At 39.0% G+C, this 144,179-nt stretch overlaps 3 protein-coding genes across 4 annotated transcripts in view; all 3 read left to right on the forward strand.

The window, feature by feature from the left end:
• The first annotated feature begins 4,161 nt into the window (after positions 1–4,161).
• ehf (ets homologous factor) lies at positions 4,162–15,602 on the forward strand. The gene is made up of 8 exons (XM_063001635.1): positions 4,162–4,261; positions 6,125–6,382; positions 8,434–8,493; positions 8,962–9,018; positions 9,115–9,183; positions 11,351–11,395; positions 14,417–14,612; positions 15,503–15,602. Exons 1-8 carry the CDS (start codon positions 4,162–4,164, stop codon positions 15,600–15,602), a joined length of 885 nt encoding a protein of 294 aa, XP_062857705.1.
• A 23,448-nt stretch (positions 15,603–39,050) lies between these two features.
• pdhx (pyruvate dehydrogenase complex component X) lies at positions 39,051–103,861 on the forward strand. Of its 2 annotated transcripts, none has more exons than XM_063001646.1 (11): positions 39,051–39,171; positions 50,944–51,027; positions 55,148–55,248; positions 66,088–66,284; positions 67,609–67,707; positions 82,730–82,916; positions 88,249–88,396; positions 89,707–89,765; positions 92,827–92,985; positions 99,946–100,010; positions 102,552–103,861. In XM_063001646.1, exons 2-11 carry the CDS (start codon positions 50,967–50,969, stop codon positions 102,799–102,801), a joined length of 1,326 nt encoding a protein of 441 aa, XP_062857716.1. In that variant the 5' UTR covers positions 39,051–39,171; positions 50,944–50,966; the 3' UTR covers positions 102,802–103,861. The 2 variants fall into 2 exon arrangements, with proteins under 2 accessions (XP_062857716.1, XP_062857726.1); XM_063001656.1 differs by lacking the exon at positions 39,051–39,171 and adding an exon at positions 44,591–44,629.
• A 24,119-nt stretch (positions 103,862–127,980) lies between these two features.
• Positions 127,981–144,179, forward strand: part of cd44b (CD44 molecule (Indian blood group) b) — a 27,519-nt gene continuing 11,320 nt past the window's right edge. The window contains exons 1-2 of the mRNA XM_063001674.1: positions 127,981–128,221; positions 141,881–142,049. Coding sequence (XP_062857744.1) covers positions 128,155–128,221; positions 141,881–142,049 — 236 coding nt within the window. The 5' untranslated portion in view covers positions 127,981–128,154. The remainder of the gene's footprint in view (positions 128,222–141,880; positions 142,050–144,179) is intronic.

The following is a 144,179-nucleotide window of genomic DNA, read 5'->3' on the forward strand; positions in this document are numbered from 1 at the left end:
GAGCAGACAAAACATGAAATATCTCAGGTTCATCCTGTCTGCAATCAAATAAAAGTCAAAGTACATGTAAGAAATTCTGTTTTTTATTATTTGCACTTTCCATTCTGTCCCAACTTTTTCTGATTTGGGGTTGCAGTAAGAGGAGTCCAATAGAGTCTCTTTTGATTGATAAGTTGGAGAAATTGTATCGACAAAGTGTACAGAGCATCAGATTGGCTTTAGTTATTGTATACCAGCTAAATTCACCTGTAGAGTAAGTCTTATAATCTTATAAAATAATCAATAACTGTATGTTCCAAATAGGTACATAATAAAGTGCTCCTCCATGAATATAATAGATAGACCTGACAAAATGGTAACTAAGTATTATTAAAATAGATAAAATTTTAAAACCATAAATTCTATTACACACCTAGAACCCTTTTTAATGTTATAATGGGATTGCTCTTCTTATTAATCCAAAACTATTCACATTTAGAGTCTTTGTTCATTGTCTGACTGGCACAGGTGTCACATTGCATGATATATGATTACAGATAAGATTGCAAGATTACTATGCCATACCAAAAGAAAAAAAAAGAGAGGGAGCAAAAAGAGACTACAGCGACAGGTGTATTTCTCTTCCCCCTAATATGCAAATTCTTACCTGTTAGAATAACCCAATCCTAGGAGCAGGAAGTAGACAGGTAAAAATTCTCATTGGTTACAAGCAATCACATTTTCTATTATAGTCCTGAGAGTGAAGTGATTGAAAACAGTGACAAGGACACCTTACCTGCCTTACCTGTGTACAGTGCAGTGGACATAATTCAACTCTCTGGTAAGCACACCTTTTACATTACTTACAGCACTCTTGTGTCTATTCTTCTGTAATGATGTATTTTACGTTGTTGTATTCTGTAATATTATTACTCTTTAGTATAGATGTTTCTATACTAGCATCCGATTTTACACACCCACTTCAGTTATGTTTTGGTTCCACAGCCTTTCAGTGAACACTGATCTATCTGTATAGTGCAATTACTTCATTCTCAAGAACTCACATACTCTTGAACTGAACATATTTGTACAGTTTATATTATTACTAGAACTCACTCAAGTTCTCGACTAAATCTTTGGCTTTGTTTGCGTACTGCTCTCATGAGGTATTCACATCAGTTACAATAGAAAAGACATATACAGCACATTATGACACTTTGAATTTGTAATTTGCAATCATTTCTACATCTAATGATTAAATGATTGAAACAAAATCTATTACCTACTGCCAGTGTTTGATAACAGTAAACTTGTCATACAAGCAGATGTTTTGAAACATGAGCTACATGACCCATGAAGACATTTGTTTCCTATCATATGACTGCTCATTATTAAGAGAGAAGAAAGTACATTACAAACTTATTTTTATTAGGATTTTAACGTCATGTTTTACACAGTTTGGCTTATTTAAGACAGGACAGGTAATTACTAGGTAATACTAGTTACACAAGATGCATCAGTTTAAGTTTAATATCAAACAGTCACAATTTGACAATTTAGTATCTTCCAATTCACCTGACTTGCAAAACATACACAGACACAGGGAGAACATGCAAACTCCACACAGAAAAGGCCTGGACTGCTCCACCTGGGAATCAAACCAGGACCTTTTTGCTGTAAGGCGACAGTGTTACCCACCGGGCCACCGGGCCACCGTGCCATCCTCAAACCCATTTTAGAAAAAGTGAAATGCACTAAAAGCAAGACTGTAATTTGTTAATCTGATTTGAACCTTAATTTAACTAACACAAGTAGAAGTTGATTATATTTTGTATATTTGAAGAAAATGTATATTTGATGCCTCTGGAACTAGAGAAAAATAAGAGTAAGAAATTTACAGAATATTTAAGCTACACCATATTGAAACATTCCACAATACGATAAAAGAATTGGTAACAGGTACGGTATCATAAGCATGTTTCTCCGAAAGTAACATTTGGTAAAAATGAAAAGAAAACCCTTTGTATGGCTTAGATTAAGATTTATTAGAGTTTAATTATGTCTTTATATATAATGATTTTATATCATTATTTATATATAGTTGAGACATTTTGTAAAATACACTAAAAACAAGAATCTGATCTTTTAATCTGATTTGAACCTTAATTTAACTGACACAAGTAGAAATTGATTATATTTTGTATACATGAACAAAATTGGAATTTAATGCCAGCAACACACAAGCTGGAACTGGGGAAAAATAATAGCAAGAAATGTACAGAATATTTAGGCTACACCATATTGAAACATTCCACAACAGGCCAATAAATTTGTAACAGGTAAGGTACCTTGATCATGGTTCTCCAAAAGGAACATTCGTTAAAAAATTGAAAGAAAACCCTTTGTATGACTTGGATTAAGATTTATTAGATTCTAATGATGTCTTTATACATGATGATTTTATATAATTATATTGTAATATATAATATATATATATATATATATATATATATATATATATATATATATATATATATATATATATATATATATATATATATATACGTTTATATATATATATACAGTATATACAGTATATAATTATATAATAATTTATTGTTTAGTTAAAATAATTTATCACTTTATCAAATGTCTCATATTATGCTATATTACAATACCTCTTTTATGTGACCATATTTTAATGTATAATTAATTGAAATTCAAGACATTAGCCACTCAGGTGGTGCAGCGGTACAACACGCTAGCACACCAGAGCTGGGATTTCAAATACATTGTATCGAATCTCGGCTCTGCCATCCAGCTGGACTGGGCGGCTGTATGAACAACGTTTGGCTGTTGTTCATACAGGGTTAGGGACCCGGATATGGACCTCATAACTGATGCAATTACAACCTCTGCTGGCTGATTGATGCCGTCTGCACAGAGTCGAGTGTGTTAATCAGGGTGTCACTCTCCGGGGCTGATCGCATATGAACTCAGCTGGTGCAGGTGAAAAAATGCAGTCGGCTACTGGTCACACTCTCCTCACGCAGTTCGCTCTCCTCAATCAGGGGCGGGGGTCAGCACCAGTAGAAAGGAAGCATAACGCAATTGGGTAAAAATTGGACGCGCTAAAAATAAATACATTTGAGACATTATTGATTTTAAATACGTACATGCCTGTTTGGGGATAAACTATTATAAATAAGCAATTAATAATTTTAAAAATACAAATCTGAACCAGCCTGTATTATAGTACATGCTATTAATGGCGGGTTTGAGGCATGGAGGCACAGCTGATTTATTTTGTTTATTCTTTGTTTTTGTTTTTGTTTTTTTGCATTTTCTTTTAATACTTTTCATACTATTATTTTGGCCACACCTTACTTTCTTTATTTTTCGTTTTGGTTATGGCTCTTTAGCCACTGTACTGTTTTAAACTGGTTAAGCATCATGTATATTGGGATCATATTTAGTTTTCCAGATGCAGGGTTCCTGCCCTGTTACAAATTCTAGTATTAAAACTGATCAAAGGACTTAAACAAGGACTGTAACCACATAGACCACAGGGACATTTAGTGCAGTACAGTGTCAAGATTAATGGCACTTATATTGAAGACACAGGGCACAAAGGGGAGATACACCTTGTACAGGGCACCTATCCATCATATGGCATCACACATTTACCCATTTTCCTACTCACAAAAATTGAGATAGTTATTTATGGCAGCCAGACATTTACTGTCTGATAGCTCATACATACAGAGCGAGAAGACTATGACTAAGCATTGATTGTACTGTCAACTGAAGCTGTAAAGAAAACAGATGAACCTTTATTTATGCAAAGCATACACCGTCATCCCTGTGCAAATGTGGTTTGGTGTGCGGTTGAGCAGGGTACAAAACACACCTACTCACCTTACTGTCCGCTTCTTAGACAGGATACAGATCCTCTTTATCTTTAAAACATCATGTCTGGGAGTGTTTTACCTTATCTAAGCTCAGTATTTGATCAGTGTAGTAAGCATCAAATTTCACTACACATACAGTATATGATTGCTTTTTTTTCTTGTTAAAGCCATTTCCTCTGTATTTCTGATGTATTTTCTGGTCTACGGTTGTTTGTAAAGCTTTGTAGCTGACGTACTGTGGTATTTCTATGCATGTTTGTAGTTCTGGACCATGGTCCTGCAGAGTGTCTGCAGCATGAGCATCCCTGCCAGCGTGAGTGCTGAGAGCCAGCTGCCGGCCTCCTGGAGCCCCAACTACAACTGCCCAGATGGTACTGTCTGTATTTCTTACATTCACCCCCACTAGTACTTATTTTTTAGACTTCTTGTACACTGTTAATACAAACAATACAGAATAAGACACATTTCAATAACCTGTGGATCATTTTTATTGCTAGAAGGTTAAGATATTAGTGTTCCTGTTCAAAGGCTTGTCAAACCAAGACATGCTTCCCAATATTCCAAAGAAAGAGGACTATAGGGGCAAAGTTAAATGCTTTAAGTTATGGCAATATATAATTTATGGCTATTATCCAGTCACCTATAATAGTCTGTATAATAGTCTGTTCTCAGGTTTTCTTTGTTCTGTACAGCAGATCCAGATGGCCTAGAGGAGCTGTGCACCAGAAAATGCATTAATTACTCATTTATAATTTTTAGCTTTAAATACCATATATTAGCTTTCACTAAGTTCTAACAATGGACATTATCAGGCATGTCTAGTGACTGGATCACATTTTTTTATATTATAAAATGTGCATGTTGTATGTCCAGGACACATTAGATGTTAACATCAATTATTTGCACAAGTCACTACTGTCTCTTGTAATGTACACAGACCAGTCATCACATTAAAACCAACAAATATTGTGTAAGTCCCTGCAAACCAAAATAGATAGATCAATTGGGCATGGACTTCACATGACCTCTGAGGGTGCCCTGTAGTATCTGCCACCAAAACTTTACAAGATCCTTTAAGTCTTTTAAATCCTAGATGTTGGGTCTCCATTGATTGGACTTGTTTGTCTGGCACATCACACAGATGATCAATCTAATTGAGATCTGTGGATTTAAAAGCCAAGCCAACACCTTGAACTCTTTGTCACATTCCTCAAACCATTCCTGAGCATTTTTTGCAGTGTGGCAGGGTGCATTATCAAATTGAAAGAGGCCACTGCTATTAAAAAATACCATTACCATAAAGGAGTGTATTTGGTCTGCATCAATTTGTAGGTAACTTGTACAAGCTAAAGTAACATCAACATGAAATCCAGTGACCACAGTGTCAGAACATTCCCTAAAGCACCCCACTGTCTCTGCTGCTTGCCTTCTTTCTAAAGTGCAACTATGTGTCATCTTCCCCCATGTAAGCAATGTACCTGGTCATCCACATGATGATTAAGAAAATGTGATTCATCAGAGCAGGCAACCTTGTTCCATTGCTCCATGGTCAAGTTCTGATGCTCACATGTCCAATATTGAAACATTACGGTGGATAGAGCTCTGAATGAACTACACATAGTCCCATACACAGCACACTGTAATGAACTGTGTGTTCTGACATAGCCAGGATTATTTTTCAATAATTTGTGCTACAGTAGCTCTTCTGTAGGATTGGACCTAAAGGTAAAGGCAGATGGGCTAGCCTTCACTTCCCACATCAATGAGCTTTAGGTGCTCATGACACTGGTGCCAGTTAACCAGCTGTGTCTTCAGAAAAACCAACAAGACCTGCAGTTTTACAGATGCTTTGACCCAGGTGTAAAGCCATCAAAATGTGGCCTTTGTTGCACAAAACTTTATGATTCCATCATTTATTTATTTGTTTATTTATTTATATATGTATTTATGTATTTGTTTCCAACACAATGACCTCGAAACTGACTGTTCACTTGCGGCATAATATACTCCTCGACATGTGCCACTGTACCAAGATATTTAATGTTTTTTACATTTTCTTTAATATAAATCCCCAACATTTACCACCATTTTTTTGTCATTTGGCATATTGTTTGAAAATGTCAACGCTTTGGGTATCTGTTAGACAAAAGATAATATTATGTGCAGCTGTCTTTGTCCCTCATTCTTAAAAATAACACAAAAGTAACATAATTCTGGTTTCCTCTGCTTTAAAGTGTCTGTGGGGACATCTGGCAACATGAGTCATCTGTGGTCACAAGATCTTCATCCACAGTTCTGGTCCAAATATCAGGTTTGGGAGTGGCTTCAGCAAACCTTGGATGTGCACCAGATTGACACCATGTCCATCCCCTTCAGTAACTTTGACCTAGATGGAAGGCAGCTCTGTAGCATGAGCTACCAGGACTTCACTCATTTGGCTGGATCAATCGGGCCTATCCTCTACAACAGCCTGTCTGATCTCAAGTGGGGTGGTAAGACTGGCTTATAATGAAACTTGCTCATGTGCTATTTGCTTTGGATACTTACTATCCAGTATGTTTTCAGGCTGTTTTATTTTTATTTGATGTTCCAGGCTTGCACTATTTACACTTAGTTCCTTAAAGATACATTTATGAGTTCAACTTATTTACATCTTTTGTGAAGAACTTGTTAGGCACAATGGAATTCATCAGCTGTGTTGTATATCAGCCATAACATTAAAACCACCTCCTTGCTTCTACACTCACTGTCCATTTTATCTGCTCCACTTACCATATAGAAGCACTTTGTAGTTTTACAATTACTGACTGTAGTCCATCTGTTGCTCTGCATACTTTTTTAGCCTGTTTTCACCCTGTTCTTCAATAGTCAGGACCCCCACAGGACCACTACAGAGCAGGTATTATTTAGGTGGTGGATCATTCTCAGCACTGCTGTGACACTGACATGGTGGTGGTGTGTTAGTGTGTGTTGTGCTGTTATGAGTGGATCAGACACAGCAGCGCTGCTGGAGTTTTTAAATACCTTGTCCACTCACTGTCCACTCTATTAGACACTCCTACCTAGTTGGTCCACCTAGTAGATGTAAAGTCAGAGACGATCGCTCATCTATTGCTGCTGTTTGAGTTGGTCATCTTCTAGATTTTCATCAGTGGCCACAGGATGTCAGTGTCACTGCAGTGCTGAGAATAAGCCACCACCCAAATAATACCTGCTCTGTGGTGGTCCTGGGAAAGTCCTGACCATTGAAGAACAGCGTGAAAGGGGGCTAACAAAGCTTGCAGAGAAACAGATAGACTACAGTAAGTAATTTGTAGAACTACAAAGTGCTTCTACATGATAAGTTGAGATGATAAAATGGACAGTAAGTGTAGAAACAAGGGGTGGTTTTAATGTTATGGCTGATCGGTGTAGGTATTCTTTGGTGACTGGATAGTAAATGAGAAAATTTCAGGACTGCTATTAAGAAGAAAAATTTTCTCTGTGTAAATGGAACAGCTTTCTCGTTTTCTGAATAACATCATATTTTATTTTTTTTTAACTTAAAGGTCCTTTTATATTGTGCCACTGTTTTAAACCCACTATAACAAAAGTCTAAGAGTGTACTACCTAACACGAGCTTACTCAGTGGTAATGGTACTAGATGTTAATTACATAAAGTGTCAGTGCACACAGGCTTTGGCCTCTGAGGTGTGTTTACACTGGTGAATTAATAGTTAATTCCCAGGTAAAACTGTATTTGTGAAAGGGTTTAATGAAAGAAAGTTAGCAGAGACGAATTTGCATTATGCAAATCAATTCATGATAAATTCATTATAAAAAGTCATTTTCATACCTGTGCATCAACAGGTATTTTAAATACACATGGCTACATTAGATACAAAGCATCCATTAAAATGTGCTGTCTTGAACGCTTTGTAAGGAGTAAATAAGTTGCCAGATAATTGTAATACCTTACAATTTTGGCCAAATACAATACAAGCCATTGAGTGTTAAGGTCCTTCTCAGGGGCCTGACAGTGGAAACTTGGCAGTGGTAGGGATTACTGAGCTAGAATCTTAACCACACAGCTATCCTTAGTCTTTTTAATGCCTTCATTAAGATGATTACAAATGTTTGTTTGCATGCTGTTAGCACTAATGTATTTTTATTAGTGGTCAGGATATGTATTGCAAATGCACAAGCAAAATGCTAATGCTTGCTTTAATTTAACTAACAAAACATGACTACTGAGAATTCCTAGAACCATTTAAGTGTAAAGCTTAAATACTCTCCCATCTTTGTAAAAGAAATATTTTTCACCATTTTTAGGTGAACTATAATCAGATCAGCAGTGTAAACTTTAGTGATCTATTATTGCACAATTACTTTGTTAAAGTGTGACAACAAGACAAACATGTTTTACTCGTTTCAGTAGCGGAAATGAAAAAAACCAAACCTTCTCATAATGAAAAAAGTTGTTGATTAACTTTCAAACTTTTTTTTCAAAAATTTTTGTAATAAGTGGTAATAAGCTTACATTTTCTGTTTTTCACCTAAACAGCCCAATATGGTTCCATGACAGATATGTTTACACCAGGGGATATTAAAACAGAATTAGATGGTAAGTAATGTTTAACAAGCAAGGTTTTCCTATTTATGATTATTTCAGGCTTATAATTTAATGACCTTGGTGGCTCAGTGGGTAGCACTGTCACATCACAGCAAGAAGGTCCTGGGTTCGATCCCCAGGCGGGGCAGTCTGGGTCCTTGCTGTGCGGAGTTTGCATGTTCTCCCCGTGTCTGCATGGGTTTCCTTCTGGAGCTCTGGTTTCCTTCCACAGTCCAAAAAATAAATAAATAACATGCAGTCAGGTTAATTGGAGACACAGAATTGCCCTATAAGTGAATGGGTGTGTGTATGTGTGTCTGCCTTGCGATGGACTGGCGCCCTGTCCAGGGTTTTGCTGTGTGCCTTGCGCCCATTTAAAAGCTGGGATAGGCTCCAGCACCCCCCCCAACTGGATGAGTGTTTAAGAAAATGAGTGAGTGAGTGAGTAAGTGAATTTAATGACCTTATATATGTTTTCAGATCTGCCATGTTCAGTCTTATCATTTAAAGAGGAACCTAGCTTCTATACTAATTCAGGTAAAGCAACATATTTCATGTAACATATTTTTATATAACATTAACTATCTGGAAGATAAACTTATCCTAATCAATTGTTCAATAATCTTCTAACAGAGAATTTCGGCATTAACAGTCCATTTCAGCCCTCTATTATGATGACCTCGCCAAATACTTGCAGTCCAGGTAAGAATTACATCTACTTTGTACAAATTTTGGAAATTTAAAAAAAAATGCAATACAAAATTGGTGAAATTTTCATTCTCTTGATCCACAGTTTAACTGACAAGAACAAAAAACTTTAAATGTTTTAACTGATCATTTACATTTTCAGTATTTAGCAGACGCCTTTATCCAAAGCAACTTACAGTACTGTGACAGTATACAGTCTGAGCAATTGAGGGTTAAGGGCCTTGCTCAAGGGCCCCACAGTAGCAACCTGGCAGTGGTGGGGCTTGAACCGGTGACCTTCTGCTTACTAGTCCAATAACTTAACCACTAGGCTACAACTGCCCTGATCAATTTTGTATTTGGTAAACATAAAACACACAAAATGTAAATTTTTAATTTTATGCCTTTAACAAAAAAAGTTGGAACAGGGGCACAATAGGATTAAAAAGTGTAGAATATTGAAGTTGCCTTGTTTTGAAACATTCCACAATAAGGAAGCGACTTATTAAGATTAGGTAAAAAATGAGGATCCACCAAAAAATTTGCAAGCAAAGATGGTCATGGCTCACCACTTTATGCTAAACTTTGTAAGAGAACTGTCAGTCTGTTCAAAATGAACATTTTGCGACCCTAATTGGATAAGCGGTTAAGAAAGTGAGTGAGTGAATTTATCTACTGTATCTACTGTACTCTACTTTGAGCCTTTAAATGGCATTGCATGAGAAACCATCATGCTACTGTGATAAATATTGAAAAATAGCCTTCGAAGCCCTTTGAGAAATAATATTAAGCCATACATCAATTCTATGAAGAAATATTGTCAAGTTCTCTAGGCCCAAGCTTATCACAGATGGACCAAAAGACAGTGGAGACTATATAATACTTCAGCTTCCCAACATTACAATTACTGTTGTTTGATTATTTTCTCTGTGATGCACATACACCCTTTGTCTATGAAGCCACACTATTTTATGCCCTACTGTAAGCAGTGTCTTGATGAAGTAACCATGGACTAATCAGGAAAATACATTGCCTTAATGGTAGCATATGTCTTTTTAAAATCATTAAATATGTGTAGATGCTGCATTCACACATAAGCATGCTATGCCATGGGCACTGTTGCACCTCCATACTATGACAGATGTTGGCTTTTACATATTTGCTGATAAAAGTCTGGACAGTTCTTTTTTCTTTGGCACTGAGGACTCAATGTTTATTTTCCCCTTAAACAAGCTGAAACATGGACTCATATGACCACAGCACACACTTTCAACGTCTTTTGGTCCGTTTAAGATGAGTTTGGGTAAAGAGAAATCAGTGTTTAAAATTCATTTATTTGTACTTTTTAGTTAAATAAAGGTTGTTTTTTATAAGTATCTTTAATAAAAGTATTAATAAGTATCTTTGAAAATGTATCATTCACTATTTTGGCTGTGTCCCAAACTACATACAACTGTATTAGATGGTTTGTCAAGTGTTAGTGTACCATCACTTGTGATGAAAGTACTTGACCAAGTGCAGTTCACAGTATATGATTTCAGATGAACCTCAGTCAGCAATTGGCATGCTAGCTATCTTATTTGTTCAGCAGTTGGTTTCACTATCAGAGATTAGATTTATATAATTGAATTCTTAGTGATTCATACAGTTAAATTAGCATAACAAACATCAATAAGGTTAGTGGCTAATTAAATGTCCATATACAAATAATTATTTATTTGTGTCTTGATCTACACCATTTAATTATTATTAACAAAGACATTAAACATTACCATCATTGTTACAACTTTCTGTAGGTACCAGTATCAAACATGTAACATGCCAGTTAGATAGCATGTCAGCTCACAGTTTCTAATCCTTATGCCAAGTGGGTCAAAAAAACCTTCAGAAATCACACAACAATGCCTACATTGAGTTGCCAACCTTAACTGGTTTAACAGTCACACAGTTTATTTATATAGTTTTGATAAGAGAGCTATGTAACAAGACAAACATGTTTAACCAGACTGAATGGCAAGGAAATCAACACCTCATAGATACATAAAAGATACAGTTTCTGGTAAACAGTTGATAATTGTAGTAAGACAAGAGGAAAACTGTAGTAAGAGATGAGTCATATTTGACTCACTAAGTGAGTCTGAGTATATTTAAGGCAAATTATTTTTTTCCTTCTTTTTTACAGACCCCAAAAAATCCCACAACCGCTCACACCAAGTGAAAAAACACAGTGAGTATTTATTCTTACATCCTTTACGCTTGCTTTGCTTTAACCATCTTTTCGAGTCTATCTAATTGCCCACAGTGTTGGACAATCATAATTTCATTACCAGCCCACCAGGTAAAAGACACCTGTAATTAATGTGCTCACCTAGCTCCTTGTTCTTTGTCCAAAAATATAATTAACTAGGCTAAAAAGGCACAATTTTATGCAAAAATGTGTGGAAGGCTTGTATAAAGATAATAAAGTACATGTATTTATTTTACCTTTATTTAACCAGGAGAGACATTAAGAAAAGGTCCTTGTTATCAGTGACAGTCTGGTGAGTGCCAAGAAGCACTAGTGGAAAGAATAGGGAGTGGTAAAACAAAGAAGAGCAGAGGAGTCCTTAAAAGCAGCAACTGAAATAAATGTATCTAGTTTTGAGTTCTTTGTAACAGAGTCCAGTCATTAGAAGCAGCTAATTGAAATGATGTCTGACTGAAGATTGTATTGGATTTAGAGACTTTTTCTTTGATATAGTTAGAGGACCTTGTATTTAACTTGGCCTTAGACAGCAACTGGTGTTGCCAGCTTATCACACTGAAAAAAAAACAAAAAAAAACTTGAAAGTGAACATGAACCAGTGAATATTACGACACATATGCGTGTCATTTAACCACAGAGTACAGAGAGAAATCATGTGTTTTATAGGAAGCATTGGTGGCAAATTGAATAAAGAGTATCAAACTTGTGAAGTATGGTTTTACAAGCACAGTACAGTATAGACATTTTAACAATCCTGAATTTAGCAGCAGGAGTAAATGAAGAACGATTCCTGTACTGAAAGTCGAGCTTTGTCTTAACCTTAGAACAGAGTTTGTAATATGTTTAGAAAATGACGATGCCCTGTCTAGCCATATTCCTAAGTATTTGTAAACTGTAACCTGCTCCAGGATGATACCATCCTTGGTGGTAATGTTAGGGGTGGAAAGAGGTAAAGCAAACTTTCGAACAAACCACATAAAAGCAACTTTACAGACTCCAGGACCAACAGACTGGAGCAGCAAGTCTAATAAAAATGGGGCTAATCCATCAGATCCAGCTGGCTTTTTGTTCTGAATCTGACCAAATCTATCTGCTGGGGACCCAGTTAGATGAACTTTATGCCAAGCAGTATTTATTTATTTATTTATTTATTTTTTTGCTGCAGTAATGTTGACAACTCATGAGAAAACCAAGGACCAATTTGATCTTCAATTCGTAGGGTCTTCAATGAGGCATGTTCGTCAACTTTACTAAAACTATCACTAAACAGTGTCCATGCATCCTGCACAGTAGGAATCAGGCTAACCCTATCCCAGTTAACCTCAGACAGATCAGTTAAAAAGGCATGGGCATTACAATAATTAAGAACTTTTTTGTGTATGATCTGGCCTGGCCTCTTAACAGAGTGACCTTTACAAATACAAGCAATAAAACAATTATTACTAAGGTCATTACCAATCACAGCAGATTGGTACAAATTTGTAGAAAACACATCAATAAGAGCAGCTTATTCAGGAGTAGTAGGGTCAAATCGTGTTGTATGAGTTATTATTTGACAGAGATTCAGGGTGTCAAATTGTTGCAACAGGTTATTGGGAGGTTTTAACATGTCAACAATTAAGGTTGCCTAATAAAACTGCCATAAAAGTACTTGCAGGAGCTAATGAAGGACAACAACATCCACTTACTGAAAATTTGATTTTAAGAACCAGTAATAAAAAAAAAAAATTGCCACTCATCCACTCCTAGACAACCTATCTTGACGAAACAATTTATTACCTAATAAGTTTAGGTCTGTATAAGAAACTGACTTAAGCGCCCAGGTGGAGCAGTGGGATATTCCGCTAGCACACCAGCCCCGAGATTCTGAACGCCTCGGTTCGAAACTCGGCATTGCCACCAGTCGGCTGGGCGCCATCTAGCGGGCATGATTGGCAGTGCCTGCAGCAGACACTTCTGCTAGGGGGCAATGACCGGACTATGTGGGTGGGTCTTCAAACGCTGTGTAAGGACCCTCATTAGATAGAGAGTCGCCTGTGCAGAGTGCATAGGTGGAAAAGGGTTCCGCTAAGGGCTGTGTGCGGGTTGGAGGAGGCATGAGCAGCAATATACCCACCTTGACCGCAATCGGGGATCCCCCAGTAGTGGATGACAAATTGACTACGCTAAATTGGGTGAAAATGGGAGAAAATAAAATAGAAAAAAAAGAAAGAAACTGACTTATGTAACCATGTTCCGCTAACAACTGAAACTGCAGGTTTTGAGCTTTAAACCCATACTCTAAGCTGCTCCATTTTGAGCAATAGACTTCATGAATTAACGTGAGAGATACAAATCTACGAAGATGTTTTGCAGCTGAGGGCCTGAACACTTTAGTTGATAAAAATGATAAAACACAATAGTAAAGTTAAATAAACGTTGTAAATAAAATATAATCAAGTATTAATCATAGAACACAACACACCTGCTAATTTTTTATGTGCAGTGATGTGGAAATGAAACAAAAAGGGCAGTGTAGTGCCGATGATTAATAATTAATGTCATTTTACATTTACAAAAAGCAGTCAGCTCACCTTTTGTTTTAAAGAGGGAAGTGGAAACCTGAGTGGACATGGGGAGAGCATGCCAAACTTTTCACAGAAACCATAGGCTAAGCATGAACCAAGGTCTCTAGGTTTCAATTTGCTGTGTGCCACCATGACATAAAGGTGAAAAAAATATCACCATGCTGAATCTAATCAAGTCTGCTTACTATAAAAGCTTGGTGATGTAGAAGCAGGAATTTGGAGCACCACTAGGAACATACATTTTAAAAAATGTAAAAAATTTTATGAATGTAACTATACTGTTTTTATTTGAAATACTTCAAAAAATCTTAAATTTTTTTAATATCTCAGTCACATGTGGAATGTTACTGATTTGTTGACCTTGTGATATGATTTTTTTTTTTTACATTATATTTTTTACAATATATTATTCTTTTTTTCTGTTTGGTGTGTTTAGACCCTCGTGGTACTCATCTGTGGGAGTTTATCCGAGATATTTTGCTGAACCCAGATAGAAACCCAGGCCTGATTAAATGGGAGAACAGATCTGAGGGTGTATTCCGTTTTCTTAAGTCTGAAGCCGTAGCACAACTGTGGGGCAAAAAGAAGAACAACAGCAGCATGACTTATGAGAAGCTCAGTCGAGCAATGAGGTAACTGATATTTTTATGCAACGATCAATCTGAAAAAGGGTTATCCCATGTTCACATCCACAAGTTCACAAACATAGTAACTAGAATGCATTCTGATGAAAATCTTTATTTGCTTTCATGCTTTTATTGTTAACATTAACAATTACATTTTAGTAATCATGATTTTATATATGTGGTTTTGATAAGCAGAATAAATTAGAAACAAAATCTACCTTGGCTAATTGTTAAAACCTTGGTAAATCAGATCAAATTTAAGCAGCACCTCCAGAATCCCCTAGTGTTTCCCCAATTTCACACTTTTTGCATGATCTCATGACTCATTTGTTTATCCATAATTAACATAGGTCCCATTTGCATTTTTCCAGGCATGTTACAAAAACTAAGCCTTTTAGATTTGGTCACCAGTTTCATCTCAAATATATAAGGGTTTTGCACAGAATGTGACTGAAGTGTACCTGACAATAAATAAAACAGAATGTAATCAGATTAAAAAAGAAGTTTACATCACTACTAATTTATTCTGCTAAATATTGAAATAATATAATGATCAGTTTGGATTGAACTCAAATGATTTACACATTAACCTATGTTCATTTTTTTTATTTTCGGCATTTAGCAGACGCTTTTGTCCAAAGCAACTTAGAGTACTGTGACAGTGTGTTATCTAAGCAATTGTGGGTTGAGGGCCTTGTTTAAGGGCCCAGCAGTGGCAACCTGAAAATAGTGGGGCTTGAACCAGTGACCTTTCGATTACTAGCCCTGTACCTTAACTGCTAGGCTTCAACTGCCCCTTTGTTACGGTCGCCTTGTTATCGTTGCCAATTATACCTGTAAGACAGAAGCATCATCCATCCAATCATTTTACCATAATTTCTGTTTGTTTGTTAAAGGTATTACTACAAACGGGAGATTTTAGAGCGAGTGGATGGAAGAAGGCTGGTTTACAAGTTTGGAAGAAATGCTCGTGGTTGGAAAGAAACTGAGAAGTGAAAAGAATGTGTTGCTTGTTTCATTTTCTATTTTTCTAATATCTAACTTTAAAGACTCTTATTTATAATATTGTGGCCATTACATTGTGATGTTTTACAACAAGTAAATAGTTTTGGGCTTTCCTAGTTTTTTTTTAATCATTATTATTATTGTTATTTAGTTTTTTTTATATTATTTTTATTTTATACCTGTATATCTGTGCCTTTGTTTCATTTATTAAAAATAACATGTATAATGCACTCATTGACCTTTTCTAGATTGTGCTCAACTTAATAAAGTCAGCAATTAATTTGACTATTAATAACACATTTTTATTTCCTTTTTTTCAAGATTACGAGATGAACATGCATGATATTTTGAATGAATAATGTGAGACATTTTATATGAATTGTCTAAAAATAAGTGTAATTAATGTAAAATAAAGTTAATGTGAATTATTACATTTACATGTGAACTCTCACTTTCTTAACCGCTTATCCAATTAAGGTCACGGGGGTGCTGGAGCCTCTCCCAGCTTTTCAATGGGTGCAAGGCACACAGTAACACCCTGGACGGGGCGCCAGTCCATCGCTGAGCACACACACATACACACACCCATAGGGCAATTCAGTGTTTTCAATTAACCTGACTCCCTGAGGAAACCCAAGCAGACACAGGGAGAACATGCAAACTCTGCACAGAAAGGACCCAGACCTCCCCGCCTGGAGATTGAACCCAGGACCTTCTTGCTGTGAGGTGACAGTGCTACCCACCGAGCCACCGTGCCACCCATGTGAACTCTATGTAAATAAAAATTTGTATTTAATGTGCTTTATTTTGTAAGGATACCATGTTTTGTATATTTATAAACTTTCAAAATTAGATATATTACTGTAACTGGTTGACAAACTCACCGGGCAGGTACATTTTACTGAAAGATCATGGGCACATTTAGAAGGCTGTTGAGTTGGACAAAGAGCACATAATAAATCATTCTAATTATTCTAACACCAGGGTGTATGAGAGTACTCCCACGCTGTTAGTGCCATGCAAACCTGAAACTCCAGTGTTCCACTTGAAAAAGGAAGAACTGCTATTACTAGCTTGCATGCTTTAAATGTTCTGGAATATTTTATTTCTGTTGCCCTTATTCTTAACCACATTTAATTCTGAATGACATGCTGTGATAATGCAGAGAAATGATTTTTATTAATGAGTGTGACACTTTAAGCATAAAAAATACAATTTAATCATGAATGACAAATAAAAGGAAAACTTTTAAACAAATTAAAATAATAAATTTGGGCGGCATGATGGCTCTGTGAGTAGTACTGTCGCCTCACAGCAAGAAGGTCCTGCGTTCGATCCCTAGGTGGGGTGGTTTAGGTCCTTTCTGTGTGAAGTTTGCATGTTCTCCTGTATCTGCATGGGTTTCCTCTGAGAGCTCCGGTTTCCTCTCACAGTCCAAAGACATGCAGGTGAGGAGAAATGGAGATACAAAATTGTCCATGACTGTGTTTGATATTAAACTTGTGAGCTGATGAATCTTGTGTAACCAGTAACTACCGTTTCTGTCATGAATGTAACCAAAATGTGTAAAACATGACATTAAAATCCTAACAAATAAAATATTGAATTTGAAACTGTTTTACAAATCACCGAGAATGTAAATCCAGGACTTCATCAGACTATTAGCAGAAAAAGTCAATAAACAATTGCATACAGAGAGGCATATTATATTAAAGCTGCAGCGCATGAACCCACCATTACAAAGATAGATTTCTCTTCCCACTCTCAATAATGGAACTTTAGTTATGCTAAGGTTGGCATTTTGCATGGTTAGCATAGGATGTTTTATGCTATCAATACAAAAAAAAATCTTACTGATCAATAAAAAAACACATATCTATGCTGATCACAGAGTTTACTTTTGGCAGTCCCTCATTCACAGGTGACAAAGGGGTCAATGAAAGATTTGATGTGTAATCATATGCTATGGCTTGAGAGCATGATATTGATCAGTAAGCAAATCTCTATCCAACTAAACAGCTATAGGTGACTTTGGAAAAATAAATACATCACAAAAGGAGAGAAGTGTAGAATAGTGTTTCATCCCTACAATACAATCCCCATATCACCACATGCACTGTGATTACTTTCATGACAGCCAGTGCTACATACAGGGATTGTTTTTATACACTTTGTCTATTATTATTGTCTATTATTGTCTATTATTTATAATTTATTTATCTATTATTTATTCTCATTCATTACCCATTTATGTCACCTTCATAACTCTGTAAATACATATTAGTCTATACACTGTACAATTATCATTATCTGTTTAATAGTCTGAATATTCTTATATGTCTCCTCTTTTCACGTATCTGGTCACTTCTGCACTTTAACTGTGTATTATATGTATATAATCTCTATCTTGCACTTCTGGTTAGATGCTACTGCATTTCGTTGGCTCTGTACTTGTTTACTCTGCACAATGACAATAAAGTTGAATCTAATCTAATCTAATCTAATAAATGCTTCTGATATTTATACAAAAAAAGTCATTTGTAAACCATGAATTGAAAACAGCACAAGATTTCAAGATTTTCAATCACAAGATATCTCTAGTTCATACTTAGTGTCATGATTCCAGCCTATATGTGCTGGAACATGAAACTCAGGTGCACCTGCCACGGCCACCTCTCCAGGAGCACATGTTAGAGGAAAGTTTGTTTTCAGTGGCTAGCCAACTCCCCCTCATGAGGATTGGTCCCCAGCTGATTTTGCCCAGCTGCACCTCATTTGAGATGATGAGCTTAAGGAGGCAGTATCAGCTCAGTCTTTGAAGACTATCTGGTTTGCCTTTTGCTTGTCAGGTTGTGCCTTGCTCATGGTTGTTGGTGACTGTTACCTCCTGTTTGGGGTGGCAAGGTGGCTAAGTGGGTAGCACTGTCGCCTCACAGCAAGAAGGTCCTGGGTTCAATCCCCAGGTGGGGTGGTCCGGGTCCTTTCTGTGTGGAGTTTGCATGTTCTCCCTGTGTCCATGTGGGTTTCCTCCGGGTGCTCTGGTTTCCTCCCACAGTCCAAAGACATGCAGGTGAGGTGAATTGGAGATACAAAATTGTCCGATATAACCTTGTGAATTGATGAACCTTGTGTAATGAGTAACTACTGTGTCTGTCATGAATGTAACCAAAGTGTGTAAACATGACGTTAAAATCCTAATAAACATACAAACATACCGTTCTAGTTCTTGTTTAGCTTAGGGTTTATGTTCATGTTTAGCATTAGCTTAGGGCTCAGGTTTAGCTTTGTTCATGTGTGTTTAGATTAGCTTTAGCTTTTACTTACTTACTATTTAGATTAGCATAGGTCATGTGTTAGTCTGTCTTGTCTTGTTCTATCCTGTCTTGTGTTTTATTACCATTAAACTTTGTAAAACATCTCTGTGTGTGTGCCCGGCCTCTCTTGTTCCACTTAGAAATGCATGCTTTTAAGCCTTAGCACAGAACGTCCCATCACTAGCCCTCGGTTCCCAAAAGATTACAGAACATTGTTAATATAGGTGACGTAACACAGTGACAAACATGCCCCTGTCCCAACTTTTTTTGGAGTGGGTTTCAGCCATTAAATTAGAATAAATATATGTATACAATAAATTAAGTTCATTTCATTCTTTTAATTCATTTTTTCACCACTGCTTTATCTTGGTCTTGGTCAGATTAGGTCTGGTTCCACTGGAATCACTGGGTGTAATACAGTAACACATCCCAAACAGGACCCCAATTTATTTCTGGGCCCCATTTGCCCAAGGTGAAAATTTGGTTTTTTAACTCCCAAATGTCTTTGATAAGCAAAGATTGTTTCATGTTGTAATGGGTGTGGTCAAAATAGCCTTGTCTATATAGAATAAAAAAGAGAGCAATCAAAGTCAATCAAATTATTTAGTCACAGAAAAGAACATTTTTAGAACATATCCATCACAAATGTATTTATAGAGATTTGACGTTTATTTTATGGAGGTCTTTGTCAGACCTGAACTTGTGGTAATATAATGAGATGACACCGGGAGAGATCTAACATTAGCAGTTAGGCAAATAACTAGGTGTGAGACAAGCTCCCTTTTGCACAGACACATCCACCTGATTTCCCTAACGTACCTAATGCAAAAGAGAGGCTGGATGTCTGATAATACTGTAAAGGTTAAGATCTGATGGGGTTATGCAGCCCTGTAGCTGAGATTTCTTAACATAACTCAGTGTCAGATAAAGCGCAGCCAGTGCAACCATATATCTGCTTGAAACACTACAATAGTAGACACGTGGTGTTTAGCATGTCCATGTTGCTAAACCAGTTTTAATTTATGTGGTCTAGCCCCCATTCTAAATAGAAACACAAAACTATTTTACATTACCAGCCAATCCTGTTGCATTCCAACACGGGTGGCTCATTCGAGCCAGGCATGTGCATTTCTGTGGTCTACCAGTTTGGCATACCCACCTCACTAAAGAATCTGATTAATTACTATTGTTGATTCTTAATTAAATATGTTTTTAAATATGTCTTTAAACTTTCAGTTATTTTTTCATCTGACATACAGTAGACCCTGGACTTACGAATTTAATTGGTTCTAAAGGGCTGTTCTTAAGTCAAAATATTCGTTAGTTAAACCTATTTTTCCCATAAGAAATAATGTAAATAGAATTAATCCGTGCCAGACCTCCAAAACCATCCCCTTACCTAACCTTTCTAATGTCTTAAAAGGTCTTTTTTGTTATAAATACAAGTATATTTTCCCTTAAATCTTAAATTATAGAATAGACATACCTGTAATAAACAATAATAAACAACAATACACAGTAGTACTGTATATAAAACAACACACATCACATTTCAGTACAGTACGTGTGCTGTACCATACATCATAATAAATTTCCTTCTTTTGTTATAAAATGTATCTACCAGAAACAACAACTCATATTTCTCTATTATTTCCTTCTTTATTTCAAAAGCGTTGTATTTTGTAGGTGTAATTGCACGAAAGAATAACTTCCTTCTTCTCTTTCACTAACTGTCCCCTCTGTCTGATACACAGTGACAGCTACTGGCAGGACTAATTATACAACAACAAATAGTAATAGATTCATTTTCTCAGCACTGCGCTCTCTCTGCACATTCTTTGGGGACATTTTAATATAGAATTTTACACAATATAAAGAAAACACCGGAAGAACACCATCCGCTGTCCGAATGTTCACTCACTGTATATACAGTGTATCACAAAAGTGAGTACACCCCTCACATTTCTGCAGATATTTAAGTATATCTTTTCATGGGACAACACTGACAAAATGACACTTTGACACAATGAAAAGTAGTCTGTGTGAAGCTTATATAACAGTGTAAATTTATTCTTCCCTCAAAATAACTCAATATACAGCCATTAATGTCTAAACCACCGGCAACAAAAGTGAGTACACCCCTAAGAGACTACACCCCTAAATGTCCAAATTGAGCACTGCTTGTCATTTTCCCTCCAAAATGTCATGTGATTTGTTAGTGTTACTAGGTCTCAGGTGTGCATAGGGAGCAGGTGTGTTCAATTTAGTAGTACAGCTCTCACACTCTCTCATACTGGTCACTGAAAGTTCCAACATGGCACCTCATGGCAAAGAACTCTCTGAGGATCTTAAAAGACGAATTGTTGCGCTACATGAAGATGGCCAAAGCTACAAGAAGATTGCCAACACCCTGAAACTGAGCTGCAGCACAGTGGCCAAGATCATCCAGCGTTTTAAAAGAGCAGGGTCCACTCAAAACAGACCTCGCGTTGGTCGTCCAAAGAAGCTGAGTGCACGTGCTTAGCGTCACATCCAACTGCTGTCTTTGAAAGATAGGCGCAGGAGTGCTGTCAGCATTGCTGCAGAGATTGAAAAGGTGTGGGGTCAGCCTGTCAGTGCTCAGACCATACGCCGCACACTACATCAAATTGGTCTGCATGGCTGTCACCCCAGAAGGAAGCCTCTTCTGAAGTCTCTACACAAGAAAGCCCACAAACAGTTTGCTGAAGACATGTCAACAAAGGACATGGATTACTGGAACCATGTCCTATGGTCTGATGAGACCAAGATTAATTTGTTTGGTTCAGATGGTCTCAAGCATGTGTGGCGGCAATCAGGTGAGGAGTACAAAGATAAGTGTGTCATGCCTACAGTCAAGCATGGTGGTGGGAATGCCATGGTCTGGGGCTGCATGAGTGCAGCAGGTGTTGGGGAGTTACATTTCATTGAGGGACACATGAACTCCAATATGTACTGTGAAATACCGAGCAGAACATGATCCCCTCCCTCCGGAAACTGGGTCGCAGGGCAGTGTTCCAGCATGATAATGACCCCAAACACACCTCTAAGACGACCACTGCTTTATTGAAGAGGCTGAGGGTAAAGGTGATGGACTGGCCAAGCATGTCTCCAGACCTAAACCCAATAGAACATCTTTGGGGCATCCTCAAGCGGAAGGTGGAGGAGCGCAAAGTCTCGAACATCCGCCAGCTCCGTGATGTCGTCATGGAGGAGTGGAAAAGCATTCCAGTGGCAACCTGTGAAGCTCTGGTAAACTCCATGCCCAGGAGAGTTAAGGCAGTTCTGGGAAATAATGGTGGCCACACAAAATATTGACACTTCAGGAACTTTCACTAAGGGGTGTACTCACTTTTGTTGCCGGTGGTTTAGACATTAATGGCTGTATATTGAGTTATTTTGAGGGAAGAATAAATTTACACTGTTATATAAGCTGCACACAGACTACTTTTCATTGTGTCAAAGTGTCATTTTGTCAGTGTTGTCCCATGAAAAGATATACTTAAATATCTGCAGAAATGTGAGGGGTGTACTCACTTTTGTGATACACTGTATATACAGTGTATCACAAAAGTGAGTACACCCCTCACATTTCTGCAAATATTTTATTATATCTTTACATGGGACAACACTATAGAACTAACACTTGGATATAACTTAGAGTAGTCAGTGTACAACTTGTATAGCAGTGTAGATTTACTGTCTTCTGAAAATAACTCAACACACAGCCATTAATGTCTAAATGGCTGGCAACATAAGTGAGTACACCCCACAGTGAACATGTCCAAATTGTGCCCAAAGTGTCAATATTTTGTGTGACCACCATTATTATCCAGCACTGCCTTAACCCTCCTGGGCATGGAATTCACCAGAGCTGCACAGGTTGCTACTGGAATCCTCTTCCACTCCTCCATGATGACATCACGGAGCTGGTGGATGTTAGACACCTTGAACTCCTCCACCTTCCACTTGAGGATGCGCCACAGGTGCTCAATTGGGTTTAGTCCATCACCTTTACATTCAGTTTCCTCAGCAAGGCAGTTGTCATCTTGGAGGTTGTGTTTGGGGTCGTTATCCTGTTGGAAAACTGCCATGAGGCCCAGTTTTGGAAGGGAGGGGATCATGCTCTGTTTCAGAATGTCACAGTACATGTTGGAATTCATGTTTCCCTCAATGAACCGCAGCTCCCCAGTGCCAGCAACACTCATGCAGCCCAAGACCATGATGCTACCACCACCATGCTTGACTGTAGGCAAGATACAGTTGTCTTGGTACTTCTCACCAGGGTGCCGCCACACATGCTGGACACCATCTGAGCCAAACAAGTTTATCGTGGTCTCGTCAGACCACAGGGCATTCCAGTAATCCATGTTCTTGGACTGCTTGTCTTCAGCAAACTGTTTGCGGGCTTTCTTGTGCGTCAGTTTCCTTCTGGGATGACGACCATGCAGACCGAGTTGATGCAGTGTGCGGCGTATGGTCTGAGCACTGACAGGCTGACCTCCCACGTCTTCAACCTCTGCAGCAATGCTGGCAGCACTCATGTGTCTATTTTTTAAAGCCAACCTCTGGATATGACGCCGAACACGTGGACTCAACTTCTTTGGTCGACCCTGGCGAAGCCTGTTCCGAGTGGAACCTGTCCTGGAAAACCGCTGTATGACCTTGGCCACCATGCTGTAGCTCAGTTTCAGGGTGTTGGCAATCTTCTTATAGCCCAGGCCATCTTTGTGGACAGCAACAATTCTATTTCTCACATCCTCAGAGAGTTCTTTGCCATGAGGTGCCATGTTGAATATCCAGTGGCCAGTATGAGAGAATTGTACCCAAAACACCAAATTTAACAGCCCTGCTCCCCATTTACACCTGGGACCTTGACACATGACACCAGGGAGGGACAGCGACACATTTGGGCACAATTTGGACATGTTCACTGTGGGGTGTACTCACTTATGTTGCCAGCTATTTAGACATTAATGGCTGTGTGTTGAGTTATTTTCAGAAGACAGTAAATCTACACTGCTATACAAGTTGTACACTGACTACTCTAAGTTATATCCAAGTGTTAGTTCTATAGTGTTGTCCCATGTAAAGATATAATAAAATATTTGCAGAAATGTGAGGGGTGTACTCACTTTTGTGATACACTGTATATATATATATATATATAGAGAGAGAGAGAGAGAGAGAGAGAGAGAGGGGGGGGGGGGGGGGGATGTTCGTGACATCACATGTTTCGCGAATTTTGGTTTGTAATCCGAAATTTGTTCAAACGTTAAATTGAAAAAGAAATATCTATTGGTTATTTTGTATCATTGTACTTTATGCAGACTCAAACAAAAGGATATAGGGCTTTAAACAGAGAGAGGGACAGAGAGGGCATGCCATTTCATCATATCAACTGATGTCTTCCATCAGACATCTCAAAGGGTTTGTTTGAATGTGAGGTGCAGCGATAAGAGCCTGAGATTCAGTATCTGCAGTGGGACACAATAGCTCTTGTGAACTCCTCAGAGCTGCCAACAGCTCTACAATCTATACTGTTAAATTTACTGTTATCTGCTATCACTTCCCTGTCCTCACCACTCATCTGATTACATTGATGGTATTACTCTCTAATTATAATATTTTTAGAACTGTGCACAATGTACATCCACAGATGGGCCATGATAAAATATACTGCATGTCAGGTTAGGTAAGCCTATGTATGGGAAACAACCTTTGGGTTCATTCATTTATTCACTTAATTCAGGTTAGGGTATTTACTTAAACCTAGGGCTAATTTAGAGCAAACAGTCTAACATAATGCATATTTTAAGGAATTGGAAGAAACTGGAGCGACTTAAAAAAATTCACACAGACACAGGGTGAACAAGCCCCATGAATAATTTCAGTCTCATACAGGTCCTCATGTTGCTGTGTGGCCCCAATCCACTAGCTGTGCCACCCAATTCTCGAACCAATGATTATATCTCACTGAAATCATGTAGTAATTTGTGTAAGAAATGTGGAACTTAAAATACACCATATGGCCATAAGTATATGGAGACATAACCACGAGTTTGTCCGACATCCCACTTTAAAACCATGAGTATTGAGTAAAAGGCAATAACCATGAAACTTTGGCTAACCATAAAAGTAAATCGTGGCTTTTACACTGTAATGTAATTAGCAGTTATTATATTAATAACCACTTATGTACACTGATCAGCCATAACATTAAAACCACCTCCTTGTTTCTACACTAACTGTCCATTTGATCAGCTCCACTTACCATAAAGAAGCACTTTGTAGTTCTACAATTACTGACTGTAGTCCATCTGTTTCTCTGCATGCTTTGTTAGCCCCCTTTCACCCTGTTCTTCAATGGTCAGGACCCTCCCAGGACCACTACAGAGCAGGTATTATTTGGGTGGTGGATCATTCTCAGCACAGCAGTGACACTGACATGGTGGTGGTGTGTTAGTGTGTGTTGTGCTGGTATGATTGGATAAGAGTTTTAAAACGCCTCACTGTCACTGCTGGACTGAGAATAGTCCACCAACCACAAAAATATACAGCCAACAGCACCCCGTGGGCAGCGCCTATAACCACTGATAAAGGTCTAGAAGATGACCAATTCAAACAGCAGCAATAGATGAGCGATCGTCTCTGACTTTACATCTACAAGATGGACCAACTAGGTAGGAGTGTCTAATAGAGTGGACAGTGAGTGGATACGTTATTAAAAAACTCCATTAGCGCTGCTGTGTCTGATCCACTCATACCAGCACAACACACACTAACACACCATCACCATGTCAGTGTCACTGCAGTGATAAGAATCACCCACCACCTAAATAATACCTGCTCTGTAGTGGTCCTGTGGGGCTCCTGACCATTGAAGAACAGGGTGAAAGCAGGCTAAAACAGTATGTAGAGAAATAGATGGACTACAGTCAGTAATTGTAGAACAAAGTGCTTCTATATGGTAAGTGGAGCTGATAAAATGGACAGTGAGTGTAGAAACAAGGAGGTGGTTTTAATGTTATGGCTGATCAGTGTATATACCACCATATTTATCTATTACATTATTATTCTTTTATATCGTTTGTTGTCACCTGCTACTTATCCAGTTTGACTGTATGTTGTTTGTAGTTACATGTTTCTGTTACAAGGAGAACCTCTTGTATGCTCACACCATTACTAAATAAATAAAATTAGATTGTGGTAAAAGTTGTTAAAGTATGTTAGTTGTTGTTTTATGAACATGTGAAATGTTACATACATAACTTAGGCTCTACCTAATTCACGGCAGTGAATGAATCCCGGACCGTAAAATGAGCCGTTTCCCATGTGATGTGCAATTTGCTGTTTAATTCAAAATTTAAGATTTGTGTTTAGCAATTTAGCATTTGTTTAACATCATTTGCGTATAATATATGAGGCACAATATGCAATATGAGGCGGTCCTAGTAATCATACAGCAATTAAGGTAGTATAAAACTTTTCTGTGGTGTAGTGTGCTGACGATGTTTGATGTACAGCGGGGAAAATAAGTATTGAACGCATCAACATACAAAGAAATCTAAACAAATAAGTCCATAAATTATGTGTAATAAAATGGAATGACACAGGGAAAAAGTATTGAACACATGAAGAAAAGGAGGTGCAAAAAGGCATGGAAAGCCAAAACACCAGCTGAAATCTGTCAGTATTTAGAAAGCAATCCTGCCCCTATCAGTGCAAATTAATATCAGCTGGTTTAGTCCTAATTGATGGCCTATTAAAAGGTTTCTCATTACCAAGGTGTCACTCAAGAAGCATCTTGTGATGGGTAAAAGCAAAGAGCAAAATATACTGATGGTATTGGTTACAGACGTATTTCTAAACTTCTGAATGTTCCAGTGAGCACCGATTTCTGACAGAGCCAAGGACCACCCACGGAGAGCTTCAGAAAGACCTGGAATTAGCAGGTGCAGTTGTTTAGAAGAAAACAATAAGTACAATGCACTCAACCGCCATGGCCTCTATGCACACTCACCGCGCAAGACTCCATTGCTGAAGAAAAAGCATGTTAAAGCTTGTTTAAAGTTTACTGCACAACATTTGGACAAGCCTATAAAATACTGGGAGAATATAGTCTGGTCAGATGAGACCAAAATTTAACTCTTTGGATGTCATAGCACACACCATGTTTGAATGAGAAATGGCACTGCACATCACCCCAAAAACACCATACCAACAGTGAAGTTTGGAGGTGGGAACATCATGGTGTGGGGCTGTTTCTCAGCATATGGTACTGGCAGACTTTATATAATTGAAGAAAGGATGAATGGAGAAATGTACCGAGACATTCTTGATAAGAATCTGCTGCCATCTACCAGAATGCTGAAGATGAAACGAGGGTGGACATTTCAGCAAGACAATGATCCCAAACACACAGCCAAGGAAACTCTCAAGTGGTTTCAGAGAAAGAAAATAAAGCTGCTAGAATGGCCCAGTCAATCACCTGACTTGAATCCAATTGAAAATCTATGGAAAGAACTGAAGATCAGAGTTCATAGAAGAGGCCCCCAGAACCTTCAAGATTTGAAGACAGTTTGTGTGGAAGAATGGGCCAAAATCACAGCTGAACAATGTTGACTGAGAAAAATGTTGATGCGTTCAATACTTATTTTCCAAGCTGTATGAGTTTATGTACTGAGTGCATTTTGTCGCTTTGGGAATTCCATAATCAATGTGCTTCTCTACACACCTCCAAAGAACAAGACCGTAACGTATTATGCTTCTGATAATTCGTCTAAGACGCTTGGTTACACTAGCAATCGGTTACACAAAATGTCTAAGATGTCAAAGTCTAAAGCAGCTAAAACACTACTCAGGTAAGTGTTAGAAAACTCCCATGTGGACGTGGGGGGGGACGTTTGGGGGGGGAGGGGGTTGAAAACACAGACATCAATCAATTTATGTATGTTGTTTAATGACTGCCTTGAAATGTGGCACTTTTCTTTAAAAATCCATGAAAAATGTGATTTTTTAAAAATGAGGTCTGTGAAATTAAGCACATTTTCCCATGAATTTAGTAGGGCCCTATACATAATGATATACATAATATGTTTTCTATTGCAAACAGCTATCTGTAAATTGTACATTGAAATGTTAGCTAATCAATATACAACTGTTTAAACAAATTCTTAATCAATAATATTGCCCACTTCATTCGGAACACCAGTAACCTGCTAATTTATGTAATTATACAGTTACTTATTGACTGGTCAGGAGCTACAGTTCATAGTCAGAGTGATAGTCAGGCAAATGAGGAACTTTATGCTAGTTTATTTCCCTTGTCTTACCTACTCATTTACCAGTTTTTTTTTTTTCCTGATGTGTCCACATGCCGTCGATTGGGGTTTCCCCATGTGTGAACACCTTATGTAAATTCAGTAAACACACTCACAGTTTCCTGGAACATAATAGTTGCATAATATAACATTTAATGATTTTGTGGGGTTGCTAAAGAAAAGGTGGGAAAAGGTAATATTCAACCTATCTAAAGTAACTAAAAAATATTTTTTTTCTGTCTGGTGTGTGGAAACATTATACAATATACTAAAACTTTATAATGTGATACAAATTAGTCATTTTTATGTACGGTAATTTAACTTGAATAGACAATCGTAATGATTTTATTCATTTATACTGGGATTAATCTAATAAGAATCTCTATTTTTTCTGTAAATGATTACTTTCTGTGTGTGGTTGTGCTGCCTGTTTTGAATAAAAAACATTTGCATTGCTCTGTTGTTAACATTCAAAACCCCTCTACTGCCATGTGTACTCACATTTGTATAGTGCAAGTAATTGAAAAACTACAGTTGATTACATTTTGCAGATATAATGTCATTTAAATGTCATCTTATTTCTTATTTATATTTTTTTCAATTTTTCTGTAAGTTTTATACTGCTCAAAACACTGCAACTTTTTAAACCCACAGTGTGAATTGCACATGCCAATGTTTACAATATTTACAATGTTTTCAGGTATAAATGTGTGTGTTAAGGAGAGGGTGAGCTGTGTGAATTGTCTTTATTGTATTTTTCGTGCACTGCAAGCATCTGTGTAACCAAAAACAAATTCCTTGTATGTGTGAGCATACTTGGCCAATAAAGCCTGATTCTGATTCTGATTAAAGCTTCAAAAGCAATGTATAAAGCACAAGGGCACATGCTTATATTGGAAAATGATCTTGCTTACACCATAGCAGAATGCTAATGATTAAGTACTTTTTATAACAAAGTAATTTCAAGCTTTAAAAGTACAGTGGTACTGTATAACTCAACGTCCCCTAAACTTGAAATCTTTGAAACTCTACGGCACTTCATCGAGCCCTTAAACTTAACGTCAACCTAAATGAGCATTTTTTAACCATTTGATGCACAAGCTAAGCAAACCTCTTTTAATGCACAACATGGGTCGAAAATGACCCATTTTCGTTTCCTATGTTATTTCATGTATTGCTGAGTATCTTTTAGGTATATATTTTGAAATCAATATATTTTACCATTTAATGATCCAAGTGTTTATTACACATGTTGTTTTTGATTGTCTTCAATCATTATTTACATTTTTATTTATTTACTTCATGAACAAAAAATAGGTTTTGTATTACTACATCAGCTTTACATACATGGGTCGAAAATGACCCGTCTGCAAGTGTGATTAAAAAAAAATGAAAACACACTGTAATAATATATTTGTTAAAATTAACACTGATATTGAACTGTAGTGAAGAGTGGTGAATGTGACTGATGGACACTTGAGCCCCTGTGCTCTGAGGAACTGTGTGTGCCACGCCCACCTCCACAAGAGCACGCTCAGTCCTGAGCCAACGCCCCTTTTGTCATTGGTCCTCTTCCACTAATTAGCTCCAGCTCCCCTATTTAAGAGAAGAGCTGGAGAACAGACGTTGGAGATTACTTTCCTGGTAACTTGATCTGTTGGGCTTAGTTCTGATCTGTTACTAGCTCCCTGATCTGTTACTAGCTCCCTGATCTGTTACTAGCTCCCTGATCTGTTACTAGCTCCCTGATCTGTTACTAGCTCCCTGATCTGTTACTAGCTCCCTGATCTGTTACTAGCTCCCTGATCTGTTACTAGCTCCCTGATTAGTAGCGCTTTTATAGCTTTTCTCTGTCTGTCGGTTTACCTTGTTTTGGTTTGTTTGTTTTGTTAGCCTGTTTAACTTGTTAACCTGTTTAGCTCATTAGCCTGTTTAGTCTGTTTATTCTGTTTAGTCCTGTTTAGCCTCTGTCTCTATTAGTTTCCCTTAGCTTTTTGTTTGTTTGACCTCTGTGTGTTAGCTCTGTGTGTTAGCCTTTGTTCATTAGCTTTAGTTCTGTTTAGTCTTTGTAGCTCTGTTTAGCTTTTGTAGCCTTGTCTAGTCCAGTCTAGTTCCTGTTTAGCTTAGCTTAGGGTCTAGGTTTCTGTTTTGTGTTAGCGCTTAGCTTAGGTATTGTGTTTGTTTGTCTTGTTTTGTGTTTTGTCTTTATCAATAAACCTTTTTGGTTATTATACAGCTCTGCAAGTGTGTCCGCCCCTCCTGTCCATCTTAGCCCACCTGGCGTTACAGTAAAATTGATGAGATCATATAGATACAGCACTAATTGGTGCACTGGAAACACCAGCTAGTGACTTTTTGGTAGCTGGGCAGATCTCATGTAATCAGGGTGTTACCAGTGAAGATAATGAAGGCATTGAGGGTGGCAGCATCCAACATATTGTACCAAAGCACTGCAGTGATACTGGTAAGTGGAGCTGATAAAATGGACAGTGAGTGTAGAAACAAGGAGGTGGTTTTAATGTTATGGCTGATCAGTGTATATACCACCATATTGTAAAGTATTTATCTATTATTTTATATTGTTTGTTGTCACCTGCTACTTATCCAGTTTGACTGTATGTTGTTTGTAGTTATGTTTCTGTTACAAGGAGAACCTCTTGTATGAATGCTCACACCATTACTAAATAAATAAAATTAGATTGTGGTAAAAGTTGTTAAAGGGAAATACATTTTTATTTACTTCATGAACAAAAAATATTTTTTGTATTACTACATCAGCTTTACATACATGGGTCGAAAATGACCCGTCTGCAAGTGTGATTAAAAAAAAATGAAATTATTACACACTAATAATATATTTGTTAAAATTAACACTGATATTGAACTGTAGTGAAGAGTGGTGAATATGACTGAACGTAAAACTGATGAGATAACATCACATGGATACAGCACTAATTGGTGCACTAGAAACACCAGCTAGTGACTTTTTGGTAGCTGGGCAGATCTCATGTAATCAGGGTGTTACCAGTGAAGATAATGAAAGCACCGAGGGTGGCAGCATCCAACATATGGTACCAGAGCACCATGGGCCACCTCCGTGTTCTCCGCTTACAAGGTGCGAACCATCTGATCCATTCTGTCCACCTTTTGTTTTGTTATAGTACTGGATGGATCAGATGGTTCGCACGTTGGAAGTGGAAAACACAGAAGGTATGGTACTGAACACTATTGACATCCACTGATTTGTCATCCCGATGGGTGCTCAAGAGGACAACAGCTTTTCTCTTCTTTCGCACATAGCTCTCCATGGTCATATTGTCATGGTGGCCTTGCACACTGGATTTTGCAGTGATTCCAGAAAGAGTTTCCGTAAAGTCGCATCCCAGCTCTTGTCTACCCATGCAAGCAGGGTCAAGCCAATAAAAGCCACACATTCTTCTTCGACAATACTTCTTTACTCTTTTCCTTTTGCTGCTGTTGCTCTTCAAAACTTCCTCAGTGACATTGTTACTGATTAATATATCTTTTGGTGAAACCGTTGTTGAACCAAATGCAGGTCCTGGGCAGCTCCTCAGGATGTTTTAGCTTCTTGTTCTGCCCTGAGTGAAGGATGCTAGCTCCAGTAAGACACATTTTACTCAAACTATTAGACTCTGAGTTTCCTCTTCAGAGGACTCAAATTAGTCTTCTGTGTCATTAAAGAAGTTGTCTTCATCTAGGTGAGATGGAATCACAGACACACCCTCAATTCCATCTTGGCCCTGTGGCACATAGTCTAGGTCACCAGCATCAGAGATTTCAGGACCAAAAATTCCCTCTGCATTTTCTTCAAGTAGCATGTCTGAGACCATTTTTGCTGTAAATCTGGAATGACTTGGACCAGCCATCATAACACTTTGAAAAAGGCTATTAAAAGCAAATAATATTTTTATATGCACATTAGTCAGTTATTCATGTATTTACTGTCTTAGCTAATAAAAGCTATCTAGAATAGAATATGTTAACAGCTAGCAAGCAAATAGTATTGGACACATTCAAGATTCAAGAGCCTAATCTTTGGTCATCTTTCAAAAGATCAGTAAAGATGTTTTTGACTACAAACACTTACAAATGTCAATAGTTCCTGTCAAATTCCATAGTAAATACATAAGGGTCAATTTTGACCCATGTTGTGCATTAGAAGGGTAGTGATACAAAAATGATTTTTATTAAAAAAGTAAAAAATATAAAACTGAAATAAGGATTTGTGATGATCAAAAACAAGTTCATTGAGGAATTCATGGAATCTTAAATGACGAAATTAATTTATTGAAAATAAAAACTTAGTCGTTCACTTTTGACCCAGGTTGTGCATCAAAGGGTTAAAAATACCGAAAAAGTTCAATAATTAATAATGTTTTGCTATCATTGCTAAATGAAAGTGCATGGTAAACAGATCAACCCAGATCAACCACACCACATAGCTTTAGAGCCAAAAAGTACCGTGTGTGGGTGTGTGTGTGTGTGTGTGTGTGTTGGAAAGCTTTGGAGACCTTTGGAGAGCAACATGGACTCATTTTACTCCAACTTCAATAACTCCAGATCAGAATTAGTTAAAAGCTGAAAAATTTGCTATAGTGATTGGTGTAAGATTGTAAACAACATTCTCCACAGGAATAAACTGTTGGTAATGGAATATATATGTATATATATACAGTGTATCACAAAAGTGAGTACACCCCTCACATTTCTGCAAATATTTCATTATATCTTTTCATGGGACAACACTATAGACATGAAACTTGGATATAACTTAGAGTAGTCAGTGTACAGCTTGTATAGCAGTGTAGATTTACTGTCTTCTGAAAATAACTCAACACACAGCCATTAATGTCTAAATGGCTGGCAACATAAGTGAGTACACCCCACAGTGAACATGTCCAAATTGTGCCCAAATGTGTCGTTGTCCCTCCCTGGTGTCATGTGTCAAGGTCCCAGGTGTAAATGGGGAGCAGGGCTGTTAAATTTGGTGTTTTGGGTACAATTCTCTCATACTGGCCACTGGATATTCAACATGGCACCTCATGGCAAAGAACTCTCTGGGGATGTGAGAAATAGAATTGTTGCTCTCCACAAAGATGGCCTGGGCTATAAGAAGATTGCTAACACCCTGAAACTGAGCTACAGCATGGTGGCCAAGGTCATACAGCGGTTTTCCAGGACAGGTTCCACTCGGAACAGGCTTCGCCAGGGTCGACCAAAGAAGTTGAGTCCACGTGTTCGGCGTCATATCCAGAGGTTGGCTTTAAAAAATAGACACATGAGTGCTGCCAGCATTGCTGCAGAGGTTGAAGACGTGGGAGGTCAGCCTGTCAGTGCTCAGACCATACGCCGCACACTGCATCAACTCGGTCTGCATGGTCGTCATCCCAGAAGGAAGCTGACGCACAAGAAAGCCCGCAAACAGTTTGCTGAAGACAAGCAGTCCAAGAACATGGATTACTGGAATGCCCTGTGGTCTGACGAGACCAAGATAAACTTGTTTGGCTCAGATGGTGTCCAGCATGTGTGGCGGCGCCCTGGTGAGAAGTACCAAGACAACTGTATCTTGCCTACAGTCAAGCATGGTGGTGGTAGCATCATGGTCTTGGGCTGCATGAGTGTTGCTGGCACTGGAGAGCTGCAGTTCATTGAGGGAAACATGAATTCCAACATGTACTGTGACATTCTGAAACAGAGCATGATCCCCTCCCTTCGAAAACTGGGCCTCATGGCAGTTTTCCAACAGGATAACGACCCCAAACACAACCTCCAAGATGACAACTGCCTTGCTGAGGAAGCTGAAGGTAAAAGTGATGGACTAAACCCAATTGAGCACCTGTGGCGCATCCTCAAGTGGAAGGTGGAGGAGTTCAAGGTGTCTAACATCCACCAGCTCCGTGATGTCATCATGGAGGAGTGGAAGAGGATTCCAGTAGCAACCTGTGCAGCTCTGGTGAATTCCATGCCCAGGAGGGTTAAGGCAGTGCTGGATAATAATGGTGGTCACACAAAATATTGACACTTTGGGCACAATTTGGACATGTTCACTGTGGGGTGTACTCACTTATGTTGCCAGCTATTTAGACATTAATGGCTGTGTGTTGAGTTATTTTCAGAAGACAGTAAATCTACACTGCTATACAAGTTGTACACTGACTACTCTAAGTTATATCCAAGTTTTATTTCTATAGTGTTAAAATATTTGCAGAAATGTGAGGGGTGTACTCACTTTTGTGATACACTGTATATATATATATACAGTATATATATATATATATATATATATATATATATATATATATATATATATATATATACACATATAATATTCATGTAATGTAATATATGCATTTCCACAGGACCATGGAACGCATTAACAGGTTTCCCATACATCCTAATGGAAAAAAAAACCTTGAAACTTAACGTCTTTTAAACTCAGCAACAACCCCCCAGAAACAACTGACATTGGGTTTCAAGGTACCACTGTACTGTTTAATTGATACGTAGCCAATTCATTCACAAGAGCATTTGTGAAGTCAGATGCTGATGTTGGATATAAGGGCCTGGCGGCGGTGTGTTAGTGTGTGTTGTGCTGGTATGAGTGGATCAGACACAGCAGTGCTGATGGAGTTTTTAAACATCTCACTGTCCCTGCTAAACTGAGAATAGTCCACCAACCAAAAGTATCCACCCAATACCGCCCCGTGGGCAGCATCCTGTGACCACTGATGAAGGTCTAGAAGATGACCAACTCAAACAGCAGCAATAGATGAGCGATCGTCTCTGACTTTACATCTACAAGGTGGACCAACCAGGTAGGAGTGTCTAATAGAGTGGACAGTGAGTGGACACGGAATGATCCAGTCATACCAGCACAACACACCACCACCATGTCATTGTCACTGCAGTGCGGAGAATCATACACCACCTAAATAACACCTGCTCTGTGGGGGTCCTGACCATTGAAGAACAGGGTGAAAGCAGGCTAAAAAAAGGTATGTAGAGAAATAGATGGACTACAGTCAATAATTGTAGAACTACAAAGTGCTTCTATATGGTAAGAGGAGCTAAACAAGGAGGTAGTTTTAATGTTATGGCTCATCCGTGTATATCCATAACTTAGCATACAAATGTTAAACAATAATTGTTTAATTTGGTTAAAAAAATAATGTAAAAATTATATTTCATGTGTGTGGTCTTCTGTTTATAAAGAAGATAGAAGATAAAAGAGCTTCCTCAATAATAGAATCACAAAAGAACTTCCTTTAAGCAGTACAGCTCACACAGCTACAACAGCTGCTGCACTCTCCTGCCCAGGCATGCTCCAGGAAGCAATCCAACGAGCAGGGGAGATTGATGCTTTGCTGGGCAGCAGCCATGTTCTAAAAGCTGTGTGCGCCACCATCGAGGAGGAGGATTACAGCAGCAGTGAAGAAGCAATCAGAGCACCCACTTGAGTGATTTGCTACCTCTGCAAGCAGACCAGCCATTTGTTGCATTCATTATGCTTATGCTAATGCTTGTGAAAGCTTCCACTCATCTGAGAAGGCTTTCTACAAGGTTTTGGAGTGTGTCTGTGGGATTTTTTGCCAATTCATCCACAACAGCATTTGTGAAGTCAGATGCTGATGTTGGATGATAGGGCCTGGCTTGCAATTTCCATTCTAGTTCTCCCCAAATGTGTATGATGGGGTTGAGGTCAGGGCTCCGAGCAGGCCATTCAAATTCTTCCACACCAAACTCACCCAACCATGTCTATATGGATCTTGTTTTGTGCACTGGGGTACTGTCATGTTGTAGTGATGAGTGGTAGCTCAGTGGTGAAGTTACTGTACTAAATTGCTGCCACTAAATTGCTACTGTTTCTCAGAGTTTCTTCTTCAAGAGACCAGAAGAATCCTGGTATTGACCTGCCTAAGCATCTGGCAGCTTTATTGGGACCCTTCTACAGTCTGAAGAAACTTGATCAGGAATGGTCTTTTCGAAAGGGTAGCAGCCAGAAAACAACTCTTATGGAAGGGGAACAGGGTAAAAAGGCTAGGATATGCTAAAGTTTACAAATATTGGAATGAAGATCAGTGGAAAAGAGTATTATGGAGTGACGAATCCACTCACTCACTTTCTTAACCACTTATCCATTTTGGGTCGCGGGGGTGCTGGAGCCTATCCCTGCTTTTCAATGGGCGCAAGGCACACAGTAACACCCTGGACGGGGTGCAAGTCTTTCGCAAGGCAGATACACATACACACACCCATTCACCTATAGGGCAATTCAGTGTCTCCAGTTAACCTGACTGCATGCTTTTTGGACTGTGGGAGGAAACCCACGCAGACACGGGGAGAACATGCAAACTCTGCACAGAAAGGAACCAGACTGCCCCACCTGGGGATCGAACCCAGGACCTTCTTGCTGTGAGGCGACAGTGCTACCCACTTAGTCACCCGAGTGATGAATCCAAGTTTAAAATTTTTGACTCCAGTCCTTGACAATATGTGAGAAGAAGAGATAGAGAGAGATAGAAGAATGGTTTGGGGCTGCATTACTGTCAGTGGTGTTGGCGATATTGTTCATATTGCAGGGATCATGAATGCTGAAAAGTACACACTTTAATTTATGATACCATTCCTTCTGGAAAGCCTGACTGGAAATAGCTTTATTTTTCAGCATGATAGCAGTCCCATGAACATTGCTTATACAGTGAAATCATATTTGGAGAGAAAAACAGCTGACAAAACAAGGTAACAATGTCAGCCATGGACTGGCTTTCATAGACATCACCAGGATTGTGAAAGACATAAAAAACAGCTTAATTCTAAAGAAGAACTCTGGGAAGTGCTGAAAGAAGTCAGGTATAATATATCAGAAAATTACTTCAGTAAACTATAGGACATTTTCCCCAAAGGCCAAAAGAGATTATGTATAGTGCCAAGGGAGGTCACAAAAACCCTGCAAATGCGAATTAACTCTGCTGTACTGCATTATGGGGGAAACAACATCCCAAATATACACCGATGAGCCATAACATTAAAACCACCTCTTGTTTCTACACTCACAGTCCATTTTATCAGCTCCACTTACCATATAGAAGCACTTTGTAGTTCTACAATTACTGACTGTAGTCCATCTATTTTTCTACATACCTTATTGGCCTGCTTTCACCCTGTTCTTCAATGGTCAGGACCCCCACAGGACCACAACAGAGCAGGTATTATTTAGGTGGTGGATGATTCTCAGCACTGCAGTGACACTGACTTGGTGGTGGTGTGTTATAATAATAATAATACATTTTATTTATAAGCGCCTTTCATAACACTCAAGGACACTTTACACTATATAAATAGAACAAAACATACAAAAGGACACCAAACATACAAGAGACAATAAAGTGGAAATTACAGAGAATAGGCTATTTTGAACAGGTGAGTTTTGAGTCTAGATTTAAAAAGAGGAAGAGAATCTATTAGACGATTAATGTTACGGAGATGAAAATATGCAGACCGGGTTATATTACTGATGTGAGAGTGAAAAGATAAAGAGCTATCTAGGATGACACCCAGACTCTTAACCTGAGGTGAGGGCGAGACTAAGGAGCTGTCGATCGGGATGGAGAAACTGTCAACTTTAGATAGTGTGGATTTTGAACCGCAAAGCAATATTTCAGTATTGAGTTTTAGGAAGTTAGAGGTGAACCATGTTTTTATTTCAGATAAACAGTTTAAAAGGGATAAGGGCGGGAACAAAGTACTTGGTTTACTAGATAGGTAGAGCTGGGTATCATCCGCATAGCAGTGGAAATCGATGTTAAAAGTGTGAAATATATTGCCAAAGGGCTGAAGGTAAATGATGAATAGGAGGTGTTAGTGTGTGTTGTGCTGGTATGAGTGGATCGGAAACAGCAGTGCTGCTAGAGTTTTTAAATACCGTGTCCACTCATTGTCCACTCTATTGGACACTACTACTTGGTAGTTGGTCCACCTTGTAGATGTAAAGTCAGAGACGATCGCTCATCTATTGCTGCTGTTTGAGTTGGTCATCTTCTAGACCTGCTGGCTGGATATTTTTGGTTGGTGGACTATTCTCAGTCCAGCAGTGACAGTGAGGTGCTAAAAAACTCCAGCAGCGCTGCTGTGTCTTATCCACTCATACCAGCACAACACACACTAACACACCACCACCATGTCAGTGTCACTGCAGTGCTGAGAATGTTCCACCATGTAAATAATACCTGCTCTGTGGTGGTCCTGTGGGGGTCCTGACCATTGAAGAACAGGGTGAAAGCAGGCTAAAAAGTATGTAGAGAAACAGATGGACTACAGTCAGTAATTGTAGAACTACAAAGTGCTTCTATATGGTAAGTGGAGCTGATAAAATGTACTGTACAGTAAGTGTAGAAACAATGAGGTGGTCATGAATCTTGGGTGCTGCACCACTAGAGGGCCTCAAAACCTAGCGCATTCATTTTCGGTAGCCTTGTGTATAATGAATTACCGCGTTGCAGTTAAAAGTGCACTGTTGCATTTAATACACTAGGTGGCGGTGTTTACCAAGTATTCTCAAATTAATCTACTATCGTTTTCTGTTTTTAAGGACAATAAAGTAGCAAAAATAATACACTTAAACACGTTGAAAATAAGCAAATAATGAAATCACCGGGTTAGAATAATCTCCAACATAGCACATTATTAGTCGCAGTTTATTCGTATTATAACTGAATTATAAACAGGCTCTGACTCGGACAGGCTGTCAGGACGCAGACATGGCGGCCTCCTTACGGCTGGGACACAGAGCTGTATTAACTGGTTTGAGATTAATTCCATTTATAAAATGTCCACATTTAAGTCATGGGTTAGTGAGACAACTGTTTCAGTCTACACATTTATTTGGTAAGTAAATTTTATTCTGAACTGCTTTCTGGGCTGTCAATGTTCTGTAGTATGCAGCTTGCATGTGTGTGTGTGTGTGTGTGTGTGTGTGTGTGTGTGTGTGTGTGTGTGTGTGTGTGTGTGTGTGTGTGTGTGTGTGTGTTAATTCTAATATGCTGAAGACTATCTCTGAAGACAGTTAGTGTTCATGTTGGTTTTCGAGTGAGTTTTATCATATATTTTGTGTGTTTGTGAATAAGCACTGCTATGTGGGGAGATGTTCCTGAAAAGTGCGTTTAGCTGAGCTGTAGTAACACCCATGTATGTCAACGGAGGTCATCTGATTTAGAAGAGTATCCTCGCTAAAATAGGTGTTGAGGACTGCTTTTTAAATATAAAAATGTAGCCTGTATGTATTTTAAACAGCACTAAATGTTTATTGTAATACGTTGGTCCTCTTTTTTTTTATCGTTGACATATGTGTAAATTAGGATGACCGTATTTTGGGGCAGACATACACCTGTACTGGGTAGAAAGTTGGGTTTGGGGTGGGGTTGGTTTATTTATTATTTATTTATTCGGATTTTAACCTCATGTTTTACACACTTTACATTCATCAAGGGGGGTGGGGGATGGTAGCTTAGTGGGTGGCACTGTCACCTCACAGCAAGAAGGTCCTGGGTTCGATCCCCAGGTGGGGCGGTCCAGGTTCTTTCTGTGTGGAGTTTGCATGTTCTCCCCGTGTCCACGTGGGTTTCCTCCTGGTGCTCCGGTTTCCTCCCACAGTCCAAAAACATGCCACCAGAATTGTCCTATAGATACCTAGCCGCTAGATGCACAAACCAGAGCATTGTAGTGCCAGTCCCAAGCCCGGATGAATAGGGAGGGTTGTGTCAGAAAGGGCATCCGGCGTAAAAACTGTGCCAAATCCCGCCAGCGACCCCTAACGGGAAGAAGCCGGAAATGCCGACCCCGTAACCGAAAAACGGGACAAAGGATGAGAAAGAAGAAGAAGCGATTCATGGAACAGTGGTAGCCTAGTGGGTAGAGCTTTGGGCTATCAACCGGAAGGTTGGCGGTTCAAATCCAGGCTCTGCTATGCAGCCACTGTTGGGTCCTTGAGCAATCTTAGCCCTGTCTGCTCCAGGGGCGCCATACGATGGCTGACCCTGCGCTCTGACCCCAGTTTCCAAAAACAAGCTGGGATATGCGAAGAAAGAATTTTATTGTACTGTACACCTGTATATGTACAGTGTATCACAAAAGTGAGTACACCCCTCACATTTCTGCAAATATTTTATTATATCTTTTCATGGGACAACACTATAGAAATAAAACTTGGATATAACTTAGAGTAGTCAGTGTACAACTTGTATAGCAGTGTAGATTTACTGTCTTCTGAAAATAACTCAACACACAGCCATTAATGTCTAAATGGCTGGCAACATAAGTGAGTACACCCCACAGTGAACATGTCCAAATTGTGCCCAAAGTGTCAATATTTTGTGTGACCACCATTATTATCCAGCACTGCCTTAACCCTCCTGGGCATGGAATTCACCAGAGCTGCACAGGTTGCTACTGGAATCCTCTTCCACTCCTCCATGATGACATCACGGAGCTGGTGGATGTTAGACACCTTGAACTCCTCCACCTTCCACTTGAGGATGCGCCACAGGTGCTCAATTGGGTTTAGTCCATCACCTTTACCTTCAGCTTCCTCAGCAAGGCAGTTGTCATCTTGGAGGTTGTGTTTGGGGTCGTTATCCTGTTGGAAAACTGCCATGAGGCCCAGTTTTCGAAGGTAGGGGATCATGCTCTGTTTCAGAATGTCACAGTACATGTTGGAATTCATGTTTCCCTCAATGAACTGCAGCTCCCCAGTGCCAGCAACACTCATGCAGCCCAAGACCATGATGCTACCACCACCATGCTTGACTGTAGGCAAGATACAGTTGTCTTGGTACTTCTCACCAGGGCGCCGCCACACATGCTGGACACGATCTGAGCCAAACAAGTTTATCTTGGTCTCGTCAGACCACAGGGCATTCCAGTAATCCATGTTCTTGGACTGCTTGTCTTCAGCAAACTGTTTGCGGGCTTTCTTGTGCGTCAGCTTCCTTCTGGGATGACGACCATGCAGACCGAGTTGATGCAGTGAGCGGCGTATGGTCTGAGCACTGACAGGCTGACCTCCCACGTCTTCAACCTCTGCAGCAATGCTGGCAGCACTCATGTGTCTATTTTTTAAAGCCAACCTCTGGATATGACGCAGAACACGTGGACTCAACTTCTTTGGTCGACCCTGGCGAAGCCTGCTCCGAGTGGAACCTGTCCTGGAAAACCGCTGTATGACCTTGGCCACCATGCTGTAGCTCAGTTTCAGGGTGTTAGCAATCTTCTTATAGCCCAGGCCATCTTTGTGGAGAGCAACAATTCTATTTCTCACATCCTCAGAGAGTTCTTTGCCATGAGGTGCCATGTTGAATATCCAGTGGCCAGTATGAGAGAATTGTACCCAAAACACCAAATTTAACAGCCCTGCTCCCCATTTACACCTGGGACCTTGACACATGACACCAGGGAGGGACAACGACACATTTGGGCACAATTTGGACATGTTTACTGTGGGGTGTACTCACTTATGTTGCCAGCTATTTAGACATTAATGGCTGTGTGTTGAGTTATTTTCAGAAGACAGTAAATCTACACTGCTATACAAGCTGTACACTGACTACTCTAAGTTTTATCCAAGTTTCATGTCTATAGTGTTGTCCCATGAAAAGATATAATGAAATATTTGCAGAAATGTGAGGGGTGTACTCACTTTTGTGATACACTGTATATATGACAAACAAAGTATATCTTATCAGTTCACAAGTTTAATGTCAAAAACAGTCATGGACAATTTTGTATCTCTAAATTACCTCATTGCATGTCTTTGGACTATGGGAGGAAACCAATGCAGACTCAGGGAGAACATGTAAACTCCAGACAGAAAGGACCCAGACCACCCCACCTGGGGATCAACCCCAGGACCTTCTTGCTGTGAGGCGACAGTGCTACTTACTGAGCCTCCATGCTGCCCGGGTGGTAATTGGTGGCACCATGACAATGTGAATGGAGTGGGGGTTTAAATATATGACAAATGCCTCAATAACCATGCGACAATTTTAATGAACTTAATTACACAAACAGCTACTCTTTAACAAAACAACTAACAAATGCCTTCATGGTCAGATAATCTTATTCCTTTCCATTCAGTGTTTCTTCCTAAACAATAAAAATAACAAATAAAATAGATCACCAGTAGAGCTATTTCGACAGAATGCGGCACTATTACAACCTCTTGTCTTAGGGCAGACGTGCAGGCCATTGATCTACGTATAACTGTTGTGATGCTTCGTGGTGTGAAAAAACTCCCTCTGCAGCAGTAACAGCATCTTCTATTTTTCTCACTAAATACTTTATTTACCTGACTAAATTAGCTCACATCTTGAGCTGCAGATTTGTGTTTTTTTCTCAGCTAGCACCTTTATTTAACACTGACAGACTTTTTTTGTAATTCATCTGTGAATTTTCATTTGTGCTTGGGCATTTTTAGGAGAAGTGCAAGAAGGCAGGATCTAAAGAGAAAGGTGAAATCAGTGTAAAAACACACAAAGAATAGTGCACACAGACTACAAAATCTGAATCCCAGACTTTTTTGGTTATTTAGAAATCCCGGTCTGATGCATTTTTAGTAATGTGCAAGTATGCTTGGGTCATTGTCATGTTGACGGATGTAATTCCTTTTCGGCTTTTTAGCATAGACCTGAAAGTTTTGGGCCCAGATGGACTGCTATTTAAAACTCGAAGCATAATTCTGTCACCACTATGCTTCACTGTAGGAATGGTGATGTTTTGTGTCAAACATACCCTTTACAATTATGGCCAACAAGTTACCCACATGCTTTTGACAGAATAGATATAGGTTTTTGCATAATGTTGCCAGGCTTAGGTGTTTTTCTTGCCACTCTGTCCCACAACCCAAATCTGAAGAAAATGGGAGTTTGATGTCACAGGCAGTACATGTACAGCCACTAATTGCCAGAATTTTTTGCAGCTCTTTTAATATCTCCCAGACTCCCGCAGTTTTTTGTACCAGTTTTCTATTTGTCTTCTCATTAATTTTAGAGGGATTGGTAATTTGGTAATTTTAATGTAATTCCATATTTTTCAGTTGGTTGATGACCATCGTTTCATGGTACATGTAATGCCTTGGAAAATTTTTTAAAACTTTTTTCTGACTAATACCTTTCATACAATGGAATCCCCTTGATGAGCTCTTTGTGGGCCATGGCTTTGGTCACGATGCAAGAAACTAAAGGGGTAAGGATTTTTGTTCCATCTAAAATGCAAAATAATTAGTCTTGTACTTATGGGCCTGTTGCACGTTGCAGCATGTGAACTGTAGAATGTGGCTTTTGGTCACTCATGGTCCAGGGGATGCAAATTTTGCCAGTTTCCTTTATCACTAACCGGCCATCATTAGTGGATGTTTATTGTTAACAAACAAACTTACCGCGTTCCCTTATTTAAAAACAGCACTTTCACAGAGTTTCATATAAACATGTCAACCACGCTTTATTAATTAATAAACAGTGTAACATAGTGAACAGTAATGTAGAACAGTAAGATCCTAAACACAAAGCAGAATAAGTTTAAAATTAAGAATGTATATTTTACAGTCAGTAGCAAACAGTTCATTACAAGTGCTTACACAACATACTAATGCAATAATAAATATGCAGTCAAGCTCTTTCTGACAACATTAGTGTGATTATTATAAGATGATAAACTGAGGTTTTCCTTGATACTGGAATATGATTCAAAATATATACACCATAAAAAAAGCTTCACATGTGCATAAATTAACATGCAGACTTCACAGCAAGAGGGTTCTGGGTTCAATCCCCAGGTGGAACGGTCCAGGTCTGTGTGAAGTTTGCATGTTCTTCTCGAGTCTGTGTGGGTTTCCTCCGGAAGTCCAAAAACATGCAAGTGAGGTGAATTGGAGATACAAAATTGTCCATGACTGTGTTTGATATAACTTTGTGAATTGATGAATCTTGTGTAACCAGTAACTACTATGCCTGTCATGAATGTAACCTAAGAGTGTAAAACATGACATTTAAATCCTAATAAACAAACATCAATTATTTTAATGAGTAATATTTTTGCTGTTTGTAATTTAAATCATACAATTACAATGAAGTCTTGTTTGAGTTAGAATCACCATATACTGCTGTAAACTGAGCTGTCGTGTGTGCAATGGGGGGAACACAATTAAGTGTTAAGGGCCTTACTCTGGGGCTCAACAGTAGGAACTTGGCTGTGGTGAGATTTGAACCAGGAGCTTTCTGATCATTAGTGATTAAAACGGTGTTCTTACTTGGTAGACAGATGTAGCCGTGTTCTCATTTGGATCAAGCGTCAGGTGAGAGAAATGTATTTAACTGAATAATTGACATCATTAAACCCTGCATATTTTTTTTATATTTAAATAAGCCGGTCATCCTTTTTGCTCAGTAGAGGGCAGCAGAGGGCTAATCATTTGATACATTACACTTCGATTCCTTCCATCAAAACGATAGACAGCTATCATATGCTCAACCCATACAGAGCAAGAAATAAACTCAAGTGTGATTGGCTTCATGATGCCATGTTACATTAAAATGCATACATTCTCGTTTTGGTGAAGTGCGGCAAAATATTTGTTTGGTTTTCGTAGTACAGTAGACCCTTGACTTACGAATTTAATTGGTTCCAAAGGGCTGTTCTTAAGTCAAAATGTTCCTGAGTTAAACCTATTTTTCCCATAAGAAATAATGTAAATAGAATTAATCCGTGCCAGACCTCCCAAACCCCTTACCTAACCTTTCTAATTTGTTAAATGGTCTTTTTTGTTATAAATACAAGTATATTTCCCCTTAAATCTTAAATTATAGAATAGACATTACTGTAATAAACAATAATAAACAGCAATACATAGTAGTTGTACTGTACATACAGTGGGGCCAAAAAGTATTTAGTCAGCCACTGATTGTGCAGGTTCTCCTACTTAGAAAGATGAGAGAGGTCTGTCATTTTCATCATAGGTACACTTCAACTATGAGAGACAAAATGAGAAGAAAAAATCCAGGAAATCACATTGTAGAATTTTTAAAGAATTTATTTGTAAATTATGGTGGAAAATAAGTATTTGGTCACCCACAAACAAGCAAGATTTCTGGCTCTCACAGACCTGTAACTTCTTTTTTGAGAAGCACTTCTGTCCTCCACTCGTTACCTGTATTAATGGCACCTGTTTGACATTGTTATCTGTATAAAAGACACCTGTCCACAGCCTCAAACAGTCAACTATGGCCAAGACCAAAGAGCTGTCGACGGACACAAGGAAGAAAATTGTAGACCTGCACCAGGCTGGGAAGAGTGAATCTACAATAGGCAAGCAGGTTGGTGTGAATAAATCAACTGTGGGAGCAATTGTATGAAAATGGAAGACATACAAGACCATTGATAATCTCCCTCAATCCCGTGGGGTCAAAATGATCATGAGAACAGTGAGCAAAAATCCCAGAACTACACGGAGGGACCTGATGAATGACCTGCAGAGAGCTGGGACCAAAGTAACAAAGGCTACCATCAGTAACACACTACGCAGAGAGGGACTCAAATCCTGCAGTGCCAGGCGTGTCCAGGCCCGTCTGAAGTTTGCCAGAGAGCATATGGATGATCCAGAAGAGGATTGGGAGAATATCATGTGGTCAGATGAAACCAAAATGGAACTTTTTGGTAAAAACTCAACTCGTCGTGTTTGGAGGAAGAAGAATGCTGAGTAAACACCATACCTACTGTGAAGCATGGGGGTGGAAACATCATGCTTTGGGGCTGTTTTTCTGCAAAGGGGACAGGACGACTGATCCGTGTTAAGGGAAGAATGAACGGGGCCATGTATCGTGAGATTTTAAGCCAAAACCTCCTTCCATCAGTGAGAGCATTGAAGATGGAACGTGGCTGGGTCTTTCAGCATGACAATGATCCCAAACACACCGCTCGGGCAACGAAGGAGTGGCTCCGTAAAAAGCACTTCAAGGTCCTGGAGTGGCCTAGCCAGTCTCCAGACCTCAACCCCATAGAAAATTTGTGGAGTCCGTGTTGCCCAGCGACAGCCCCAAAACATCACTGCTCTAGAGGAGATCTGCATGGAGGAATGGGCCAAAATACCAGCTACAGTGTGTGCAAACCTGGTGAAGACTTACAGGAAACGTTTGACCTCTGTCATTGCAAACAAAGGTTATGTTACAAAGTATTGAGTTGAACTTTTGTTATTGACCAAATACTTATTTTCCACCATAATTTACCAAAAAATTCTTTAAAAATCCTACAATGTGATTTCCTGGATTTTTTTTCTCATTTTGTCTCTCATAGTTGAAGTGTACCTATGATGAAAATTACAGACCTCTCTCATCTTTCTAAGTAGGAGAACTTGCACAATCAGTGGCTGACTCAATACTTTTTGACCCCACTGTAAACACACACACATCACATTTCACTACAGTACGTGTGCTGTACCATCTACCAGAAACAACAACTCTCATATTTCTCTATTATTTTCTTCTTTATTTTAATAGTGTTGTATTTTGTAGGTGTAATTGCACGAAAGAAAGAATACTTTACTCAGCCAAGTTCCTTCTTCTCTCTCACTCACTGTCCCCGCTGTCTGATACACAGTGACAGCTACTGGCAGGAGTATACATAAAGTAATAGATTTGTTCATTTTCTCACCATTGCGCTTCCTCTTCACCTTCTTTGGGGACATTTTAATATTGAATTTTACAAAATATAAAGAAATCATCGAAAAAACACTGTCCGCTGTCCAAATGTTTGCTCACTGTATATATATATACAGGGGTTGGACAAAATAACTGAAACACCTGGTTTTAGACCACAATAATTTATTAGTATGGTGTAGGGCCTCCTTTTGCGGCCAATACAGCGTCAATTCGTCTTGGAAATGACATATACAAGTCCTGCACAGTGGTCAGAGGGATTTTAAGCCATTCTTCTTGCAGGATAGTGGCCAGGTCACTACGTGATGCTGGTGGAGGAAAACGTTTCCTGACTCGCTTCTCCAAAACACCCCAAAGTGGCTCAATAATATTTAGATCTGGTAACTGTGCAGGCCATGGGAGATGTTCAACTTCACTTTCATGTTCATCAAACCAATCTTTCACCAGTCTTGCTGTGTGTATTGGTGCATTGTCATCCTGATACACGGCACCGCCATTGGATGCACATGGTCCTCCAGAATGGTTCGGTGGTCCTTGGCAGTGACGCGCCTATCTAGCACAAGTATTGGGCCAAGGGAATGCCATGATATGGCAGCCCAAACCATCACTGATCCACCCCCATGCTTCACTCTAAGCATGCAACAGTCTGGGTGGTACGCTTCTTTGGGGCTTCTCCACACCGTAACTCTCCCGGATGTGGGGAAAACAGTAAAGGTGGACTCATCAGAGAACAATACATGTTTCACATTGTCCACAGCCCAAGATTTGCGCTCCTTGCACCATTGAAACCGACGTTTGGCATTGGCACGAGTGACCAAAGGTTTGGCTATAGCAGCCCGGCCGTGTATATTGACCCTGTGGAGCTCCCGACGGACAGTTCTGGTGGAAACAGGAGAGTTGAGGTGCACATTTAATTCTGCCGTGATTTGGGCAGCCGTGGTTTTATGTTTTTTGGATACAATCCGGGTTAGCACCCGAACATCCCTTTCAGACAGCTTCCTCTTGCGTCCACAGTTAATCCTGTTGGATGTGGTTTGTCCTTCTTGGTGGTATGCTGACATTACCCTGGATACCGTGGCTCTTGATACATCACAGGGCTCTAGACTAACTTTTTGTACTGGTTGCACTGGTGCGCCTAACTTTTTTTCTTGGGTGCACCAGCACAAAAGTTAGGTGCACCCAAATTTTCAACCGCATCACATTTAACGCCTGTTTTACAGGTTCACTTTTTTTTTTACATTGACTGATTGATATTGATTAACTAACAATCTGGTCAACATAAAGTTCTTTATTTGAAGCACAATTCTACAAGAAAGATAACTTAATTGCTTAAAGTGCTTCACTGAGCTGAAATTTAAACTCAAGATAAATGAAATAAGAAGAAAATCTAAATTAAAAGTGCAAGTGTTTTAAAGGCTTCAAACTGAACATCGCATTTAATGATAAGAATATTACATATGGTTAATGCAGTAACGAGACGCATATTATTGACATAGGCTACATGACATGACATTATTACATTTTGAGTCAGTTTGCTGCTGATATGTTTAAAGTGCCTTAAAAAAAAGATGAACTGTGTGATATGAGGTGGTAAAAGTGACCCGGACAGAACAAACAATGCTTAACATGAAATATAACCAGCACACGTGAAGTAAATCCAGTTAAACACAGATACATGTGGAGCTGTTAGACTGGGTTTGATGGTTATTTCACACACATGGATGTTTGTATAATGGAACTTTAATGATGTTTTATCTATCAATTTAAGCGCTGAGTAAATCGGTTATTTAGTCGCGGTGAAAGCGAAGCGCAAAACTCACGTCAACAAACTAAAGAAAACAACAACTGAGACAAACACGTCACGTCTTCTTATCATCGATATTTGATTGATGTTTTCACATAAAAACCAACATCTGTAACAGCAGCACAGATGCTCACACATATCTTACACACTCCGCAATGCTATTACTACTCTTAACTTCCGCTGTGTAATGCCCACCGTTGATGACGCTGGTCCCGCCCTTCACTATCTTTGATTGGCTTAGACATATAGATATGATTAGAAATGGATTTAATGTGTGTGTGTTGTTGCATCGGAGAATTTAGAGTCACAGAGACTTTTCTCCCCTCGAACGGCTGGTCGCACCGGTGCGACCTCAGATTTTTTTCAGTCGCACCATTGAGAAATTAGGTCGCATGTGCGACCAAATTGGTCGCACTCTAGAGCCCTGCATCACAAAGACTTGCTGTCTTGGTCACAGATGCGCCAGCAAGACGTGCACCAACAATTTGTCCTCTTTTGAACTCTGGTATGTCACCCATAATGTTGTGTGCATTGCAATATTTTGAGCAAAACTGTGCTCTTACCCTGCTAATTGAACCTTCACACTCTGCTCTTACTGGTGCAATGTGCAATTAATGAAGATTGGCCACCAGACTGGTCCAATTTAGCCATGAAACCTCCCACACTAAAATGACAGGTGTTTCAGTTATTTTGTCCAACCCCTGTATATAGAGAGAGACGCCCGGAGTCAACTTGTTCGTGACGTCACGTGTTTCGCGAATTTCTGTTCGTAATCCAAAATTTGTTCGTATGGTAAACGGTTCGTAACTCAAGGGTCTACTGTATGTAGAAAATCTCAGTACATTTTGTAAATTACCTATGTAAGCACAATGAGAAACACTTTTTAAATAAAGTTGCAAAATGCAATGCAACAACATATCTGCTTCTCACCTGCCTCAGTCATGGCTAGGCCTTGATTGATTACATGGTCGACCAAAGTTGCAAATATTTTATTAGGAATATTGGCTTGCCTTTGCCATGCTCTTCCTCCTCTTTCACAATGGCTTCTGTGCCTTCCTCTTACTCTCACTTTTCCTTTGTGTTCTTGCTGGTCCATTTTCTGCCTAACACCTGTATGTCACTTGAGGCCTCTTTTATACATTGATAAATGATTGAAGTGTTTTTCTAATTGAGGCGGACTTTGACTTGTTTGACCAGTTTCTTGACTTGTGCACTAATATGGTTGAGTATCTAGGTTATTTGTTGGGTTCTTGTTATGCTCTGATCTGCCATAACATTAAAACCACCTACCTAATTTTGTGTAGGTCCTTCTTGTGCCACCAAATAGACCTGAGTCATCGAGACATGGACTTCAGACATCCCCACAAATGCTCGAATTTGAATTTGTAACATGGCCTAATGAAGCCAAAACATGCGTGAACACTTTGGATGGTGGTCCATTGTTTTATTGTTTTGTTTTTTTCTTCACATTTATAAATTACCCAATGTTTGACACAACCTCCTTGTTGCTGTGCGCTGATGCATGTGTGGACATTAATTGCACACAATACTTAAATTTTTTTTATGAGCTCTCCAGTGGTATTCTGGCATATTTAGACAGGTCAGTCTCCTGCCTTTTTAGGTGTACAGGATTGGGAGGGCCAGTGTCATGTGCAAAGTCTTTGTCCAGCTGCAGTGGTTTAGTGCTGCTTGCTTTAGTGGGTGCTGAAAGCCTTTGTGCTGAAGCATAAAGTCTGCAGGATCAAGTGCTGCTCTCATTCTGGCCTGCAGCATGACACTGATGTGCTCTGATTTTCTTATTGTTTCTGTGCAATGCTCAACTAGCCATGGCTAGTGAAACTTAAAACCCAGAAAAGAAGTCTAACCTTGGTCATTTAAGTTAGGGACACTTGTCTTGTAGATTCAACTAGATAAGGAAGTTAAAGTGCTCATACCCATATGAGGAGAAGCCTGTGGATGTTACCTACACTAGCTAGCATTGTATTATATCTATCCTTTAACAGGAATGTTTGTTTAATCTCTCACTACTTTAACGTTACATCACTCATTTTGCTGACTCACTCTGGTAGAATATCTTCTTCATGTGTCAATAAATGCAAAATAGTACACAGTATTTCCTTGTTTTAATAAAGCATCTCTCTGTCTTTACTGCAGGGGTTTCCCCTCTCAAGGTGCAGATGCCTGCCCTCTCACCCACCATGGAGGAGGGCAACATTGTGAAATGGCTAAAGAAAGAAGGTAGGTGGGAGTTTTTGGCTTATGTTTAACTGTGATTTCTTGTAAATTGTGATTTTTTTTTTTTTTATGTCATTATTTGCTGAACTCACATGACCAGGTATTTAAAGTTATGGCTTAAGTGTGGGTGGGATTTAAGTTCAGAATTTACAAGAAAAACCTCTGTTTCAAATAAAGCCACTTTCTAAAAACAGAGCTTAAAATAAATGGGGCAATCATATTTAGGCAGTTAAGGTACTTTACTAGTAATAAAAGGTTGCTGGTTTTAACCCCACCATTGACCAAATTGCCACTCTTGGTCCCCTTAAGCAAGGTTCTTAACCCCTAATTGCTTGAATTGTATACATTAATAATTATAAGTTACTTCGGATGAAAACATCTGCTAAATGCTACGTTTTTGTTTACTCATGTTGTCTATCTTATATTACATTTGGTTAAAATATTACATGTAAATGTGAAAAATTGACCAAAAAAAAAAAAAACTAAATAAATCAAGTGATGGGCAAATACTTTTTCACAGCATTGTACTCTTCTTTGTTTCATCCCAAACTGAATTCTCACTCACCCCTTTTCCACCAAAAAAACCATGGTTCTTGAACCGGTTCTGTTACGGTTTCTCTGAACCTTGGTGTTTTATAGAGAACTGACGCACGTTTCCACCAGTTTTTGAGAACCAAGCCTGTGTCATCATCGGTGGGCGTTACACAACGAAAGTTAAGAGTAGTAATATCATGGCGGAGTGTGTAGATTATGTGCGAGCATTTGTGCTGCTGTTACAGATGTTTGTTTTTATGTAAAAAGCATCGATCTAACAATCGGTGATAAGAACATGACGTGTTTGTCTCAGTTGTTGTTTTCTTTAGTTTATTAACGTGAGAAGCGTGTTGTGCTTCGGTTTCACCGCGACTCTCGGCGCAAATAGCTGATTTGCTCAGCGCTCAGCTTGAGCGGTGAAAGATCACTAAAGTTCCACGAAACGAACATCCATCTGTGTGAAATAACCATCAAATCTACTCTAAAATACCACATGTATCTGTGTTTAGCTGGATTTACACGTGTGGTGCTTATGCAGCTCCGGGAGTTGAAAAAGCTTCACGCTTTATTTTTCACGCTAAGCATTTTCCGTTCTGTCCGGGTCACTTTTACCATGTAATATCACACAATTCACCTATTTAAAGGCGCTTTAAAAATTTCAGCAGCAAACTGGCTCAAAATGTAATCAGGTGAACATTAAAAGATAAAAATGCGGCATTAAGCTCCATACGAGACCCCAGCTGACGCCGCCGTTGTTGCTTACGCAATGCTGTACAACATGACACGCCCACAGGTTACGTCACGGTTCGGGCTGAAAAACCAAGTATTCTCAGATTGGCCCGCTAGTTCGCTGTCCGGAACCTCTTTTTTCCGGTGGAAACACGCAGAACCAGTTCAAAGTCAAGTTTGGGAACCGGAACGGGCTCCGTGCCGCGTCGGTGGAAAAGGGGTAACTGTGGACTTCTGTGTCTGTGTGTAAAATCGTAAAAAATGTACATCGATTTTAAGCTCTTCCAGCGCATACATGTAACTCTAGATGGTGGGACTTTATCATGTGATAGTGTGTGAAAGGTCCTGCTGTGCAGCACATGTGAATACATATAGGGAGTAGAACATCATATAAAAACCATATAGCCTTTTGGGTTATGGGTTAAATATTTAATTGCAAAAGACTGATATACATGCATATAGCAGACTGCCACACTCAAGGTCAAGGGGGTTAAGTGGTTGCATGGTAGAGCCAGGACTTGAACTCACAACTTTTCAATTGCTAGCCCAAAGCTCTACCCACCTTCCTGCACAACTGTAAATCTTTTTTGACCTGTAGGCACCCAATGCAGAACCCGAATTCTCAACTTTTTTCTAGTCGAGTTCTGTCAGGTGTACTCTGGACAAAAACATCAACATATTTACAAATCTTAGTCACATAATGACTGTGTAGCAAAAACTTTATTACTTCATGTTAGTAATTTCTGGTACTTTAGACTTAAGTCTACTGGATTGGAAATGCGCATGCTGAGAGGCTAGTGGCATGGAAAGCTTACACAAAGAGTCTGGAATGACAGTAAGACAGATACCATGATATTTATTTTGGCCTAGCTTTGGTGGTGGAAATTCTATTTTTTAAGCTCTCGCGTTATACATTTTTAACTTTAAAAAATGGTCATACATGTGTTCCTTTTTACAGAACCTTTATTACAAATCCTGTTTCTAGAAAAGATAAACACATTAAAAAGAAACATATGTGATTCTCTTGACTCTATTTTTCTAATGTTTTTACTAATCATCTGTATTGTGTTTTGTAAATATAAACACATTTAGAATTTGATGCCTGCAATACACTCCAAAAAGTGGGACAGAAGCATGTTCACCCCTGTTTTCCATTGTTTTTCATATTAATGAGACTTTACAATGGTCTGGAAACTGATGGCACTAATCATTGTAGTTTTACAAGTGGAATTTCTTTACATTATTGCTTGATACAAGACTTTCGCTGCTCAACAGTTCATGGTTGCTGTTGTCTGATTCTCCTTTTCATGCAGCACCATACATTTTTATTAGGGGATAGCTCTAAACTGCGGGCAGGCCAGTCAAGCACAAGCATTCTGTTTTTATGGTCATAGCACATAAAGAATAAGGTCTGGCATCATCTTGCTAAAATAATCATGGACTTTCCGGGAAACAACGTCACCTTGATGGCAGCATGTGTCTCTCTGAAGTCCTATAAGTATACGCCTCTGCTGCAATACTATACTTTTTTTACATTTGCAAGTCACCCATGCCATGGGCATTGATGCGCCCATATACCTTGACCCCTGTACCAACAAACTGCATGGCCTGTTTTATTTTTGGCAAAGAGAACCCGACATCCATTTTTCCAGAAAACAAGCTAAACTCATCTGATTAGAGCATCTCAGATTTCGAACCATCTCAGGCTCAGACCCAGAGATCAGTTTTTTTCTTAGGTTGCATTTATTGATGCAGTGGTGGACTGTGCCTAGTGACCCTGGTTTTCTGAAGTACTTCTGAGCCCATGTGGCTATATTTATCACAGTAGCATGATGGTTTTTAATGCAATGCCATGCAAGAGCTCAAAGATCACACACATTCAACAGTGGTTTACAGCTTTACCCTAAACAGACTGAGAGAACTTTATATTCCCTTAATCTTTTAATAATATTATGAAAAGTAGATGATGAAAGACTAAAAGAACATTGAGAAATGTTCTTTTTTAACTGATTAGCAATTCTCTTTTGAAGTTGGCGCAAAGTTTTGAGTTATGACTTAAAATCGCTTGTAAAGACTGATCCTTTGGTGGATCATGATTCCCTCTCGTTACCAATTCATCTGCTTATTGTGGAATGCAGGGCGGCACAGTGGCTCAGTGGGTAGCACTGTTGCCCCACAGCAAGAAGGTCCTGGGTTCGATTCCCAGGTTGAGCAGTCTGCGTGGGTTTCCTCCCACAGTCCAAAGACATGCAGTCAGGTTAGTTGGAGAAACACAAAAATTGTCCATGACTGCGATTGACGTTAAACCTGTGTACTGATGAATCTTGTGTAACAAGTAACTACCGTTTCAGTCATGAATGTAACCAAAGTGTGTAAAACATGAAGTTAAAATCCTAACAAATAAATAAAAATAAATTGAGGAATGCTGTAACTTAAATATTTTCTAAACCTTTTACTTTTATTTTGCCCTGTCCCAACTTTCTTTCGGAGTGTATTGCAGTCATCAAATTCTGAATGTTTTTCTATGTATTCACAAAAAACAATGAAGCTTTCTAGTGAAAACATTGGATTTTTTTATTTCTTTTTTTCTGAGTTACATAAAGATTCAAGATAATTAACAAATCACAGATTTTTCCTCTTCCTGTGTTTTACTGAGTGTCCCAAATTTTGTAGAATTAGATCAGCAGCCAAGGCGGTAGCACCAGGCAATAATTTTGTGAAGTGTGAATCATTCTTGTTTTAAAGCACATTATGTAGGAAATGATATTGAAATGTAAATGTGATAAACAGCAATGTTATTAAGTCTTCATTACAGCAGGGCTTTTGTTATTGAGTTTTGAATGCGTATGTCTGTGAACAGGTGAGGCGGTGGCAGCTGGCGATGCTCTCTGCGAAATTGAGACAGACAAGGCTGTGGTTACCATGGAATCCAATGATGACGGAATCCTGGCTAAAATTATGGTGAGTGCATGAGAGAGAGAGAGAGAGAAAGAGAGATAGATTAGAAATCCTCTGGAGGGGAAGCAAATATTAGGTGGTTGTTGAGTGAATGAAGAAAGATGAAACTGATTTTACTTTATTGACTTCAATCTCCTGAGTCCTCCCACCAAAGCTCTGCTCCTAATCTCATTTTGAGGCAGTCCTTGAAGGTGTGTGTGTGTGTGTGTGTGTGTGTGTGTGTGTGTGTGTGTGTCAGTGTGTCATGCACATGTCTTAAGAAGTGTTGTCTTCACTAGTTGGTGTCCCCCTCGTTAAAACTGCTCTGAACTAGAGCTGCAGAACTCTGCTTTAATAAGCATGCTGGCTGCTTTTCATCTTTTTTTGCCCAGTGTAATGTGGTGGCTTTTTTTTTTAAGAGAAAATGAAATGTAGTGTTATGCCTCTTTGTTGGGAATTCCTTTGCCTCCAATAACGTAGTTAAATTCAGTCTGAGCATCCATTTTTTTAACAGTGAAATCTAATTTCAGTGTTATTCACTGGTAATACTATATGTACAACTATCTGAAACCGATATGTGTGGCTAAAACAAATGGTGTGGTATTTTTTAACTGTATAGCACAGTGCTTAGCTTGGTAGATCTGATTCCAAAGTAGATTCATTTGAGGGAAAGGGATCTTTCTATGTCTCAGCATAAACTGTAACTGAGCAACCATTGTAGAACAATACAGTAGCTAAAAATCCACAAACAATAGGGGTTAATGAAAATACAATAATTGGGCAAAGTAACAAAACAAAGTAACAAATGAAAGTAGGGCTGCAACTATCGATTATTTTTGTAATCGAGTATTCTATTGATTATTCCAGCGATTAATCGAGTAATATGATAAGAAATACTTTTGCTTTAATAAAGAGCAAAAATAAATACATATGAGATTAAATAAGATGTGTCTCCTAAAACAAACTGTACATTTTTATTCTCTGCACACAGTACAGTTTAAAAAAAAAACATTTTTGTAATGCAAAAACAAAGACATCAAAAATAAATCAAATTACTTTTACAATGTATTAGGGATGTCCCGATCCGATCTCACAGATCGGGATCGGGGCCGATGAAGGCATTTTTAACTGATCGGAAATCGGCTTTACTAATGCCGATCATAACCCGATCTTTTGTTTTACGTCAGCATGTCCGCTGTGTGGAAATACTTTAAATTGGAAAGTGAAACAAGTCCAAGAGCTGCGTTCATTACTGTAGAATTTTACTGTTTATATGGTGTGTGAGTCGAGGATCACTCCGGTTTACAAAACAATAACTTTTAATCTGAGTAGGAAAACTTCAGGACCATAACATACAGCTTTTACGAGTTTACGTGTTACAAGACTGAACGACATCTCAGTATCAAGCTCTCTGATTGGCTTAGTTATGTAACCGGGCGTTGTAGTGATGCACTCGCTTAATAAAGAAATAAAATACACGGTATATTCACAAATTGTCGGGAGCAAAACACTTTATTAACTTATTCTGTTCCGAATAGCGGACAGCCAGAGCCGAGCACGCTATCCCATGCACTATGGAAGCCCCAAAGGGTCAAAACACACTCACTTTGCGTAGACCCGTCCATCAAACCATTGTCACAATACAAGCACTTTAAGAACTGGCTTTCCTTCATAACAAAAGAGTGACTTTCCATTTTATTTTGGTATTCAGGTTTTACTGTAATGCTGTTAAGTAACTTATTTGTTTTTTTATATTCAATTTAAGCTGCTACACCACTTGTGAGTGGAGATTTTTGTTCATTTTTAGTGTATCACTGCATTAAACAGAATTATGTTCTTTGAATATAAAGTTCAAAGTGAAACTGTAATTATCTCACTTCATTTTTACTACAATGCTGCACTAGGTTTGTTTACTTTTATTTTGTAAAAGAACATTAAGCAATAGCTTGGATGCAGGCAATTGTTTTCCTACAGCACTGCAGAGCTATTCAGTTGTTAAACATATACATTGGATTAATTTGAATAACTGTAATGTACTTGAAGTGTGCACTGTGTGAACAGTATTATCTAGTTCTTATCTAGACAATATCTAGAAAATACAAGTATCGGTTTGAGAATCGGTATCGGATCGGGATCAAAATTAAAGATCGGGATCGGGATCGGGAACAAAAAAACGTGATCGGGACATCCCTACAATGTATACAGGCAACCTGAAACTAAGGCATAAATAATAATAAACAATAATACATAAATATTGCCTCTAATTTGTGCAACCTTCAGAACTAAGTTTCAGCTACAGCTCACGCAGAACATTAAGCTTTAATATTTTGTTAGGAGGCTTTGTGGCGTTTGTAAGAGGCTCTGTCAGGATTGTATCTCCTAGATGAGGTAGATTTGGCGTTTGTGTACGTGTGTGTTTGCTTAAGCCTTCAAAAAAGCCTGTGGTGGTTGTAATGAAGAACAGTAAGCGTATCAACAAGACGCTCTGATGCTGTGGATGTTGTTCTGAGGTTTCGTTTTTTCCAGCTTAAAATGATCTTAAACTTTCTATGGTTTTCTCCGGTCTCCTCTGTTCGCCCCTCGATATTTTCTCTCTCTCTCTCTCCATTCTGCAGTCCGCACTATCAAATCTCGGCTGCGTCTCAAATCACAGCGGCGAGTGTGTCCAAACACGTAGTATTTTTTTTTAACTGTACGTGAAAAGTACGCGGTTTAAGTACTGTGTGTATGTGATTTGGGATGCAGCCCTTGGCTTCTTCACGTCACCTGCCCACAGCGTGAACGCGTTGGGCAAAAGTTAAAGTCGTCCGTGCGAAACACTGTGAGCTGTATATAGTTGTATGGATTAAACGATGCCTCGATGCGAAAAATTTGCATCGATGATTTTAGTGATCGAATTACTCGAGTATCTCCAGGAATCGTTTCAGCCCTAAATGAAAGAAACAAAAACATCTGCAGCCCGCAAAAGAATAGCGCAGAGTAAGCATGACTGCCTGATGCTGGTTAAGTCCAGCGTGGGTCCAAACGTTGCGTCTGCTCTAGAAAGGCCTTGATAAGAGAGCTGGCCCAGAGGGCGGAAAGATGCCCCAATGCCAGTGATGTTGGAAAAGGTAAAGAGATTACTGGCATCTTTTGCAGAGGTAAACTGGACTGAAATGTGCCTGGCATCAGGGTTTTAATAGAAAGCAGGTGGCCTCAGGGAAAACTCTGAGTTCAATAAACTGTGTGGTAAATTAAAACTTAAGGTGCAGGGACCTACACATTATCTGTGCCCCCATGCCCCCTCTGTCAGCCATAAATGGAATGGCAATATGGAAGGACATGCTTCTGTAATTATTAACACCCCCTCTATCCTTCTTCATCTCCTTGGCAGGTGGGACCATTACAATAACCCTAAACACACTGTGTTTACTGCCTGTCAAGTCAGTCATCTAATGTGTTGTTTTTTTGCTTAATAATCTGACATTGTTTACAGCATTTTTTTAATGCTGTGAGCTCTGTCTTTTATCTGTTCTAGACTTGCACTCTTTGTATCACTATCACATTTTCATTCTATAGGAGCATGTGCACTCTGATTAGTCTGTAATGAAGTCACATTAACACATCACGGTTTAAGAAAAATGACCTTTAGACCACTGAGCATGCCATTTCTCTCCTACACACATCTGCTGTAGCTTCCTCTGCAAGGGAGTTTCCATGGCAACTGTCCAGGCCTTTGGGGGTTGGTGGGCTTAGATCTTGAAGAGAAAATAGTTTGAATTGGATAACCGCTGCTATCCAGCAAAACATCAGACTGCTCACTTTAGCTACACAAATGTGTGTGTGTGTGTGTATACATTCACATCTCTCTTTATAGTTTAGGAAAAGTATGTTGTATTTATTAATGATGTATTAGTCTTTTTTACCTAGTCAGAAAATTATTTCAGGGGTTATTTATCTAAGAGTCCCACTATAATCATCATTCACACTTGGTTATTGGATTGGAGGTGACCATGAGAGTAGCAATATAAAGAGACATTTACCCACCTTAGTAACACTGCATATAGTTTATGCAACCTTGTCCCTATAATCAATCACATGCTCGGAACTACTGACTTGGGGAAAAAGTGACAACATATTATAATAAACTGGAAGATGGGATTATGTTCCAGAGCTGAATTGGATTCCCAATAACATATTTACATAGTGTGTAGTTTTTCATGTGGAATGGATTGGACCCCCACCCCACACACACTTTTTATGTGTTTGTGTATACACCGATCAGCCATAACATTAAAACCACCTCCTTGTTTCTACACACATTGTCCATTTTAAGGTTTCACTTACCATGTAGAAGCACTTTGTAGTTCTACAATTACTGACTGTAGTCCATCTGTTTCTCTGCATGCTTTGTTAGCCCCCTTTCATGCTGTCCTTCAATGGTCAGGACCCCCACAGGACCACTACAGAGTAGGTATTATTTGGGTGGTGGATCGTTCTCAGCACTGCAGTGACACTGACATGGTGGTGGTGTGTTAGTGTGTGTTGTGCTGGTATGAGTGGATAAGACACAGCAGTGCTGATGGAGTTTTTAAACACCTCACTGTCACTGCTGGACTGAGAATACTCCACCAATCAAAAATATCCAGCCAACAGCGCCCCATAGGCAGCGTCCTGTGACCACTGATGAATGTCTAGAAGATGACCAACTCAAACAGCAGCAATAGATGAGCGATCATCTCTGACTTTACATCTACAACGTGGACCAACTAGGTAGGAGTGTCTAATAGAGTGGACAGTGAGTGGACACAGTATTTAAAAACTCCAGCAGTGCTGCTGTGTCTGATCCACTCGTACCAGCACAACACACACTAACACACCACCACCATGTCAGTGTCACTGCAGTGCTGAGAATGATCCACCACCTAAATAATACCTGCTCTGTAGTGGTCCTGTGGGGGTCCTAACCATTGAAGAACAGGGTGAAAGCAGGCTAAAAAGATATGTAGAGAAACAGATGGACTACAGTCAGTAATTGTAGAACTACAGTGCTCCTATATGCTAAGTGGAGCTGATAAAATGGACAGTGAGTGTAGAAACAAGGAGGTGGTTTTAATGTTATTTTGCCCTTAAGGCATTTTCAATCTTTTACACATTTTATGTCTATAAATTATTCACAGAAATCAAAGGCATGCAGTGGTGCTTGCTATTAGCCCCCAGGGGACCAACTCAAAGCCTCTCTGCCTAGTAACAAGCACCAGGATCTTTGGTTCAATCCTAGTGATCTTTGCCATTCCTCTGACCTCATCAATGATGCTTGTGTATATTTATAAGCCAGGAGTAAGAAACAAAACCCCCTGGGATCTATATCTGATCTTGGTGTGTTAGCTGATTGAAAGTGGGATAGTGAATGTTCTGTTCAGTTTATTAATACACATATATCAGGGTTTAACTTGCCGCTTGGAAATGTATTTGTGGTTCTGTAATTTAAGACTGCTATTGATTGTATTAAATTAATTTAATATAATAAGCATTACATTGCTCTAAAATATTTTCTTTATATTAACATATTTTTATAAGCAGTTGCATAATTTTTAATTACCAGAATTTTTGTTGGTTTAGTTATTTAATTAAAATGCATATAATGTTAACGATTTAAAGGATCGTTTAATTCCATGAAAGTCTTCATATTGTGCCATGTTATTCTATTTGATTCCCTTGCAAATTTATTATGGTGGGGTTTTGCTGAAAATCTGAACCCCATGTGACCCTTAAAAACTAAGAATAATGTATGATAAAATACTAAATTGTAAAAAATGTATTCAATTAAGATATTAGTACAATTTTAGGCCATTTGTACAAAATGTTTACACTGCCGTTTTCTCCAGTTTCTTTCATTTAAACTAATGCATAATAATAATAATAATAATAATAATATTAATAGTAATAATAGTAGTAGTAGTAAAACGGTGCTATCTAATATATTACAGGGTCTTCAAAATGTCTTAAAACACATTTTAATAGTGAACACATTTATTTATTTTTGGGTTGTGCAACTTTTTCATAGTAGTGAAATTAATTATCCAGGTAATGCATTTTATTATTGTTATTTACTGACAAATTAATCATAAACCATTTTTAAAATGCCTTAGATACAAGCATATGACTTTCGATTGAATGAAAAACAACAAAGCTTTGTGTTGTGCGGTTGCCCATTTTGTCCAAGTGATGGCAGTGTTAAGCTCTTTATTTTTCCAGATCCCAATTAAGCCTAACCATCTGTGATCTGAGAAAAGAGGATGGTGAAACTCACCATAATCTTAAGTTGCTAGGAGCAGAAGGTTTACAGCTCTGGAGAAACAAAAGAAGCCAGGTTTCTGTAAATACCTTTTCCTAATTGCTGTTTATTGATAGTGATTTATGTAGGCAGTGTTTGTTTGTATGTGTTATTACCAGCCTCCCAGAAGTCTCTGGATTTTCTGTATTGTGTAGCACAGTTTCTGTTTACCAAGCACTTTCAGAATTGTCAGTGCTTGCTGCAATTGCTTGCCTGATTTCTCCATCACATGACTGGAAAAGAACAAAAGACAATCACATATCCTTTTATTACGTTCTGTAATGTTGGGTCTTTTACAAAGACTGGTAAAGAATTCTGTATATAGAGTGCCCTAATATTCCACATTTTCAGCACCCACAAGGCTCTTTTGTATGGTACAGGTAATATACCTATAATATACCAAAATTAGAGAAATTTGGAACAGTATGGAAAATGCAAGTTAAAAAACAGTGTTTTACAATTGCTTTGACTTTTCATTGAAGACAGAATGAACCCAAGCTATTTAATTTCTGGTCAACTTTATTTTGTTTGTACAACCCCAAATCCCTTGCCAATGTGGTTATATCAGGTATTGTTAAATGGTGGTTTCTGATGTAGTGCCATCTGAGAGATCAAAGATCACGGGCATTCAGCTTAAGTTTGTGTCCTTGGCCTTTACGCACTGAAATCTCTCCCGATTCCTGAATTGTTTAATGATAGTATTCACTGTATAGGGAGAAATATGCAAATCCCTTCCAACCATTTTTTGAGGTTCATTGTTTTTAAACATTTCAATCATTTTCTCTCACATTTGTTGACAAACTGGAGATCCTCTGATCATCTTTGCTCATTAAAGACTCAGCCTTTCCTGGATGCTGCTTTTGTACTAAACCATGATTACAATCACCTGTTCACATCACCTGTTTGGAATCACATCATTATTTAGTTTTTTCACCTCATTACTAGCCCTAAATTGCCACGTCCCAACTTTTTTTGGAATGTGTTGCAGGCCTGAAATGCAGGCCTAAAACATGAAATATCTCAGGTTCAAACTGTCTGCAATCAAATAAAAGTCAAAGTAAATGTAGGGAACACTGCATTTTTATTTCATTTGCATTTTCCATACTGTCCCAACTTTTAATGATTTGGGGATGTAAATATACACCATTCCTGCATTTCAGGCCTGCAACACATTCCAAAAAAAGTTGGCATGGTGAAGCATTTACCACTTTGTAATATTGCCATTTTTTCCTCACAACACGTAAAAGATATTTTGGCACCAAGGATACCAAGTGATGATGTTCAAGGTGTTGTTTGTCTAAGGTGTGCAGCAGTACTGAGTTGTCATTGTTGTGTTTTTCTTTTTAAAATTACATTCTATCTGGCAGGCCTGTTCTGTACTTGTACCCTTTTGTAATGTGTGCAGCACATGGTTATGCACTGTCTTGTTGAAAAATGCTTGCACCTTCCTTAAAAAGATGTTGTCTTAAAGGCATCAAAACCTCAATGTTGCTCTAAAATCTCAATGTACATTTCTGCATTAATGCTGAAATCTCAGATGTGTAAAGTATCTTTGCCAAGGGCACTGACACAAGCCAATAGCATGACCCTGGTTTTTGGACTGATTATAACAGCTTATAACACTCTGGAAGGTCCTTTTCATCTTTGGTCTGGAGCACACAGCATCCATTTCTTCCAAAAAACATTTGGAATACCGATTCGTCAGACCACAATACATGTTTCCTCTGTGTGCTGATGCATTCCAGATGTCTCTGATCCCAGGGAACTTGATTTTGCATCTGCACATGGTTAACATAAGACTTTTTTTTTTTTTGAAGTGGCATTTGTGAATGTAACTTGAGTCTCTTCTACGAGGTACAGGGGTTGGACAAAATAACTGAAACACCTGTCATTTTAGTGTGGGAGGTTTCATGGCTAAATTGGACCAGTCTGGTGGCCAATCTTCATTAATTGCACATTGCACCAGTAAGAGCAGAGTGTGAAGGTTCAATTAGCAGGGTAAGAGCACAGTTTTGCTCAAAATATTGCAATGCACAAAACATTATGGGTGACATACCAGAGTTCAAAAGAGGACAAATTGTTGGTGCACGTCTTGCTGGCGCATCTGTGACCAAGACAGCAAGTCTTTGTGATGTATCAAGAGCCACGGTATCCAGGGTAATGTCAGCATACCACCAGGAAGGACAAACCACATCCAACAGGATTAACTGTGGACGCAAGAGGAAGCTGTCTGAAAGGGATGTTCGGGTGCTAACCCGGATTGTATCCAAAAAACATAAAACCACGGCTGCCCAAATCACGGCAGAATTAAATGTGCACCTCAACTCTCCTGTTTCCACCAGAACTGTCCGTCGGGAGCTCCACAGGGTCAATATACACGGCCGGGCTGCTTTAGCCAAACCTTTGGTCACTCGTGCCAATGCCAAACGTCGGTTTCAATGGTGCAAGGAGTGCAAATCTTGAGCTGTGGACAATGTGAAACATGTATTGTTCTCTGATGAGTCCACCTTTACTGTTTTCCCCACATCCGGGAGAGTTACGGTGTGGAGAAGCCCCAAAGAAGCGTACCACCCAGACTGTTGCATGCCCAGAGTGAAGCATGGGGGTGGATCAGTGATGGTTTGGGCTGCCATATCATGGCATTCCCTTGGCCCAATACTTGTGCTAGATGGGCGCGTCACTGCCAAGGACTACCGAACCATTCTGGAGGACCATGTGCATCCAATGGTGGTGCCGTGTATCAGGATGACAATGCACCAATACACACAGCAAGACTGGTGAAAGATTGGTTTGATGAACATGAAAGTGAAGTTGAACATCTCCCATGGCCTGCACAGTCACCAGATCTAAATATTATTGAGCCACTTTGGGGTGTTTTGGAGAAGCGAGTCAGGAAACGTTTTCCTCCACCAGCATCACGTAGTGACCTGGCCACTATCCTGCAAGAAGAATGGCTTAAAATCCCTCTGACCACTGTGCAGGACTTGTATATGTCATTTCCAAGACGAATTGACGCTGTATTGGCCGCAAAAGGAGGCCCTACACCATACTAATAAATTATTGTGGTCTAAAACCAGGTGTTTCAGTTATTTTGTCCAACCCCTGTACATCACACAACGTTTGTGAGTAAACACTGTTTAGTATAAACATAATTCAGTATCTGTTTAGGAAATTATTTACAACTTTAACAGTGAAATGTAAATGGTGGGTGGGCGGGCATGTCTTTAGCCATATTATAAAAGCTGGAAATTGGGTGTCTGACATATAGAAGCTAGCAGATGTGATATAAACAAGATATTAACAATTTCTCTTAATGATGTAGGTTTATTAAATGTAAAATGCACATTTTTTAAAATAAATTGTGAAAAGATATTTTAGCTATAATTACAGCTGAGCTAGCGGAGATAAGCTGCCACTAGCAAACGGCTAATAAAAGTTTATAAGGTAAACAACAACAAAAAAATCAAGTAAATCAAACAAATCACCAAAATTAAGCTAACATAACCATGTGGATGTGAGTTTAAACTTGTAAAAGTGTTTAAATTGCCCTAATAGAATAGATAGCTACCTCTACTGTTCGCAGTGACAGTTAGAACCTGTCTGCTCTGCTGAGCTGCATGATGCAGTCTGCCAGTTTTGTATGACTCAAAGAGCCACAAAAATGACTCAAAGAGCCACAAAAATAAGCAAATACAATATGTGATTTTGCGATTGGTTCAGACAGAATGGCACAAGTTAAAGATAAAAAAGATAAAACTAGCCACAAACCCCAGCAATGGTCCTGCACAGCAACAAATAAACATAGTTGCTGTATTTGTTCTTTTTTTTTTTTCTTTTTTTTTTTTTTTGACCCAAAGAAAACAAACAAACTTGACCATAACCAGAAAGCAAAGCGTTAAGTCCAGGTGCTCAGAGCTGTGTGGCACCCACACTACCTCTCATACCACTGTGCTGCCCTGTGCTTACTCTGTTACCTAACATGTGGTATTTTTATGTGATAACTATTTTAAAAAATAAAAGTTAATCACAGGAAATACCACCTGCTGTGTGTTTTAAATGGCAAGTTTTACATTATGATACTATTTCTCTTTAATAGTTTAGAGGAAAAATGTTCATTTTATGCATTGGCATTTTTATAAAGCTGGTAGAAAAATGAGCTGGTCTAAGATGGCAGCTTTTACTCAACACCAGAAGACACATGGTTGTGTTTATGACTGATGATGAGTGGACATTGTGATCAGATTGAGAACAATGTCTTGTTTGTTCTTAGTCGTGATTTGTTTAGAGTTGCACCCTGATGATGAGTCAAAAGCCAGGCAGCTTGTCAAAAATAGTTTTTCAATCCTGCCTTCTTTTATACGCTCATTATTCCAGGGGAAAAGGTTAAGTGAATAATATTCACCAGCATTTATATACATGTTGTTTCTTTGACTATAAAAGAAGACAGAATACTATGGATGAAATGTATGAAGACAGAAATCTAAAGGAATTCCTCTGTTTCTATTTTTTCCATCTCTCTCTCTCTCTCTCTCTCTCTCTCTTTTCAGATAGAGGAGGGGAGTAAGAATGTGCGTTTAGGGACTCTGATTGCTCTAATGGTTGAAGAAGGCCAAGACTGGAAACAAGTGGAAATCCCTCCTCTGATCTCCTCCCAGCCTGCTTCAGCTCCTGCCCCACCTGCTGCGACTCCGCTCCCTGTAGCTCCTGTAACCCTGCCCTCTAGTGCTGCACCACCTGTAGTAACGTATGTATAAATTGCTTTTTGCATTTATTAAGATGCAGTATAGGTTTAGGTGGGATAATGGGAGTCCAGTGCAAAGTAGCACTAATAGGTTTATTTAACACTAGCAGTTTTCAACTCTCCCATGGTTGCCATTTTTACCCAGGGTTTTTCTTATTGTTGAATCGTGTGCATTGACCTTAATTAAGGCAGTCTCATGATTCTGGTGATTTCCTGGATGAGTCGTCAATGCTTTCTTAGTAAAATTTCTGTAGTCAGGCAGCTCCTGGAAGGTTTTATCAGTGTTCCAATACTTCTCTATTTATGAAGTTCTCTCACAAAGTTTGGCACCAAGTTTGCTTGAAATGGCAAAGCCTTTGGATGATCCTCTTTTTAGGCATATGCATGATACCCTTCTCTATTACCAATTCAGCTGCTTATTGTAGAATATTTAATTAAATAGTTTTTAAACACTTATTTTGCCCCGTCCCAAGTTTTCTTGAGTGTGTTGCAGACATCAAATTTGTAGTTGTAAGCCAAAACAATAAAAGTCACATATTTGCACTTGTCAGTTGAATAAATGTTTAAAACAATTAACAAATACTATGAGGGATCTTCCAAAAGGGGAAGAAGATTTTCATGTGATGATGATGTGAAAGCAGCGGTGCATTAGTGGCTACACGCTCAACCCCAATCTTTTTTTGCAAAAATGTTTTTTTTTTGCTGATGGCATTAAAGTTGGTACGATGCTGGAAAAATTCATTGTAAGGTGACTAATGAAAAGTCATGTTTTGTTTTGTTTTAATTCTTAATAAATAGAGTTTAAAAAATATATATAAAAGTGCGGAAACTTTTTGAACAACCCTCGCATATACTTGTGGTATTGCATTGTACTAAATATACCAACCTTTTTGGAAATGGGGTTCATATGATGATGGGGGCTGATATCTCCCAGCAAAGTCACATATGACACAACTGCCACTGCTTGTATTTTGTTTAATAACAACATATGACAGATGATGTTTTTAATGATTTTATAATGACAAAATAACTGATAAAAATCAGTTTTAACCTATTAGTATTTTAACTTATTAGTGCAGAAAATCTTTTTTTCATTTATACTTGTTACACTCAACAGTGCACCTTATGGTAACAATGAAATCAGAGGCTTCACCAAGCATGTTCAGTCTGGATTTCATCTACATCTACCATGAACATTTTGATCAACTCAAACAGCTCAGTCAGATTCTGTGATCAGAATGAACTCGGTGTACTTTTGTAAAAATGTGGTACTTTTATACCTTTTATATCTGTATATTAATGAAGTCCTGGTGTGTTTAATTTTCAGATTGCGGCTGAGTCCTGCGGCCCGCCACATTCTGTCCACACATGGCTTGGACCCCCACTTAGCTGTAGGCACTGGGCCACGAGGGCTAATCACTAAAGAGTGAGTGTAATAAAACCTGCATACACAAACAGTCACACAAATGTAAACACAGTAAGAGAGATGGGATTTGAAATAATGATGGTGATGTAGTGACCTAGTCTCAGATGTGCTTGGTTGAAGCAGAAAGATGTTGTATAAACAATGGTGTGACAGTGGTAGCCTAGTGGGTAGAGCTTTGGGCTGTCAATCAAAAGGTTGGGGGTTTGAGTCTTTGCTCTACCAAGTTGCCACTGTTGGGCCCTTAAGCAAGGCCCTTAACCCTCTTGTCTCCAGGGGCGCTGTACAATGTTCTGACCCCAACTCTGACCCAGCTTCCAAACAAGCTGGGATATGTGAAGAAAAATTTTTTTTATACTCTGTTCTAAGTGAGCTGAGGTTCTCGGATGGCACATCTGTAATATACACCGATCAGCCATAACATTAAAACCACCTCCTTGTTTCTACACTCACTGTACATTTTATCAGCTCCATTTACCATATAAAAGCACTTTGTAGTTCTACAATTACTGACTGTAGTCCATCTGTTTCTCTGCATGCTTTGTTAGCTCCTTTCACCCTGTTCTTCAATGATCAGGACCCCCACAGGACCACCACAGAGCAGGTATTATTTAGGTGGTGGATGATTCTCAGCACTGCAGTGACACTGACATGGTGGTGGTGTGTTAGTGTGTGTTGTGCTGGTATGAGTGGATCAGACACAGCAGCGCTGCTGGAGTTTTTAAATACCGTGTCAACTCACTGTCCACTCTATTAGACACTCCTACCTAGTTGGTCCACCTTGTAGATGTAAAGTCAGAGACGATCGCTCATCTATTGCTGCTGTTTGAGTTGGTCATCTTCTAGACCTTCATCAGTGGTCAAAGGACGCTGCCCACGGGGCGCTGTTGACTGGATATATTTTTGGTTGGTGGACTATTCTCAGTCCAGCAGTGACAGTGAGGTGTTTAAAAACTTCAGCAGCATTGCTGTGTCTTATCCACTCATACCAGCACAACACCAGTCAGTGTCACTGCAGTGCTGAGAATGATCCACCACCCAAATAATACCTGCTCTGTAGTGGTCCTGTGGGGGTTCTGATCATTGAAGAACAGTATGAAAGGGGGCTAACAAAGCATGTAGAGAAACAGATGGACTACAGTCAGTAATTGTAGAACTACAAAGTGCTTCTATATGGTACGCGGAGCTGATAAAATGGACAGTGAGTGTAGAAACAAGGAGGTGGTTTTAATGTTATGGCTGATCAGTGTATACCAGTGGTGAGATTTCAAGCTTGTGTTTTTAAATTCTCAGCTCTGCTATTGACCAGCCAGGTGCCCACATGCAGACACGGTTAGCTATCGTCTGCCTTAGACATGATCTGCCAGGTAAAAGGTCTGAAGGGATTCCTCATCACTGCTGCAATTACGGCTTCTGCTGGCTTGTCAATAGCACCTTCACAGCGATTATGGATAGTGGAGAATGGAGATCAGTGCATGTTTCTCCATGTGTGGACTTGGCTCGTGTAGGTGAAAAGAAGCAGTTGGCAACTGGGCATGTGTTAGGTACAGCCCTCCTTGGCTAGGGTAGGGGTCTGCCTCAGCAGAGGAGAGATACATCTGGGTAATTGGATGTGACTAGGAAACTAATAGAATATTTTTAAAAAGCATGAGGTGAGCTTAGGTAAGATGTGTACAATGGGAGCTCTGAGTGTTTTTAATGCCTTTTCTCTGGCTCTGGGAGTGTAATGGAAGGCCTGCTGTATTAACCAGAATTCCCACCGGCTAATCTCATTAGCAACATGGGTTACTATGACAACCCAGTCTTCATGCTTCTCCTCAGCGAAACTCTGTGTGTGTGTGTACATGTACATAAGCTTTTACACATTTTGTAAGGTTATTTTGTGTGAAATTACCCTTTACTGTAAATGTGAATTTCACCATACATTTTAATGTGTATTTACCATCTGTTTACTAAATGGCAGCCAAGGTTCTTTCTCTGTGGAGTTTGCACGTTCTCCCTGTGTCAGCATGGATTTTCTCCGGGTGCAGTCAGGCCAGTTGGAGCTACTAGAAATTGCTCTAAGTGTGTGTGTGTGTGTGTGTGTGTGTGTTTGCTTGCACTGTGATGGACTGGCAACCTGCCCAGGGTGTTTTCTGCCTTTTGCCCAATAAATTGGACCCAGTGCGACCCGTAACAGAATAGCACAGGGGTACAACAGACAACAAATAAATGAGTAAATAAATGGTTAAGTTCTGTTAGCTACTGTTCATAGTCTTTTTTGAGAGGGCTAACAACAACAGCAGATCCTTCACCATAATTTATGTATTTACTCATTTCCTAGGGTGGCACAGTGGCTCAATGGGTAGCACTGTCACCTTACAGCACTTGGGTTTGATTCCCAGGTGTGGAGTTTGCATGTTGTCTTCTGTGTCTACGTGGGTTTCCTCTGGGAGCTCCAGTTTTAATCCACCATACCCTGCTCTGTATGACAGCAAACCAAATGGCATCCCACCTTTCAGCTGTCGTGTCATACCTCATCTAAACGCAGTAAATCTGGAATAGCATAGCCCAGACACGCCTTTGTTCGACCCCAAAGATTCATTATGGTTAGAGGAAAGTTTCCAATGCACTGGGCTATCTATACGGATGGCTCTAAAACAGAGACTCGAGTATCAGCGGCGATTGTAGCTGGCAGATGGCAATCAGAATGGAACTCACTAGCCAACAATAAGCTGCATGAAATTTGTTCTAATATAAATATTAAGCAAACTACCTTTCTGGAAAAACGTACAGAACAAACGTTATATACGAGATGCCGTATCGGACACACTCAATTTACGCATTCGTATCTGATAAGGGAAAAGGAGGCCCCCATATGCAAAATTTGCCAAACTACAATTACTATAAGGGCAGCACGGTGGCTAAGTGGGCAGCACTGTTGCCTCACAGCCAGAAGGTCCTGGGTTTGATCCCCAGGTGAGGTGGTCCGGATCCTTTCTGTGTGGATGTTCTCCCCATGTCTTGTGGGTTTCCTCCGGGAGCTCTGGTTTCCTCCCAAAGACATGCAAGTGAGGTGAATTGGAGATACTAAATTGTCCATGACTGTGTTCGATATAACCTTGTGAACTGATGAACCTTGTGTAATTAGTAACTTCCGTTTCTGTCATGAATGTAACCAAAGTGTGAAACATGACATTAAAATCATAATAAACAAACAAACAAACAATTACTGTAAAACACATATTGACAATGTGTTAAATGTAACAGAGAAAGAGAGAGACTAAGAATGACTTACTCAATGAGCAGTATCTTCACCTGAAACAATGCAAACATGGATGTAAATAAATGTCAATGGCCAGAAAAATGCTATCCCCCTGGTCAAGCATGGAGGTGGGTCAATGATTTGGGGATGTTTTTCTACAGTATGACTGGCAATCTTGATCATGTGACTTAGGGCTGGGCGGTATATCGTAAATATCGATATATTCGATATTACTTTTTACACGATGTTGAAAATGACCATATTTGATATATTGAGTGTGCATAGAATACACAGGTTACCATTTAAGAACGTTTAAAACACAAAAGCGCTAAGCGGAACGCTTTCCTTTGCGTATGAGCATGGAAACTAAATCACTGAGTCAATGAGTCAGAAACGACTCTTTTCAGATGAATTATTCATTGGAATCGAATCAGAAAACTGTGCTCTTATCTATGGTAAAGATTCATTCGTTTTGCTCTCTCTGTGGGCAAAACAACTCTGGTTCAAGAGATTCAGATGTATAAACCAATCAGAGCTTCCGAATTCATATTTTGGGCGGAAACTCTCTCTTCATTGGTTCTTGTATAATTGACAGATAAGTGAACTAATTACCAGCTTCAGCTTTAAACCGCGACAGCCGAGAGAATAAATTAAGTTAAATGATCTAAGACGGTTTTCATTAGTTAGGTGTATAAACACAGTTAAATTTGGATTTTTATATTCTGGAAATATTCTGGAAATATACAAGATGTCCTCCAAGGTAAGCTGCGGTTATGATTTTATACTGCTGTGTGGTTGATCTGGGTTGCAGTGCTGCTGTTTACCGTGTGATTTCATTTTGCAATGATAGCAAAGCATTATCAAATATTAAACGTTTTCAGGATTTTTTTGATGCTTATTCATTTGAAGTAAAACGGACAACATAAATGTGATTGTGAGATTTTGCTGGTTTGTTTAATATAAATATTGTCAATATGAATACAAATACAGCCTGTAATAATACAAAATATAAACACTGTAATTAGTCAGAATTTATCAGAACTACAATATTGTGTGTTTTTAAGATAATTTATAAACAATATAAGGTAAAATACAGGCAGTGGCCTGCTATTGTACTTTAAGTTTACATTATATCGTATTGTATATCGCCACTTCTCAAAAGCATATCGAGATGAGTTTGTTTAGCCATAACGTCCAGCCCCAATGTGACTGGCATTGTGGATTCACAGAAATACCAAGACGTTTTGAAGAGTAATGTTATGCCTTCTGTGGTAATTCTACCTTTGTGATAAGCAGACTTTCCAGCAAGACGATAATTCCAAGCACACATCCAAGTCAACCAAAGCTTGGTTAAATAATGAGTCCTGGAAAATCCTGGAGTGGCTTTTTTTTTTGCTGGCCTCTTTCTCCAGTTTAAAATATTTTGCTTGGGGAGAAAGAGAAAAGATTCCACAAGAGAGGAGTCAGAAGTTTGTAGCAATTACCAGAATTTGTTATTAGAGGTTACCAAGACAAAAGGATGTTTTGAAGTACTTCAAGTACTGAAGCTAAGGGTTGAATAATAGTGGACAGAGATATTTGTCAAGTAGCTGTCTTTTATTGAAACTCAAAACTGTAGACTTATCAAAATTGCTCGTATGTGTCATCATATTTGTTTGTTTACTTCTTCTTGTTGTATATTTTAATTAAATTCGTGAGGGCGGCACGGTGGCTACGAGGGTAGCACTGTCGCCTCACAGCAAGAAGGTTCTGGGTTCGATCCCCGGGTGGGGCGGTTCGGGTCCTTTCTGTGTGGAGTTTGCATGTTCTCCCCATGTCTGCTTGGGTTTCGTTCTGGAGCTCCAGTTTCCTCCCACAGTCCAAAGACATACAAGTGAGATGAATTGGAGATACTAAATTGTCCATGACTGTGTTTGACATTAAACTTGTGAACTGATGAATCTTGTTTTACAAGTAACCACCGTTTCGGTCATGAATGTAACCAAAGTGTGTAAAACATGACGTTAAAATCCTAATAAATTAATTAATTAAATGATCTACACTTCACCATAATACCTTTTAAGGTGAAAATTTCTGATTGCAACTGTACAGTTTTTCACAGCTAGACTTGTATACTACGTTTCATTGCCTTGTACCTGTACTGAGCAATGACAATAAAGTTCTATCTATCTATATATCTACAATTGTATAATTTATAAACAAAAAAAACATTTTGCTTTTGTTGATAAGAACAAAATGCTAACAGAAAAGCTGTGGTTTGCTGGACCTCACTTCATATAATTGACTAAATAAACAGCTTTGGAAGAAATAACGAGTACATCAAGTTCCTGTGTACCACACCTGATGTCCAGAACAAAACCTTTCAATAGGCTTACACAAAGACATGCTCTAGCATGATCACTGAGGATGTGACCTGAAACCATGCGGTAAAACCCTGATGACACAGTTCAATGCTAACTTAACTCTTGTAACTTGAACTTGAACTAATAAAAACACAAAAGGTAGACTGAAAGTGAGCAATGCATGCAGGTTTGCACATATCCTGAGCTTTGCAAAAGCCCTTCAGACTGCATCAAATTTGCACTATAGCTTTATACTCTTTTTTTTTTTTTTCATGTGTCCTTATATACAGTTGCAATTGGAAATAATAAACAGAATTAAATAAAAATAAAAAAAGATGTTTCAGTAAACAGAGAAAGAATATTTATTGGTAAAGTAGACACTTGAGTTGGGTTACGAGCGATCTTTTTCAACTTAACGTACGTTCAAATTTTGGATTACGAACCGAAATTTGCGAAACACGTGACGTCACAAACAAGTTGACTCAGACCGTCTCTCTCTCTCTCATATATATATATATATATATAAATATATACACACACAGTAAGTGAACATTCAGACAGCGGACGGTGTTTTCTTTATATTTTGTAAAATTCTATATTAAAATGGCCCCAAAAAGAATTTATTATGGTGTATGGTACAGCACACGTACTGTACTGAAATGTGGTGTTTTTTTATGTACAGTACTACTGTGTATTGTTGTTTATTATTGTTTATTACAGTAATGTCTATTCTATAATTTAAGATTTAAGGGAAAATATACTTGTATTTATAACTAAAAAGACCATTTAAGACATTAGAAAGGTTAGGTAAGGGGTTTGGAAGGTCTGGCACGGATTAATTCTATTTACATTATTTCTTATGGGAAAAATAGGTTTAACTTACGAACATTTTGACTTAAGAACAGCCCCTCGGAACCAATTAAATTCATAAGTCTACTGTACTTTTAAGCAATTTTGATAAAAAAACATTATTTTGAAAAACCTCTAGTTTTCTGAACACATCTTTGGGTGGTGTTTATATAACACATTGCAGCTGAAGCAAATTAGGCGTGGTTTGTTGAGTCCCTATGGTTTAATCATGTTGTAACCCAACTTTAGGTCATACACACTAGCAGTAGACTAGTAGCTAAAAGTTAACGAAAAGTTTAGCTTATTTCCTTTAGGGGTTGAATATTTCTGATTGCAACTATAAGTTCATCAGTTGTTTAAATTTACACTGCATGGTCAAAAGTATGTTGAAATTAATTTTAATTAATAAAGCAACTATATAAGCTCTATTTTTTTATAGTCGACATAAACATAAGCATAAGGCCATGCAATCTCCTGACAGTGAAGAAGTGGTACTTTAGAGTTCAGTGTAAAGGGCTTCCAGACTTGCTTCTGGAACAATTCACAGCACACAGATAAAGAGTTTTAATTACCAGTTAGCCGCATATTAGCTTCTCTATACAAAGCTCAAATTGTTGGCTGGAACGATGCCAACCTGACCTATTTTGGATTTTATAGCTGAACTTTAACAAAGTGACCTGTTTTGGATTTTACATTTACATTTTGGCATTTAGCTTCAGCATTCTTTACACTGTCTTATCCAGAGCAACCTACAAAAGTACTTTCACATTTCCCACTCTAGTTTAAGTAGTCAACAGTCCAAGGATACAAATCTGCTTTTTTTGACACCTGGTAGAAATGCCCTTAGAGGTAAGAGCTATCCACATGCTGAAAAAGTTATCAACTCGAAAGAGTGGGCAAGAGAATGCTTCTGTATCAGAGACTGCAGATCAGGTAGGATGGGGCCAGATGTTTAGGAGTTGTTAATGATTGCTGTGATAAAGGGGATAATGTCTTGTGAGATTTTAGAGCGTATAAATCACATTTTACCCTCTGGCACTCTAGAATAGTTTGCTAGAGGATAAGTAATAGTCTGGGACTGTTTCTGTTGATTTAACTGACTTGTTTGTTGGTTTAACTGAACAATCTCTGTAGGTCTATTCCTCTTGTGGTAAAATAGCCACATATCCCGTTACCTGTACCACTACCTAGTTAAAAAGTTTTCTCAGAAGGACAGAGGCTGCTGTACAGCAAAGAAGGCAATCCCCCACCCCCAACATGCTTGGGCGTGTGCTCGCTGTATATTGTGATTGCAACCTGTGGATTGGAATTTCCCACCATTTTAAACAGACAATATACAATAAGTAAAGGGTGGTGTTGAAGGAACAGTTGTGTATGTGTGGACTAAGTAAATAGGGCCAGCTGTCAGACCATGAAATGTCTAATGTACAGTGTATCACAAAAGTGAGTACACCCCTCACATTTCTGCAGATATTTAAGTATATCTTTTCATGGGACAACACTGACAAAATGACACTTTGACACAATGAAAAGTAGTCTGTGTGCAGCTTATATAACAGTGTACATTTATTCTTCCCTCAAAATAACTCAATATACAGCCATTAATGTCTAAACCACCGGCAACAAAAGTGAGTACACCCCTAAGAGACTACACCCCTAAATGTCCAAATTGAGCACTGCTTGTCATTTTCCCTCCAAAATGTCATGTGACTCGTTAGTGTTACTAGGTCTCAGGTGTGCATAGGGAGCAGGTGTGTTCAATTTAGTAGTACAGCTCTCACACTCTCTCATACTGGTCACTGAAAGTTCCAACATGGCACCTCATGGCAAAGAACTCTCTGAGGATCTTAAAAGACGAATTGTTGCGCTACATGAAGATGGCCAAGGCTACAAGAACATTGCCAACACCCTGAAACTGAGCTGCAGCACAGTGGCCAAGATCATCCAGCGTTTTAAAAGAGCAGGGTCCACTCAGAACAGACCTCACGTCGGTCGTCCAAAGAAGCTGAGTGCACGTGCTCAGCGTCACATCCAACTGCTGTCTTTGAAAGATAGGCGCAGGAGTGCTGTCAGCATTGCTGCAGAGATTGAAAAGGTGGGGGGTCAGCCTGTCAGTGCTCAGACCATACGCCGCACACTACATCAAATTGGTCTGCATGGCTGTCACCCCAGAAGGAAGCCTCTTCTGAAGTCTCTACACAAGAAAGCCCGCAAACAGTTTGCTGAAGACATGTCAACAAAGGACATGGATTACTGGAACCATGTCCTATGGTCTGATGAGACCAAGATTAATTTGTTTGGTTCAGATGGTCTCAAGCATGTGTGGCGGCAATCAGGTGAGGAGTACAAAGATAAGTGTGTCATGCCTACAGTCAAGCATGGTGGTGGGAATGCCATGGTCTGGGGCTGCATGAGTGCAGCAGGTGTTGGGGAGTTACATTTCATTGAGGGACACATGAACTCCAATATGTACTGTGAAATACTGAAGCAGAGCATGATCCCCTCCCTCCGGAAACTGGGTCGCAGGGCAGTGTTCCAGCATGATAATGACCCCAAACACACCTCTAAGACGACCACTGCTTTATTGAAGAGGCTGAGGGTAAAGGTGATGGACTGGCCAAGCATGTCTCCAGACCTAAACCCAATAGAACATCTTTGGGGCATCCTCAAGCGGAAGGTGGAGGAGCGCAAAGTCTCGAATATCCGCCAGCTCCGTGATGTCGTCATGGAGGAGTGGAAAAGCATTCCAGTGGCAACCTGTGAAGCTCTGGTAAACTCCATGCCCAGGAGAGTTAAGGCAGTTCTGGGAAATAATGGTGGCCACACAAAATATTGACACTTCAGGAACTTTCACTAAGGGGTGTACTCACTTTTGTTGCCGGTGGTTTAGACATTAATGGCTGTATATTGAGTTATTTTGAGGGAAGAATAAATTTACACTGTTATATAAGCTGCACACAGACTACTTTTCATTGTGTCAAAGTGTCATTTTGTCAGTGTTGTCCCATGAAAAGATATACTTAAATATCTGCAGAAATGTGAGGGGTGTACTTACTTTTGTGATACACTGTATATTAAGAGAGAGGTCTTGGTTTTGTTTAGAGGAAGCAACATACCTGACCAATACAGCCCTGCTAGAAACAAACCTCTGCTCGCAAACCCTAATCATGTTAATACTGCCATCTTCATAAACAATCTCTCATGCCACTCTGATTGGTTTGTATTCAGGTTGCTTTAGATTTAAAAGATCTACAGTTTAAGTTAAATGTTCATATGCACTTGCTGGTGATTGACAGTGTAACTATTTAAGTTGCTTTACATACCTGTGTACACTGATGAGCCAAAATATTAACCCCTACCACCCCCTTCCCCAAAGATTGTGCATGGTGATACCCATTTAGTGCACGTCACAATCAGGGATATATGAAATGTTGGGCTTATGGTAGTTTCTTGTCACATGTTGCATGCAGCAGATATGATCAGCATTCTAAAAAAGGTTAAATTGTTTTGGCCATATGACTGAGTTGAAATATCAACAAGGGATGCCTATAGATTATGGTAAGTTCCCAAGGACCGTGGTCTGAGATGTGACAAGCCAACAGGCTGTTGAGCGGCAAAGGCTCATAGTCGTCGGAGGATATGAAGGCTGTGGTGTCTGGTACAGGTCAACTAAAGAGCTACGGTGGCTCAGATTGCAGATCAGTTCAATGCATGTGATGAGGTGAATGCGTTGCAAAGGGACAGTGGTAGTCCAAAGCTCTAACCACTAGGTTTGTTTGTTTGTTTATTAGGATTTTAACGTCATGTTTTACACTTTGGTTACATTCATGACAGGAACGGTAGTTACTCATTACACAAGGTTCATCAGTTCACAAGGTTATATTAAACACAGTAAAGGACAATTTAGTGTCTCCAATTCACCTCACCTGCATGTCTTTGGACGGTGGGAGGAAACCGGAGCTCCCGGAGGAAACCCACGCAGACACGGGGAGGACATGCAAACTCCACACAGAAAGGACACGGACCGCCCCACCTGGGGATCGAACCAGGACCTTCTGGCTGTGAGGCGAGAGTGCTACCCACTTAGCCACTGTGCCGCCCCTAACCACTAGGCTATCAATTAAAAGGTTAAGAGTTCGAATCCCAGCTCTGCCATGCAGCCACTGTTGGGCCCTTGAACAAGGCCCTAACCCTCTTTGCCCCAGGGGTGCAGGGCAATGGCTGACCCTGTGCTCTGACCACAGCTTCCAAACAAGCTGAGATATGTGAATAAAGAATTTCATTGTACTGTACACCTGTATCTGTGTATATGACAGATTAAGGCATTCTGTTCTAAGCACTGTGCATTAAACTCTTTTGTGTATGAGACTGCATAGTAACAGACCAGAGTTCACATGCCTACTCCTGTCCATCATTACAACTACACACAGGCATTGGAACTAGACATCAGAGCAATGGAAGAAGGTTTACTGAACCAACAAATAATTTTTTTGTCATAACTTAAATTGTTAGAACATCACTACTATAAGTTTTCCAATGCATTCATAAATTAAAATGTCAAAGGTGTTTTTTTAAAGTGAACAGAATAGAACAGAATAGAAATGAAGGTGCAATGAAGCATTTACAAATAAAATTATGCTACATGGATTTAAAAAAAGTCAAGGGTTTTGTGTAGATGCACGCATCTGTACATTTGTAGACAAAGGTTTGGCAATGTGCAAATGTCTAATGCAATCATAAGTTCTGTTATGTGATAGAGTTAATGTAAGCTAATAGTGGCACTCTTAAACAGGTGCATTTGCAGCATTTAGCACACACTGTCATCCCTAGCTACTCAAAACTGTGGACGATGCAGTGCAAGCAGTTGTGGGTTAACGGTAGCAATTTGGTTGTGGTGGAGCTTGAATCAGTGGCTTTCCAATTACTTGTCAGTATCTTAACCACTAAGTTACCAGTGCATACAATTCCAGACAGACTGGTGAAGTCACAGAGGAATTCTTTGCAGGAAAAAGAACAATGCTAGATAACTGTGCTTTTTCCTTCTGTGTATTTTTAATTACACTTAAGGGACTGCCTGTTTGAATGGAGATGAGTAGTTGAGTTTATCCATTTGCCTCCTGTTACTGCAAGTATGTATAGTCTTTCCACCTGTTAAATGTTAAACATAATACTCAGACTTTTTAAAACATATTATATGTTTCTGTCTCGCACGTTGAATTTGAACAGTGAGTGGTGACTGTCAGGTTTAAGGTTAAGTGATGGTGACAGCTGCTGGTGAAGCACATGTTCCCAAAACTAATATGGAAACAGCAGCAATGTTCAGATACGTCTCATAAGAATACCGCCTCTGTTCATTCGTTTGTATTCACAGTAGGGCCAGGCGTTTTCTTTTCCTTTTGCTCCACATGTCAAAAACAAAGCTTTTAAATTAGATTTTGCTGGCTGACACATTTTTGTAATGTAAATGTAAAATGTTAGTTAACCCTTTCAAGCATGTACCACCACTTTATTCTGGTCAGGGGTGCCTGATAGTGTTGTATTTGGGACACACCAGTTCCTATTTACTGTGTGTGCAGACTGATACAAGTTTAACCATATGCTCTAGTTATACTTTAAATTCTTCAATATGCCCCATTCAATGTCCTTATTGTTTATTTATTATTTGATTTATTTATTATTTGGTGGTTTCTCTCACTCCTGTTGGCTGTTTCTAATTCCAGCTGAAAAATCAGGCTGAAAATCACCAACATTTGGCTTCCATACATTACAATACATCACAACCAAGCCATTATAAAGAACTGTCTGTCAGAGCTGAACTTGTATGGGATTATAATTTAGTGTTGATTGGTGTGCTTCCAGCTGCTTGACAGATGGGTTGCATGAAATGGGAGACACAGCTTAGTGTTCAACCTCCCTCACAGCTGGCGAACACTTTTGTAAGACCTTATCAGGAATCTGATTTTAACACTTAAAACAGCCACTGTTATCTTTAAGGGGCTTTTTGTTAAATACTATTTGTTTATATAAAAAAATCTAAGCTCCTTAATCTATTTTTTTATTGGTTATTTAATTATACTTTCCTCTTGTTTTTCACTGTGGCTGAAAAACTGTTACATTTTTAATTGATTCTTGTTTTTTTGGATCATGGGTCACTGTATAGGCATCATCCCTATATTTATTTTTTTATATAAACTCCCTTAGTTAATGGCGGAAAGGTAATTTGACTAGTGTTCCTTGTTTTATTCAGACATTTTGTGTCTCTTCTCTGGACACCAGAAGATTCCTTTTCTCTGTTAAAATGGGGAATCTCTTGAATTTATTAGACCCCGGGGTGACTGACGCTAGCTTTAGTTGCAGAATGTTCTAGTGTGAGGGAGTGGGTAAAACTGTAGAAAGTGTTGCTTTACCTTTAAATCTCGCTTGTATGCTGATCTTTCCCCTGGGTAACCTTGGGTTCATCTCACTTCCTGCCATGCACCTGTTTCCACTAAAAATGTAACTACTGGCTGAGCTGGTCGTAATAATAAACATTTGCACCAACACATGCACTTATTAACAATATAATAGTCGTTGCTGCTGACTTTGTTTCAGTTGTATGTTTCTTTTTGTATTTTATTTATTAAAGCAATAAGCCACGAGAGGCCGTGCGTTACTGTGATTTTAGCACGGGAATGACGTGCTTCCTCTAAAACTTCTTTCCCGTTCTAAAATCATAGCAGTAACGTACGGTCTCGAGTGGCTTATTGCTTTTATAAAACGGCGGTCAACATAAAATACAATAAATACAACAATGTTTAATCATAAATGTATTTATTGTGTATAAACTTACAATAAAGCATTCTTCCGCGACGCAAGGTAGTTCGATTAACAGTGTTGCTAGGCAACATGAGGGCGAAAATAACATTAACTTTTTCTTTTCAGTGGCGTATTAATATGGAATGATGTGAGGTGGTCATAGGTGTGCGTTTATCGGGGATTTTACAACGGCTTCGAACCGGCTTAGGACCGGAACTATCCGTTTTTACATATGCCAGGCAACCATCTGCCCAAATATTCTGCAAAACAGAAGGCAAGATAGTTATATACACCGATCAGCCATAACATTAAAACCACCTCCTTTTTTCTACACTCTGTTTATTTTATCAGCTCCATATAGACCATATAGAAGCACTTTGTAGTTCAACAGTTACTGACTGTAGTCCATCTGATTCTCTGCATGCTCTCACCCTGTTCTTCAATGGTCAGGACTCTCACAGGACCACCACAGAGTAGGTATTATTTAGGTGGTGAATCATTCTCAGCACTGCAGTGACACTGACATGGTGGTGGTGTGTTAGTGTGTGTTGTGCTGGTATGAGTTGATCAGACACAGCAGCGTTGCTGGAGTTTTTATATACCGTGTCCACTCACTGTCCACGCTATTAGACACTCCTACCTAGTTGGTCCACCTTGTAGATGTAAAGATCGCTCATCTATTGCTGCTGTTTGAGTTGGTCATCTTCTAGACCTTCATCAGTGGTCACAGGACGCTGCCCACGGGGTGCTGTTGGCTGGATGTTTTTGGTTGGTAGACTATTCTCAGTCCAGTAGTGACAGTGAGGTGTTTAAAAACTCCAGCAGTGCTGCTGTGTCTGAGCACAACACACACTAACAAAGTGCTTCTATGTGGTAAGTGGAGCTGATAAAATGGACATTGAGTGTAGAAACAAGGAGGTGGTTTAATGTTATGGTTGATTGGTGTATAAGTACTTAGTGGTGCAAAGTCATACTAATTAATTGTCAACTTAATTATTGCAAACTGTTCAGTCCCTGAAGCAGCAAAACAGCCCTAAATCTTTAATTAACATAATCAGTTTACAGAACATTATCCTTATCTCAAAAGTGGTCTTTGCAAACTTTCCCCTCATTGTTCTATAGTAGCATTCCAGATATTATGCTAGGGATTAGTATTGACTAAAGCTGGTGGCTATTTTGTAACCATAGAAATTAGGCTAGTTTGACTGCATTCATCAAAAGTAAATGAAACAGTGGTCTCATGCCAAGTCAAGAAGAAAACTCAGCTTTTCCTGTCAATTAGTCCTGGTTGGTCAGATTTAATTAAGGAATCACTAAAAGAAAATCAGGTCTGCCATAATTTCAACCAAGCTTGGACTTCACAATGGACTTACAACCACTCACAAAACAGCACTTTAAAGCTTATAGAAAATAATTTCATTTATTTATAAAAAAAAATATTAAAAAATGCAGAATGCTTATTTTTTGATCTAGAGACAATCTACAATAAACTTGAATGAAGGGACCCAGTCTAGTTTTGATCATTCAGTTACAGAAATAGAACAGCTGCAGAAAGTATTGAAATTCAAAGACTGCTATATCATACATAACCATTACAAGTGGATGTGAACTTTTGTTGTTTTTATTTGTACAGTAATACTTTAGCATATCTGCTTTTAAAGATTAGTTATATCAAAACCCTACTAGCAAACACTTCTTTTATTTGGTGGTATAAGAAACATTATATATAAATGTAATTTCTTTTCCACTGGTAAACATTTTTTATGTATTTATATGCTTTTGCTTTCTCATGCAGGGATGCTCTGAACCTGCTGAAAAAGGGAGATGGAGGTCAGCGAGAAGCTCCAGTGTTTACACCCCCTCCTGCTCCTACCCCTGTTGCTACTCCTACTTCTATCCCGTCTGCTTCACCTCCAGCAGCTTCAATGTCAGGTCGGCCTCTCCACCCAGCCATCTCTGTGCCAGGCAAACCTGGAGCTCCGGTAAGTGTTTTCCTATCCTAATAATAAGAAAAAACACAGGAATCTATAGGCCATGCAGACCCAACAAACATGCAACCCTCAAAAGCAATGACGGAGGCATTACATCTGGGGGATATTCACCTAACTTTTTCACTTTGTAGCAAATTAACAAATCACAGTTATGGTTATTTTTGGTTAATAGCTATACATTGTGGCTATATCAAACATACCTCAAACAAATTAAATGAAAATTTTTGAATTATTGGCATATATTTTTTAGATCAACAAAAATAATATGGCATTGTCAACCCAAAAAAAATTGTACTTTGATGATCCTCCTCAGGCTCATATGACTGCCTGAATTCTTTAATGCATGGAATGAAAAAAAAAAACACTACTTCATTCTGGTTTTACATTTACATTTTTGGCATTCAGCAGACGCTTTTATTCAAAGCGATTTACATTACTGTGACAGTATATTGGGTGTGTTCAAAAACCTAGGGAGCTGCCTTGCTGTCTTACTGCCTACATAGGCAGCTGCCTCAGTAGAGAGGATTCTAATAAGTCAATGACTTATAAGTCAGGTTATTCGAACGCGCTACTTAGACAGCGATTCCATCGGGTTTCGCATTTAGCATCTTGTCATTCAAATCAATGGGATGGGGTGGCACAGCACGCTAGCATGTCAACTAACTCTCTTCTCCCTCCTATCTCCCTTCGTGTACCAAAAACGGTTACATTTGCTGACAAGCCCGAACTTGCAAATAAAAACACTTGTACAGGTTTATACAATTATAAAAATCAGTAATAATTTATTTACGTTTGAAAATAACTCCATTCGTTTCTCCGCCCCGTCAGCCATGTTTCTTTTATTTTTCTGTGAGAGAAGAGCATTTTATGCTGAATGCTGGGATTGCCTTGATCACTAAGGACGCTTCCGATGCTCACTTGTTCTTGAGTCAAAATAACATTGAAATGTTAAGATGCCTTAGTAGTGAGGATATTAAGGCATCTAGGATTTCGAACAGCCTCCTTCTCGGGAGCGCGCGTAGGATGACGTAAAATGCTGTCTATGTAGAGAGCGCACTAGCTTTTCGAACACACCCATTGTCTAGGCAATTGAGGGTTTACGGCCTTGCTCAAGGGCCCAGCAGTTGCAACCTGGCAGTGGTGGGGCTTGAACCAGCGACCTTTTAATTACTAGTCCAGTACCTTAACCGCTATGCTACAACTACAGCTGGTTCCAGCTATCTTAAATAGCAGTTGACAGATCAGGTGCTGGATGGAGCTATGTCATGGACCAGTTTTTCAAAAATTCCATTACTTTTTAATGGTAGGCAGTGGTAGCAGCAGTTAAGACACTGGACTGGTAAGTAGAAGGTTGCTGGTTCAATTCCTGCCACCATCAAGATGCCAGTATTGGGCCACTGAGCAAGGTCCGTAACCCTTAATTGCTTGTACTGTAATTGGTCACAATTAAACGCTTTGAATAAAAGTGTCTGCTTAATGCCTCAAATGTAATCAGATAAAAATCTTGACCTTTTAAAAGGTTTTAGCTTGTTTTGCTCTGTATTATCATATAATTATCAAGTTATATAGTATAACTGCATTATCATCCAGAATAATAATTTATTCACCATCAAGCTATTTTCTGTCAGTGGGATGTAAAAAGTGTCAAAACTTTCAGTTTATTTCTGTGCATTGACTGTTGAGATAAGGATTACCATCATAATCAGACTAAAATGTATTTATTTAGACAGACATCTTTATATGTTTCATATGTTTCAGCATCATCTCTTTAGCCGGTATTGATTTGTGACTCATCACTTGGAGTATCACTTTCATTTAATCATCCACACTCCCATGATTGCTTCTCTTTAGCTCAAAGCAACCTTGTTTTCTTCTGTTTGTGTTGGTACTGATGTTTAAATAGCATTTTTAGACATCATTCCCATTTAATTCGGTTGATTTTTACAGTTATGTCATGCATTTTATACTTTAAGACATATGGTTTTGAGATTTCTGTCATCACAATCTTTCTTGGTCAGTTATATGTTTTCCTTTAATAACCTAATATTAAACATGCACCAATTTTTAGACACAGCTGACTGGGAGCAACCAACATCATTTGCCATGCTCTGTGATGGATTTTCTTATTCTATGAGTTTTATCCTTCTTTTCAGTGTTTCTATTGACCATTGCTAAAGGCATAGTTTATTTTAATCAGCCAGCAGCTTGTCAATGTGTGTAAACACTCCCTCATTACTGCAGACTGATTAGCATTTAAACAATTGTGCTGGTTTATATTTAAAAAATGCAAAAAAAATAAACTAATTATATATGTATATATATTATGTTAAAAACATATTTCAAAAACACACGCTAGCACACCGGAGCTGGGATCTTGAATCTCAGCTCTGCCATCTGGCTGGGCAGAGCGGCCACATTAGCCTGTTGTTCATATAGGGGTGGGGTAGTAGTAAGCCGGATAGGGTCTCTTCGTAACTGATGCTGGCTGAATGATGGCGCCTGCACAGGGGGCAGCGTTGATCAGGGTGTGTGTCTCTCCATACACAGGGCTGATCCGCATTAGCACTCGCCTAGTGCAGGTGAAAAGATGCATACGGCTACTGCCCACGTGTTGGAGGGGGCATGGGTAAGCTTTGTTTTCCTCAAATCAGATCGGGGATCGGCATTAGTGGAGAGGAAGCATGATGCAATCGGGCAATTGGACACGCTAAAAGTCGGGAGAAAATGGGGAGTAAATGAGTAAACAAAATACAAAAAAAACATTTTAAAAAAAGTCATATTTGTGAGTTGTTTATTTGCTGCAAACTAAAAAAAACCTTGATGAACATCCTTAAAGTGTGGTGATTCCATAATTTTGGGTTGGTATATATAAAAAAAACTGTGTTGACAAAGAAATGAAGCTTTTAAATTGTGTGTTTTTTTTTTTATGAAATGCCTTTTACCTCTATAGCCTATCCGATCATTCTGCTTTATGGTTCACCACCGGGCAGATAAATAATCTGCCAGCTCTTAAGAAATGATGTTCAGATTGGAAAAGCATGTTTAAACTAGTGAGAAATCTTGGCAGAAAAAACAATGCAGTTGGGCAGAAAATAAATGCTCTGTTTGTTTTATCCCCCAGTTATCCAATTTCTTTTTACAGTAACATTAGAGAATAAGCCATGGGCAAAGTATGACTATCAGAGTTTCAAAATCTCCAGGAGCTGTATAACATTTTAATTGAAGTGGAGGTGTAACTTTTTTTTTTTTTTTTGGCTTACTGGTTTTGACAGGTTGAGGTGCCTTGAGAAAAACAAGTACAGTACATTAATGTTGGGATCAAAAAGTGGTTTAGGTTCCTAATATTGCTTTAGTAGTTTGAGGGACTGGGAACACCAATATGATGCCCCAGGCTTGTTCTTAAACCAGCATCAGTGTTCAGACTGTAATTACTTACACTCTCTCTACTGTCACTTTCTCCTAATCCACTCCTAATCCACCTAATACTGTATGCACTACTAATGGGCTTAACCATTGTTAACTAAATCTCTGTGAATAGTGTTTAAATATCTAAATCAGGAAATGAATTAATAATGTCAACTGCTTAAAACAAGTTATATAACAGTGTAACAGCTTAAAACAAGTGGACTTGAAAAATTGCCAGATTAGGAACTTCCAAAAACAGCACATTTACATTTGAGTTTCAGCACCTGTATTCCAGTCTAACTCAGTGTTGTTTGTTCATTTGGATTTTAGCGTCATGTTTTACACTCTTTGGTTACATTCATGACAGAACAAGTAGTTATTCATTATACAAGATTCATCAATTCACAAGGTTATATCGAACACAGTCATGGACAATTTTGTGCCTCCAATTCACCTCACTTGCATGTCTTTGGACTGTGGGAGGAAACCGGAGCACCCGGAGGAAACCCTCGCAGACACGGAGAAAACGTGCAAACTCCACACAGAAAGGACCCGGTCCTCCCCACCTGGGGATCGAACCCAGGACCTTCTTGCTGTGAGGCGACAGTGCTACCCACTTAGCCACCGTGCCACCTCTAACTCAGTGTGGCATGAAATAAGATAACATTTAACTACATGCAATATAGATGATTTTTTAGTAAATTATTTTGAATAATCAAATGCATTCATTTGATTTTGTTTTGTGTTTATGTATCTACTTAAATGACTTCTATGAGCACTAGCTGATTGTGGAAAAGAGCAGCAAATGTATTGCTGTAATGTGGTGTTTTTGTGCATGTATGATCATGTTTATGACATTTACTTAATTAAATTTACATTTTTGTCATTTAGCAAATGCTTTAATCCAAAGCGACTTGCAGTACTGTGATAGTATATATTGTGTAAGCAATTGAAGGTTAAGGGCTTTGCTCAAGGGACCAACAGTGGCAACCTGGCAGTGGTGGGGCTTAAACCAGCGATCTTTTGATTACTTTTCTACATTTCTCACTGAAATATTCTACCTTAGTCATTATGTTTATATAGCTGTATGTTTATTTGGGTTGATTTTATTTCCTAAATAATAGATTAAACCAGCAGTACTTACCTTTTTGGGGATTGTGTAGTCTAAAAGGAAAAGTGGCAAGTCAGCAAAGTCAGATTTGTACTGTCAGTCAATGTTAAAATAGAGCAGTGTTAGGTCAGCGGTTACCAAACTAGACTAATAATCAGAATGTTGCCGCCAATCAGAAGGTTGCTGCCAATTAGAGGGTTTTCCCACCATAGCCATGTTGTCAGTTTTTGCCCCATAAGCAAGGCCCTTAACCATTAATTGCTCTAATGGTATTGTCACAATTGTAGGATATTTTGAATAAAAGCATCTGCTAAATGCCCTAAATGAGAATGAAATTAAATGAGCTAGGTAAGATCTAGTAAAAATACTCCAAACTCAACCAAATATGTCTTAAGAAGTGCTATAATGTCTGTATGTCTGCTATAATGTGGCACACACAGCAGCAAAATAATGTTTGTTTTAAAATATTTTTTTTTCTGTTGACTTTAATAATGCTACATAATTAGTTTTTACCATCAAAAGAACTGCAGCTAGAAATACATTTATTCATCAATCAGTTTGACTGTCCTGATATTTTAATAAAAGACAGCAAAATAAGCAGCAATGTGACAGCTGGATCAATAATGCACCTTAAGTTAACAGTGGAAGAACCCAGTGCAATGACATCACCAAGTTATAACATATCCTCTGGTATTCTGCCGTTAACCAGTCAGTCAATAGCTTACTGTACAGCATCCCTGAAAGGGTATCTCTGAAACCTGATGTTTTAGTATTTATATCAATTGATCTGTCTGGTGGCATTTGTAGGGCACCTTCACGGAGATCCCAGCCTCCAATGTAAGAAGAGTGATCGCACAGAGGTTAACACAGTCCAAAACCACCATACCCCATGCTTATGCCTCTGTGGACTGTGACCTGGGTGCTGTGATGAAACTACGCAAACAGTTAGCTAAAGGTGAGAGTACATGCATCAGCCAGGAAACACTCTGCTGTTTGTTATAACACACCACAGCTCCCACATTTATTATTTAATACTCATCCTCAAGTACCTGTGAGTCCTTAAACACTTTTTATTTTGTTGGAAACTGCTTGCCATTTATTTAAAGCCTTAAGAAGTATTGCATTTTTGTCCAGCATTAGTGGTGGGATACTCATTAATTATTAAATATAGTAGAGTTAAATGCATTCTGAGCTGCCAGAAAATGCTGGCTTAATTCTGTAACCACTTGTGCAGATTTGGATAATACAATTTGGTTATAAATGACATTTAGGGTGAAAATCGTTATTGAAAATAATTACAGTGGTACCTTAAAACTCAACGTCCCCTAAACTCAAAATCTTTGAAACTCAACGCCCTTTGTTGAGAAATTTGTACCCTTAAACTCAACGTTTCCCTTAAACTCAACGTGTCAATGTATTTATTTAATTTCAAATTAACAATGAACAGTCGCTGGGCTCGGCTTGAGCAGTGCGGTAAAACGTCATCAAAGTGTGAATATGAGACGAATCTGTATTTGTGAATCAGATTCACTCTGTAAGCGTCCACATCTATCTGTGTTTATCTGGATTTTTCTCAGTTTCACTTTTAAACTTGTGTTACAGCTCAGGGAAAAATAGTAAGAATCAGCTTTTTATTTTGGTGTTTTTTTATATTATATTTATGTTATTTTTAAGTGTAGAAGTGTCAAAAACAACCCCATTATTGTACATTAGCCTAAAATATATTCAATATGCAATATATGCAATATGCAATATATCCATGGGACCATGGAACGCATTAGCAGGTTTCCCAAACATCCTTATGGGAAAAAAATACCTTGAAACTCCACGCCTTTTAAACTTAATGCCACTCCCAGAACCTATTGACGTTGAGTTTCAAGGTACCACTGTATTATAAAAATACTAATGGATATAAATGGCAGTTTTAACCACTAAAAATCAGATCCACAACACAATATAGTGTGTATATAAGTCCATTGGTCTAAATACTTTCTGAATTCACTGTTCAGTATATAGACATTAGAACCCCAATGATGTTCATGGCAATTAATTATTTGATGCAATTACACATTTCACAGTCATATATATTATATACGACTATATATAAAACATTGTTATACAAAATAATATTAAATATGAGTATATATTAAATGTTGGACTGATTGTAGTTCAGTAGATCACAGGAATGGAGATCACAGAACCGATTTATCAGTCATGCTCGCTGCTTTTTCATGTTTGCTATTTTTCATCTCTCTCTCTTTTCAGAGGAGATCAAGGTCTCTGTCAATGACTTCATTATCAAAGCCGCTGCTGTTACACTTAAAGTAAGTCTTATTTTCATTTTTAATTTATTAATATTATATACATGTAGAACATGTTCTTATAAAGTACTATCTATCAAGTATTATCTATCAATCTGAACTTGGCAAAATAATTTAAACTACTTGAGTGAGTGTGGTTATACAGTATATTCTCTCTTTTTAATTTACATATTGCAGGGGTAAAAGATTATATTTATCATAACATATGCAATGTAAATTGTGGGTAGCACTGTCGCCTCACAGCAAAAAGGTCCTGGGTTTGATCCCCAGGTTGGGCGGTCCGGGTCCTTTCTGTGTTGGAGTTGCCCGCGGTGTTTCCTGCCTTTCGTCCAATGAATCGGACCCACCGAGACCCTAAATAGGATAATGCAGGAGTACAACAGACAAAAAAAAAAATAGTCTTTATTAAAAGGGCTAACAACAACAGCAGATTCTTCCACCATAATTTATGTTTTTATTCATTTCTTAGGGTGGCATGGTGGCTCAGTGGGTAGCACTGTCGCCTCACAGCTCTTGGGTTCGATTCCCAGGTGTGGAGTTTTCATGTTCCCCCCCATGTCTGCGTGGGTTTCCTCCAGGAGCTCCGGTTTCCTCCCACAGACATGCAAGTGAGGTGAATTGGAGATACAAAATTGTCCATGACTGTGTTTGACGTTAAACTTGTGAACTGATGAATCTTGTGTAACCAATAACTACCGTTTTTGACATGAATGTAACCAAAGTGTGTAAAACATGACGTTAAAATCCTAATAAATAAATAATTAAAATAAATAAATAAAGTGTAGATTGATGGGTAAAACTGCTAATCATATAAATTCAAAATCAAATCCACAAAACAAAGTGCCTGAAAAGCGGGTCAGAAAGTCACAGGCTCTGAATACTTTCTGAAAACACTGTATGTATAGACAATTAGTGTCACACAGTTGCAGATCTCCTTGCCCTAAAGGTTTAACTGTAGTTTAATCAGCCTCTGCCATGGCAAGTAACTCATGACATGCCTATAAATAGAATCCATTTTAACCAAGTTTCCTTCCCCTTTCTTTCCATCTGTTACTCTGAGTAAAAAGGAAATTAGCAGGATGTATGCCACCATGAACATACTGGCTTTTGAAAACTTAAAAAAAGAGGGAAGAGAGGAATCACAATTAATGTCTGATTGTCAGACTATTGTTTGGAGCTCCCTCTTGTCATCCACTGCCTGCACACTCACTGATGAGTGTCACAACACTAAACGTTTAGCCAGGAGATGAAGCTCAAAGGAACTGTGTTTTCTTTTATTCAGCAGAATTGTAACTTGTCAGCTGCATCCTCTCAGACGGCAGGCAAAAATCTCGGGGTTAGTGGGAAAAAAAAAAAAATCTGTCATACTTAGCCTCAAACTTGAGCCTTTGATATGAGCTTAAGATTTATGTTAACTTAAAAAAGCATGGCCTAAGTCAACAAGATCCTCACTAGAGTAAACCTTAGTGTAGATTAGAGCTGCTTATAACTTTGTAATTAAAAGGTATGATTGTTTACCTTTATAAGGGTTTGATTATGTTTCCTAAATTGTCAGGACTCCATAAACACAAAGGGATTTATTACCAATAAAATTGCGTTAAAAACAGATTTTTAGATATATCATAAACAAAAATCATTTTTAGAGCATGACATATTTAAAGTGAGCATTAATCACACACTATTAAAACTAAGAGGATGACAAGGTCCCAAAACTTAAAAAGTAGCTTAGTAGCTACTAGTTGCCATAGTAATAATAAAATCCCATAATAAAATCCCATAATAAAATGAAAGTAAAACAAATGTTTTTATATCAACAGTTAGTTCTGAACTCTTACACCATTAACTGCAGTAGGCTACTTGGACTGACTTATTATAGTTATACAGCTAAAGTAGAAGGTTTTCACACACTTATGAGAGATTTTTAAGTATTTAAATTTTAATAACTATATATATATTTTTTGGTTAATCCTTGGCACTTGGGTGGCACAGTGGTAAAGACTTCTAGCCCACTATGAGTGAGATTCAAGGTTCAAACCTTAGCAGTCGTACTGTACACGTGTATATGTATATATGACAAATAAAGGCATTCTATTTTACGCACAGAATGACAAACAACATTAAATGTACTCGAACTTGAACACCTACAACATGCATACATTAATGCATTTAAATATAATTGGCTGGCACGTACACCAACACCTTGCCCTGATTGGTTAGTTTAATACTGGAAACACTTTTAGATTAGATTAAATTCAACTTCATTGTGCAGAGTACAAGTACAGAGCCAATGAAATGCAGTAATTTAACTTTTTTTTAAAATATTTTTATACTAAAAGAATTAAGATTTATTATGAGCTTTTGTTCTTTTTGAAAGTTTGGAAAACTAAATCTTTTCTCATGGAAAATCACTGACCCATTTTTTTGAATGCTAGGCTAAGCCTATATTTACACTTTGCAATTAACATCAAAGAAAATATTGTGACATGGCCAATTGTGACCTGAGTTTGATTGTCACCTTTGGTTACAGTCAGTGTACTCCGGTTTCCACTACCTCCCAATACATAAAGAAGGGGAATTGCTTACACTGTATTGTAAGTAAGTAAGTAAATCTGTTTACTTTCAGTGCATTGACGCCCTGTCTAGATTGTGTTTTTGCTTTGCACCCAGTGTTTCTATGTAGAACCAGACCTATTGCAACACTGACCAAGATAAAGGAGGTAGTGAAAATCAGTGGTATGTTTGGAGGTCAGACAGCATTGAATAAATGAGAGACGGGGATGTTATCATGTGTTCATGATAACATGTATGACAACATATAAGTTTAAAAACAATAATACAATTGTTCATAAAAAATATATGTGAGAGACAGTGCTAAAATTAATCTCAGAAAAGAAGTAAACATTGATGTTATCAGGGGAAAAAAAAAAAAAAAAAGTTTTTTTCCCATCTTTACCAATAAAGGTCACTGACCATTAAAAAATCAAAACAGGTAAACCTGTCTGCTATAGATATTGTTCAGAACTGAACTGCATTTGTTATATATAACTTCTGATCTCTCAAACAGGAAATGCCCGAGGTCAACGTGACCTGGTCTGGTGAGGGACCGCAGGCGCTGGACTCCATCCACATCTCTATTGCTGTGGCGACCGAGCGTGGCCTTATCACCCCCATCATCAAGGACGCAGCCAACAAAGGCGTGCAGGAGATCGCCTCCAATGCTAAGGTAACTGTCACCATGGCAACAGTGCTTTTTTTTTTTTACGTTAATGAGGCAAAGCGAAAGGACAGGACGGACCGCATGCTGACCGCAAAATAAGACCTGAGATTTTTTTGTCTCTGCTGTGAAAATAATCATGACTCATTTTACAGTTTGTTTGAGATTTGTGTATCGGATATTAAAATTGTAATTTTGTATGATCTGTTCTGAATGCTGAGGAAGAGCCTTGAGGCATGTCTGAATAATGATCTGAAGTACAGGTGTGCTTCACTTAACTAAGTCTTCTCTCTATAATTAGTGGAATCAGATTGATTGGCAAGCCTTTTTTCTTACCCCCAATTGCTGCCATGGTAACGATAGGGCATGCGATTGGCTTACTCTGTGCTAAGTCTTTGTCAGTGTTTTGGGTGACCTCTCATAATGTATTATTTAAAAGCACTTGACTGAAGCACAGTTCTGTTTCATGTGCAATATGAGTAATGCATCGGTCATATGCTAATACTGCTGTATAAGAACAAACAGATGTGGACAGCAGTGCAGTTTTCATTAGCTTTAGTTTACTGTGGGTAGCAGTCATTTAGGTTTTGATTTCACTAATGAAAAGCAGCTGTTGTGAGGACAGAAGATCACAGCACTACTGAGCTGCATTGGCTGACTTTAGTCTAGGCTCAGTGAGCATTGAACATGAAAGAATATGCGGTTGAAGGGCTGTATAGGTTATACAGATATCAAAAACACTGATCAACCATAACATTAAAACCACCTCCTTGTTTCTACACTCACTGTCCATTTTATCAGCTCCACTTACCATATAGAAGCACTTTGTAGTTCTACAATTACTGACTGTAGTCCATCTGTTCCTCTGCATGCTTTTTTAGCCTGCTTTCTCCCTGTTCTTTAATGGTCAGGACCACCACAGAGCAGGTATTATTTAGGTGGTGGATCATTCTCAGCACTGCAGTGACACTGACATGGTGGTGGTGTGTTAGTGTGTGTTGTGCTGGTACGAGTGGATCAGACACAGCAGCGCTGCTGGAGTTTTTAAATACCGTGTCCACTCACTGTCCACACTATTAAACGTTCCTACCTAGTTGGTCCACCTTGTAGATGTAAAGTCAGAGACGATCGCTCATCTATTGCTGCTGTTTGAGTTGGTCCTCTTCTAGACCTTCATGAGTGGTCACAGGACGCTGCCCACGTGGCGCTGTTGGCTGGATATTTTTGGTTGGTGGACTACTAGCTTCGTTCTCCTCAATCAGAGCAGGGATTGGCGTTGGTGGAGTGGAAGCATGATGCAATCTGGCAATTGGACGCGCTAAAAAAGGGGGAGAAAATACATAAACAAAAAATATATTTAAAAAAAAGTACACCATATAGAATATCTTCAGAAATAGACTGTGTGAAACAGCATGCAAAAATAACAAAATAAAAATTGGCCAGGACAAAAAAGAGACAAAATTGAAAACAATGCCAGGACACAATTAATGCCACCGCTTCTTCAGTTTGAAACAATGGACTTCATCAGACTAACCTGTGATTAATTAGAAATTAGACTGTCCCCAACTTGCCAGTGCTCACATCATTTTAATAAGCTCATGATTGTTGGCTATGTTGCTGGTTTACTTTGGCAAAGACTAGAGAGCTGTCTGAGCAGACCAGAAATTCAATTATCACCAAGCACAAGCAGTCTAAAGGGTATCAAGATTTTGGCATCCTGGCCTCAACAGTTCAAAATGTTATCATGATGTTTACTATTCATGAAACAGTTAAGACTTTCCAAGATGTGGTGGAAAGAGGAAAATTGATGAGAAAACACTGAAAGATGGTTTGAAGTTTAATAAAGAAACCACATGAAACATCTAAATAACTTCAGGCTGATTTGGAGATGTTTAGTAATGGTTTTACCCGTACCATACGTCTGACCCTTAACAAAACAGGACTCACTGTTCACTGCAGACCCCACTGCTTAAAGAAAAGCAAAAAAAGAGCAACTAAACATTGCCAATACTTACAAAGATAAACCACAGTCCTTCTTCTTTGGACAAATGTAAACAAACTAGAGCTCTGTGGCAGTGAATACCAGTGTTATGTTTCCAGATGGCAAAATTAAGCCTATAAAGAAAAATTCACCCTAAATACAGTAAAACATGGTCAAGGATTCATAATGTTGTGGGGCTGCTTTGCTGCTTTTGGGAGTGGATACCTTAAATGTGTTACAGGGACAGTAAAATCAGAATTTTATCAGAGAATTTTAGAGTGACATGTGTTCCCAAATTTAAGAAAACTAGGTTTGAGTTAAATAAATTGGGTCCTACAGCAGGATAATGACCCAAAGCACACATGGACTTCACTTCTGCCAAAGGTTGTTCAACCAGATATTAGGGAAGGGCGCCTTTACACCTGTTAGTGTCATTTTAATGATTAATGAAAAACTTTAATGATACAGATTTGGTTCATATCCACTTATTTTCGAAGATATTGGCTTTTTTGTACTAAACAGTCAAAGGTGCCAGTAATGTTGACCACAACTGTGTTGATGTTCGAAGTTCCAAGTTTAGTCATTAAAGAGGATGTTGACTTTCACTTTGAAAACAAAGCAGCCTGAGACATTTGCCTTAATGACATTGCTTAACAAATCAGTCTTAATTTGTTTCCCAAATGTATAAACATCAGGTTTGATGTTTGTCACATTTATACTGTGGTGCCATACCTAGTGCTCTGAATGATTTTGTGAATGTAGAGCAAATGGGGGTAAAAACTTTTATTTAGGTGCCTATTCTTAGCCGATAAAAATCTGTTGTTTTGTTGGCAAAACAAACTCAGCAGGCTTGCTAAGCAGTACCTGGCAATTCCCATAACTAATTTTCCTGTGGTGAGAGAGTTTTGTACTTTTGGTTAAATTATGTAGTCTGCTTCAATTGCCCAAACACATCAACATTTTTTAGAAATACACACAATGTGAAAACTTCTGAACATCTTTGGAATGACTGGAAACACTGATTGTGAGCCAGGCCTTTTCATTCAGCATCAGGGCCTGACTTCACAAATGCCGTTTTGACTAAATGGGCATAAATCCCTTTTGACAAATGTCTTCGTCAAAGCTTTCCCAGAAAAGTGGAGGCTGTTAAAGCTACGAATCGGGAAAGAACATTTTTAACAAGGCTGTTCAGGTGGCGCAGTGGTAAAAACACACGCTGCAACCAAAGCTGGGATCTTGAATACAATCGTATTGAGTCTATTGAGGAAGCATGACGCAATCTGGAAATAGGACAACCTAAAAGGGAGATAAAGGGGAGAAAATGCATGAACAACATATATATATATATATATATATATATATATATATATACAGTGTATCACAAAAGTGAGTACACCCCTCACATTTCTGCAAATATTTTATTATATCTTTTCATGGGAAAACACTATAGACATGAAACTTGGATATAACTTAGAGTAGTCAGTGTACAACTTGTATAGCAGTGTAGATTTACTGTCTTCTGAAAATAACTCAACACACAGCCATTAATGTGTAAATGGCTGGCAACATAAGTGAGTACACCCCACAGTGAACATGTCCAAATTGTGCCCAAAGTGTCAATATTTTGTGTGACCACCATTATTATCCAGCACTGCCTTAACCGTCCTGGGCATGGAATTCACCAGAGCTGCACAGGTTGCTACTGGAATCCTCTTCCACTCCTCCATGATGACATCACGGAGCTGGTGGATGTTAGACACCTTGAACTCCTTCACCTTCCACTTGAGGATGCGCCACAGGTGCTCAATTGGGTTTAGTCCATCACCTTTACCTTCAGCTTCCTCAGCAAGGCAGTTGTCATCTTGGAGGTTGTGTTTGGGGTCGTTATCCTATTGGAAAACTGCCATGAGGCCCAGTTTTTGAAGGGAGGGGATCATGCTCTGTTATAGAATGTCACAGTACATGTTGGAATTCATGTTTCCCTCAATGAACTGCAGCTCCCCAGTGCCAGCAACACTCATGCAGCCCAAGACCATGATGCTACCACCACCATGCTTGACTGTAGGCAAGATACAGTTGTCTTGGTACTTCTCACCAGGGCGCCGCCACACATGCTGGACACCATCTGAGCCAAACAAGTTTATCTTGGTCTCGTCAGACCACAGGGCATTCCAGTAATCCATGTTCTTGGACTGCTTGTCTTCAGCAAACTGTTTGCGGGCTTTCTTGTGCGTCAGCTTCCTTCTGGGATGACGACAATGCAGGCCGAGTTGATGCAGTGTGCGGCGTATGGTCTGAGCACTGACAGGCTGACCTCCCACGTCTTCAACCTCTGCAGCAATGCTGGCAGCACTCATGTGTCTATTTTTTAAAGCCAACCTCTGGATATGACGCCGAACACGTGGACTCAACTTCTTTGGTCAACCCTGGCGAAGCCTGTTCCGAGTGGAACCTGTCCTGGAAAACCGCTGTATGACCTTGGCCACCATGCTGTAGCTCAGTTTCAGGGTGTTAGCAATCTTCTTATAGCCCAGGCCATCTTTGTGGAGAGCAACAATACTATTTCTCACATCCTCAGAGAGTTCTTTGCCATGAGGTGCCATGTTGAATATCCAGTGGCCAGTATGAGAGAATTGTACCCAAAACACCAAATTTAACAGCCCTGCTCCCCATTTACACCTGGGACCTTGACACATGACACCAGGGAGGGACAACGACACATTTGGGCACAATTTGGACATGTTCACTGTGGGGTGTACTCACTTATGTTGCCAGCTATTTAGACATTAATGGCTGTGTGTTGAGTTATTTTCAGAAGACAGTAAATCTACACTGCTATACAAGCTGTATACTGACTACTCTAAGTTATATCCAAGTTTCATGTCTATAGTGTTGTCCCATGAAAAGATATAATGAAATATTTGCAGAAATGTGAGGGGTGTACTCACTTTTGTGATACACTGTATATACAGTGTATCACAAAAGTGAGTACACCCCTCACATTTCTGCAGATATTTAAGTATATCTTTTCATGGGACAACACTGACAAAATGACACTTTGACACAATGAAAAGTAGTCTGTGTGCAGCTTATATAACAGTGTAAATTTATTCTTCCCTCAAAATAACTTAATATACAGCCATTAATGTCTAAACCACCGGCAACAAAAGTGAGTACACCCCTAAGAGACTACACACCTAAATGTCCAAATTGAGCACTGCTCGTCATTTTCCCTCCAAAATGTCATGTGACTCGTTAGTGTTACTAGGTCTCAGGTGTGCATAGGGAGCAGGTGTGTTCAATTTAGTAGTACAGCTCTCACACTCTCTCATACTGGTCACTGAAAGTTCCAACATGGCACCTCATGGCAAAGAACTCTCTTGAGGATCTTAAAAGACGAATTGTTGCGCTACATGAAGATGGCCAAGGCTACAAGAAGATTGCCAACACCCTGAAACTGAGCTGCAGCACAGTGGCCAAGATCATCCAGCGTTTTAAAAGAGCAGGGTCCACTCAGAACAGACCTCGCGTTGGTCGTCCAAAGAAGCTGAGTGCATGTGCTCAGCGTCACATCCAACTGCTGTCTTTGAAAGATAGGCGCAGGAGTGCTGTCAGCATTGCTGCAGAGATTGAAAAGGTGGGGGGTCAGCCTGTCAGTGCTCAGACCATACGCCGCACACTACATCAAATTGGTCTGCATGGCTGTCACCCCAGAAGGAAACCTCTTCTGAAGTCTCTACACAAGAAAGCCCGCAAACAGTTTGCTGAAGACATGTCAACAAAGGACATGGATTACTGGAACCATGTCCTATGGTCTGATGAGACCAAGATTAATTAGTTTGGTTCAGATGGTCTCAAGCATGTGTGGCGGCAATCAGGTGAGGAGTACAAAGATAAGTGTGTCATGCCTACAGTCAAGCATGGTGGTGGGAATGCCATGGTCTGGGGCTGCATGAGTGCAGCAGGTGTTGGGGAGTTACATTTCATTGAGGGACACATGAACTTCATTATGTACTGTGAAATACTGAAGCAGAGCATGATCCCCTCCCTCCGGAAACTGGGTCGCAGGGCAATGTTCCAGCATGATAATGACCCCAAACACACCTCTAAGACGACCACTGCTTTATTGAAGTGGCTGAGGGTAAAGGTGATGGACTGGCGAAGCATGTCTCCAGACCTAAACCCAATAGAACATCTTTGGGGCATCCTCAAGCGGAAGGTGGAGGAGCGCAAAGTCTCGAATATCCGCCAGCTCCGTGATGTCGTCATGGAGGAGTGGAAAAGCATTCCAGTGGCAACCTGTGAAGCTCTGGTAAACTCCATGCCCAGGAGAGTTAAGGCAGTTCTGGGAAATAATGATGGCCACACAAAATATTGACACTTCAGGAACTTTCACTAAGGGGTGTACTCACTTTTGTTGCCGGTGGTTTAGACATTAATGGCTGTATATTGAGTTATTTTGAGGGAAGAATAAATTTACACTGTTATATAAGCTGCACACAGACTACTTTTCATTGTGTCAAAGTGTCATTTTGTCAGTGTTGTCCCATGAAAAGATATACTTAAATATCTGCAGAAATGTGAGGGGTGTACTCACTTTTGTGATACACTGTATATATATATAAACATTGTACAAGCTTATGGTCAAGTGTCCACATACTTCTAGTATAAATAAGCTTATAGTCTCTATGCAAATTGAAATTGAAATTGTTTTATTTTATTTTTATCATTTCATATATTTTATTTTATTTTATTTATTACATTTACACTGCTTTATCCTGGTTAGGGTTGCAGTGTGACTGTAAATTCCCCAAATTTACTGGGCGCAATGCAGTTACATTCCCCGGCCAGGACACCAATCCATCATCGGGCCTCATCCACCCACAGCCGAACCAAATCTCCCCCCTTTTCCCCGCTAGACATTGTGCCACTGGAAATTTGATACCAGAGCTATTTGACTACCATATTTTTTCTTTCTTTTGTTGCAGATGTTGGCTCAGAAAGCAAGAGCAGGAAAGCTGTTACCAGAGGAATATCAGGGAGGATCCTTCAGGTAAATACAACCTAATAACAGCTTTGGTTTGGTTCAGATTTAATAAAATGCCTTGTTAGTTATTGTTAGCTATGATTTATTACACACATGGACAGTTTGTCAATTCTGTTTTTCTGTCTGATATTTTCCTTGGTGGCATGATGTTACCTACACTGTTAGGTTGGTAAAGTCAAGGCACTGCCCTGTCTTGAGTAAGCTCTAAAAACAGCACAAGACTATGCATATTTAATTCCTTCTCTCTTGTGTCTGTGAATGGAGTGTGTGCGAAATTGAGGATAATAAATGATACTTGTAATAACTTATTCATTTCCACTAAAGTCTCAGGCTGTCATTTTTAATGTTATTAAAGACTTAATAGGGTCATTTGGGAATAAATGAACTCTGTTATAAAGATAGTTCAGAAATCCCAACTATATGACATCACTTCTGCTTCCTGTGCTTTTGAATCACATGCCTACTTTTTGCAATTTCCTATGGAGGTGATTAAAAATGAGGTTTTTGTAAGTTTGTTTTTATTTCTTTTATATCTTCAACAATCGGATTTGTCATGAAAAATACATACATTACATTTTACATTTACATTTTCAGCATTTAGCAGAAGCTTTTATCCAAAGTGACCTACAGTACTGTGACAATAAATTGTCTAAGCAATTGAGGGTTAAGGGCCTTGCTCAAGGGCCCAACAGTGGCAACCTGGCAGTGGTGGAGCTTGAACCCATTACCTTTTGATTACTAGTCCAGTACCTTAACCACTAGACTAAAACTGCCCCATACATCTATAATATATACATGTGTCAAATCACAAGAAAAAGGTCAATAACATTTAAGAGTTAGTCAGTCACTCTGCACATCACCTGTACAACTTCACTAAAAAGTAACAAGGTCTGCTGTTGTGAAGTTTGGTTATTATATTTGTTTACCACACACTTTATTAGCTACGCTGACCTTTATAAGCAACCCCTACCACATAACTGAACTTTGTGGGTATACATTCACTTACTATAGCCCATATGTTCCTCTGTACATTTTGTCACCCACCTGTACTCTATTAATCAGTCAAAAGGGAACCCCCCATTTGGGTGGATGACTATTTTCAGCACTGCAGTGACACATACAACATACGTAAGCATTACATTACACTGTTAAAGTGTATCAAGTATAGCAGAGTTGTTGGAACTTTTACAAATCTTGTATCCCAGAGTGAGAAAGAGTGCTTTGATCAAAAATATAAAGCCAGCAGCACCCAGTGTTCACTGATAAAATATTAGAGATACACACACTTTTTGTGTCAATAAAAGAAAATAGCTCTAGTCTCGAAGTGTACACCTAAGTGCTTACAAGGTATGTGTTCCTAATAAAGAGGCCAATAAGTTTAAGCAGTATTTTTAAAATCATGCTGCACCTCACACCAGTACAACACACTGCTGTGTCATTACCATGTTAGAAATTGCAATGCTGAGAATAGTCCTCCCCCAAACATCATCTTGTCAGTAAGGGACCTAAGGCAATCTCTTTTGATTGATAAGTGGGGTACAGGGAGGTGACAAACTTTACAGAGCAGCATATGGAGCTTATAAAATGGTCAATGACCATACATACCAGATGCACAAAGTAAAGTTCTCAGTGAGTCTATGTATTATGCCGTCAAGTATTGTAAATGCGTCTCGGTAGCATGGATTGACAGTTTGTTCAGGATTGCTAGAAAAATAAACAGTGCTTAGTACAGATTTGGGATTCAAACCTGCTCCTTTTTTCTTGAGCAATAACCCAAATAAAACTATCAAAGCAATAAAATAATGTCTAGTCAGACTCCCAAACTTGGCTTTACAAAACATGGTGAGACCACAGAAATGCTGTGTACCACCAATCCACCCATCAGACCAGGCAACCTTCCATTACTTTATTGTTTACTTGTGACACCAGCTTGCCTATCGTAGGTGCTTTTAAAGGTAAACAGGAGTTAGCATGGGCACATATGCAGACTATACAGCATTTGGAACAGTGGTAGCCTAGCAGCTAGAGCTTTGGTTTGAGAGTTTGAATCTCAGCTCTGCCATTCAGCCACGTGAGCAAGGCCGTTAACCATCTCTGCTTCTGCCTCGAATGTTCTCGAATTTCCCCCATGGGGATCAATAAAGGAATCTTATCTTATCTTAATCTTATCTTCAGGGGTGCCGTATAATGGCTGACCCTGCGCTCTGACCCCAGCTACCAAACAAGCTGGGATATGCGAAGATATAATTTCATTGTACTGTATGTCTGTATATGAATAAATGACAAATAAAGGGATTCTATTGTTTCTGGAAGCTATGCATCAAATTACATGCATTTGGTTCTTGTTAGTGATATCTGCAGCTTTGAAGTTTTAAATGTCTAGTTTCTGTTTGTAAAAGCACAAAAACTGGAGTTAATCAGAAGTGGCACAGAAACTACCTACAATCTTGACACTTCTTAAAATTGAACTTATTACTTGCTTGTAATTGAGGTTAAGTTTGTATAGACACTGTCCTGTCTGATAATGGTTTCTCTGTGTTCTCACAGTATCTCCAACTTGGGTATGTTTGGCATCAGCGGCTTCAGTGCTGTGATCAACCCTCCTCAGGCATGTATCCTGGCAGTGGGAAGCTCCAGAAATGAGCTCTTATTGGCAGACGATGGCCTGTGTACCCGCCACCTCATGACAGTCACTCTATCCAGTGACGGGCGTCTAGTGGATGATGAACTGGCCTCCCGCTTTCTAGACAAATTTCGTTCCAACCTGGAGCAGCCTAAGCGCATGGTCCTGGCTTAGAGAATGAATGGATTAAGGCAGTGTAAAAAGGAAAGAGAAAGTGTGTGTGGGACTGGTTTTATTTTTACAATGCCGTGTTGGTAAATACTGTTTAAATTATAGTGGCCTGTAAAGTAGTATAGCATGGCTTTAGTTGTTTATACTACCTATGTCAGGATTTACCAACGTTTACTTCTTCTTAAAATCTACCTAAATTAAGTAAAGGTACCCTGGTTGACTGTACCTATGTGCCAGGTCTATACCATTTCTTTATTAGTTATATTTATTATTTGGTCAGCCTGTATATTTGGGAGATAGGGTTAATAATATTAGGTCACTTGTAGGTCACTTTTGGCACTTAATTGGCATTTTTGGTACATGTACTTTTAAATGATGTCCACTTTTACAGTAGGCATTTAGTGTTGGATACAATGACTATACAGATGGGTGTCAAGTTAAGGAAAAAAATAACACGCCGCTCAGGTGGCGCAGCGGTAAAAACACACGCTGGAACAAGAGCTGGGATCTCGAATACATCGTATCGAATCTCAGCTCTGCCTGCCGGCTAAGGCTGAGCGGCCACATGAACAACGATTGGCCTGTTGTTCAGATATGGGCAGGACCAAGCCGAATGGGGTCTCTCTCTCATAACTAATGCAATTATGACCTCTGCTGGCTGATTGATGGCGCCTGCACAGAGATGAGAAAAGAGTGCTCTCAGGGTGTGTCTCTCCATACACAACGCTGAGCTGCACTGCACGCATCAAAGTGTAGGTGATAAAATGCATATGGCATGCTGCCCACGTGTCAGAGGGGGCGTGGGTTAGCTTTGTTCTCCTCAATCAGAGCAGGGATCGGCATTGGTGGAGAGAAAAGCCTGACGCAGTCTGGCAATTGGACGTGCTAAAGGAGAAAAAGGGGAGAAAATGCATAAAGCAAATATATAAATAAAATAATAATAATTACACAAGTAATGTGTTGTGCCACCAAGATTTGTCAGAAAGTCTTGCTTTTGTAATAATCCATTCATTCAAATGGCTTGTAAAAACACTTCTAATAAATGTATAAAACAGCTTTAAAAGATGTAATTGTAACTATTTGATCATCCTTCTGACTTGTTTAAATATTGGTCAATTGTCAATTAACAGCATGTAATCAGCTTTAATGAATAAGATTTCCAGGCAACACAAGACAGCTAACAGTACATCAGCTACAATAAAAATTTATGTAATAAAAAGTGTCTTAAGCGTACTAACATTTAAAATCAAACAAGTTCAAATCCATGTCCAGCATTGGCAAAGAGTTTCCATTGCAGCAAGATGCTTAATTTAGCTGCTTAGAATATGTAAAACCTGGATTTCTGAGCAATGGAAAGTAATATGGTGTAATAACTCCACTTTTTCAAATATTTTCTACATCTAAATAAATATTTAGGGTAAGCAAAGAAATGCAAAGAAAATCCTTAATGGTATAGCCTATGTTCTTGTGAACAGCATAAGTTCAGAACATCAATAATTGAATCACATGGTCTGGCAAAAATAGGAAAAACATGAGCCAGTTTTAAAATCTTATAGTGAAATTCTTCTTTCTTGGTTATGTTGCCCATATTCCATGATGATAATGTTAAAAAAAACAGATGTGCCGCTCACGTGGCACAGCGGTAAAAACACAATCTGAAACCAGAGCTGGGATCTCGAATACATCGTATCGAATCTCAGTTCTGCCTGCCGGCTAAGGTTGAGCGGCCAAATGAACAACGATTGGCCTGTTGTTTAGATATGGGCAGGACTAAGCCGGATGGGTTCTCTCTCCCATGGCAATTATGACCTCTGCTGGCTGATTGATGGCGCCTGCACAGAGATGAGAAAAGAGTGCTCTCAGGGTGTGTCTCTCCGTACACAACGCTGAGCTGCACTGCACTCATCAAAGTGCAAGTGATAAGATGCATACGGCATGCTGCCCACGTGTCGGAGGGGGCGTGGGTTAGCTTCGTTCTCCTCAATCAGAGCAGGGATCGGCATTGGTGGAGAGGAAGCAATTGATGACGCAATTGGACCCCCTAAAAGGGAGAAAAAGGGGAGAAAATGCCTAAACTACATTAAAATAAAATAAAAAAACAGATGGTGGTCTTTTGGGGAATTGGTTTAACATCCCACCACTATCCAGGGGTTTAATGTCAGCATTTATAGAAGGATTAATGCTGTTCTAAGGGAAGGGTTTGGCCCTCCTTCATATTAATGTAGTGTTACCTATTCCCATTATCTTATTCCCTCTGGTTTCATATTCTATTGAAGCATTAAATATGTTTTTGCCATATCACCCTCCCCAACATGTGTTCTACTACACTTTTGCAGTAGGTTTTTGTCCTCAATTTAAAATCCTTCCAAGGGACACAACTTGCTGCCAGCACACACCACAGAAGTGGCAGGCAGTCAGTGCTTTCCACACGTCTAGTTGTCTTACAACACTACGTGAGCAGCATTCAAATAGATCTTCAAATAGACCTTTTTCAATTTCAGATTGCTTGGTGCTTTATGATGGGATTTACACAACAGCTGAGAATGAACAATGATTAACAATTTGGAAATTATCCAAAAACTTGTGATTGAGAATGTTTGTCATACACCAAACAGTCTAGCAAATAAAACAAGAACTTCTCTACCAGTAATGTTGTGTTAGAAATTCACTGGTTAAACTTGCAGTTATGTAAATTGAATAATGTAATGAATGGAGGTCTCAGTGGCCATGCACTGCAGGTGCCACTAAAGCACAATGGATCAGTAGCACAAATGGAACATTTTGTTTCAGCTTTGTACCGTTGCTTCAGTTTCAAAAGGGATGTGTGTCTGCTTTTGAAGATGAGAGCGCACTGCATAGCAGTGGGAGTGTATTAGATACGCTGGGGTGAAGGTGTGTGTGTGTGTTTGCTTTTCACAGCTGCCTTCTACAGTATACCCAAATGCTCCTCCGTTTCCCCATGCACCCCATCTCTGTCTCCTAGTAACCACAGGGATGGAGAGTGCATGGAGGAAGAAAAAAAAGGAGATCCCTTTCTTAACAATAGGACTGGATTTAAAACTGCAGCTCTAAAATGGCCAATCTTGATGATGTCATTTGGGCTGTTGCACCATGTCACTCATTTTTTGAAACATCACCCATTTCCTTTTTAGAGCACAGCCGCGCCCTGCTTAACCACAAAAACACGAGTGAGTTGAAGCCTTCAAACTAAAACATGTTAAAATCATGTATATATCTAGCTGTACATCTGTATATTAGTGTGAAGATTTCATAAGTAATAGGTTAATGGATAAGATCATTAACTGTTCATTTGCACTGATAGCACTTATGATTTACATAATAACATGGCTTAAAATTGATCTAATAATTGAGTTCACCCACATTGCTTACAGGTGGATAAACTCAATTATATAAGTGAAATTATATACTTTCAACAGTCTGAGAAAAGCTATTTTGTGTTCCAGGATGACTTTGCCCCTATGCAAGGCCCATAAGGACATTAATGACCACTGTTTTGTAATACTGTCTATCAATTAGTTGTTTCATGAATGTCCTATAGTGTTTGACAAGCGTAAATGAATTGAAGTACACTACCAGTCAAATGTTCAGACACACCTCATTAATGTTAATTGAATTATACATTACCGAGTAAAGATAAATCAGCCAACAAATGCTTTAAAAAAAAAGCTACAGTTTATTGGTATTCAAGATTCAAGATTTACTTTATTGTCATTTTACTGTACACCAGAGTGTACAGAAAAAAAAAATTACGTGCATTGGTTCACGTTAAAAACACCACAGGTTTAAAAAATAAAATATATATATAGAATAGTAATGAAGAAAAAGATGTAGGATTAAAAAGGTACATCAAAAGTTAAATAATAATAATGATAATACTGACATTACGAAAATTGCACATTGTAGTTAAGTATTGCACATACAGAAAAATTCACAGTGGTTATACATAATGATAATTATTGCACATTTTGTTATTGCACATTTCGTTACTGCATGTTAAGATATAAGGATATTGCACATGTTATACCCATAGATGAAATATTTATCAGATTTGGGTTAATTTGTTCTGTTCAGAAGTCTGATGGCAGTCGGGTAGAAACTACTTCTAAAATGGTTCGTGTTGCAGCGTAGACTACTGTACCTTTTACCCGAGGGCAAAAGGGTAAACAGTCTGTGACAGGGGTGAGTGGAGTCACTAATGATGCTCCTGACTTTCGACAAGAGGTGCTTTTGAGCCAGATCCTCAATGGGTGGGAGTCTGGCCCCTATGGTCTTTTCTGCTGCCCTAACCACTCTCCTCAAGGCCTTTGCTGTGTGGAAATATTTATGTGGGAATATTAGTTTTGGCAGAATGTGTTCAAATCTGTCATTATGACCTAATCCTACCAAATTGTTTAACATTTACATTACATTTTTGGCATTTAGCAGAGTGACATTACAGTTACAGTATACAGTCTGAGCAATTGAGGGTTAAGGGCCCAACAGCAGCAACCTGGCAGTGGTGAGGCTTGAACCAGCGACCTTCTGATTACTAGTCCAGTACCTTCACCATTAAGCAACGGCTTGTGGTTACTGCAGGAATTCAGGTCATTTCTTATTGCGACTCTGTAAGACTATGGGCTGCACTATATAGTGGATTGTAATGTCTACAATATACACTGATCAGCCATAACATTAAAAGCACCTCCTTGTTTCTACACACACTGTCCATTTTATCAGCTCCTTACCATCTATCTTACCATATATAGAAGCACTTTGTAGTTTTACACTTACTGACTGTAGTCCATCTTTTTCTCTACAAACTTTTTTAGCCTGCTTTCACCCTGTTCTTCAAGGGTCAGAACCACCACAGGACCACCACAGAGCAGGTATTATTTGGGTGGTGGATAATTCTCAGCACTGCAGTGACACTGCCATGTATGAGTGGATCAGACACAGCAGTGCTGATGTGTTTTTAGACACCTCACTGTCACTGCTGGACTAAGAATAGTCCACCAACCAAAAATATCCAGCCAACAGCACCCTGTGGGCAGCATCCTGTGACCACTGATGAAGATCTAGAACAGGGGTCAGCAACCTTTTTTGTACTCTGTGCCGATTGAAAAAAATAGGTTGAAGATGAAGTACTAAGTGTGCCATGGAATACGTCATATAACACAAACTGTTGCTATGTATGTGACATAAACCAATTAATCAGTTAATTAATCTTACATGTCAGTGTGATCCTTGTCCCTGACTCTCTGCAAAGATGATCCATCTGTGGTGTGTATGAGGTGAACTTACTGGCTTAAATTTCTGAAGAACACTTGTCTGTTTCTTGTACCTTGAAATTGCTCGTTTGATTGATTCCATTTTGTCAGCATCATCCTTAAATGAGCTTTGGTGCTTTGTCTCAAAATGGCAGTGCACACTTGAGGTCTTGTTGAATTGAACGAACATCCACTTTTGGGCGTTTAGCAGCCATGCTATACCAAGTTTTGCACGAAACTGAAAGCTGACTCACTTTTGACACCTTGATTAACCTTAACTAGCATAAATTACTCAACCTTAACTGGCCATAGGTGGAGGCGGTTAAGGTGGAGTAATTTATGGTTGTTAAGGTTAATCAAGGTGTCGGGAGTGAGCTTATGGCAAAGGGGGTAAGGACGGATCCAACTAAGCATGAAATAAATTTTTTTTACTCTTACCAATCAGAGTGCCAGACAAACGTGCTTCAAGTGCCAGCTTTGGCACGCGTGCCATAGGTTGCTGACCCCTGATCTAGAAGATGACCAACTCAAACAGCAGCAACAGATGAGCGATCGTCTCTGACTTTACATCTGCAAGGTGAACCTACTAAGAGTGTCTAATAGAGTGGACAGTGAGTGGACATGATTATTTTAAAAATTAATCAGCATTGCTGTGTCTGATCCACTCATACCAGCACAACACACACTAACACACCACCACCATGTCAGTGTCACTGCAGTGCTGAGAATGTTCCACCACCTAAATAATACCTACTCTGAGGTGGTCCTGTACCATTGAAGAACAGGGTGAAAGCAGGCTAAAAAGGTATGTAGAGCAATAGATGGACTACAGTCAGTAATTGTAGAACTACAAAGTGCTCCTATATGGTAAGTGGAGCTGATGAAATGGACAGAGTGTAGAAACAAGGAGGTGGTTTTAATGTTATGGCTGATCGGTGTACTTCTCACTACCATAATCGTGCTGTGTTTGGGAGTACCTTTAGACTGTCTATGTGCCTGTTACAACACAGATTCATATGCAGATGAGGAAGCAGCATGCCACTGGAAAATGAGTTCTTTTGTGTGAGGAAAAAAACTCAATTAAAAAACCATTCTACCAACCAGATGTTGGTGTATCATCCACAGCAGCTGAATGGTAAAAACCATTAATATGTTAAAATAATAGACATTAAACTGCAACTACCATCACTTTTTTAAAGATTTGTTATTATTATCATTATTTGAAATAAAGGCTGTTATCGGTGGTTAGGAACATGCAAAATAAATGGTCTTGTTAATCACTAATGAATGACTGATAATTGACTTAGAAAGTGATATTAAAGCTCATTATGTATTCATTATGTAGGCTAGGAGAAAGTAAGTAATTAAACACTGTGTTACCCTCCCGTAGTGAGATCACTAATTCCAGACTAGCCTGAATTTAAAAACATACTAGACATTAAGGCCAATGCTAATTCTGTTGAATGAGGTTTTCATAAAATCTTGTGAAAAGCTTTTACGAATAAAAGCATTAACACAGCAAAGCAGAATTTGACATTTTGTCTGCCCTAGAGTCAGTTTGACATGCTGTGCTTTTGGTAGAAAAGCATGGGGGGATATAGATATATCTCATTAAAATAACAGTTGGAGGGGAAGCTAGTGGAAAATCAAATTTGCCACTACGAATCCTCATGGATCTCTAGTAAATCTGTTTACTAAATTTCATAGTTGCCAGTTGTATTATTTTAAGGTCTGTAACCAAGCCTGCATACACTGACTATATCTGAAATGATGCGTCATCAACTCTCACTACTATTATTATTGTCATATTTCCAGGGACCATTTTACCATCATAAGTAGCTATGCTTGTTTCTGATTGACTGGCATGTATACATAGAACTTCTTAAAGGCAGATCCAGTCCAAAATCTGACCATAGTCCTAAATCAAAGCATCTGAAAAAAATTAACTAGGGTTGCCAGATTTAGGCAATAATGAAAGTGTCTCCAATGCTTCAATTAGATTTGTGTCTAAATCAGACTGGGCAAATTTAACCAAAGCAATAAAAATATCTTATATGTATAAACATATAACAGGGTATCTTTAAACCTTAAGCAGTTTATGTTGCTGGTTCATTATGTATTTACTAACATTTTAATGAATTACATGAATTTTAATAGAGTGGCACGGTGGGTAGCACTGTCGCCTCACAGCAAGAAGCTCCTGGGTTTGATCCCCAGGTGGGGCGGGGCGGCCCGAGTCCTTTCTGTGCGGAGTTGCATGTTCTCGCCGTGTCTGCGTGGGTTTCCTCCGGGAGCTCCGGTTTCCTCCCACAGTCCAAAAACACGCAGTCAGGTTTATTGGAGACACTGAATTGCCCTATAGGTGAATGGGTGTGTGTGTATGTGTGTCTGCCCTGCGATGGACTGGTGTCCCCCCGCGACCCTAATTGGATAAGTGGTTGAGAATGTGAGTAAGTGAGCGAAATGTAATATCTAACTAAATTAAGATGTTTTACTCATAATTACGGAGTTTTAATTCCATGTTGTACAATTTTGACTGTCTTTAAGCACATACTATTATACTAAATAGTATGTCAAATTAGTTTATTGCTAATAGTGTCCTTATTATTTTAATTATACAAGACACAGCCTGTGTTTATTTCAGTCATGTTGACAAACCAGCTAGCTTACTGATTATAAATGAAGACACATTTTATAGTTAGACACAAGTACAATTTCTGTATCAGACTCCTGATTCACACTGAAAATAAAATAATCATGGTTTTATGTAGGTAATGCTAGTACATTGCATTATGGCTATGTATGACTATTTATTTGAAAAATATAACCTTACTAATACATCGTATTGAATCTCAGCTCTGCCATCAGACTGGGTGGCTGCATGAACAACGATTGGACAGGGACTCCTCATAACTGAGTGAATTTCGACCTCTGATGGCTGGTTGATGGCGTCTGCACAGAGTCGGGGAATAATGCTGATCAGGGTGTGGCTCTCCGTGCACAAAGCTGATCGGCATATGAACTCACCTTGTGCAGGTAAAAAAAAGATGCAGTCCGCTACTGCACACGTGTCGGAGGTGGCGTGTGACAGTCTCGCTCTCCTCAATTGGGGCGGGGGTCAGCTACAGTGGAGAGGAAGCATAACGCAAGTGGGTATAAATTGGACGCACTAAAATCGGGGGGAAAATGGAGAAAATGCAAAAATCTTGTCCTTGGATCCATTCCCATACTCACAGAAAGCAAGTTGGGGTAAACGTACTTTTTTGCATTTATAATTCAGAATTTAAGGAAAGTAAGAATGAATTGGGCTACTGTTTCCTGATACAGTCCACACAAACATCACATGAGTAAAGCAAACTGATCCGCTGAGATTAAAAGTAAGAGAAATTTCTCCTGTCCATGCATGGCCTGAGCTCACTTAAAAAGGGCTACAGGGAGAAACAGAGGTTCATGTTTTATCAGAATGAGGCTCCAGAGAGAGGTCTGGACATGTCTGCTGCCTTAAAGAACATTAATCTTGGGTATTGTTAGAAAAACACTCCCAGCAGGAGAATAATTTCTTTAATCTTTCCAAATACAATTTTTGGATTATTGATATTTATACAAAACAACTGGAAAGTTTGGTGGTACAGTAACAAAAACACAAAAAGATAGAAAAGCCCTAAAAATGAAGGTGCTTGTTTTGGGCATATCCAAACAAGAAAGCCTCCACAGTTACTAAGTCATAGAAGATAGACTGGTACACACTAACTGTTACTGAGTGCTACTGTGCTGCCCCAGTTTAAATAACATCTGTATGTGCTTACTAAACATCTTCCATAACCATGAGCATTAATGTGGATTCGGTCTCCCAAATGCTTCTACAACATAATTTCTTAATTAACTTCATTTTTTCATACGTTATTCTGCCTTTATCCGAAAGGAGATTCCCCAAACTTTCAGGACCATCAAGTCATTTTCAGGAACCTAGTCCAAACCCATTATGAACATGTATGAATACACACCTTTATCTGTAAGGACCTTCCCCACAGACATGACCAGGCTAAAGGGGTTGATGGAAATGAATTGTGTTTGTGTGTGTATGTATGTATCCAGATCATCAAGCTTCTTTTAATTGTCTGGCGATGTGAAGTAGTCAAAAAGGTCAAAAGCAGTACATGATGCCACATTTAAATAAGGATGTGAAACAAAGACCTTGAAATCTACCAGTCAGGTGGTGAGGCTCTAGAATTCCAGCAAATCGCAGTGAGAACCATTGTCCACAAATGGAGAAAAATTGGACCAGTGATGAACCTTCTCAGAAGTGGCCGGTCTACCAAAATTCAACCAAGAACGCATAGAGAGCTCACGCAGGATGTTACAAAAGAATCATGATGAACTTCTAAAGAACTGCAGGCCTCATTTACCTTAGTTGAGGTCAATGTACACCATTCCATAATACATCTCCTTGTTACATCGTAAAGCTAACACAACCACCGTGAAAACAACATACCAACAGTCAATCATGTAGTTGGTCAATCAAGTTTTTGGTAGTGTGGTCTAGAGCTGCTTTTTTTCTGCAGGGGGCACCACGGTGGTTCAGTGGGTAGCACTGTCGCCTCACAGCAAGAAGGTCCTGGGTTTGATTCCCAGGTGGAGCGGTGCAGGTCCTTTCTGTGTTGAGTTTGCATGTTCTCCCCGTGTCTGTGTGGGTTTCCTCCGGGAGCTCTGGTTTTCTCCCACAGTCCAAAGACGTGCAAGTGAGGTGAATTGGAGATACTAAATTGTCCATGACTGTGTTTGATATTGAAACTTGTAAACTGATTAATCTTGTGTAATGAGTAACTACCGTTCCTGTCATGAATGTAACCAAGGTGTGTAAAACATGATGTCAAAATCCTAATAAATAAATAAATACATTTCTTTTGCAGGACGACTTGTCATATTTGATGAAGCCATGAATTTTGCTCTCTAAATCCTAAAGAATATCCGCCTGTCAGTTTGTGACCTAAAGCTCAAGCACAATTGGGATATGCATCATGACAATTAGCCAAAGCTCAAAAGAAAGTCCACCACTGAATGGTTCAAATGACTAAACTATTCTCATGTAGTGAGTGTGCTGTAAAGTTTGGTTATACAGCAATGTACTTGGATTTTTAGTTCAAATAGAACTTTTCACTTTACTCAAAAACAGACCGGGCTCTCTCTTATTGTTTATTTAGTACAAAGCTCTAGTTTTTACTGAAATTTGTATATTAAAGTAGTTAGCCACTCTGCTGCCCCTGTAAAAAAAATGCCAGCACAAAACTGTCCATCAACAGCTTTATGGATTTTCATGATCAAGCATCCACACTCAATTTCATTATGCGCAATACAAAGCCAGGGCTGGAGTGTCGTAAGGCACACCATCATTTGACTCATTAGAGCAATAAAAGCATGTAAACAGATGTTTCTAGAGTTGAAGAATGCTTCCTGTTTGGTGCTTAGTGGTTAGGGTCACAGTTTATCAACCATGAGAGAGAGTGAAAAGTTCAACTGCCACTCTGCCATTTTCTGCTTTTAAAGGAAGGTTTATAACCCTTAGTTGCTGTCTTTAAATGTATGTTGCTTTAGATAAAAGCTTTATCAAATTACAGTATAAAAATGGATTTGTATATGATTACAGAACTAAATAAATTACTGCTTACACTTGGGTCTGTGTCTTTTTCAAAGGGGGATTCTGATGGTTTAGCTGATGGTCACAACCAAGCTTAGATAATAGATAGATTAGATAGATTAAATTTTATTGTCATTGCTTAGTACAGGTACAAGGCAATGAAATGCAGTTATAGTAGCATTATGCAAAAAGAACCTCAGTAAACTTACATATCTATGGATAGTATAATAATTATAACAATAGCTATTTACATATATGGTAATAGGTCTAATAACAATAATACTAGTAAGCATAAGAATGGGAATACTAGGTGTGTATAATAAAAATATTTGGTATGCTATAATAATAATGCTATTCAACAATAAATTACACACAGTCAGCTAACAAGAAATGTTGTTGTGCCGCTCAGGTGGCACAGCGGTAAAAAGGCACGCTGCAACCAGAGCTGGATTCTGAGTACATCGTTTCGAATCCAGCTCTGCCTCCCCGGATCGAGGCTTGGCGGCTGTATGAGCAACGATTGGCCGGTTGCTCAGTTGGGGGGTGGGCCAAAGAACCGGATGTGGGTCTCTCTCTGTCAGAATGCGATTACGACCTCTGCCGGCTGATTAGAGGCGCCTGCACAAGAGATGAGGAAGAGTGCCCTTAGGGTGTGTCTCTGCGCATGCAACGCTGGGTGGCGCCAAACTCATCAATGTGTGGGTGGCAAAAATGCATCCGGCTGCTGCTCATGTTTCGGAGGGGATATGGGTTAGCTTCGATCTCCTCTGTCAGGGCAGGGTTCGGCATGGACAGAGAGGAAGCACGACGCAAATTGAACAATTGGATGCGCTAAAGGGGGAGAAAAAGGGGAAAAAATTTTAAAAAAGAAAAAAGAAAGAAAATTAGTTGTTGCTATGAAAACAATGAGTAACATTCATGTTAGTGTTAGTGACACATTTCCTTTATACACTGATCAGCCATAACATCCACCTCCTTGTTTCTACACTCATTGTCCATTTTATCAGCTCCACTTACCATAAAGGAGCACTTTGTAGTTCTACAATTACTGACTGTAGTCCGTCAGTTTTTCTACATACCTTTTTAGCCTGCTTTCATCCTGTTCTTCAATGGTCAGGAGCCCCACACCACCACCACAAAGCAGGCATTATTTAGGTGGTGGGTGATTCTCAGCACTGCAGTGACACTGACATGGTGGTGGTGGGTTAGTGTGTGTTGTGCTGGTATGAGTGGATCAGACACAGCAGTGCTGCTGGAGTTTTTAAATACCACTCACTGTCCACTCTATTAGACACTCCTATGTAGTTGGTCCCCCTTATAGATGTGAAGTTAGAGACGATCACTCATCTATTGCTGCTGTTTCAGTTGGTCATCTTCTAGACCTTCATCAGTGGTCACAATATGCTGTGTGTTTTTGGTGGTGGACTATTCTCAGTCCAGCAGGGACAGTGAGGTGCAGCAGTGACAGGGCAGCAGGGACAGGGACAGTGAGGCTGCTTTGTCTGATTCAATAATACCAGCACAACACACACTACCACACCACCACCATGTCAGTGTCAATGCAGTGCTGAGAATTATCCACCACCTAAATAATACCTACTCTGTGGTGGTCCTGTGGGGGTCCTGACCATTGAAGAACAGGGTGAAAGCAGGCTAAAAAGGTATGTAAAGAAAAAGATGGATAACAGTTAGTAATTGAACTACAAAGTGCTTCTATATGGTAAGTGGAGCTGATAAAATGGACAGTGAGTGTAGGAAGTGTGATGTTATGCCTGATCGGTGTACTTTAGTGTTAATTTTCTCTGTAATTTGAAAATAAAGTATTCTAGCTTGCTGTGATATTTTTTATATTTACTGTATGTTATTTAGCAGGCACTTTTATTCAGATCAACTTAAAATGACTCAATACAAAGCAAGCAGTTAAGGTTAAAGGGTCTAGCTCAGGGGCCAAACAGTAGTAATTTGGCATAGATGGGGCTTGACTAGCAGCCTTCATATTACTAGACCACAGCCTTGGTACAGAAGTAATCCAGTACAAACACATTGGTTCCCATGGCTTTCCGTGGTAATGTGTTACACCACAGGAAATCCTGCAGTTTCTGCCACCAGCCACCTCCTTTTACCACACTGACAGTGTATCAGTCATGTAGTAGCACCTTACTGTCTTATTCTGAGGAAAAAAAGTCACCTCATGCTGCAGTTTATTCATCGTATAAGTTGTCTGATTCTCACACGGCCTGAGAAGGCAGCAGTGCTAAGTAGTTTAGACTGAAAAGGAAAAAGCATGTCGTTATGGAGGAATGCAAAGGAAGTTCCATTAGTCTGCAAGATCATGACCACAGGTCTCCAGGCAATAAAAAAAGCTCATACGGCCTAAATCATGCCTAAGACTGTGCTGACGGAAAGCTCTGCTAGATGACTTACTGATGAGTCAAGTCTAAGATGTCATTTTTGGATACAACCCCTGGCAATGCTGATCAACCTTGTGTGCTCTTAATAGCCTCTTACTCCTCATTCATAGTTTCCACTATGTAATGGTTAAATCTGACATTATAAGTAAATGATCTAGGATAATTCACATCCCATACTTTACAGACTATTTACAAAGTTTAGATTTCCAGTATTTCATAACCTTTCTGTACTGCTAACACAGTAGCATGTTCCTAACACACACCCTGTACCTCGCTTCTCTCTAGGGATGGGCCGAGTTTCGAAATCTGGATAATAATCTTGCATTCAAATACAGCATGTCAAGGTGTATGAAAGATTTTTAAACATCTGTGGTAATTATTCGAAAAAACTTGCTATGATCATTTTTATTGCCTATTTAGGAATGTGTATAGTTACACTGATCAGCCATAACATTAAAACCACCTCCTTGTTTCTACACTCACTGTTCATTTCATCAGCTCCACTTACCATATAGAAACACTTTGTAGTTTTACAATTACTGTCTGTAGTCCAACTGTTTTTCTACATACTTTTTTTGCCCCACAGGACCACCACAGAGCAGGTATTATTTAGGTGGTGGATCATTCTCAGCACTGCAATGACACTGACATGGTGCTGGTGTGAGCGGATCAGACACAGCAGCGCTGCTGGAGTTTTTAAATACCGTGTCCACTCACTGTCCACTCTATTAGACACTCCTACCTAGTAGGTCCACCTTGTAGATGTAAAGTCAGAGACGATCGCTCATCTATTGCTGCTGTTTGAGTTGGTCATCTTCTAGACCTTCATCAGTGGCCACAGGACTCTGCCCACGGGGCGCTGTTGGCTGGATATTTTTGATTGGTGGACTATTCTCAATCCAGCAGTGACAGTGAAGTATTTAAAAATTCCATCAGTGCTGCTGTGTCTTATCCACTCATACCAGCACAACACACACTAACACACCACCACCATGTCAGTGTCACTGCAGTGCTGAGAATGATCCACCACCTAAATAATACCTGATCTGTAATGGTTCTGGGAGAGTCCTGACCATTGAAGAACAGGGTGAAAACAGAGTAACAGATGGACTACAGTCAGTAATTGTAGAACTACAAAGTGCTTGGTAAGTGGAGCTGATAAAATGGACAGTGAGTGTAGAAACAAGAAGGTGATTTTAATGTTATGGCTGATCAGTGTATATAACCTATGTAGTATATAAACATCTCTGTCAACCAATCCTTATTTTCAGAAAGGTTGGGACATTTGTAAAATGCAATAAAAACAAAAATCTGTGATTTGTTCATTCTCCTTTAACCTTTAAGATAAGATAAGATTCCTTTATTGATCCCCATGGGGGACATTCAAGTATTACAGCAGCTTCAGCATAGAGTAAATACAGTTATAGACAATAAAACAGAGTAGAATAAAATAAATACAGTAGTATGACAAATTACAGCTATACAGGAAGACACTATATACAGTACTTTACTTAAAATACAAAAAGTGCAATGACTTTATGTTTTGAATTTGATGACTGCAACACAGTATAAAAAGAAAAGGTTAGGACAAACAAAATAAGCATGAAAAGTTAATAGAATATTCAAGTTGCACAGTTTTGACAATCAGGATTGGGTATAGAAGGAGTATCCATCAAGGCTCAGCCTCTGCAAGCAAAGATGGGTTGTGACTGTGTCTGAGAATTGACAGATTAAAAGGAAAATTTCATAGTGGAATACTTCAGTGATTTAGAACTGTTATCATGTACTGTACATAATATTTTGAAGAGATTCAAGGTATCTGGAGAATGCTCAGTTCATGTAGGGCAACGGAAATGGCTTTTGAATGTGAATGACTCTTGCCCTCAGACGACATCCTGCTTTGTTACCTTATGTTGCGTTTGAACAGTTGGTAAATGATTTTACTCTAATTATGTGCTTTAAACGTTGTGACACTGAATTTGAGGAAGGCCCTTTTTTCCTTTTTCTGCAAGGTTCATGGAGGTCAGATGTCCACATAAATTTGGCTATCTAAATTAGTTATTGTCCTCTCACCTACAAATCATTAATCTACTTGTAAAAGGTGTGGGGAATTAAGTGAATACTGTTACCACTGAAGCTTCTGTTACTGCTACTTAAAATTCAAGTAATGTAAGTATCATAATGAGGTTAAAATTTTAAATATAACAATAATAATGTCATATTATTATTACTATTAGTAGTAGTAGTGGTAGCAGCATTATTATTATTATTAATATTATTATATTAGGGCAAAATTGTGGTGGAGCTGGTAAAATGGGTGCTGCAGAGCAACATGGGTCTTGAGGTTCTTGGGTTGGATCCTTGCTTCTGGTCACTGTCTGTTAGAAGTTCTACATGTTCTCTCTGCATCCATTTAGGTTTCATTTAACCTTCAAAAACAAGCAGAAAATGAAACTGGCTTTTAAAATCATCTCAAGAAGTGTGTGCGAAAGTGCCCTGACTGCTCGAAGCAGTTATTTATTCATTCGTTGTCTATTTTACCACCACTTTATCCTATTCAGGGTCATAGTGGGTCTGATTCATTGGGTGAAAGGTGTGATTATTTTTTATCATTTTAGTTAGTAAAAATATTAGCTTTCAAAAAGACACTTTGGCCACAAGCGCAAATAGGATTTTTTAATAAACATTCTATTTGCGTACTGTAAAACAGGTTTCTAACCACATCCTCATGACGAAGTTTTAACATCTGCTTTTTTCTTCACTGGCAAGTGAAAAAGAAGCCAGAAAATCATAGTAATCTAATTTATTAACTGATAAAAGCTATTTTTATTACACATTTTCTATAGCTGTGTTTCACAGCTTCTGTGTTTTGATGCGGTAGCTAGGGGAAGTAGCTTGTATGCTCAGAGGCACATTTAAGGTTCTGGGTGCTGCCATTTTTTTGGTTTTACTTACAGCCAGTAAGCTGACAAATGTTATGTTACTATAGTATGCTTCTTCTTTTTTTTCTTTCTTGCTTTTTTATTCTGTGCCACAATAACTAAACAGTTATTTACTATAGAATTACTATAAAAACATAGTGGCTAAAAGTCATTTAGAAAAAATGCCACTAAATGCTTCATGCTGGAGCAACCTCAGTCCTATCACTGTCCACTCTATTAGACACTCCTATCTAGCAGGTCCACCTTGTACATGTAGAGTCAGAGACGATCACTCATCTATTGCTGCTGTTTGAGTTGGTCATCTTCTAGACCTTCATCAGTGGTCACAGGACGCTGCCCATGGGGCGCTGTTGGCTGGATATTTTTTTGGTTGGTGGACTATTCTCAGTCCAGCAGTGACAGTGAGGTGTTTAAGAACTCCATCAGCACTGTTGTGTCTGATCCACTCATTCCAGCACAACACACACTAACACACCACCACCATGTCAGTGTCACTGCAGTGCTGAGAATGACCCACCACCCAAATAATACCTGCTCTGTGGTGGTCCTGGGAGAGTCCTGACCATTGAAGAACAGCATGAGAGGGGGATAACAAAGCATGCAGAGAAACAGATGGACTACAGTCAGTAATTGTAGAACTACAAAGTGCTTCTATATGGTAAGTGGAGCTGATAAAATGAGTGTAGAAACAAGGAGGTGTTTTAATGTTATGGCTGATCAGTGTATATTGTATATACGTATATGGGACAGTGGTAGCCTAGTCGTTAGAGCTTTGGGCTATCAATTCGGAAGATTGCTGGTTCAAATCCAGGCTATGCTATGCAGCCACTGTTGGGCCATTGCACAACAATGGCTGACTGCGCTCTGACCCCAGCTTACAAATAAGCTGAGATATGCGGAAAAAAGAATTGCACTGTACACGTGTATGTATATATGACAAATAAAGCCGTTCGTTCTACTATATTGCTTTGGATAAAAACATATGCTAAAGGCCATGAATGGAAAAAAGTCTAAGCAGGATTACAATACTATTACTACTTTAACTAATAGCAATAATAATGTAAGTAATACTTAGTTATTAAATATGCATTAAAATTAGAAACATACATGTAATTAAATCACTTTTGTGGTGACACTAAACTTGTTTCACAATGTAAACAAAAATTGTGTGTTTACCCATAAACCTTCAAACCACACATTTCCGTAAATCAGAACTTCTGAAAATTCCATTCAAATTTCTCACAGCTAATGGATTGTAAAAGTGTCAATTTTTGGTGTCCACAAAATTTAACCACAGTTTTTGGTAGACCACATTTGGTAGTGGTAGACCACATTTGCTGACTACAGCCACAAGTAGATGTGAAGGATCTGCTGTGCAATTGCAGTTCATTTTCATATGACTACAACTTTAAATAAACAAAGCTTAAATTAGGTGTCTTGACTAAGCCTATGTTTGTCAAAGTTGCATTTATGCAAAAATGTGTTATTACAGTTATAAAATGTATTATGATTCAATTAAATAAAACTCTAAACTTGGTATTAAGAAAAAAAATGTTTTATTTGTTTATGTAAAATGGAATAACCCCAATTTTCTGAATGCTTCTAAACTGTTTACTGAAGATGACTGATTGAGAAACTATCAGGATTGAGAAGATGCAGTACTTCCTAAAACTACACACACAACTAACACAATAATACAAAAGATTCTGTAACTAGAATGGCTCCCATACATTCAGATCCAGTGAGTTCAGTTCTTGTTTAGGATGATCAGTATAAAAAAATACATTCACCTGTCATCAAGATCATGTTACTCATAAACATATGGCAAACAAATACACATTACTATGGTAACCTCAGAAACAGGAAGTAAGCAGATGTGAAGGTGTTAGGTCTGCGAGTGTAGGCACAGCAGCTGAGTTACTCATTACCTCAAGCTCATTTGTTCAACTAATTTTTAAACTCTAAACTCATAGCTCATAGCAGTTGGGACAGTTTAAGTTAAGACAATTTGTAAGATGCAGTAAAAATGTGTGATTTGTTAATTCTTTTGAACTTTTATTTAATTGACAAAGGTCTAAAGAAATAGTGTTTTGGCTGACAAACTTGAAATGCTTAAAAAACTGCTTTTAGATAATGTAAAAAAGTGGTAAACATGCATCTGTCCCAACTTTATCAAGTGTACTACAGGCATAAAATTCTAAATGTGTCTATATTTACAAACATACAGAATACTATTTATGTTTAAATATACACTGATCAGGTTTCTACACTCACTGTCCATTTTAACAGCTACACTTACCATATAGAAGCACTTTGTAGTTCTACAATTACTGACTGTAGTCCATCTGTTTCTCTACATGCTTTGTTAGCCCCCTTTCATGCTGTTCTTCAATGGTCAGGACTCTCCCAGGACCACTACAGAGTAGTCCACCAACCAAAAAAAATATCCAGCCAACAGCGCCCCGTGGGCAGCGTCCTGTGTCCACTGATGAAGGTCTAGAAGATTAACTTAAACAGCAGCAATAGATGAGCGATCGTTTCTGACTTTAAATCTACAAGGTGGACCAACTAATTAGAAGTGCAAAAACTCCAGCAGCGCTGCTGTGTCTGATCCACTCATACCAGCACAACACATACTAACACACCACCACCATGTCAGTGTCACTGCAGGGCTGAGAATGATCCACCACCTAAATAATACCTACTCTTTGGTGGTGCTGTGGGGGTCCTGACCATTGAAGAACAGGGTGAAAGGGGGCTAACAAGGTTTGTAAATCATTTTTGATTTGTGTTCAATTTCAAATAGGTGTTTTTGATTACACAAACTTCCTAGTCTAATTTTTAGAGTATGTTGCAGACATCAATTTAGGAACTAGCATATATCTGTAAATCAATATTAAGTTATTAATATAAGTTATTAAGGTGCGCATTTCAATTAAATAATTGTAAATTAATTAAATAATTGTGACGGTTTGGATTATTACAAATAGTGTGTAATGACTTAAATTTGATGTCAAGGATGTAACCACCCTTATGTCAGCCCAAAAAACAAATAAATAAAAGTATAACAAAAAGTATTGATTATAAATGCAGCATACAAGTGCAATTCTGACAATCTAACTATTAACAAACACTGTGAAAAAATTGCTTAACCACTTCACATGTAGGATGAAGTGGGAGGTCAGGAAGGGCAAGGCAAGTTCAGTGTGAAATAACTCACTGCTATTTTTGCTTTAAACAGTCATTTTAAATGTAGTGCCCTATAATGTAAAAACCCCCTAAAAAATGAGTTGTCTTGTTGTTGTCTTGTTTTCTTTTGTTGCCAATAAGTTGTCAAAACATTTTAATAGATGGCAGTCTCATACTGTTGATTATTAGTTTTCTTTTGAAATAAGATGGACTTGACTACAATGTAATAGGTGCTACAATTTTAGGTCTACCATAAAACTAAGGTGGAAAGCAAATAATCTTTTGCACATGCAGTGTTATGCCCTGAATTAGATGTAAAGTGGTTTTTTGTAGTACTAAGTGTGTTAGAGATTTTTTTTTCCACTTATATATGTGTGATGTGTCTTTATGGTAGATATATACGTACATTGATCAGCCATAACATTAAAACCACCTTCTTGTTTCTACATTTACTGTGCATTTTATCAGTTCCACTTACCATATACAGTGCCTTGCAAAAGTATTCAGCCCCCTTGAACTTTTCAACCTTTTGCCACATTTCAGGCTTTAAACATAAAGATATGAAATTGTAATTTTTTGTGAAGAATCAACAACAAGTGGGACACAATCGTGAAGTGGAACGAAATTTATTGGATATTTTAAACTTTTTTTAGAAATAAAAAACTGAAAAGTGGGGCGTGCAATATTATTCAGCCCCCTTGCGTTAATACTTTGTAGCGCCACCTTTTGCTGCGATTACAGCTGCAAGTCGCTTGGGGTATGTCTCTATTAGTTTTGCACATCGAGATACTGAAATTTTTGCCCATTCTTCCTTGCAAAACAGTTCGAGCTCAGTGAGGTTGGATGGAGAGCGTTTGTGAACAGCAGTTTTCAGCTCTTTCCACAGATTCTCGATGGGATTCAGGTCTGGACTTTGACTTGGCCATTCTAACACCTGGATACGTTTATTTGTGAACCATTCCATTGTAGATTTTGCTTTATGTTTTGGATCATTGTCTTGTTGGAAGATAAATCACCATCCCAGTCTCAGGTCTTTTGCAGACTGCAACAGGTTTTCTTCCAGAATGGTCCTGTATTTGGCTCCATCCATCTTCCCATCAATTTTAACCATCTTCCCTGTCCCTGCTGAAGAAAAGCAGGCCCAAACCATGATGCTGCCACCACCATGTTTGACAGTGGGGATGGTGTGTTCAGGGTGATGAGCTGTGTTGCTTTTATGCCAAACATAACGTTTTGCGTTGTGGCCAAAAAGTTCGATTTTGGTTTCATCTGACCAGAGCACCTTCTTCCACATGCTTGGTGTGTCTCCCAGGTGACTTTTTATAGATATCTTTGAGAAATGGCTTTCTTCTTGCCACTCTTCCATAAAAACCAGATTTGTGCAGTGTACGACTGATTGTTGTCCTATGGACAGATTCTCCCACCTCAGCTGTAGATCTCTGCAGTTCATTCAGAGTGATCATGGGCCTCTTGGCTGCATCTCTGATCAGTCTTCTCCTTGTTTGAGCTGAAAGTTTAGAGGGACGGCCGGGTCTTGGTAGATTTGCAGTGGTCTGATACTCCTTCCATTTCAATATGATCGCTTGCACAGTGCTCCTTGAGATGTTTAAAGCTTGGGAAATCTTTTTGTATCCAAATCCGGCTTTAAACTTCTCCACAACAGTATCTCGGACCTGCCTGGTGTGTTCCTTGGTCTTCATGATGCTCTCTGCGCTTTAAACAGAACTCTGAGACTATCACAGAGCAGGTGCATTTATACGGAGACTTGATTACACACAGGTGGATTCTATTTATCACCATCAGTCATTTAGGTCAACATTGGATCATTCAGAGATCCTCACTGAACTTCTGGAGTGAGTTTGCTGCACTGAAAGTAAAGGGGCTGAATAATATTGCACGCCCCACTTTTTAGTTTTTTATTTCTAAAAAAAGTTTAAAATATCCAATAAATTTCGTTCTGCTTCACGATTGTGTCCCACTTGTTGTTGATTCTTCACAAAAAATTACAATTTCATATCGTTATGTTTGAAGCCTGAAATGTGGCAAAAGGTTGAAAAGTTCAAGGGGGCTGAATACTTTTGCAAGGCACTGTAGAAGCACTTTGAAGTTCTACAATTACTGACTGTAGTCCATCTGTTTCTCTACATACTTTTTTAGCCTGTTTTCACCCTGTTTGTTAATGGTCAGGACCCCCACAGGACCACTACAGAGCAGGTATTATTTAGGTGGTGGGTGATTCTCGGCACGGCAGTGACAATGACATGGTGGTGGTGTGTTAGTGTGTGTTCTGCTGGTATGAGAGACACAGCAGCGCTTTTTTAAATAACATGTTCACTCACTGTCCACTCTATTAGACACTCCTACCTAGTTGGTCCACCTTGTAGATGTAAAGTCAGAGACGATCGCTCATCTATTGCTGCTGTTTGAGTTGGTCATCTTCTAGACCTTCATCAGTGGTCACAGGACGCTGCCCACGGGGTGCTGTTGGCTGGATGTTTTTGGTTGGTGGACTATTCTCAGTCCAGCAGTGACAGTGAGGTGTTTAAAAACCCCATCAGCGCTGCTGTGTCTTATCCACTCATACCAGCACAACACACACTAAAACACCACCACCATGTCAGTGTCACTGCAGTGCTGAGAATGATCCACCACCCAAATAATACCTACTCTGTAGTGGTCCTGGGAGAGTCCTGACCATTGAAGAACAGCATGAAAGGGGGCTAACAAAGCATGCAGAGAAACAGATGGACTAGAGTCAGTAGTTGTAGAACTACAAAGTGTTCCTATATGGGAAGTGGAGCTGATAAAGTGGACATTGAGTGTAGAAACAAGGAGGTGGTTGTAATGTTATGGATGATCGGTGTATATATCTTATAGGAGTTTAAAACATATATAATGATACCATGGTAATTAATCTTTTCTTTAGCATACTGATTCAAAGCCTTCATCATTTACACCACTTCTGTCATCCATTAATAAAATGGGGCTCTCAGTAAGCCAAGGTCATACATATTGCTCAATACCTTATAATAATTTTAAAAGGAATAGGAAGAATGGATGCTTTTATCCTCTAAACACCGAGTGCAATTCTTTTGCTAATGCCGATGAGTCTTGGTTGCCTTAGCTACTACTGTAAGTTAACAAAACAGTAAGTTAACAACACTTAAACTTGCTGTCCACACTACTTCTGATTGAGTTTATTTGCATGAGCACTATTAAAACAAACATGATACTCGTTTCAGTTGGAGTTGTCCAAAAAAAGCAATTTACTGGAGGCTTTAAAGTGACACCAAAGTAAACTGTTTAGACTTTTTGTCAGGAAATTGCTAGCAATAGCTGTAACTAGGTTAAAAAAAAATAAAAAAAATAATGAGCATTGGCTTGACTGTCCCAGCTCTCTTCATGGAAATGGAAGTTTGGCTTCCTTTACCAATAAATCAAAATGACACTAATCAAATGTTTCTTGTGTTATTTGTTCTGTAAAACCGAAGAGAATAGAAAGAAAAGAAACATAGAAATTGTTTAGTGCTCGGTCCGGTTTGGTTTTTTACTGATGTGGGATGTCAGCATTCTTTTGGTTTCTGGGAACTTCCCCCAGTCTTGCTGCATTTTGGGCCTTCCAATGCAGCCATGCTGGAAAAGTAGATTGCCCCAATAGTGGCACGATGGGACTTTTCCAGAGCGAACCCACCCATAAAACCACTTCATGCGCGGGAAGCATCAGTTGGATAGGGTAGGGTTAGGGTATGGGATCCGCTTATACATCGTCAAGCTGGCAGGTTCTAACAGTTACCCTTCTGTTCTATTTCTGAGAGCTGGTTTGTCATTATTATTGTTGTTTTTTGTTGTTGTTATTATATTATTATTATTATTATTATTTGCATCTGTCCCTTTTTCGTTACTGACTTTTAAGTCACAATATTGTTCTACCTTGATTAAATACTTACAAATGGGTTCTATTTCCATTCTTGCAGGTATGTGGGATTTGCCTTGAGCTTTCTGTAGCACACTTTGTAGCTGACACATTCCAGCCCTTTTAAAAAAAGACCTGGCAAGAATGAGAGATTGGCAGACCACACACACAACTGTGCCTCCAAGCTTCATATGACAGCCAAACTAGGCAGTGTAGAGTGACACAAGGCACAGGTGACTATGTTTACTGACAAGAAAAGATGCTGCTTTACTTTAGGAGTGTTTTTTTACAGTGACAACAAATAATCCAGAGCTAATGAAGAACCAATGGTTGGCTTGTGACTGAACACATGCTACATTTACCCCATCCCAGATTAGTGGCTGTCATGTGAAGTCTCAGGAGTGGGAGCTGGCAATATCTATATACACTGATCAGCCATAACATTAAAACCACCTCCTTGTTTCTACACTCACTGTCCATTTTATCAGCTACACTTACCATATAGTAGCACTTTGTAGTTCTACAATTACTGACTGTAGTCCATCTGTTTCTCTGCATGCTTTGTTAGCCCCCTTTCATGCTGTTCTTCAATGGTCAGGACCCCCACAGGACCACTACAGAGTAGGTATTATTTGGGTGGTGGATCATTCTCATCACTGCAGTGACACTGACATGGTGGTGGTGTGTTACTGTGTGTTGTGCTGGTATGAATGGATCAGACACAGCAGCACTGATGCAGTTTTTAAACACCTCCCTGTCACTGCTGGACTGAATAGTCCATCGACCAAAAATATCCAGCCAACAGCGCCCCGTGGGCAACGTCTTGTGACCGCTGATGAGGGTCTAGAAGATGACCAACTCAAACAGCAGCAATAGTTGAGCGATCGTCTCTGACTTTAAATCTACAAGGTGAACCAACTAGGTAGGAGTGTCTAATAGAGTGGACAGTGAGTGGACATCCACCACCTAAATAATACCTGCTCTGTGATGGTCCTGTGGGGGTCCTGACCATTGAAGAACAGGGTGAAAGCAGGCTAAAAAGGTATGTAGAGAAACAGATGGACTACTAGAACTACAAAGTGCTTCTATATGGTAAGTGGAGCTGATAAAATGGACAGTGAGTGTACAAACAAGGAGGTGGTTTTAATGTTATGTCTGATCGGTGTATATAATATAACATTCATAAGAATTATTACACTTTAATTGTAATTAAAAAAAAATCTGATATATTGGTAAAGTCAGCTGGTAGTTGGAAAAGGGCTATAAATACACACATTTGCAAAAAAAAAAAAAAAGGTAAAAGACTTTCATTGAGTGGTGCGTTATTATTATTATTATTATATTATTTTGTCAGAGTGTATATCATAATTGGAAATGGTATAGTTAAACAGATTACTTACTGCTTGGAGAAATATTGTGGAATCCAAGTGAAGGAGTTTGACAGTTCAATTTCTAACACACTTCAACAGAAGGGGTAAGTCTACCCAGTCTCTAAAGTAATCAATGGAATCCAATTCAGGAGGAGGCAATTACAAAAGAGCAGATGTGTACCAGGTTGATGTCAAGGACCTCGACACTGAATAGCGATAGAGAGAAGAGACTGAGCAGTGAGAGTGGCATTGACAAGGAGCAACAGGAGACCTAAACTGAGGCAGTATGAGAGGCTAAGAATGAGAGACTGAAAAAGGAAAAGACAGGGGGAGGGTGGGAGGAGGAGAGGGAGGGGCAGGAGGGTGTGTTCATGTCCACACCACCCTTCTCAGTGATAGTGAAACCTTCTCTCTCACACATTCACTCACCATTCAAAAGTTGGAGTAAAGTCTCTTAGGCTAGCAGCCACCCATGATCTGCTTCCCTGAGGGTACCGGACTTACGCTTCCTTCCTCACTTACTCACTCACTCATCTACTTCCTTACTCATTTAATCCAAATCTAAGCAGCCTTACTTGTCAGAAAGGATCTAAAGGAATACAGTGCTCAAGTCTCAAATCTCAGCCAACATGTGGATTTTGCTGCTTGGACTCAGTACTGGATTGCTAGCCTCTTCCATGGCAGGCTCTTCTCAAGGTAAGATGATGACGAATGTTAAAGAACTTTTTTTTTTTTATTGTGTAAAAAAATCTAGTTGTTTAAATGAAACCGTTTGGTCTTTCTTCTTATTTTTATACATATTTCATATTTTTTCCTGCTTGGTTAATGGTTTTAACAGAGGCTTAAAAAAAGGCTTTGTTGCCTATTTAGCTGAATGTATATAGAGGTGAGTGTGTGAATGCCGGCAAGGCAAAACACGCTTCGTCTGGAAGGGGCAGACAAAGGAGACAGCTCACTGCACACCAGCCAGAGACAGACACATGTCTAGAGAGAATCAGACAGCTGTAGTAAGAGAGGGAGTCTGGCAGAGGCACGTTCTGACTGAGTGACAAAAGCTAGAAATTAGAAAATGATTCAGTATCTGCCATGTATCTGTGATTTAATAATTTAATCATTTTCACTAGTTATGGTTTTATTCTGCGTCTGTTTTAGCCGCTGCTGGCTCTTTACCTCAAAGCTTTTTCAGCATGCATCCAGAACAGAGCTAGACAAAGGAAACTGATCAACTGTGCTGCCAGTCTAATTCTTTCTTCTCCTTCTCCTTATTCTTGTGCCAAATAAGGGGTTCTGAAAGTGTGTCTGAAGAACATATAGGCTTTAAAAGCTGGATGTAAAACTAACAGATTTAACAACTAGTGTATTTTGATAGAAAGTAAATAAATCAAAGTAAATTATATATAAATATCTGTCTGCTCTGTGCGAGACATATGGGGAGACTCTGGATGGCTGGCTGGATGGCTGGCTGCCAGAATACACCTCTGGCGAGCTGTAAAATTTTGCTACTGTAAAAACAAAGAAGAGCTTCAAGATGGGGTTTGTGCGTTCAGGGCTCTGAACATGTTTTATAAAAGTTAAAATGGGAAACAAAGGAGGGAAAATAGAAAGTATAAAGCTAGCAGACAGATCATAACCTTTAAGGTGAGACGTGAAAATGAGCTTGGTGTTGAGATTTCCCCTGGGTAATGCATGCCCAACTGCTCTGTATCCTTTATGCCATGAGGCAGCCAGGCTGAGGTCTAGCTTTGACTATTTTAGACTATTACTATTATAGATTTTCTAGGACTGAGACAGCTACAACTAGGTGCTTTTCATCATTAGACTATGTTTTTGTCTTGCATCCCTGTAGTCCCAGCACACACTGTAATGGGATGTCTGGCTGTGGAGGTCATGTGGTTAATGCTTGCTATGCCCCTGGCTCTGTAAAGTCTGAGGAGGCTGTCTTTTTCAAATTAAGAAAAAAAACTGAAGGGAGGTTGGCTTTATCAGATGCATTTTGGGACATGTTTGACATTTACATAGAAAAAGAAAAGACAGTTTTGACCTTTTTTATCACTTAACCATTTTCTTCCTGCATATATTGATGTTTCCTCTTTAAAAAGGGAAGTTCAGGGTCAGACTCTTGCCACATAGAGCAGTTAGGGGCTAAAGCCAAGAGCCAAGCTATAAAACAACATAGCGGTATAATTTACCTTCCTGTTCCAGACCTATGCCTATCAACCCTCTTAACAGTCCTGGGGCTTAAGATCATCTTGTTTCAGTAAAAACTAAAATGTATAGTACCCCAATTCCAGAGGAATCCAGGGGATAGTCATTAGGGTACAACTCATGCAAATCTTTTATATTCCCAAATGTGATGACCAGTCACTTGATTGAATTTACCACCAGTGATCAGAAAAAGTTGGGACAGCATGGAAAATGTAAATAATAAAAAAAACACAGAGTTTCCTACATTTACTTTGACTTATTTTTCATTGCAGACAGGATGAACCTGAGATATTTCATGTTTTGTCTGGTCAACTTCATTTTATTTATTAATAAACATCCATTCCTGCATTTTAAGCCTGCAGCACATTCCAAAAAAAGTTGGGACAGTAAAGCTTTTACCACTTTGTAATGTTGCCATTCCTTTTCACCACACTTTTGATGTTTTGGCATCGAGGATACCAAGTAATTTAGTGTTTCAGCTTTTGTTTTTGTCCGTGAAATTCCTCCTGATTCCTTGAATGGTTTAATGATATTATGCACTGTAGAGGGAGAAATATGCAAATCTCTTCCCATCTTTCTTTGAGGAATATTGTTTTAAAACATTTTAATACTTTTCTCACACATTTGTTGACAAACTGGAGATCCTCTGATCATCTTTGCTCATCAAAGACTCAGCTTTTCCTGGATGCTGCTTTTGTACCAAACCATGATTACAATCACCTGTTGACATCACCTGTTTGGAATCACATAATTATATAACTCATTACTAGCCCTAAATTGCCCCCGTCCCAACTTTTTGGAATGTGTTGCAGGTCTGAAATGCAGGAATGGAGGTTTATTGATAAATGAAATGAAGTTGAGCAGACAAAACATGAAATATCTCAGGTTCATCCTGTCTGCAATCAAATAAAAGTAAAAGTAAATGTCAGGAACACTGCATTTTTATTTTATTTGCATTTTCCATACTGCCCCAACTTTTTCTGATTTGGGGTTGTGTTTCAGTAGGAGGTTTGCATATAAATGGATTAATTACTAGGAAGTATTTCCTTGGTGCTTCCATCTTTGGTTTCTGGCAAAAACAGAGAAATAAACCCTGGACAGGGCACTAATCCAACACAGGGCATTGCAGGGCAACACACATTTAAAAATTCACTCACCAATGGCAATTCAGAGCAGGCTGTTAAATGTAAGCATGTTTTGTGACTGGAGGAACATATGCCAAATTTCTTAAAATCAGTGATCTATGGTTAGCATTATACCCAAGTTTCCAAGATCAGTGCTGCTCAGCACACACTTGGCTAACTTGCCAAACCAACACCACTAATGAATATATGACAATTTAACATCTGAGATCAGTTTGTGAATATCCTTTTTTACAATCCATTATCCATTAATAGGTTTCAAATAAATCAGTTCAGTAAGAGACCTAAGAGTGTCATTTGCCTTTTCCTTTGCATGATTTGCAGTGACCTTCTTTTCAATGCAACCCTCTCTGGAATCCCTTTCACAAATCTATCTGACGAGCCTTTTTACCTGTAGCTTTGTAGAGGGTTTGTTTGTTTACCATAGCTACACCCCTTTGTCCAGCTAATACCTAAACAGGGGGCTTAGCCATTTTAATTACCCCGGTCAAAAAGCATTCCCTACCTAGGGGTTGCTTAAAATTGTAGTTCCCCCTCTACATGCGTTTACTTGCTTAATCAAACCCTCACAGTACCTGCAGTTTCACATGTCAAGGCAAAGGAAACCATGTGGTTTTGGCCTGAGTCACAAAGAGCACTTTCTATGTTCTATGTGACCAAGCATTACCTCCCATACCCCAACTTTTGCCACGTGCAGTGGATTTGGCAATTAGTGGAGGTGGGTAAAAACCTTACTTAAGTAATAGCACTGTTACAGACAACAGAGTGAGCTAAATATTTCAATGGATTGAGGCAGTAAGAATCTACTGAAAAAAACATGAACTGAATTATGTCTCATAAAATATAAGGAAAGCATTTAGAAACTCACACCAAATCACTGGTGATGATGATAAGATCTAATTAAATAAGACATTTAATCCAGTATTAACATCACATTATTTAGAATGTAGCTAATAAAAGCTATTTGTGTTACTATTAACATTTCACTTGAACCCTTTGTGATGGCACTAATTTGAGCATTTAAATGTAAATATGTAACTATTCATAATATCTTCCAAACTAATACTGCTACATCTGCTACAAACTGCTGCTAACCATCATGTTTTATATATGTAATGTATGTAAAACCCTCAGAAAAAGCTGTATTGGTTTTAGACCTCAGTCCACCTCTTCATATCACACCCCTTTAGAGTCAGGACACAAAAGTTCCCCAAACTCTCAAACTCTTAACCTTAACCATCCCACTCTCTTTCTGTCTCTCTTTTTACCTTTATCTTTATTTCAGCAGATCTTACCTCATATTTCAGATGCACTATATCTATCTGACTGCTGTCAAACTTACAAATTAAAGCCTTACTGTGTGGCCTCAGCTGCCATTCTCCAACCCGTCTTTCTAGACATAGTGGTGTTAGTTGCAAATTCAGTATTTTACGAGGCTTATTTCAGTTTAAGCCAGTGTCCATTAGGAACAATGGACAGGTGAAAAAAAGAGTCCTTCAGGTGACTTTGCATGACTGAATTAGGTCTGACTGGGATCTCAAGTTTCACTCTGTCTACACTAATAAGTGGCAGTGAAGGATCAGCCTTAAGAACAACTATGACTGAGCACTTAACCTAGCAGAGCACCCAATCTTTTATATAAACTCTTTTATATCTGAGTCTAAACATTTCTTCATATTAAATATTACTTAAATGAGTTTATGGGTACAGTAATTTACTTATTTAATGTATATGTTGTAAGCAAATGCAAAAAGCAAATTGAAGTTCTGAAAGTAAAATACCGTTAAAGTTTTATAAAGACCCAGAGAAAACACAATCTTGAAGCAAAACCCCAAATATAATGTTGCTTTAACACTTGCAATCATATTTGCATCATATGAAGCAGAACAGTGATGGCAAGTGGCTAGCTAGAAAATGTACATACAAATTAGACAGACTATAATGATGTAAAATATACACACAAAATATAGTATATTTAAGATTTACAGATTAGTACTGATAAGGTGGTTGTTTTTTTATTAAATTTGTTTTTATATTGTTTACTGGTCTGTAGTCATTATAAGCTCATGGTTCAGCTGGTAGCTGGCTGGTTTAGTTTAATATCTTAAAGTCCTTTGGAAAGAAATATGCGAAATCTCTAAAAAAAATAAAATAAACAAAGGCTGGCAATGTTCATCTCTATTCTGTTCTCTTATATACATGTTCTGCTGCACTAAGACAGTTATAAAATGTGATGAATTTTTGTTTGTCTTGACCTGTAACTTGTGAACATGTATCATAATTGGGTTGGATAGAACATTTTGTAAAATGCAGTACAAGAAGAATCTGTTAATGCCTGCAAAACACTCAAAAAGTTGAAAAACAGAGGCAGAATAAGAGTGAAAAGTTGATAAAATGATAAAAATGTGAGGGAATCATGATTGGGTATAAAAGGAGGATACACCAAAGGCTCAGTCTGTAAGTAATGATACAAGAGTACAGGGTTGTGGCTCACCAGTGTGTTCAAAACTTCATGAGAAAATTGTCGATCTCAGTGCGAGATTGCAAATACTGTAGGTCTTTCACCATCTACCATACCTAATATAGAGAAGGAATATGGAGAAATCCCTGTCTGTGTAGAGCAAGAATAGAAACTCTTACACAAAGGGAAGCCAGACATAAATTCTATGCAGAAACATACAAGTTCTCTGGACGCAAAGTCATCTCAGATGGACTGAAAGAAAGTGGAAAAGTGAGTCCACGGTTTAACTTGCTTTCCAGAAAAAATTACACTGAGTTCTCCATGATTAAGAACTGCTGTCATGATCTAGGGTTGCATCAGTGCCCACAGCATGGGTGACTTGCATGTGTATGAAGGTACTATTGATACAAAGGTGTATGTTTTGATTTTAAAGAGATATGATGCTTTTGTATGTCTTTTCTCAGGATGTCTGTGGTTATTTCAACAAGACAATGTCAGGCCTCATTCTACCACTACAACAGCAGAATGACACAGAGTGCATGTGCTTGACTGGCCTGCCTGCAGTTCAGATCTGTCTCTTATTAAAAATGTATGGTCCAGCACAAAGAGAAGAATCAGACAACTCCAATCACAGACTGTTGAGCAGCTGAAGTCTTGTATCAAGCAAGAATTAAGAAAAATTCCACTTGCAAAACTGCAAGAATTAGTGTCCTCAGTTCCCAAACTACTAAAAAGTCTCATTAGTAGGAAAAGTGATGAAACACTGTGCTAAACATGCCTCTGTCATAACCTTCTTGGGTGTTGCATAGCTACAAAATACAATGGAACTAATTACTTTTTCAGTTTAAGATTGATTCAAGAGAATTAACAAATCAAAGATCTTTCTTTATTCTTTATTGCATTGCAGAAAATGTGTTAACCTTTCTGATATTTAAATTCTACCCAGAGCAGCTGGATGTTTCATTAGTCTCTCCATAGACACTACTTTTTTCATTTCTATTTGTTTACTACCCAAACAGCTTTATCAGGTGGCAGTGAGTGCTTTAAAAGTCAGTGCTTTTGAACTAGCAGGACACAATATGTTGCACAAACCAGCTTGACTACCAGTTTTGCATGTAAATGCAGATAGCTTGGATAAGCATTCACAAATCTTTTTTCCCCTCAAATGCTGGCTTTAAGCTTCACAGTGGTGCTGAAGACCTAGATGCTAGATTTTTCCTTCAACACACAATGTGCGTGTACCACTGCTGGTTTTTTTTTAAAGAGAGCTAGAATAACCTTCTGCCCAACCGCCAGTAACCGTCACACACCTTCCTCTTTGAGTGTCTGGCCTGGGTCCAGAGAGTATGCCTGCCAATAATGGTAACATGCATGACTTGTCCTGTGTTTTTCTATCTGACCGCAAATAAAACCTAGCTTGTATGTACTGTTTGTATTTAGCATGCCAACTTAGTGGTAAGCTGTGCTAAATGAAGTACTGACAGTAATTTTATTTTAAATGTAATGCATTTATAATGTAGGTCTGGCAAATAGGAATCAGGTCTTAAACTAAATGTAGTGAAAGTAAAAGGTATGGAAACCACAACAAATGAACTGGCAACATAAGAAAATGACCAGTAAGAGCATTATATGAAATTGTAACCTGCATGTAGACAATAATGTAACGGTTACATTTACAAACATAACTAACAAAAAAGTTGGGACATTTTGTAAAATAAGAAACTGTGATTTCTCAGTGCTCTTGAACCTATATTTAACATTTCTAATGTTTTAATTGATAATTGTATTTTGTAAATATAAACAAATGTTGCCATCAACAAACTCAAAAAAGTTGGGACAGAGGCATTCCAATAAATGGCTCTCTGTCAGTGGTCCTTCACAAATATGCAATTCACCCATACCAGGGGCACTAATGCACCCACATACCATAACATACACCGATCAGTAATAACATTATGAACACCTTTCTATTATTGTGTTGGTCTCCTTTTTGCTGCCAAAACAGCCCTGACCCATCAAGGCATGGACTTCACTAGACCCCTGAACTGGCACCAAGGTGTTAGCAGCAGATCCTTTAACTCCTGTAAGTTGCGAGGTGGGGCCTCAATGGATCGGACTTGTTTGTCCAGCACATCTCACAGATGCTTGACTGGATTGAGATCTGAGGAATTTGAAGGCCAAGCCAACACCTCAAACTCGTTGTTGTACTGCTTAAACTATTCCTGAACCATTTTTGCTTTGTGGCAGGGCGCATTATCCTGCTGAAAGAGGCCACAGCCATCAGGGAATACCGTTTCCAAGAAAGGGTGTACATAGTCGTCAACAATACTTAGGTAGGTGGTACGTGTCAAAGTAACATCCACATGGATGGCAGGACCCAAGGTTTGGAACATTCCCAAAGGATCACACTGCCTCTGCCGGCTTGCCTTCTTCCCATAGTGCATCCCAATGCCATGTGTTCCCCAGGTAAGCAATGCACATGCACCCGGCCATCCACTTCCTCCATTGCTTTATGGTCCAGTTCCGATGCTCACGTGCCCAGTGTTGGCACTTTCAGCGGTGGTCAGGGGTCAGCATGGGCACCCTGACTGGTCTGCGGCTATGCAGCCCCATACACAACAAACTGTGATGCACTGTATATTCTGACACCTTTTTATCAGAACCAGCATTAACTTCTTCAGTAATATGAGCTACAGTAGCTCGTCTGTTGGATCGAACCACACAGGCCAGCCTTCGCTTCCCACGTGCATCAACGAGCCTTGGTCGCCCATGACCCTGTCGTCGGTTTACCACTGTTCCTTCTTTGGACCACTTTTGATAGATACTGACCACTGCAGACCGGGAACACCCCACAAGAGCTGCAGTTTTGGAGATGCTCTGACCCTGTCATCTAGCCATCACAATTTGGCCCTTGTCAAACTCGCTCAAATCCTAACACTTACCCATTTTTCCTGCTTCTAACACAATAACTTTGTTCACTTGCTGCCTATTATCACTAATACCACTAACAGGTGCCGTGATGAAGAGATAATCTGTGTTATTCACTTCACCTGTCAGTGGTCATAATGTTATGCCTTGTCAGTGTATATTCACTAATGTTGGTCTGGATTGTCCTTTTTGTCTTTATTTGGGTCTTTTTGTCTTGTTTTTCCCCCAGTTTGTTATTTTCAGCTGTTGTAGACAATATGCATCAAATAATACAGAGGAATGCTATCTTAGGAACATAACACTGCTGCACCTGATAATACTCATCTCAGTCCAACATACTACCATGACATTATGTTATTAGTATTATTGCAGTGCAGAATGGTCTACCACCCAAATAATATCTGGTCAGTGGGGGTCCTTTGGGTCCCTTTTCTTTAATAGATGGGGTAAGGAGGGGTTACAAATTGAACAGATTGACTATTGTCAGTATTTGTATAAACATACAGTGGTGTAGGTGTTGCTTATAAAATGGTCCATAAATGTATATTCTAGACAGGTGTTCCTAATAAAGTGCTTAGTAAGTGTTTAATAATATGAATATATTTTGGTCTGTTGGTATGGATCTTGGTGTTGACTTAACTACAACATTGTTGTTGTATCATGACTACACGAAAAACATTAATGAAAACTGTTTCTAATTCTAACTTCTCTTTCCCCTCATAATTCTAACCATTTCCTCAGTGTATATTACACTGATGGAAGTGATGTTACATGCTCAGATACATGCATATTGTATGCTCACGTTACTATAGCAACCAGCTCTCAACATCTTGCTAACAATTGAAGAGGATTTCCTGTGTACTTATAAAGCAACACTTTCACAGAAGATGCAGAAGCAGAAGGCATTACAGGATGTACACATTGCACTTAGCTTGAAAACAGAGACTAGAGTTGACTAAAAGATTTGGTGCACTTTCCCTTGGTGTAGTGTAGTACTCTTTCAGTGTGCTGTTTGTAATTATTTTTTTTAACATCAAATTAGAGTGTGTTGATTTATTATAGTTGATGACGTGATTATCTAAATTGAGAAATACCTTACCTTTAGGAGAAAACAGCTGTGAAACTTCAGGTGGTATAGACTCCACATGCCAAACACTACCTCAAGCATATTAGTAAGCTTCTTCTGGTGAGGGCAGTGGCAGCAAGCTGACAGCAATAGCTAAGTGGTAAAGCCACTGGACTAGTGATCATAAGGTCGCTAGTTAAAACCCTATCACTGCCAGTTTGCCACTGTTGGCCCCTGAACAAGTCCCTTAACCCTCATTAACTTGCACTGTACTTATTACCAGGTATACAGTACATTGCTTTGGATAAAATTGTCAGAGAGATCAGCCAAAGTCACTTTATTCTGGATTGGGTCTTTGGACCCAGTCATCTGGCAAATTAATTTTATTCTATTTTTATCTGCTTGTATCTGCAACTTTGTTGTCTCCATTTACAACTTTTTTGACCATGGATGAATATTGGAATGCAACCTGACCAGTGTACAGAAAGCTTTACCTGAAATATCAGCTTTTTATTTTATCACCACAAAATGGTACAGTGTTTGGCATCAAATGTATGCATATGTTGCCTAATTTAGCTTTAGTTTCTGTGTTTACTGCCATTGCTCACAGTTTATGTTATGCCAGAAAAAAAATAAGAAAAAAAAAATATTATGATTTGTTTAGTCAGTTTTAAGTGTAGAATGGTAATGTCAAGTGAGTAATATAGGGATTTAAGAATCATGCTGGATACTCATAATAGTATTGTTTTATGGCAAAATACAAACATACATACATACATACATACATTCAGTACATACACACATACGTACATACATACGTACATACATACGTACATACATACAGTACATTCATACATACATATGTATATACATACACATACAGGTATGTACATACATACATACATAAATATGTACATACGTACATACGTACATACATACAGTGTATCACAAAAGTGAGTACACCCCTCACATTTCTGCAGATATTTGAGTATATCTTTTCATGGGACAACACTGACAAAATGACACTTTGACACAATGAAAAGTAGTCTGTGTGCAGCTTATATAACAGTGTAAATTTATTCTTCCCTCAAAATAACTCAATATACAGCCATTAATGTCTAAACCACCGGCAACAAAAGTGAGTACACCCCTAAGAGACTACACCCCTAAATGTCCAAATTGAGCACTGCTTGTCATTTTCCCTCCAAAATGTCATGTGACTTGTTAGTGTTACTAGGTCTCAGGTGTGCATAGGGAGCAGGTGTGTTCAATTTAGTAGTACAGCTCTCACACTCTCTCATACTGGTCACTGAAAGTTCCAACATGGCACCTCATGGCAAAGAACTCTCTGAGGATCTTAAAAGACGAATTGTTGCGCTACATGAAGATGGCCAACACCCTGAAACTGAGCTGCAGCACAGTGGCCAAGATCATCCAGCGTTTTAAAAGAGCAGGGTCCACTCAGAACAGACCTCGCGTTGGTCGTCCAAAGAAGCTGAGTGCACGTGCTCAGCGTCACATCCAACTGCTGTCTTTGAAAGATAGGCGCAGGAGTGCTGTCAGCATTGCTGCAGAGATTGAAAAGGTGGGGGGTCAGCCTGTCAGTGCTCAGACCATACGCCGCACACTACATCAAATTGGTCTGCATGGCTGTCACCCCAGAAGGAAGCCTCTTCTGAAGTCTCTACACAAGAAAGCCCGCAAACAGTTTGCTGAAGACATGTCAACAAAGGACATGGATTACTGGAACCATGTCCTATGGTCTGATGAGACCAAGATTAATTTGTTTGGTTCAGATGGTCTCAAGCATGTGTGGCGGCAATCAGGTGAGGAGTACAAAGATAAGTGTGTCATGCCTACAGTCAAGCATGGTGGTGGGAATGCCATGGTCTGGGGCTGCATGAGTGCAGCAGGTGTTGGGGAGTTACATTTCATTGAGGGACACATGAACTCCAATATGTACTGTGAAATACTGAAGCAGAGCATGATCCCCTCCCTCCGGAAACTGGGTCGCAGGGCAGTGTTCCAGCATGATAATGACCCCAAACACACCTCTAAGACAACCACTGCTTTATTGAAGAGGCTGAGGGTAAAGGTGATGGACTGGCCAAGCATGTCTCCAGACCTAAACCCAATAGAACATCTTTGGGGCATCCTCAAGCGGAAGGTGGAGGAGCGCAAAGTCTCGAATATCCGCCAGCTCCGTGATGTCGTCATGGAGGAGTGGAAAAGCATTCCAGTGGCAACCTGTGAAGCTCTGGTGAACTCCATGCCCAGGAGAGTTAAGGCAGTTCTGGGAAATAATGGTGGCCACACAAAATATTGACACTTCAGGAACTTTCACTAAGGGGTGTACTCACTTTTGTTGCCGGTGGATTAGACATTAATGGCTGTATATTGAGTTATTTTGAGGGAAGAATAAATTTACACTGTTATATAAGCTGCACACAGACTACTTTTCATTGTGTCAAAGTGTCATTTTGTCAGTGTTGTCCCATAAAAAGATATACTTAAATATCTGCAGAAATGTGAGGGGTGTACTCACTTTTGTGATACACTGTACATACATACATACATACATACATACATACATAGGTAAATACATACATACGTACATACATATTTACATACATACATACATATGTACGTACATACATACATAAATACATACTCAGAGTAACCTTATGCATTTATTGGAGATAGAAGGAAGAAACCGGAGCACGAAGAAAAAAGCCCATGCAAACATAAGGAGTACATAAGAAACTCCTCAGAGACTGAAGTTGACATTGGAACTCAAATGCTTGAGAACCATGTTGCTGTAAGGCACCCACTTTACCAGCTGAACTACCTTGGTGCTCTAAAATATTATTAGACTTTTTACATTTTACCCACTGCATTTAAGAACCTTGGTAAAACAAGACTTGCCGCTTCCCAAATCTGTTAATGAACCTGCGTTGGCAGGTAAAGTCAGTTCTGCACAGTTCTATGTTCCGAAGTTCAATTCTCATCTCCAGTTACTGTCTGTGTAGAGTTTGACGTTCTTCCTAGATCTGTGTTTTTTTCTTTTGAGCAATTTAGTTTCCTCCCATGACCCCTAAACATGTCGCTAAGTGGATTAGCTACATATTTTAAATGCAGAGTCTGGGTTGTGTTCCCACTGTTTTTGGATAGACTCACGGAGATCCTTTTTTTTTTAGGATAAAGCACTAGAGGACCCAAATATCAAGTTACCCCAAATTTTTAACAGAACTCAAAATGGTTGAGCATGTAATTTTGTGTTTTGATTGATAGATTCTGTCTTTACAGTCAGAAAGCTGCTTGGAGAGTGCCCTTAAAAATGAAAAGCTTAAGTCCATATTCATCCTCACCTTCCTATAGTTGAGGTGGTGAAAAAAGATTTGAGGTTTATTTTCCTTCCTCCAAATGCTGTTTGTAGTTTCTATTATGATCATTTAATCATGTGCATTTTGTCTTATGATGTCTTTTTATGCATTTTTAACCGAACATGAATTTGGTTGGTAGTAATTTAGTTGCGAGACACTGGCGCTAACACAAGAGTTCATGAGAAAAATCAGTGTTTTCCCTGCTCTGATTCATCCTGAGTCAGAGTAATTAGGAAAATTAAGAATCAAGCATAATCAGGTGTAGTACTTCGGAGCAAACACAAACTATATTCTATGTATGCTAGGGGCAATAAAGACTATATGCGCACTATATAAAAAGCACATTATGAGGCATAAAACACAGTTTAAGTAATGAACCTTCTTTACAGCTGTATTCTAACTCATCTTCTAGACTTGCATGTAGGTTTCAGTTCAACACTGTAAATGCTTTACATGAGGTACTTAAAGCTATTATAAATGCTACATGTTGCATAACTAAAAACCAGCTATGGTGCACCATGTTACATAGTGACTAACATAAAAACCTACTGTAAAGCACTGTTACATATTAATTTAACAGGCTAAATCAGACAAACTTATGACCACAACCCTATCAAGAATATGCAAATTCAACAAAACATTTGTACCTGCCAGAAAACCAACAAAGTAACACATAATTCTGCCAAGTAGTGCCAAGATCCAGTCTTATCAAATGCTTACTGACGGCTTTCAAAGTTAAAGGACATATAAACAAATATTATTTGTTCGTCCTAACCTGTTCTTTTGCAGGTTTACTACAAAAAAAAGCTGGGAACACTTATCTACCTGCACTGTACACTTTTGTAAATATAACTACTGTGACACACCTCAATCAATGCACACCAAGCACCTAAGCTGTTAACACTACCTCAGAGCTGTCTATGTTTTTCTCCCCATCCCTTCTCCCCTATTGTCTATTGTCTTTCTTATGTCTGCACTGGAGACGTAGCCTGACAGTGTTTTGTTATACTGTACAACCTTGTATTGTATAATGACAATAAAGTTGAATTGAATTAAAAGAACACAACTTATTTTTGGATAAAGAGTGTGTTCCAATCATTTATTCACATGAAATTCTCATTATTATTATTAATATTTTTATATTTTCTTTTGTTTTTTTTCATATTTAAGAGGTAAAGCTACGCGGATGCAGCTTTAAAGGCGTCTTCCATATTCAGGGCAATGAAAGGTACTCATTGACTTTTGATGAAGCCAAGGATCTGTGTGAAGCACTGGGAGCAACACTGGCCAGTTTCGAGCAAGTGACTGTTGCACATAACAAAAGTATGGAGAGCTGCAGGTAAATTGTTTTTTTTGTTCAAATAATTACAGGATATTGATTCAAATTCCTTCCTTAAGCAATCTTTAAATCTTTGAATTTGACCAGTATGAGCACTGGTCGTTTAAAAACTTTGCATACCTAATTTAAATGTAATTTTACTAAGCATTTTCATATTCTAAGTATTTACCAGACTTTAGGGAGGGCATCCATGAAGTCTACCAGAAGGTCCTGTTTAAAAGTAGCAAAACCACCAGTCGTTAAATGCAACAAAATCTACACTGCAGGCGATAAATCTGTTGGTGTAAATACTGAAGAAGACACCTTCCCCATATTCTATGCCCCTGAAAGAGAACAAGTTATTTCTTTGCATAACTGAACTGAAGAACTTCCCAAAATGCAAATCAATAAATCTGGTGTTCTTGTTCTGTTCACTTACACAAAACACTGAAGAAAGTCAGCCACCAGTGTATAGTGGTATCTACTGTATATTAAAATAATAATAGTTGGATAATCGTGTTGTCATGTTAGGCACTCAGGTGGCACAGTGATAAATTGTGCTAGCCCACTACTGTTGGAATCCAGGATTTGAATCCTCAGTGCTGCTAGTGGCTGGTTGGGCATCTTCATACAGACATGATTGGCTATTTATAAAGTCAGGTACTGTCTGTGGTATGTTATTGCATTGTGCCCAGTGATTCTGTGGAACTAGTCCCACCACGACCCTGACCAAGGGTTTTTACATGGTTGGCCATATAGTGTATGTAATGACATTCATATTTACTAGATATATTAGATACATAATTGTCATATTCATTTATCTTTAGGGTTGCAGTGGGTACTGGGCATAAAGCAAAAAGATTCTGAATGCCAGTCCATTACTTAAACGTACATTTAAACCCCAGGGACATTTAGAGCAGCTAATTAACATTGTGCATGTTTTTTTAAAGTGTTTCTGTTAAATACTGAAATGTAGATGTAAAATGAGGGGAAACAGAAGTACTGAGAGGAAATCCACAGAGTGCCACTCCCACTGTATTTGCTTTAATACCACGCTGCCTCTGATAAAAATTTATATATGACTTATTAAGTTCATCTTATCTAGTTGGACATTATGTAAAATTCAATAAAAGTAAGAATCACTAATTCTCTTAAATCTTTATTTATATTTTCACTGTATTTTGTAAATATTAACACATTTACAATTGATGCCTGCAACACACACCCAAAAAACACTGCTCAACAGCCTCCACTTCATTATGATCAATGAAAACATATACTGTCCATTATATCAGCTACACTTACCATATAGGAGCACTTTGTAGTTCTACAATTACTGACTGTAGTCCACCTGTTTCTCTACATACTTTTTTAGCATGCTTTCACCCTGTTCTTCAATGATCAGGACCACCACAGAGTAGGTATTATTTAGGTGGTGAATCATTCTCAGCACTGCAGTGACACTGACATGGTGGTGGTGTGTTAGTGTGTTGTGCTGGTATGAGTGGATCAGACACAACAGCGCTGCTGGAGTTTTTAAACACTGTGTTCAAACACTGTCCACTCTATTAGACACTCCAACCTAGTTGGTCCACCTTGTAGATGTAAAGTCAGAGACGATCGCTCATCTATTGCTGCTGTTTGTGTTGGTCACCTTCTAGACCTTCATCAGTGGTCACAGGACGCCACCCACGGGGCACTGTTGGCTGAATATTTTTTTTAATGGTGGACTATTCTCAGTCCAGCAAGGACAGTGAGGTGTTTAAAAACTCTATTAGCATTGCTGTGTCTGATCCACTCATACCAGCACAACACACACTAACACACCACCACCATGTCAGTGTCACTGCAGTGCTGAGAATGATGCACCACCCAAATAATACTCTGTGGTGGTCCTGGGAGACTCCTGACCATTAAAGAACAGGGTGAAAGCAGGCTAAAAAGGTATGTAGAGAAACAGATGGACTACAGTCAGTAATTGTAGAATTAGAAAGTGCTTCTCCAGGTAAGTGGAGCTGATAAAATGGACAGTGAGTGTAGAAACAAGGAGGTGGTCATAATGTTATGCCAGATCAGTGCATGAACAATTAATAGTGCAACTTGTAGTACAGTGTGAGGTGTGAGTGTTGTAATCACAGTAAATATGAATAA

This window comes from Trichomycterus rosablanca, chromosome 1 (genome assembly GCF_030014385.1).
Source record: "Trichomycterus rosablanca isolate fTriRos1 chromosome 1, fTriRos1.hap1, whole genome shotgun sequence".
Classification (NCBI taxonomy): Eukaryota; Metazoa; Chordata; class Actinopteri; order Siluriformes; family Trichomycteridae; genus Trichomycterus; species Trichomycterus rosablanca.

What these genes read in the sequence shown, in the direction of transcription:
- pdhx (XM_063001646.1), top strand. Translation starts at nt 50,967, where the DNA reads ATGCCTGCCCTCTCACCCACCATGGAGGAGGGCAACATTGTGAAATGG. An exon ending in CGAGGGCTAATCACTAAAGA is followed by an intron (nt 67,708 to 82,729) that starts GTGAGTGTAATA and finishes TTTCTCATGCAG; the next exon opens with GGATGCTCTGAACCTGCTGA. An exon ending in CAGGCAAACCTGGAGCTCCG is followed by an intron (nt 82,917 to 88,248) that starts GTAAGTGTTTTC and finishes TGGCATTTGTAG; the next exon opens with GGCACCTTCACGGAGATCCC.
- ehf (XM_063001635.1), top strand. Translation starts at nt 4,162, where the DNA reads ATGGTCCTGCAGAGTGTCTGCAGCATGAGCATCCCTGCCAGCGTGAGT. An exon ending in GCCAAATACTTGCAGTCCAG is followed by an intron (nt 9,184 to 11,350) that starts GTAAGAATTACA and finishes TCTTTTTTACAG; the next exon opens with ACCCCAAAAAATCCCACAAC. An exon ending in ACACCAAGTGAAAAAACACA is followed by an intron (nt 11,396 to 14,416) that starts GTGAGTATTTAT and finishes TGGTGTGTTTAG; the next exon opens with ACCCTCGTGGTACTCATCTG.